This window comes from Phocoena phocoena, chromosome 11 (assembly GCF_963924675.1).
Source record: "Phocoena phocoena chromosome 11, mPhoPho1.1, whole genome shotgun sequence".
Classification (NCBI taxonomy): domain Eukaryota; kingdom Metazoa; phylum Chordata; class Mammalia; order Artiodactyla; family Phocoenidae; genus Phocoena; species Phocoena phocoena.
This window is the reverse complement of record NC_089229.1, coordinates 59,310,659-59,454,837: the sequence shown is the minus strand read 5'-3', so window position 1 is coordinate 59,454,837 and position 144,179 is coordinate 59,310,659. Positions and strand designations below refer to the sequence as shown.

The 144,179-nt window shown below is 41.2% G+C and overlaps 1 protein-coding gene across 1 annotated transcript; it reads right to left on the bottom strand.

Annotated features, from left to right (window-relative positions):
* Nucleotides 1–53,223: 53,223 nt before the first annotated feature.
* Nucleotides 53,224–119,809, bottom strand: TESPA1 (thymocyte expressed, positive selection associated 1). Its single transcript, XM_065888165.1, has 11 exons — nt 119,647–119,809; nt 118,479–118,521; nt 111,879–111,928; nt 111,023–111,076; nt 110,241–110,277; nt 109,869–109,967; nt 104,939–105,147; nt 102,570–103,366; nt 101,323–101,416; nt 86,995–87,173; nt 53,224–53,427 (listed from the first exon to the last, which is right to left on the bottom strand). Exons 1-11 carry the CDS (start codon nt 119,807–119,809, stop codon nt 53,224–53,226), a joined length of 1,929 nt encoding a protein of 642 aa, XP_065744237.1.
* Nucleotides 119,810–144,179: the final 24,370 nt, after the last annotated feature.

Here is a 144,179-nt window from a genome sequence, read left to right as displayed (position 1 = left end):
TGCTTTGGGGGAGGCACGTCCCAGGGGCATCAGCTGTCTGACACTTGCAGCAAATCCGGGCCAGCAGAGGGTGCTGTGGGAGCAGCCTGATGGTCCCCGCAGCCTTCCTTTCCCTCCGGAGGTCATCTCAGGCCACCCCGGCCTTTTAACCAGATTCTCCCTCATCTAGCCCAGCCCAGCCCTAGCCTGTTTCATTTTTGTAATTTCACAGTGCCCTGTACAGGGAAGGTACTTGGTGTGTGTTTGTCAAATGAATGAATAATGGAAAGAAACAGAAATCTCTTCTCAGTTCCTACTTCTGTGGACAAAGGAGAGGCGCTCCTGCCCCAGCTTGTTGCCTGTCCCTCTCTAACCTTGCTGGAATACGGCGGTCTCCCTGTAAGGCCTGTTGCTTCCAAGTGCCTAGAGACTTGCGAGCAGGCAGTGCTGAGTCCTGAGCAGCAGTCTTGAATCACTGTTCTGGTTGTGCACAGGCTCTGTTCTTTATTTGACTAAATCCCACGAAGCGCCATCCAATGTCAAGAATATCTTTGAGAGAGAGACCAATAGACAGAGGGTCAGCAAGCCTGAGACCAGGACCATGCACCAAAGGAAGGTGGGCTGTCCTCCTGCTGTCTCTGATGGGAGAATAACCAAGGCACTGATGTCCTGGAGGACCTGGGGTCGTGGGGCAGCGTGTCCTCCTCTCCAGGTGGTTCTGGGGTTCAGCATTGGGTGAGGCCCGGGGTGAGGGAGGATGGGGTTATGGCCTGAGCGCTGCAGTCTGGCCCCCCGGGAGAAGAACCCAGGCTGTTTGGGTTGTGCGTTCTTTCCTTTGAACACCATGGGGGATACACCAGTGAACTGTTCTGGGCTTTTAGGGAGCTTGCAGGTGAGCAGTGTGGAGAGAAGACGAAGTGGGGGCTACTTCATAGGTGATCTGTGTTGTGTTGAACATAGACTCCAGGTGCAAGAAGGAACGATCCACAGGAGGAGTGGGGAGGCTTCAGGGGACAAGCAGAGGGTGCGGCTGACTTAATGAGGAGGCGGCAGGTGATTCCTACGATGGCAGCTGAGAGGGGGCTTAGTGGGGATTGGTGGTGGTGGTCACGAGGAGGCATCACCCCAGTCTACAGAAAGGACGTGCTGGAGGCCAGTAGGAGATGAGTCTGGATGGGCAATTGTGTAATTGTGGCTAGATTATGTATAAAGGGGTAAATTTTTCTTCAATTTAAAAATATTTTTGTTATTGTTGTTGGTAGAGGGGTCTGAAAATAAGAGGATATATATTCCCTAAGAAGGAGCATGGTCAAGCAATATTGTTGTTGGGGCACTGACACATCGGCTCTCTAAATTCCGTCTATCATCATTGCCACTTCCTGAGTCCAGGCTGCTATAACTATGTACACTAACCTCCCAACTGGTATCCTTGCCTCCAGTCTTTCTGTCCCCTATGGTTCTGCCAGAATGAGCTTTTGAAAAAAGCATATCAAGGCCTGCCAGCGTTCACTTTAAAAATCTTTGTCAGCCCATTACCTGCAGGATCAGTTCTTAACTCCTTAGCATGGCATTAAGGCTTTTAAAAAACTAGCCCCTTTTTAGGGGATTCTGAGAAAATGGGGCAGCTGTAGCATAGATTCAGAATTTTTCCGAATTCCCACTTGAAGACAGAGTAACTAAATGGCAAAATCCCCAAATCATGAACAATAATTATAACAAAATTAGGTTACAATGTCCTCACAAACCCCAAAATGCAAGGGGATGAGGGCAAGTCACCTTCTGACCTGAGAACTTGTGTTATTGGTGTCTAGAAGGGAGAGAGCAGAGACAAGTGATGGGAAACCTTGCAAACTCAAGAGCAGAAAAACCCCTAAATGTCCAACAGGTATTCCCTGGAAGGCATTTCAGACCAATCTGAGAACAGCAGCTTAAGATGAGAAGGGTTTTCCTCACTGCATTTGTGGGTGGGTGCCAGGGCCCTGCGGGGAGTCTGAAGAGGCTGGCTGGCTGGGGAGTCAAACCCCTTGTTGGTGTGAAACTATCAGGGCTCCCTTCCAGGGAGGAGAAACCGCTGGGAGTAAAAATAGTGTAGGATAGGGACAAGAGGGGCAAAATATAGGGAAGAAAAGGTAAGGGTGAGGTAGGGGAACAGAATGGGAAATCTCAGAAGGAAGCTGCCATATATATTTTTTAACACTATGTGAAAACAACAGAAGAGGGAGCTTGTGAAGTTAGAAAAGCCACCCTGTATCACATTTCCTTCTGAAGTCCGAGAATACGAATTTTATGTAAAAATGAACAACAGAAAGGTATTAAGGTCAAATACTATAAAAGCTTTTTTATAAAAAAGGAAAAACACCAGAATAACATGCCTACAGACAAGGAAAGCATGCCAAGAAAACATACCCACAGAACAGATCAAATCTTGTAATCTTTTATTTAAAAATGAGGTAAAAGACATCAAGAAAATTATTCAAGACATAAAAGAACAACGTAAATCAGAATTATGAGCTCCGAAATGAGGTGACCAAACTCAGAAAGAATGAGAAATAAAAGAGAAAAAATATTTCAGAGTGAACTTAACTAGAAGGAATATAAGTGAATTAACACAACAGATAATGCTTCGGGTAAATAGAAGTGAAAAGTAGGAAATTTTTTAAAAATATAAGAGAAATTAAGAAAGATAGGGTTCAAGAACAAATGACTGATACTGTTGAGAGGCAAATGTTATACACGTAATAGAAGTCCCTTGAGAAGAAACCAAAAACAGGGAGTAGAACAATTAAAAATCCTATTTTGAGAAATTTTTCCTGAAATCAGAAAGATTTGAAGCTACAAATGGGCAGAGCATATCCTCTACTTGAGACTATCAGCCCAGAATGACCAATACGAAGACAAAATGTAGTAAAATTGTTGGACTTCAGACACATAAAAAGCCTTTGGTCATGTAGGCAAAAACAGTAGGTGACTTAAAAGGAAAAGAAAATTAGATTATCATCAGACTTTGTGATAGCAGTGCTTTGTGTAAGAAGAAAATGAAGTAACATATTTAATCCTCCAAGGAAAGAAAATGTGAACTAAGGATTTTATATCCAGCAAAACTGACTTTAAAATATAAGGGCACACACCATTATCAATGTGCCCTTTCTGAGGAATCTACTAGAAGATGAACTTCAGAAAATCAGAGAGACTAGAGAGGTATCACCATAAGGAACGGTGGCAAGCATTAAAAATATTGCTACAGGGCTTCCCTGGTGGCGCAGTGGTTGAGAGTCCGCCTGCTGATGCAGGGGACACGGGTTCGTGCCCTGGTCCGGGAAGATCCCACATGCTGTGGAGCGGCTGGGCCCGTGAGCCATGGCGGCTGAGCCTGCGCGTCCGGAGCCTGTGCTCTGCAACAGGAGAGGCCACAACAGCGAGAGGCCCGCATACAGAAAAAAAGAAAAAAATATATATATAGCTACACGTAGAACTAAAACAAAATGAGAGTTAAAAAGAAGGGTATAGCATGAAATGGTTATATATTCAATCAGTTAAGATACAGGGTTACAAGAATGAAGAGCGTACATAGGCATTTTTTTAAAATGAATTTATTTGTTTTTGGCCGCGTTGGGTCTTTGTTGCTGTGCGCAGGCTTTCTCTAGTTGCGGTGTGCGGGCTTTTCATTGTCGTGGCTTCTCCTGCTGGGGAGCACGGGCTCTAGGCGTGTGGGCTTCAGTAGTTGTGGCATGCGGGCTGAATAGCTGTGGCACACGGGCTTAGTTGCTCCGCGGCATGTGGGATCTTCTGGGACCAGGGATCGAAATCGTGTCCCTTGCATTGGCAGGCGCCACCAGGGAAGCCCATGCATAAGGCATTTAATAAAACTATTCTGAGTATCAGAGTTGGTAGTACTAACATTGTTATTTTCAGATTATTGATGTATAATGTAGGATAATGTAAATAAGAAGTAATTGCGGGGCTGTTCCATCATCTAGTGTTTTTAAGAACTAGGATTCTTTTTACTTTCCAGGAAAAAAAACTTGCTGGGATTTTTATTGGGATAACATTGACTCTATAGATAATTTGGAGAAAATAGACATCTTTACAGTATTGTCTCTCCATCATGAACATGATCTATTCCTTAATTTATTAATAATGATTAACTAGTCATATAATATTAACAGTAATGTTTTGTAGCTTCTGTACAGAAAATTTTCTGTATCTGTATTTTGTTTTACAATAAAAGGTTTAAAAAAAGTCTTGTCCTTTGCTAGAAAGTTCTCCTTTCCATACTCCCATGCACCCCTTTAGTATCTCCATTCTGAGCAGTTCCTCTGACAGCTCAGCGATCTTTCCCCTGCCACAAATTTGTCTGACTGCTCCTTTTGCCTAGAATAACCCTCCCAGGTCATCCAGCTAATAAATTACAAAGTTGGCACTAAACCTTGGGTTGGCTGATTATTCGTGCTGGCTCTTTCCACTGTAGTACACTATTCCTCTTTCATAATCCAAATTGATTCAGAAATCTGCCTGGCCCAGCTATTACCACTTCTTCGGCAATAAGTCTCCTGGTCTCGCTCAGTGAGTGAGACTGGGGTCCTTCATCACCTGCTTGATCCTTGGGGACCCCCATCTTCTTTCAGGGTCTCTGACTTTGGAACTTAGGACTGTGTTCCCTCTACTGATTTTCTTAAGAGTTTGTGGTCTTTGGCACTGCTCTCCTCCTTCTTGGCTACCCAGGAAGTTCTAATCTCCTTAGTCTTAACTTCAGGCAAGGACACACCACATATAATTTGACAGTGAGTATAGTGAATGATGAAGAGCCAGCACAGAAGGAGTGCCAGGACTGATCAGGTTCAAAATCATGGTTCTTTCCATTGACCTCATGTCCTGTCCTTGTACCCAAAACCCTGCAACAGGCCAGAGTTTCTGGGTTATGATCACAGCCACACGCTGGACTACAGTCAGTTCCCCCATCTCACCTCGGGTCTTGTGTAGTGACTTCCCTTTTGGGAGCCCCTGGTGTCCTTTCCTATCGACAGACTCCATTGGGATAACCCGAGCAATGAGAGCGGAGTGTGTTACAGTTTAATCCCAGGAGGGAAGGGCTCAGTGTCTTGATCCGTGTCCTCTTAGAAGCTTTGTTGGACTCTGTGCATATTTACTCACTTTCCCCCCAGGGATCTGCTCTAGCCGCTGAGGATATTAAATAAACTGGCCTTGTCTAGCCATGTAGAAAAGGTCTGATGATACCATTTCCCCAGGAGAGTGGATACCCACCCATCTTGCAACTGTACAGTTAAAATAACTATTTAGTGTTTCCTACCAGAACAATGAAAATCTGCTCAGAGGTGATCCCTTCTCTTTAGACCTAGAAAAGGTTAGTGAAATCTTAAGTTCTGTCTTACTAAGCATTCCATTACGTAAGTCATAATCAATTCCAGTATTCATGTAAGACACTTATAACCTGATTGACATAAGCTAATTAGGGTTGGAACATTGGTTTTATATAATTTAAAATAAATGGAGTGATTTTTTTTTTTTCTCCTATATATCCTTATTAGTGACGTGTAATTATTATTAGTCATTGAAAGACAGCAAATAGTTAGAGGCCCTACATTACCACTCTCATGAACAACTAGGGATCTGGATAACCCAGGTGGGAAACTTTGTTTTATATGACATAGATCTAGAATACACACCACCTCAGGGCTTTCTTAAAGGATGTTCCGCTGGGGCTCACACGACACATGCCCTGCTCTGCATGCTTGTTCATGTCCAACGCGGGATGAGTGAATCATTCCACTGAGGGTGAGGTCCTGCTTCCCAGTTCCCAGGAGGACAATGCTAGATACTCTAGAATGTGGGTTTAAGGGACACACTTCCCCGTTTTGATGACAGGGAAATATAGACCTTGGTGATTGAAGGGGGTGAGGATAGCATCTTCCTTGGAAGGGTGTGATGCTTCAAAATGAGTCCTGTGGTTTCCCCCTTCTCTCTCGGGTTTTTGGGGGCAGCTGATCAGTGCTCAGTGTGTATACAATAGGCACCTGTTAGGTACCATGTGATCTTACCTGCCTGTGCAACTTGGTACCCGAATCTGTGATATCATCAGCAGAGCCTCCTCACACTCCTGGGAGAGACAGACTGATGGGGCGCAAAACAACTCTGGACTAAAGTACCGTTCAGAAGCCCAATTCACAGCAACAGCTCAAGGAGCAAACTTGGTAACACCCATGTTCCCCTGTTTTTTCAGTCTTTTCTAGGTAAACTTTCTCTTCCCTATGCCTTATCCCTCCTCCCTTTCCTTAGAGCATTTACTTTAGAAAACTTGAAATTATAAATCCTTTCTCTGCTCCTTTGAGATGTAAATCTTTAACAAAAGCTTCCTGTAGCTAGTAGGAAGCAGCTGCATAGCACAGGGAGATCAGCTCCGTGCTTTGTGACCACCTAGAGGGGTGGGATAGGGAGAGTGGGAGGGAGGTGCAAGAGGGAGGGGATATGGGGATACATGTATACTATAGCTGATTCACTTTGCTATACAGCAGCAACTAACACAACATTGTAAAGCAATTATACTCCAATAAAGATGTTAAAAAGAAAAAAGATTCCTGTAGGCTTTACAATCAAGGAACATCTTTCTCAGGGCCTGGGAGCCAACTCTTTGAAATACAATCAAGGACCAGAGTTCCCCTATCTCCTAGTCTGGTGGAGGCTAGGAGTCTAATTAAGGTGCCTGGCTCCAAGTAGCAAAACTACCTCCTGTCAGGACTTCCCTGGTGGCGCAGTGGTTGAGAATCCGCCTGCCAACGCAGGGGACACGGATTCGAGCCCTGGTCCTGGAAGATCCCACAAGCCGCGGAGCAGCTAAGCCTGTGTGCCACAACTACTGAGCCCATGTGCCACAACTACTGAAGCCCGCGTGCCTAGAGTCTGTGCTCCACAACAAGAGAAGCTACTGCAATGAGAAGCCCGCGTACCGCAACGAAGACCCAACGCAGCCAAAAATAAATAAATAAATAAATATTGTAAAAAGAGAGAGCAGATTGCTAAAAACAAATAAGCAAACAAAAAAACTACCTCCTGTCATAAAGATGAGATAAGTGTTTCCCTTTGGATAAAGGCAATTAGCTAATGCTCATGACCACCCTAATTACCACGTGAATTTCGGATGAACCATGTGTGATTATCATTTATCTGGAGACCGTGTATGCAAGTCGAATGTACCTGTCTATACATAAGTGTGAGATTCCTTTCTGTCTTTGCAGTCTCTTTAGTGAATTGCCTGTGATGCGCACCACATTCCGGTTTAATGCTTACTCAATAATACAAGTGTTTCCTTGTCTTCTACTTTTGTGGAAGGATTTTCTGGGTTGGCAGGAGATTTTATCTTTTATTACATCCCCTAACTCCTCTTTCACCAGACTTTTCAGCTCCCTCCTTCGCCCCCTCCTGAAACTACATTTTGCCCCCAAGAATCTCTTCTACAACTGAACCTTTCTCTGGAACTTTCTGCCACTTCCCGGCTTCAACTGAAACCTGCTACCTTTGGGCAACAGGGCAGGCAGCAGGGCGGTGTTGTTTGACCACCTTGGGCTCTGCTGACAGACACGGTGTGTTAACTCCCCTCTTCTAGGACTTCAAACAGTGACTTAGTTTCTCTGAGTCTGTTTCTTCATCTATAAGAGAAGGATGACACAACTTTCCGTAAAGAGATAATTAGATTTTTTTTGAAACAGAGTCTGGTTTTTGGAAGCAGAAAGTCATCTGACAAGAAGTGAATGCATTTCCAGATCCAACTTAAACCAAGCCACCGGGGGTTCTGGTTAGGACTCGGAGTTCATTTTGTGTTTCAGTTGCTCTTTAGCCACTGACTTCTCGGCTAGTCTCTCAGGTTCATCAACATCTTTGGCATTTGGTTCAGAGTATTCATCTGTATTTCTCTGAGGTCATTTCATTATCCATTTGATACCCAAATATTGGGAAATCATGTTTTCCAATTTCCCAAACATATATACACACATATAAACATATTGATACATAGTGTCATCTGTTTCCATACTTTCTCCTTCTTCCCCTACCTTCACTCTCAACACCCTCACCCCTGTCCCCCTAATCTTAGCGGACAAAGCATTGTTCCTAAACCCTTGATTTTATTTCCACATTTTTCTGCAACTTGAACTTATTCCTCTTCTGGCAGTTTTCCCCCAGCCCACAGACATTATTTTATTCCTACTTTGTAGAGAAATCTCTCTTTTAATCCTATGCTCCCCTCTACCTGCTCTATCACTTTTTTACCTTTTACCAAAATTTCTTTATGCTTTTATTCTATTCCTCATCTCTCTATTTACTCCTACATCCACTTAACTGGATTCTGCTCTAACATTCCTTCTGAAAAAAATCCTTTAATCCTTGTTTGATATTTCTTTTATGAATTTGATTTTGCTGACTAATTTCCTTTTTTACAAATAATTCACCATTTTTCCTTAGACAAGTTCACTTAAAATCTTTGAAAATGTGGATTAACAAAATGAAGAGACCAAATCCGTCATTAAAAATGATTATTGAGGGGCTTCCCTGGTAGCGCAGTGGTTGAGAGTCTGCCTGCCGATGCAGGGGACACGGGTTCGTGCCCCAGTTCAGGAGGATCCCACATGCTGCGGAGCGGCTGGGCCCGTGAGCCATGGCCACTGGGTCTGTGCGTCCGGAGGCTGTGCTCCGCAACGGGAGAGGCCACAACAGCGAGAGGCCCGCGTACTGCAAAAAAAAAAAAAAAAAAAGTTTATTGAACATTGGAGGAAGCACAGGCTCGAGGGTGGATTGAAATAATGAATTCGATTCCCAGAATGTTGTACTGAACTGGCTGGGTGTTATCCAAGATGTTATTTAGGCAGTTCAATGTACGGGTATGGAATTCAGGAAAGATTTCGGGCTGGCGGTATAGTGATGACAAAAATAATACTACTATGTGTTAGATACTGTGCTGGGAGTTTTAAATTGATTTTCTTATCTAATCCTGTTAACATCTGTATGTTTTTACAAATTAGGAAATTAAAGCAAGAGATGTTATGTAATTTATCCAAGTTAATAAGTGGCATTGGTGGCATTTGAATCCAGGTCAGCCGTCTCCAGAGTCCACACTCTAACCTCTCCGCTGTACTTCCTCTCTCAATCTCTCTCAATCTCTTGTATTCCTAATTTCAATATGGGGATATTTTGGTTTATTTTCCTTAAAGATGTTTATATTTTAATGTTTGGTGATTAGCAGATGGTCTGGCCTCCCCGGACACCTCCTCATCTGTGACTGCAGTAGTTACCGTGAGAAGGACATCTGACCTTTGACGTGTAGCCAAGAAGGGAAATTAGAGGCTAGTTCTTCTGGTGAGGTGATAAAGGGGTCAACGCGAAATGAAGAAGCAAGAACAGGGAGTAGAGACACTTTCAAGAAGTTTGGGCTGGGCGGTGACAGATCTGTGTTGGCAGGGATATGGTGTTGAGGGAGGGTTTTTTCCAACTTAAGAGTGGCTTCACTATATTTAAATGCTGATGAAAAAGAGACTGCAGACGAACACTGCTAATTTTTTCTTGCTTACACACTCAGATATGTTTCTTTTTTAAATGCCGAATCTCTATGCTTCCACTCCTATGTGGTATTATTATTATTATTTAAAAATGTTCTTGGAGTATAGTTGACTTACAATGTGGTGTTAGTTTCAAGTGTACAGCAAAGTGAACCAGTTGTACATATATCCACTCTTTTTTAAGATTCTTATTTCCCATATAGGCCATTAAATTACAATATACATTTCTATACATATACATATAGTCATTTTAGAAAATAAAAAATATATAAAGCAGTCAAAAGGGAAAAAAAAGAATGAGAATGAAAAAATTACTTGGAACGTCACCGTTGAGAGTTAGCTGTTGTTAGCCTTTTCAGGTTTTGCGGGGGATATATGCATATAGATATGGCAGGACTTTTATCTCCTCTAGTTCTGTTCCAGTACCTCAAGGACCCTTTCTATTTCTCTCCTTCCCGCAGCCTATACTGGAGCAGATACAAAGATTTAAATCTCAGCTTAATTTCAAGACAAAAAGATACAGTTGTTTGCTTGCTGAGCTAGGGGTTCCTCTCCCAGAAACCAGACAGGACAGGGATAGAGGAGAGAAGGAGGGGTTGAGTGGAGTTGGAGAGGACGAGGAATCACAGTCCTTGGATTCCATGCTGAGGACCTGGGAGCTGCCTGTCAGAACTCAGTGCTGAACCAGTTCTCAAAGTGGACTCATCCACTCCACTGATCCTGTAGAAAACTGTCTACAACAATCCTGGACTCTTCCAAAGCCCCCCTGGGCAGGTGGTGGTGTACTTACAGATCTATGATGAGGTTGAGCCCGAGGAGAAATCGTCACCTCTGGACCAAGGGTAACTAGGCAGAGCCATTGAGAGCCTTCCTATGAGCCCGTGCGACAGTGTGACAGATACTGCCACTGTTGATCTATGTAAATTGTTCATTGAACAAGCTGGACCTGGTAGGAGGAAAGTAGAGAAACAATATTCTTCTCACCAACATCTTTGGAAACCTTTTCTGTAAAACCATTTTTTCTACCCCCGGATGAAACTGCAAACTGTTTTTATAGCTTTTCCAAACACTGTCAATAAATAAGAAGTGAATTATGATATCAAAACTCAAGACTTTCATCCATTTAAAAGCTTTCCCTCTCCTTATGGACTGTTCTGGCTTGGAAGCATGCAGTACGTTTGGCCTGGTTGCCAATGCCCCCCGCTGTGTCCCTGATCCAATCTCTCCTGTGTCAATTCATGGAGTGTCCTTCTGGTAGAGTCTATCTCAAGGAGCTCTAGGGAGCCTTCCTCCCAAGTGTACTCTATCTCTGGCCCATGGGAAACTCATGTACCATTTGCCCCGCCAGTTTCTGGACACGTGGGCTGTGACCAACACAGACCTTTTGATTCCATTGTGTAGAGTAGTGTGACGGGATAGCTTCTTCCTTTTGGAATTTTCAGGAGAAAGAGTGATAGATATGACTCGCCATTCCTTCGGATGCAGAAGACACATGTCATACTCCCTGAGTGCTTCTATTGAAGCCTCTCTCATCTAGTTTAACATGAAGGGAGGAAGCACACTTTTCCTCCCTGGCACACTGACATTCCTCTCCAAAGGAACCCCCAGGGACGGGCTTTAAATGCTCCGTGAATTCTGAGGTTTGTCTCATAGAATCTGGAGATGGGTGATGAGGAATGGCAAAATCCTTTGAACTACCTATGCTCTGCACAGGTGGTATAACACCTTGCTTTAGAAGTGAGGGTACTTGGTACCTATTATTTGTTTTTTTCTTCCTGGGGGCTTTTGCCAAAACAAAGACAAAAAGGTCCCATGGAAGCATCCAGTTACATACAAAGACACAGATACATTCAAAAGAATTTCGTCATACTATATATACACCGCTTTTCTCAATGGACACTATATTGTGATACTTTTCAATGTTAGTAACAGTACAACCATATCTTACCTGAATGGAGTGTATTTTTCAATTTAATTATTTAAAGATTGAAAGGCAGTACATGCTCATATAAAAATTCAGAAAATATGGAAAGGGGAAAGTTCCCATTTGCTACTGAAATTCTTCTCTCCTCTCTATAAAAAGCCATTTTAATTTTCTATGTGCCCTTCTGAGTCTTTTTCCAATTTACAGACATACGTATAGACTTAAAAATTAAGAATAGGACCATATTTTTATTTACAGCTCAACGTCTTAAGATGACTTCTCATCTGTGCATCTTTCTTATTTTATTAGCACATACAGCCTTATCTCATCTTAAAAAATGGTAGCCTCGTATTTCAAAGAATGGATGTGCTCTCTTTAATTTAGTTACTTCCCTATTGATAGATCTTTGGGGGTTGTTTCCAATTTACCTCTATGTTAATAATGCTGAAGTGGAATTCTTTGTGTACATGTGTGCATATTTTTGAAGGACAGACTCTTAGAAGTTGAATTGCTGGTTCAAGGGATATGTTCATTTAACATACTTTCCTTACTAACCTTTTGTTTATCATATGTTGTTAGAAGAGATATCAGCTTTCTTCTATTCAGAATGGCTCTTTCCATGTTAAGAAAACTCCAAGCATAACACTCATGGCCTCTCTTCACCCCTAAGCAGAAGTGACTTGAAATGAGTGGGGAGTTTGGAAGAAGAGATTGAGTAGGTGTGGTGGGGCTGAGCACCTAGTCTCCTTTTTCCCTTGGGACCCAAACTGCCCTTGGAGAGCACGTGTCCTGCTGTCCTCTTCCACACTGGGGACCTCCTGTGGGATGGCCTGGGGTGGCCCAGCACCACCTGTGAGTAGACAGGTAACTGTATTTAACTCTGGGATCCAGTGGTAGAAAGTTTCTTTTGTATAAATATGAGCTTTATTCTCCACTATCAGATTTATCTGTAGGAAAGGTAATATCTGAATCATCCTTTGCCACATTCCGTAAAAAAAGGTCAACTTTTGGGCTTCCCTGGTGGCGCAGTGGTTGAGAGTCCGCCTGCCGAGGCAGGGGACATGGGTTCGTGCCCTGGTCTGGGAGGATCCCACATGCCGCGGAGCAGCTAGGCCCGTGAGCCATGGCCGCTGAGCCTGTGCGTCCAGGAGCCTGTGCTCCGCAACGGGAGAGGCCACAGCAGTGAGAGGCCCGCGTACCACAAAAAAAAAAAAAAAAAAAAAAAAGGTCAACTTTTTACTCTGAAATACTTTCCAACTTCAATAAAAGTTACACAAACAAACAAGAAACTTCTGTATGCCCTTCACCCAGATTTCCCAATTGTTAATAATTTACCACATTCGCCTTATCATTCTCTCACTTATTTTTATTATTTTCAGCCATTTGAGACATGATATCCAATTACCTTTAAATAGTGTATATTTCCTAAAAACAAAGACATTAATCTAAATAACCATAGTATACCCATCAAAGTCAGAAAATTAACAGATACAGTACTACCATGTAATCCACATTCAAATAATGTCAATTGTCCCAATCATATCCCTTGTAGCAGAGCAAACAACAAAAGGAAACCAGCAACAACAAAACAACAGAAATCTTCTCTTTTGTGCCTTGACTTTCTTTCCAGAATCGAATCTAGGATCATGCATGATATTTGGTCTTCATGTCTCTTTAGCTTCCTTCAATCTGGAAAACTTCACTGCTGTATCTCCAGGGCCCAGAAAAGGAGCTCAATTTAGTATTTGTTGAATGAATTAACACCAAATACTTTTCCAATTGAAAAGCTAAAAGAAAACTTTTGGGACCAGGTGATGGAGAAACTCAAGCAGAAATAAAAGCAGGACAGGGCTACTGCCAGAAATGTGACCTGCTCTGCCCCCAGGGATCCTGGAGAGCCTTGAAGCCAGGAATAAATAAACTCAAGGAGAAACTGACCAAGGGGGTAATCGTAAAGATAAATAAGCAAATGACTGGAATAGCCAGGCTAGTCACTCCCCCACCCCTCCTCATGTTTACAGAGCGACTGACTGAAGGGTTTGCCCTGGAGTGAGCAAACAGAGCGAGGAGTGAACCAGGGCCTGCAGTGACTCTGGACCTTCAGATGGTCACAGAGGAGAAAAGAAAGGAAGGATTGTTCTTCAGGAGGAATACCGGCTTACCTGTTGACCCCATTTTCATAACATCCACATACCTTAATAAGAAACCTTTCTGTCAACATCCTCGTCCTGTTTGCTCCTTTAGGCCTTCCAGGAGAAGGAGAGCCATCTATGATGGAAACAGACATGTAGAAAGTTGGAGGAACCTATGCCAGGTATTTATAGCATTATAAATATAATGCTATATAAATATATATAGCATTATAGCTAGGAGAGGAAGGCCTTAAGGTGCCTCATTTAAAACGAAGAATTATGAAATACTTGCAGAAAAAGAACAGTTTGGAAAAAAAAAAGAACGAAGATACAGAATAACTAATTCTGGTTTTTTTGCGGTACGAGGGCCTCTCACTGTTGTGGCCTCTCTGGTTGCGGAGCACAGGCTCCGGATGCACAGGCTCAGCGGCCATGGCTCACGGGCCCAGCCGCTCCGCGGCATGTGGGATCTTCCCGGACCGGGGCACAAACCCGCGTCCCCTGCATCGGCAGGCGGACTCTCAACCACTGCACCACCAGAGAAGCCCAGAATAACTAATTCTGGATGAAGCAAACTTTTTTTCATTTCACACAAAAATTATAATTACTTAGGAAACCTTGAGTGAATACTAAATGCACAAAACTAGGGCAGATTTTGTTGAAGAAGAGCCAATTGCTAAACAAGAAAGATTTATGATTTTAAAAAGAAAACAATTAATAGGAGGGCTAAGTAACTGAAAACACATAGCTAAAGAATAAATCAGTGATTTGGAAATTAAGGTGTTTTTGTTTTTTGTTTTGTAATGTAAAGCAAAAAGACAATAGACATTATGGGACGAAAGTTAAGAGATATAGAGGATATGCCCAGGAGAACAAATATTCATTGAAGAGAAGTTAAAGAGAAGAAAATACAGGGGAGACAAAAAGTGAAAAATAGACAGAAATTTACAAAAATAGAAGGAAATTTCCCTGAGGGCAACATATACTCAAGACTTTAGATCCAAAGTGACCACTAAAGGTTAGCTAGGTAGGAATACTGAAAGAAGACACCCACATCTAAATATGCTTGAAATTTCTGAATTTCAAGTATAAAGAAAAACCTTATTACTTTACAGAGAAAAAAGTCACTCACAAAGGAAAGCAAATCAGATAAGTGCTGGTGTCCTATCTACTACCCAGAAAGCTAATGTACTATGGGTCAGAGCTGCCACCTTTTAAAGCTAGAGTTCTGTAGCCAGTTAAATATTCTGAGGGCAAAATAAAGAGCTGTGAAGGTATTTCACTTATGCTTATTCTTTGAAAAAAACATTGGTCTACAAACAGCACAATTTCAAGGAAGGAGAACCTGATATACAAGAAAGATTGGTAAACAGAGATACCAACAGAATGTGTAATTAAGTATAAACAATTCTCTTTTTTATCATGGTGTTTAATAGCATTGTTAAGAAATGCTTCCTAAAATATATAGTCTCTATTATATTGACTACTATTATATTATTATACATGTATATTTTAATAATATATATTATATAACCATATAAAATTATATATAAAATATTACTATGTATTATATAACAACAAAAATTAACAATATCTGAAATAAAATTAAAGATAATTTCATCAAAATTTTGGAGACTGGGGCCTCCCTGGTGGCGCAGTGGTTGAGAGTCCGCCTGCCGATGCAGGGGACGTGGGTTCGTGCCCCGGTCCAGGAGGATCCCGCGTGCCGCGGAGCGGCTCGGCCCATGAGCCATGCCCGCTGGGCCTGCGCGTCCGGAGCCTGTGCTCCACAGTGGGAGAGGCCGCAGCAGTGAGAGGCCCGCGTACCCCAAAAAAAAAAAATTGGAGACTGAATAGGAAAGGAGTAAATTGTATACAAAATTATACATGATGCAGGTCTCACTTTTTGCAGGGGGAAAGTCATGGATATTAATTGTTGATATTAATACAAAAATATTGAAATAGGTTCATTAGAAATAGAAATATATTTACTAATAGAATGAGGATAGTATGCAGCTGTGGCAGTGTGTTACTTGCCTACTCGGTATCCATTCTTGGTTCCTTCCATAGAAATAGAATTCTGATGTCATTTAGGGTGGTAATATGTCTACCGAAAAGATGACATTTCCCAGCCACACTTGCAATAAGTAGTGGTCACATCAGTAAATGTAAATGGAGTGCTGTATGAAATGTCAAGAAAGTCTTCTCAAAAGGAGCTGATTCAGCTGACACTTTGCCCTTTGTGCCTTCTTTCTCCCTACTGCTTGGAAACTGTACGTGATGGCTAAAGCCTGAGCAGCTGCCTTATGACCTTGAGAAACAGGAGTTATTTTGTAAGAACCATGGAGCAGAAAGAGGAAAGGTGGCTGGATTCTTGAAGCCAATGGAGCCTCCATTCCAGTCCTGGTATAACTGACTGATGTGGACTGACTCTCGCTAGACTTCTTTTGCTTAGAAAAAAAAGCGCTCATGTCTTTAAGCTGCTTATTTTGGAGTTTCTATTTCATGCAGCCGAACTGAATCTTAACTGATTTATAGTCTTCCGTACTGGGAGAGGGAAAAGAGGGACAACAAAAATTTTGATTGACCCAGTGAAGGTTAAGAAGGCAAGGTGAAAAAAAGAAATAAAGAACAACAAGAAACCAAAGTAAATAAACGGCAGGTTAGAAAGTGAACTGAAGTCATAGATTTCTTTTGTAAGAGACACACCAAGAATAAAATGACAAACAAAAGTTGAAAATAAAGGGATGGTTAGAGAAATGTTAGGTAAATAGGATGGCAATATTAATATATGGCAAAATAGAATTCAAGGCCAGAATAATTAAAGGGAATGTAAAGTGTTACTTAGATAGCATAGATAGAAAAAGGTAAAATTCGCCAAGAGGATAAAATATTTGCAAACATTTATGCACTGAAACAAAGCAGAGACTGTTATAAATATGAAGAATATTTGACAAAAACACGATCTCTGTAGGAAATCTCAGGAAGTGATGATTTATGTGGACTGAATATAATTTTGTCTATAGAGGATTTGAAGTAGCACAATGGACAAGCTTGCTATTTTTTTTTTTTTTTTTTTTTTTTGCGGTACGCGGGCCTCTCACTGTCGTGGCCTCTCCCGTTGCGGAGCACAGGCTCCGGACGCGCAGGCTCAGCGGCCATGGCTCACGGGCCCAGCCGCTCCACGGCATGTGGGATCTTCCCGGACCGGGGCACGAACCCGTGTCCCCTGCATCGGCAGGCGGACTCTCAACCACTGTGCCACCAGGGAAGCCCGGACAAGCTTGCTTTGAATGTTATACCCAATGATAAGAGGGTTATACCCAATGATAAGGACTTTACAAAATTGATTAAATACTATGTACCAGAGAAAAATCTGAATTAATTCTCCAAAGAAGAAATTATGAAGGGCACTTTCCTCTTACCACAGTATAATATGTTAGAAATTAAAAACGAAAGGGAGGGCTTCCCTGGTGGTGCAGTGGTTAAGCATCCGCCTGCCAAAGTAGGGGACGTGGGCTCGAGCCATGGTCTGGGAAGATCCCACATGCCGCGGAGCACTAAGCCTGTGCTCCACAGCTACTGAGCCTGCGCTCTAGAGCCCACGAGCCACAACTACTGAACCCATGTGCCACAGCTACTGAAGCCTGCGCACCTAAGGCCCGTGCTCCGCAACAAGAGAACCCACCGCAATGAGAAGACCACCCACTGCAACGAAGAGTAGCCCTGCCCCCTGCAACTAGAGAAAGCCGGAGCGCAGCAACAAAGACCCAACGCAGCCAAAAGTAAATAAAATAAATTTTTTAAAAAGTGAAAGGGAACTGACAATAATTAACAAAACTAACCACTGGGGTAAAAGAACAATCTTCTTAATAATTTTTGGGTCAAAAAGAAAACTGAAACTAAATTATGATTGTTTGGAAATGATGTTATATGAACACTATACATTTTTACCTGGATTGCAGCCAATGGAGTTCTTACAGGATCCCTGGTGTTTAGTGCTTCTATGAGAAATGAATAATTAGCAAAAATAAATTCAGGTTTAGTGGCTAGAAAACGGCCAACCAAAAAAAAACCTGAAAAAAAGAAGAGAAGGGAATTAATAGATATAAAATAGAATTAATTTAACTAAATTTAAAAAGAAACTAATAACCTATAATGGAAAATAATCTGAAACTAACACAATATTGTAAATCAACTATAGTTTAATAAATAAAATTTTAAAAAAGTAAAAAGAAGCAATCCCAGCTGGAAAATCACAGCTCTCCAGGCATCTCCCTTTCTCTCTGAAGTGTGGCCCACTCATTCCCACAGCTGCGCTCCTCAGGTTAGCGGTGGAGGATGCTACAATGTTGATCACTTTGGACTCACAGCAGTGTCCAGACGTGTCACTAACAACTCCTCCTCCGAGGAGTCCCGCGTCATCTGTCTACCCCTCCTCATCACTTCATCTGCTGAGCTCTCAGTCACTCCCCCTCCTTCATGGAAGACTGACCCTTCGATGGTCATCTTCTCTTTTGTCTCAAGATTCTGGACAACTTCAAGGATCTTGAGCATGACCCACCCAGCAATCTGGGTTCCCAGTTCCCTGAGCTCATCACGACTTTCATCTGAACTCCCATGCTCAGTATGGACCTGGTCATCACTCAGAGCTACTCCACTTCTGAAAACACCCACTCTCTGACCACAGTCTCCTTTACTTCCAACTGTGTTATTTTGATACTTCCTTTACATCTGTTTTTCAAAATTCACTTCCTTGACCTTTTAATTCTCTCTCTTTTTTTAATGTATGCCTACTCCAGCCTTTACTTGCTTCCATTTCCAAGTTAAATTGCATGGCCCACCAACTTAGACAAGTCTTCTGCCAATATGTGCTCCTCCCTGGTCCCACTTTTACAAAGTCTGGCAAAATTTTGATCCTTGAAGAAACTAGTTATCTACTTTCTCTGGTCCTATTCCAGGCTAATGAGCACATCTAGAGAGGAAACGATACAAAATTATAGACATAATACATTTAAACTTCTGGTGTGTAATCTCAACTAGGCTCTCAACTTTGTCCAAGCAAATCCACAATACTTTCCTAGTCAGTGCTGTCTCCTATTTCCATAGAAGCTATAGTAGACCTTATTCTAGCTCCTTAGACCACCTATCCCATCACATCCTGTCTCACCCACACCAGGTAACCCCATCAGCTTCACAGAGAAAACAGAAGGTTTTGGACATATAATCCTTTTATTTCCTGGTAATATCTACAATCTTACGTGTACTTACATCCACCTTTTGCGCCTCTTCTACAGTGACTGTGTGAGAGTTTTTACTTCTCTTGTCTAAGAGTTAATCCTTCATCTATGCTCTGAATTCTCATCTTCTGCCTTCTCAGAAATCTTGCTCTGCTGGTTATCTCCATTCTCTCTTGCACTTTCTCCTGGCACTTAAAAAAAATTGCAATTAATGAGAATGACAAGGGATTAATCTCCAAAATATACAAATAGCTCATATAGCTCCATATTAAAAACAAACAACACAATAAAAAAATGGACTGAAGACTTAGATAGACATTTCTCCAAAGAAGACACACAGATGGCAAACAGGCCCATGAAAAGATTCTCAATATCACTAATTATTAGAGAAATGCAAATCAAAACTACAGTGAGGTATCACCTCACACCGGTCAGAATGTCCATCTTCAAAAAGTCTGCAAATAGGGCTTCCCTGGTGGCGCAGTGGTTGAGAGTCCGCCTGCCGATGCGGGGGATACGGGTTCGTGCCCTGGTCTGGGAAGATGCCACATTCCGTGGAGCAGCTGGGCCCGTGAGCCATGGCCGCTGAGCCTGCGCGTCCGGAGCCTGTGCTCCGCAACGGGAGACGCCACAACAGTGAGAGGCCCGCGTACCGCAAAAAAAAAAAAAAAAAGTCTGCAAATAATAATGCTGGAGAGGGTGTGGAGAAAAGGGAACCCTCCTACACTGTTGGTGGGAATGTAAATTGGTGCAGCCACTATGGAAAACAGTATGGAAGTTCCTTAAAAAACTAAAAATAGAGCTACCATATGATCTAGCAATCATATTCTTGGGAGTATATCCAGAGAAAACTCTAATTTGAAAAGATACATGTGCCCAAATGTTCATAGTGGTGCTATTTACAATAGCAAAGCCATGGAAGCTGCCTACGTGTCCATCAACAGATGAATGGATAAAGAAGACGTGGTATATATATACAACAGAATATTACTCAGCCATAAAAAAGAACAAAATAATGCCATTTGCAGCAACATGGATGGACCTAGAGATTATCATACTAAGTGAAGTAAGTCAGACAGAGAAAGATAAATACCATATGATATCACATGTGAATCTAAAATATGATACAAATGAACTTATTTACAAAACAGAAACAGACTCACAGACATAGAAAACAAATTTATGGTTACCAAAGGGGAAAGGGGCAGAGAGGGATAAATTAGGAGCTTGAGATGAACAGATACACACTATTTTATATAAGATGGATAAAGAACAAAGTCCTACTGTATAGCACAGGGAACTAAATTCAATATCTTATAACAACCTATAATGGAATGAATCTGAAAAAGAATATATATATATAAATGTACATATACATATATATATATATATAAAACCAAATCACTTTTCTGTACACCTGAAACTAACACAACATTGTAAATCAACTATACTTCAATTAAAAAAAAAAAACCTTCCCCCAAATCCCCCAGCAATTAAACATAGTTTACAGGGTCCTTCATGGTCTGGCCTCTTCCTACCATCTCATTGGCTTTTGGGGTTTTTTTTTCATCTCTTTTCACCTCTCAGTCTGTGTCCTAGCTTTATAGATTTTCTTTCAGTTCCTTGAGCTAAGCCTTGTCCCATTCCTGGGAGTTTGCACATGCCGATCATTTCTTCTGGAACGTTACCTTCTCCTTCACTTCCAATCCCCATAACTGAGTAATGCTTTTTACATCTTTCATCTTACATCACTTTCTCTGGGAAGTACTCTCCTATTCTTTAAGTTCTGATTAGGCATGGTTCTAACAGACTTTACCTGCACCCTCTAATACCCTTTCATAGCATTTACCATTTTGAAAGATACTGAGAGATTTATTTTTCTAACCTTCTTGACTCTTTCTTCCTCCAACAAGACCAAGACTTCTTATTCAATGTTGAATTCCTGGCATCTGGAACACGTCTGGCACATAAAAACCACTCAACATTTATTTTTTGTTGGATTGATTCAATCATTTTTTTTTTTTTTTTTTTTTTTTTTTTTTGCGGTACGCGGGCCTCTCACTGTTGTGGCCTCTCCCATCGCGGAGCACAGGCTCCGGACACGCAGGCTCAGCGGCCATGGCTCACGGGCCCAGCCGCTCCGCGGCATGCGGGATCCTCCCGGACCGGGGCACGAACCCGTGTCCCCTGCATCGGCAGGCGGACTCTCAACCACTGCGCCACCAGGGAAGCCCATGATTCAATCATTTGACTGACTCTATGGCCTCAAGGCAAAATATAGAACTTTAGGAAGCTTAATTGGTCCATATGGGAAACGTATTTTGTGTGGCTAAGAATCCTAAAACGTGCCATTTGTTAAGCTCAAATTTAAATCTGGGAATTTTCCACTCAGGAGAGATGAAATCCACAGCCATCAGTGTCAAAGGAAAATGAGCCAGAGAGAGGTTTTCACTGTACACAGATATTTATCCCACCCTGCCCTTCTGTCCGCAGCTAGAAAACAAGGTTCAATGAGGGTCTGCAGTCTGCTCTGGCCTCCAAGTATTTCCCCTCCTTGAAAAAGAGTGAAGAGGGACCTTGAGCTTCTTCCCCTAGAGACCAATACAATGATACCCTTCAGTGGAGAAGTTTAATCGGTGAAACTGAGAAACAACATTTGAGCTCTGTTAATGCAATTCCACTTAGGCATCTTAGTTTGGGTATATTCTTAGCAAACACCCCTTATTTGAATAGTTTTTTTAAATTGAGGGATTTGATTATTACTATGAAGTTTTATGTTTTCTGTGGTGGAAGCAGACAGTGTAAAATGCTTAAGTAAGTACTAAGTAAGGTGGCCATATGTCCTACTTTGCCTGGGACAGTCCCAGTCTAGGCCTGTTTTCTCCCAGTGTTCAGTCTGGGTTAGCATGTGACCTGGAATTTACATATTTTAATAAGGTATTAATATGATTATTAATAACTACATTACAATAAACAGGTAATTTGGTAGAACTTCGCTGTGCATTTCTGCCATGGTCTCGTTGAGAAGTGTGAGAAACCCATGTACTCACTTTAACGTGTGATTAAATCTGAAAGACAGCTAGTGATAATCTTTCCTTCTTACCTTTTATAGATGCAATTTGACTAACACCTCCCTTTCAAGGACTGCATGCAGGGCACTTCTGATAAAAAATAATGTGCCTACTTGGAACAGTTAGGGACACTTATTTCATTCAGGCCTTGCATGGTGGTGGGAAAAGTACTTGACACTGTTCTTCCTTCTGGCCACTTGCTGTGTCAGCCAGTTGCTCAATGGTCTGTGAAAAGACCCGCGAAGTGCAACAATCAGGGCACAGGCTGACAGAGTCAGTAGGAAACCTGGGAAGTTCCGTGAAGTATTTGTGGGAGAGAGAGTCTGATCAGTTTTGTAATAGATATACAGCAAATAGCCTGATTTCCCTAGCTAAGTGTTTTGTTTTGTTTTAAATAAATTTATTTATTTATTTTTGACTGCGTTGAGTCTTCATTGTTGCGCGCGGGCTTTCTCTAGTTTTGTGGCAAGCGGGGGCTACTCTTCGTTGTGGTGTGCGGGCTTCTCTGATGTTATACCATCAGTGTCATTGGATATTTCAAGTAGAAAATTAATTAATTCCAATCATTCAGTTTTGTTCCCATTCACTTCATGGAATCAAAATAAAGCTTCTGGAAGTTCATTTGATATTATTGAGAATACTAATGTTAATTTAGTTAAACAGTTTAAGTTTGAAGATAAAATCATTTGTTTTTGTGGTGATAATATGAGTAAAATTTTTGGAGGATCATAATGTCGTAGTAAAAATGTTTCAAAATTAATAAAAAACTATGAACTAGAAATGTGCTTGTGGTGCATATATAATTTATAACTGAGGCCAAATAAGTGACAGTGTTCTACCAATCCAAACAGAGCTATAGTTGTAAAAATTTACAAATATATATATTAAATTTACAAATATATATAAAATTACAAACTCATACATAATTTATATGAGTGTAAACATACATATATACATAATAAACATACACATACAAGTTAGATATGTATGAGCATAGATATGTGTGCATTATACATGTATGAGCTAAGATAATTTATGAGGAAGCTGATGTCATCAACTTAAATGTTCTACAATGGTATGAAAGTTTTAAAAAATGAGCAGAATAATTATTACTGGTATATACTCATGAACAGTAACCTGTGAATTATGAGTGCACTTTGTTTAAAATTCATTGGAAATATTTAATAAAAATATTCCTTAAATGACATGCCCAAAACTTCAGCATTTGAAACTTTGAGTAAATTGCAACAATGGAAAATACAGTTTGCTTGTGGAGACATTGAAATTTATCTCCGGAAAAGCAAGTGAAAATCAAACAAATCAAACGATGAGCACTTAAGCAGTTTACAAGGTTTAATTCCGAGAATTTAGAATATCTCAACCTTGTGGGAAGAGTGTTTTGATAGCGCTTCTATATTTAAACAAACAAACTGATATTCTCTTCTCGCGTTAGATGAATTGAGAAGCCCTATGATATTGCAGGATCTCAATCTGGTGAAATAGCCAAAGAATCATAAATTAAAGACTACTTGTCAATTCCTTTTGCCTTCTAAAAGTATTTGCCAACAGATTAGAAAATTTCTGGGCCAAAATATTTACACATTTCAAAAAGAAAAAATTAGGTTAGAGTATTCTATTGGGCAGAATTTTCTGAGTTTACCAGGTACTTCAGCAATTGTAAAGAGAGTATTTTCTCACTTAAACTATTATGGTCTACAGAAAAGAGTTAGTTAAAGATGTCAACAATTTCAAATTTGTTAATCATAAAATGCAAATTTGGGAATGGTCACTGGCAATTTTAATAAGAAGTAAAAAAATAATAAAATGCTGTTGAAAAAATATCCTTCAGAATAAAACCGGTGACATATGGTGTTAGAGGCAGAGATGGCTGAGAAACAGTTAAAGTCTGCGAGTACATACCCAGAATAATTATTCTGCTTATGTTATTTTTAAATGTATGGCTTGGAGCATGAGGTGTCGATTACATTCTAGCAATGTCAACACTTGCACTTGTGTTATAACTTAATATAAAAGATTATGTGATTGCTAACCTGTAATTTTTTTTGCTTGCTCTCTAGAACTGTTGGAAATAAACGGTCTTCCAGAAATAGTCCACCTTGAACTCCCTGGGTGAGAGATATTTAATCACATTGCTTGCCAATTTCTGGGGACCTCTGGAGACCTACCGGGTCATCAGGATCAATATATCAGAATGTTTAATACCCTGAAACAATTTCTTTTTCAGAGATAGGCCACCTAGGTCTCTTAAATGTATAGCACTGGGAGGTGGCCTTATTGCTCCAGGCCTTTCTGATTATTCAGAAAAAGAGGAAAACAGTAGCGAAACTTCTCATGACAAAGGCTGCCCTTAGCTGTCAGGTCTGACCCCCATGGAGAGGAAAAAGTCAAAGCAGGATTTAGGGAAACCTTCTTTGCCAGAATCCAGACCTCACAGAAATCAAAAGAGATGGAGAGTTCAGGAACACAGCTCCATGGCTGTTTCACAGAATATTAAGCAATGATCTCAACCTTTCCTGAAGTTTTAGATTTTTGGATCACGGTTTGAGTCACCTGCACATGTGATCCTCTGCTAGATTTTCCACTACATATTAATCTTCTTTCAGGGGATTCAAATGTTGAAAACATTTCATTCATTTTTTAAGAGTGGTAAGAATTTAATATAAATTGTTAAAGTGCCATGTGAAGACGCCCAGCAAGGCTGAAACCCCTAGAGAGTGGGTCTGCAATAACCTGGGAAGGATGCAAAGGTTGTTCGTGGGCCTTCAGAGAATGTGAGATAATCCGGTATGGTTTATCCTGGACATCTAAATAATAATTTAAACAATAATGCAGTCTGTGTAAAATTGTTCATCAGTTCGTTTAAATAAAGAGGAAGCTGGCAGAGAGTCCTTAAGCCCATACGCAATGTCTGTCTAAGAATTCCAACCCCACTTACTTGGTGTCTGTACTTCTTGAGCTGAACATTGTTGGGGGAAAATCACATGTGGGCTGGTCTTAGTTTAAATTTATTACTGCAAACCTACACCAGGTACCTATCCCCACTTATCAGTCCTACAACATTTCTCCAGTAAATATGCTCCCCACTCACCCAATTAACTATTTCACACAATGCTTTCTCTCCTCAAACCTTCCATGAACACTAAGCTCCTTTCCACGCTCAGGGCCTTTGCATAACTTCAACCATCTTTTCTACTGACGGCTCTCATCTCTTCCCCAGGGAGCTCTCTGACATGTCTGTACACCTTCCTGGTGACCCACCATAACTGCTCCTCCTGTTGTGTTTCTCATTCAGCCTAATGGTGTGAGCACATTTTCAAATGACTAAGTCAGAAATCTTGGGGCTTCCCTGTAGAGTCCTCTTGATTCTTTCCCTGTCCTTATTTCTTAGTGCCATCCTTTTAGCCCAAGCCCTTATTGTATCTCACCCTGATAAAGAACCGTCTTACAATGAGTTTACATTCTGATGGTCTGATCATCCTCTAACTTCTGCCAGAATAGCTTTTAGAATGAAAATGTGATCCTGTCACTTCTGCTTAAAATCTACCAAAGCCTCTCAACTGCCTTTAAGGGTAAACCTCGGATCCTTAGTCGAGCAAACATAGTCTTTCAATGATCTGACCCAGCCACATTTTTAGCTTTTTCACTTCTCAAGCCCTCATTTGGACTTTATGCTTCTGACACAGATTTTTTGAAAGTTTCGCAGTAGATCAAGGTTTTCCATTAAGTTAGAACTTTTCCCAGGTTGTTCCCTAAACCTGAGAGCCCTTGCCCGATTTAATAGATGTCTAAATCTACTCATCCTTTAAGGCTCGGGTCAGGAATCTCTTTCCACCTGAAGCTTTTCCTGGAGCTCTCTGGATCTTCTTCCTTTCTAGTCTGGGTCGGGGATCTTTCTTGTGGGCTTCATTGGTGCCTTGTGGAGTGTGGCCTGTCTGAGGTTCTCTAGGATGGGCCCTGCGAAGTGTCAGAAGGGAGGTGAAGTCACCATACCTGGCTTGGTGGAGAGCAGCTCTGCCACATCTGAATGGGTGCTTCTTGTAGGGGCTGGTATACAGGGAGGAAGGTCAGGTAGGTCTGTAGGAGACAGGGGCTCAGTATGAGGTGGAAATAAAGTGATCAGCAATGGTGGGGCTGAGAGTCAGTTGGTTCTCTGATCAGGAGGGTTCAGAAAGAGATTCCTGGCAGTGAGGGGCGGAGCAGGGTGGTAGTAGGAGGTGGGACAGGATAGATTGATGTGGGCCCCACTGGAAAAACTTTTTGTTGGGCACTGGTTATAGAGAGAAGAGTCTGGCAGGTTCTTATCCTCAAGGGGTCCACAGTCAGGTTGGGGATTAAATTTGAGATAAACAATTTGAGATTTACCTGGTTTCTAAGGGCAGGATATCCAGAAGAGACAGAATGAAGGTCTGATGTGCTTTAGGGTCAGTGGCTGGAGAAAAGGGCATGTGCTGGATAAGCATTCAGAGGTAGTGTGGACTTGGCCGTTGAATGGCTGAGGGTAGTGAGGGAACGGATAAGGGGTGCGTGTCTGAGGGTTTGAGTCTGGGTGTGCACTGGTGTGTGTGAGTGTGTTTGTGTGTGGATGAGTGTGTGTGTGTGTGTGTGTAGTGTATGGGTGGGTGGTGGCTTGTGGCTAAAGGGAAGAGCTCTGATTCTAGGACTCAAGTGGTCTCTAGCAGCAGCGTGTTAGAGCCAACCATTGCAAACTGTAATTTGCACAAGTCTTTTGTAAGAGGAGATGGGGTCTCCAAAATCAACACCAGAATGGCCACAGAGCAGAGTCTTTCTAAATATCACTATTTACTATCGACCCACTTCTCTAGTTGCCTCATTCCTGACCCCAGGAGTTAACAAGGAAATTATTCACAGAAATGCAGGTTTAAGAAATATGGGCTTGTGTGCTGTAGTATTGCCCCCCCCCACTATTTTATGCTAGGTCCCAGTCTCAATGTTATTAAATGTAAGGGAAAGGTAGGAATCCATTGTGTGCGTTGTGGAAGGGCTCGTTAAAATGAAGCCTCCTCCCCTCTCCTGTGTCCTATTGAAGGGCCGTTTTCCATGAAGTCCTGTCAGACCTGATGAATATCCATCTGTTTGCCCAGTTGTGTATCCTCCACCCACCAGGCTTTTCTGAACTTCTTTTCCCATTCTTCTGCCCGCTTGTGCAGACCTTGCCTGGGAGTGGGAGGGGTAACAGAGACCCCAAAGAGAGGAAGTGACTCTGACTCATTAGGGTCGAGACATAGATATAGGCTGTCTCTACGAGGGCCATCTTATCCTGACTGCTGTGATTGACATGACTGCTCTTCTCCGCCAAGTACCTGTGATGCTGCTTCACGCCCCTGATGCCCTTGACCCTTCACCTTGGCCTGGTAGGGAAGTGTATGATGGAAAGCAATGGAGCTGAATCTTTACCAGATGCCTCAGAAGATGCCTGCCTGATTCAGTCTTGAGAGTCAACATGTGGCAAACGTTGGTCTTTTGTGGGTTGATTCGACTTTTGGAAACAGTTGTAACAGTTTTACTTTCCTGCAGTCATTTCTTCCACGTATGCTTTGTCGAATCAACTTTTCCTATTCTTTTTTTTTGCGGTACGCGGGCCTCTCACTGTTGTGGCCTCTCCCGTTGCGGAGCACAGGCTCCGGACGCGCAGGCTCAGCAGCCATGGCTCACGGGCCCAGCCGCTCCGCGGCATGTGGGATCTTCCCGGACCGGGGCACGAACCCGCGTCCCCTGCATCGGCAGGTGGACTCTCAACCACTGCACCGTCAGGGAAGCCCATCTTTTCCTATTCTTTAACTGCACTTTGGCAAATACCATGACTTTCTGGTCATTTGGTTATTAAGGGCCTGTCCTTGAAAATTTACTATCAAGTTTAGTATAAACCTCATCTCCTTTCTTCCTCCCAGTACAGGCAAGGCACCTGGCTGGAGGGAGCTGGGAGGAGCAGCTGTGTGATCTGGTTCTGGGATGCCTCATATCTGCTGGACAGATGAGGCCCCAGCCTACATTTTCTGTCCAACCCAACCTTACACTATTCTCTCTGGTCCTCTGTCCAGCTGTTAGGCGCTGGGGTAAGAGAAATTAACTTGACAAGATTCTTCTCTTGCAGAAGTTTACAGTGTGGGACTGATACAGAGCTTAATGTCAATGATGTTGAGATCAATCCAAACTGTAATAGGAAGCCTCTAGGAGAGAGGGATAGTAGTGCAGGAACAGTGGGAGTGGAGGAAAGAGGGTGTGTTGGATAAACGCTGCAGGGTCTGTAAAGACAGGACTTGGCAGCTGGCTGGACGTGGGAGGTGAGGGAGAGGGAGGTGCGCTGCATGCCCGGGGATTCCACGTAAGTGAGCAAGAGGGTGTGTGGTCTTGACAGGCATGGGGGAGCCTGAGGGGGAAGACAGGAATCAGGTGTGTGCGTGCGTGCATGCGTGCACGGTAGGCGAGCGTGCATGTTTCCAGGATGTGTAGACAGAGGTGGGTCCTCTCATTCTCCGTGATGGGTCATTGAAGACACAGCCAGGGCAGGTCCCACTATTTGCACCAGGCTTTTTCTCAGATGTCAACTGGCCTTCAGGGTTCCTGACTCAGAAGTTGCAGCAGGAAATGCCTCTCCAACTCCAGCCCTCCCTGCCTTTCTCCTGTCGGAGGCCCTGGGATTGAAGGGGATGTACTGACAGGGATGAAAAGCAGGGATCTGGGTGGTAAAGACCTTCTCATTAATTTTTAAAAAGTGACACAAAATTAATGTTCATCCCAAAGGGGGTCAGAGCGGGAAGGCATAGGATGGGAGAGGTAGGGGCTATTCCAGAAAGGGTTACTTGTTTTCTCCTGAGATGGTTAATAAACACATCCCGTTCTGTTTGGGTGGCTTGAGAGGCTATCCTCCCTGGACCTCCTATGGAAGGTCCTAATGATCGTATGTCTGACTGTCCTCATGTCCTGCATGCTCTTTCTGTAGTCCTTGTCGCTGGATGCAGAGCCCTGTCCCAGAGAGTGGGGGATGGAGGACGCAGAACTCAGCGGGAAGGAATGACCCAGATCCTCCCAGGAACTCCTAGCCCAACGTGGGAGGCACCTTGCATCTCCAAGACCCAAGTATAAACTGTCTTTACACGAGTTATCTTACTCAGGCCACTGACTTCCCTGGTCCTCCTACCAAGCCCCTGTGGGCACTGCAGTAGTGAGTTGCTTCCCTGAGTAGATGCAAGCTGACCAATCACCTTGGTCAAGTGCACCAGGTATGAACAGAAGGCAGAGAAGTTGCCTTACCAGAAAAACACCTGAGAATAAATGTCCCAGGCTTTGAATACTCTCAGGTGACATATCACAGTCCTATGAAGGCTGAGTTGATGTTTGGAAATAGGCAAATGACATTCAGCTCGAATGGTAAGAAATATGAGGAGGAAATTTAGGTGGAAAATAGGGCTTGACAGGTGTAAGCTTTTATATATAGAATGGATAAACACCAGGGATAAACACCAAGGTCCTACTGTACAGCACAGGCAACTATATTCAATATCTTATGATAACCATAATGGAAAAGAATATGAAAAAAGAATGTGTATATATGTGTAACTGAATCACTTTGCGGTACAGCAGTAATTAACACAACATTGTAAGTCAACCGTACTTCAATTAAAAAAATAAAAAATTTTTATTCCATGTGTATGCCTTGCCTATATTTTTAAAAATCTAAGTTTAAAAAAATAAAAACAAGATTAAAACATTAAAAAAAAAAAAGAAAAGAAGGCTTGATGACACCAATACAAGGTTTTCTAGTTTGCATGGACTACAGAAGAGCTTCTAAAGGTCATTTTAAACGGGAAGTTTTCACAGGCATTTTTGGAGCAATGAATGCTCTAGCCCCCTGCTCCCCCGTATTTATTGAAATATAATTGACACATAACATTATGTGAGTTTAAGGTGGTTTGAGGTGTACCATGTGTTGATTTGATATACTTATATATTGTGAAATGATTACTACCACAGCATTAACCCCGACCTCCCACCTATCACATAGATTTCCATTGCTTTTTTGTGGTGAGAACATTCAAGATCTACTCTGTTAGCAACAGTCAAGTATATGATACGGTATTATTAGCTATAATCATTATGTTGGTCATTAGACCCCCAAACCTGTTAACCTTATAACTGGAAATACGTATGCTTTGACCAATATAGCCCCAATCCCCCCAGCCTGTGGTAATCACGACTCTGCTCTCTGGTTCTCTGAGTTTGACTTTTTTAGATTCTACATGTAAGTGATCACTGGATGCTCTTTTGGAGTACAAGTGCTTTGTCTCTGAGAGTGACTAGTTTGGAGAGGACAAAGGCCACTTAGATGTAGAAGTTCTGATTTATTGGTGACAAATCTATTCTCACCTTGTCATCGTGTATCTTGGACTTGGTCTTACTTAGCAAGGTCATGGACACACTTCGTGGAAGCTGAGTTCCTGCGCCCCACAGGGATGCGGGGACTGAGGCATCATTAGACCCTGGGAAGTTGTGGGGGAAGCAATACAATTCATGCGACTTCCTGAAGGAAGAAACCTATGAAGTAGAGTTAGAAAGGAGGGCAGGTGGAACTTAGGGCTGCCAAGCTAGAGACTGCTGACGGTGGGTTTTGGATATAGAAGGGGAGGGGCAAAACCAGGACAAATCAGCTTCGTGGAACTGATCTGGGGACCCCTCTAAATGACAGGTGACATAAACATGGGGTGGAGGGAGCTGTCTGAAGCCCGGGATGTTTCTTACAGGAGGCTGTGATAAGACAGAGTCCTAACCAGCTTAGCTCGCTGCCTCGATCTACTTTTGGCAGTTGGCGCCAGTTCTAAAGTTCTGATGGGACCTTAATTGGATCTGGGTCCTTGCCAACCCCAAGTCCTCCTGACCCATGCTTTAATCCCTGGAGGCATCAGAGAGGTAAGCCCAGGTACATGAATTGCCAATTCACTCATAGACAAATAGAATTTTTGTGTTTCTGTTAGTTCACGGGGTGGGGAAAAAGGAGCTGCCCAGTGGAGTATGAAGGACACAAGGGTTCCTGTTCCCTGCTGAGACTCCAGGAACTTTGGGAAGACATTGTGTCCTGAAATGCCCCAAATGGCCACAGTCCCTGGTTCCCTCTCATTCTTTATTGGGTAGAATTCCACTCTCTCTCCTTCTTCCTGTTCTGAGTTGGCAACAAGGAAGGAGCCAGCTGGGTACATGAAGGGATTTAACTCAGAGATACTTAGAGGGGAAGGGGCTTAGGTGGGTATCATTCCACCCATATCTGTCAGACTGGCAGGGAGGGGGAAGCAAATAAGCCATGTCTGGTGTATAGTGGAGCTGGGGTGAGAGAATAATTCTTTATTCTAGTTTTACCTTTTGCTGTAAACATGTAACTTTGCTCTCTGGATACATGCTATGGTTAGGTATTTATAACTACATCTATCTTAAGCCTGGGAGTCTCCTTGTTCTCCAACTTTCTTTAATATCTCCTTCTATGACAAGAAAAATAACATATGGGGGAAGTTGAGCTCACACACACCCCCAAATACCAGTGGCGCCCCAGGGTCTTCTAGTCTCATGACTACTCTCCCTGTGATTTCCTTTTCCTGCAAAACTGCCGGTCTCATTGGTATCTTGCTCTCAGTACCTATTCTATTGGCTTTGAATCTCCCCAAAGGCTTAGTCCCCTTTCTCTGAGTCCCCGCAGCATCGCCAGCATGGAGCTGCTGTGTGAGACAGGCTCTTGCTAAAGGTTTGGGTTGACATCACAGGATGACTAACAGTTTTAGGAGGATGAACCACCCACAACATATGCTCATGGGCTGTGGCTGACACAGAATCTCCCACTCTCCAACCTCCTCTTCGGGCCTCTCATCCTCTCACAGCGCTTCTCTTCCTGTTCGGTCACTGCCCCTGGCTATTGTCTCTCTCCTCAGGTCCCCCCTCTCCTAATTGTTTCCACCTTTTTTCTTACTCATTCAGGAAACAAGTGTTTGTCGAGGGCGGTACCAGGTAGCATTCTGCTCCCTGACTCTGTCTTATTGCCCAGGGGAACCTCGCCTTTCTGACGAAAGGCCTGTCAGAGGTCCTCAGGATGTAATTTTTAGCAACAAAACAAAACAAAACAAACAAAAAACTGTCTGCTCCTGAATGAAAGCTGTCACTCTTCTGTTGTAGAGCTTTCTTACTCTCTGGGGTCAGTATTAGGGGTAGCGTATGTGTGTGCGCGTATGTGTGTGTGTGAAGGGCTGGGAAGAACAGGGAGGGTCCCACCGAAGGGTCAGGAGACTCCCTGGGCAGTGGTAGACAATGCGTGTTCACAGCAAGGTTTTGACGCTGAGCCTCGGCACCTCTCCCTCATCCTCTGTCCCAGGCTCCCCATGAGTCCCCTGTCCCCTGGCCGATGACGCCTCACAGGGACCAGTGCTGCAGAGCCATCCCTGTGTTGGGAGGAAGGGGTCTCTTGGCAGTTGGAGGGGAGCAGACTGTGTTGTTGACAAGGTCCTAGGCGGAGGGGTGTAAGAGAGTTCCCAGGATGGGGGCAGATTTCTGCCCATCCTTTCAGGGCAGCTTGGGATCAGCCATCTAGTGAGGCAGGAGGTAGAATGGGACGGCCTGTGAGCTGTGGTCACCACGGGAAGGCGAGGACCCTGTATATGAGGCAGCAGAGCACATGTTCTAGGGTCAGAGTGGCTGGGCTTGAGTCCCAATTCTGCCCCTTATTTTTTGAGTGACCTTGAAGAGATCCTGAGCTCTTGAGTCTGCGAGATGGACATGACAGGGTTCTCACCTTCTCATCCTGATTAAAGTTCAGTAGAAGAATTGGAGGTTACTGTAGCCTGTAATGTAAGAGGGAAGGCCAGAAGGGAGAGATGAAGAGTCTGCGATAGTCTGAGGACAGCGGATGTGGAGCAGAGGGTATGCGTTGGATAAACACTGAGGTGTCAGCACGGACAGGAATGCATATGTGTGCGCACATGTGTGTTGTGTCTGAGAATGTGTGGGCATCTTATATGTTTGTGTGTGTTGTACACGTGTGTATTGTGAGTGTGTGTGGTATGCATATATTGTGTATCTGTTTTGTCTGTATCTGTTTTGTCTGTGAGTTTGTCACAGTTGTGTTTAATTTTTTAATGTTTATTTATTTATTCATTTATTTATTTTGGCTGCATTGGGTCTTCGTTGCTGTGTGCGGGCTTTTTCTAGTTGCAGCGAGTGGTTGCTACTCTTCGTTGTAGCGCGCAGGCTTCTCACTGCAGTGGCTTCTCTTGTTGCGGAGCACGGGCCCTAGGTGCGCGGGCTTCAGTAGTAGTGGCACACAGGCTCAGTAGTTGTGGCACATGGGCTCTAGAGCACAGCCTCAGTAGTTGTGGTGCACGGGCTCAGTAGTTGTGGTGCATGGGCTTACTTGCTCCGCGGTATGTGGGATTTTCCTGGACCAGGGATCTAACCCATGTCCCCTGCATTGGCAGGTGGATTCTTAACCACTGCGCCACCAGGGAAGTCCCGTATGTTTAATTTAATTTAATTAATTTAATTTAATTTAATTGTAACTTCCCAGGGCTAGTCTTAGGGGAAGGAGTGCCTCAGGGAGCAGGGCAGGTGATGGCACCTGAAGGAGGAAAGTAAACAGCCTCACAGCCCCAGGGAGACTGCAGAGAGGGCCAGGGACTAAATCAGAAGGAGGCCCAATCCCGTGGCTTTCCAGCGCTCTGCTGCTTCCCAGTTCTCTGGAGTGGTGTTCTGGGCTTAGTGCTTGGAGCCATGTGGGTCGTCTATCAAGGGCAGGTTAGCCCCCAGGTGACTCGGAAAAAGCTTCTCGTACAATGCTCAGTCTCTGCTGCTGTCCCCCACTTCCCAGCCCACTTGCACCGTGACCTTGAGAGAGTGAAGCAAGGCAACCTCAATGCCAAAGTAAATACCAAGCTGGTACCGGCAGGAACCCAGGGAAACATTTGGCAAAACGCAGAGCCAACGCCCTCGGGCAGCAGGAGGTGGATCAATGGATTTGGCGGACAGGTGAAGGATGAGGGAGAAATGGAACCCAGAGAGGGATCTTTTGGCCAGGTGATCTGAACCTTGTCAGGGTTACCTAGGATGGTCTCCTAAATGTCATGGTTGAGGCCCTGGGGTCAGATTCTCAGGTTTCTGGGTGAAGATTTTGGAACTGATAGTATTGATACATGGTCATGGCAAGGAACGTTTGAATGACTCAGGGGAGAGGGAAGAGCAGGGTTTGGTGGGTGAATGGGCAGAGACACACAAAGAGGTAGAGACACATGCAAAGAAAGATGGGAAGAGAGAGACCAGTAGGAAGAGGGAGAGATTTGGAGAGACAGAAAGTTAAGAGAGATCTAGAGTGAGGGACTGAGAGAGAGAGGGAGAGAGGGAGAGACAATAAAAAGTCTGTCCTGGGCTTCCCTGGTGGCGCAGTGGTTGAGAGTCCGCCTGCCAATGCAGGGTACACGGGTTCGTGCCCCGGCCCGGGAAGATCCCACATGCCGCGGAGCGGCTAGGCCCGTGAGCCATGGTCACTGAGCCTGCGTGTCCGGAGCCTGTGCTCTGCAACGGGAGAGGCCACAGCAGTGAGAGGCCCGCGTACCACAAAAAAAAAAAAAAAAAATTAAGTGTAATGACTAAGAGAATGGCTATAGTATGTAGATTTTGGCAGAGATTTCAGTTGCCTATGTAGTCTCCTTTATCCCCTTCTTCTTCATTATAGCATAAGGTGGTGTTATGCTCAGGTGAAAGGCCACATTTTCTAGCTACCCTTGCAGCTAGGTATATACCAAGTATAGACTAAATAGATGTACTCACAGCCACATGACTATGTTCTGGCTGATTATATGTAAGTGGAAACACCATATGAAACTTCAGGGAAGGCTCCTCCAGGGGAGCTGATTCAGCTGAGACATGCCCTTTTTTGCCCTTCTGCCTTTTTCCTTCTTGCTGCATGGAATGTGGGCATGATGGTGGGAGCCCCAGCAACCACTTTATGATGTTGAGAATGGAAATTACACTTTGTGAATAGTGGAGCAGAAGGAGAGTGGGAGCCTGTGTTCCTGAGATGGTGGAGCCTCCATCTCAGCTCTGGATTGCCTCCCACCAGACTTCTTTTACATGTTAAGAATATATGTTCTTATCTTAGGGTTTTTGCTTTACTCAGTGGACTCAAAGACTAATGATGTAGAGGTCCTTGAAACCGCTAGAAGAAAAATGGAAAGAGCACCCTAAAACTCAATTGATCTTGTCAAGTTCAGTAAGGGGAAAAAAATGAAAAATACAGAAACAAGGAAAAATGCTACAAAAACTAGATGGAAGAGTCAAATAGTAAAATCCGGTTGTATGTTTTCTATAAGAGAGGCACCATGAATAAATGAACACAGCAAGGCTGAACAGTAAATGAATGGATAAATATATGTAAGATAAATGCTATCCAAAAGAAAACAAGGTAAGCCATGTAAGTATCAGACAAAGTAGAATCAAGGCCAAAATCATTAAGTGAAACAAAGAATGCCTTTTATATATATATAAAAAAAGGTACCATTCACCAAGAAGCTAGAATAGTCATGAACTTTCATATATCAAGACTACTTTGCACTGAGACAAATAAAACAAAATCTGTCAAAAATATGAGGAAAAAACACAACAATCATAGTAGGAGACATTTAAAATGCCTCTCTCAAAAAAAAAAACCCTCAACAGCACAGAAGATTTGAGAAGTAGGATGAAGAAGCTTTATCATGGCTTTGCATACAATGATCAAAGAAAGACCATCATTTTCAATTCCCATGGGACCTTAAATATGGGACATTGATCAATATTAGGCACTCAAGAAAATCTTAATAAATCCCTAAGGTTGAATATGTACAAGTCCATTTGCCAAAATAATGCAATATTAAGTAGAATTAAATTATAATCAAAACTGTAATCAAAAAAAAATTTAAGCACTTGGAAATATATACTTTTCTAAAGCAGTTTTCTAAATATCTCTTGGTCAAAAGGAAAACCGAGTATTCAATTACTGGCTCTTTGGAAGTTGACAACATGAGCACTTTACATCTTAATGTGTGGGTTGCAGGCAGTGTGGTTCACAGAGAATTCTTCATTTTTGGTAATTTTTATTGCAAAATGAGATATACGGAAAGTAAAGGAACAAAACATTTAACTTCAGGGTCTAGAAAGTAAAAGCCGAATAAACCAAAAGAGAGTAGGAGGGAATTAATAGATATGAAAGTGAAAGCCATTTAAATGTAAAACCACAAACAGAACACGAGGTTCTTGGGACCCCCTCTTCCCTGGGAGGTACTGGAGGTGCAGCCCCCTCTGCTGTGCTAGCAGCCTGGCTTCCAGGCTTGGGAGCTGGAGCCCACAAATATGCTGGCTCCTTGGTCGGTACTGCAGTTTCCAGACCCTCTGGCTACCCATCCTTATTGCTTCATCCACTCACCTCTCCGCGACACATCTTCCTTCATTTAAGACTTTGGCTCCTGGATCACAGTCTTGCTTCCCATCCCATGTCCTCCCAACATCCCAGATAATGTGCATTTTCTGGAGTCTCCCAATTCTTTGACCTCCTCATTTCTAATAAGTTTCATCTCAATTGCTCTGGCTACACATGGATGTAATTCATTACCTAATTTAGCTCCATTTATGACATTCTTAGTTCAACTAGCCCCGATCCATAAGCCCAGCATCCTATGCCTAACTGATGTATATATTTCCTTCATACGTCTTCTTCCACCTTCAGTGCCTTGGCTGCTTGGGTCTCTCCATTTCTGTCTTTACAGTCTTTCCTTTCTGCATTAGATTTCATGATCCATCACACTCATGAAATGTTCTGGTTTATTTGTGAAAAGCGACTAACTGATTTTCTTCACCTTACCATCATTCTCTTGCACATGACCACAACAATGTCACTCGCTGATTCGTTGCAAACTATCAATGAAACTTTAAGTCCTAGGGAATCATTGGGAGCCCGAAGGAGTCTTCAGACTTTAGAGAGTGTGGGGATAATCTGGGAAAGCAGCATGGAGGAAGAGGCTTGAGGAATGGTTGGTGTGGAGCTTCTCAGCAGGGAAAGGAGGGGCAGAGTGGGGTGGGAATGCCTCTGGGAGCCTTGAGAAGAGAAAAAGCGGTGCAAACTTGTGAAAGGGGACAAAATATCATGGCGGTCCCATTAGGATGGTGGAAGAGGTTAAGTGCTGGGGATAAAGCATGGATGAAGCAACTTCTCCTGATCCCTTTTATGATTCCTGGAACTGTACGTGGCAATTGAGTACAGAAATCCTTCAATCTTGCCATGTTAGTATTACCTACTAACAATATCTAAAGTATTGTTTTACAGATTTTAAATTTTGTATAAACGGTCTCACACTTTTGTTTCCTTCTGAAACTTGCTTTCTTTTCACTCTACATTATATCTTTGAGACTTCTCTCTGGTGATAAGTGTACCCCTAGTTCATTTATTTAAACCACTGTCGTGGATCCCATTAACCAATTTGTTCTTATTCCCCTGTTGATGGATGTTTGGTTTTCTATTTCTTTCTTGTATTAGCCATACTACAAGGATTTTTTGGTTCATGTCTTCTTTTGTCCATGGGTTAGAGTTGCAGGGTTGCGTGATATGAGCGTGTTCAACTTTAATACACTTTGCCAAATTGTTCTAAAAAATGGTCCAACCAGGACTTCCCTGGTGGCGCAGTGGTTGAGAGTCCGCCTGCCGATGCAGGGGACACGGGTTCGTGCCCCGGTCCGGGAAGATCCCACATGCCGCCGAGCGGCTAGTCCTGTGAGCCATGGCCGCTGAGCCTGCGCATCCGGAGCCTGTGCTCCGCAACGGGAGAGGCCGCGACAGTGAGAGGCCCGCGTACCGCAAAAAAAAAAAAAAAAAAAAAAAAAAGGTCCAACCAAATGCTCTGCAAAGGGGGTACCCACGACATATTTGTTTCCATTGCTCCAACACTCAATATTATTAGCCTTTAAAAAGTTTGCAAATATAATGGATATGAAAGTCGTTTCTAACTATTTTCACTTGTGTTTCTCTATCAGTGAAGTTGAAGTTTTTTTCATATGTCTATTGGCCTTTGTGCTGCTTTTGTGAATTTCTTTTTTAAAAATTTTAATTTTTTTTTTTTACTGTGGTAAGAACACTTAATGTGAGATCTACCCTCTTAACAAGTTTGAAAGTGTTCAAACAGTTATTGTTAACCAAAGGCATAACGTCATAGAGTAGATTCTAGAATTCACCTTATATCTACTCTTTTTATTTGCACTTTTTAGGCCTCTGTTCAAAATTCATTTTTCCAAACTCCTGTAGCTAAAGTTATCCACTCTGACTCCGATTAACCTTCATCCTATTGCCCTGCTTTCTTTTCTTTCTTTTTTTAAATTGCCATTTAAAACTTTAACTTTAAAATTAAAAAAATTTATGCCAGCTTTACTGAAGTATAATTGATGAATAAAAGTTATATATATTAAAGATGTACGACTTGATGTTTTGATATACAGACACATTGTGAAATGATCACCACAATCAAGTTAATTAACATCCATCACCTCATGTAGCTACCTTCATTTATTTATTTATTTATTTGTGGTGAGAACACAAGATTTACTCTTTTAGCAAATTTCAGGTATACAGTACAGTATTACTAACTATAGTCACCATGGTGTACATTAGGTCCCTAGAACTTATTCATCTTATAACTTTGACCATCATCTCTCCATTTTTCCCACCTCCAGCCCCTGGCAACCACTATTCTCCTCTCTGCTTTTATGAGTTCCACCATACCATACAGTATTTGTCTTTCTGTGTCTGGCTTATTTCACTTAGCATAACATCCTCCAGATTCATCCATGTTGTCTTAATTGGCAGGATTTTCTTCTTTATCATGGCTGAAGAAGAAGACATGACAATAGTGAAGAATATGAGGGTCTCCTCACAAGCGTTTCCTCTTATTAGGGGTCACAGGAAACCTTCTCTAAAAGCCCCATCTAAGAATTTTTTCAGCTGCCATTGGCTACCCACCCCTAACTGAAAAGAAGTCAGGATGTGGTCATCTGCCTTTGCATCCTTGATAGGGCCAAGTGGGCTGGCAGCAAGGAATATGGGAACTAACACAACACTGTAAATCAACTATACTCCAATAGGAATTTTTAAAAAATAGGAATACGGGAAGTGGCAGGTGAAAACATGGGCTATCAGCTGAGTCAACAGCCAAGTGCCCACCACATAAATCAGTAGAAAGTTGAAGCATCTAACAGAATATTGTGCTAAACATATGATAAAAAAATTCACAAAAGAATTCAAATGACCAGATAACCTTGAGAAATGTTTAACTTTGCTTCTGAGTAAAGGAATGAGGATTAAAGCAAAGAAACATTGCCTTTGGCTTATCTGACTGGCGAGGGTGGAAAAGAAAAATGAGAATCAAGTTTGGAGGGAGGGGTTTGGAGAAATTGGGAATATGTACTCCATGCCGAACAATTGTAACTTTGCCAGTATGTCTGAAAATCTTTTAAAAAGATGTATATATTTTTATCCCAGCAGTTTCACATTTCGAATTTTTTCCTGAGTAAATAGACAGAAGCAAATTTTATTGCTTCTCTCTGTTGTGGAATAGCCCATAATGAAATGGCCACTCCCTACAACTTACTTATCCACTGCGCTGGGATGTTCCAGCCAGTTTTGTTCCAGCTCTTTGCTATCATGAACAATAGTGCAGTAAATAGCCTCAGACGTGTCTCCCTATGAATGTGTGTGGGGTTGGATTGTTGGGCCATAGGATGTATACATATTTAATATCACCTGGGACCGCCCGATTCCTCCTGGAATGGTAGAACCACGAACAGCTGATGAAAATTCCCTTTCTCCACATATCCTCATCAATACAGAATATACCAATATTTGTTTTTATCTATTTTTCTAATTTTTTGCCGCATTAATGGTGGTAAAGTGGCAGTTAGCTGCTTTAATTTGCATATTTCTGATTGCTAATACATTTAGAATATCTTCATATAGTACTTTTTAGCCATTTGTATTTCCCTTTTTGTGAATTTTATATTCTTTGCCCACTTTTTGGGTTGTGTTTCTTGTTTTATTGATACCATAAAAATTAGCTAATATTATTGATTGTTTTGTATGTGTTAGGCAAATACTTTTCTAAATAACTTAATCTTCACAATAAACTCTTATTGTCTTCATATTATTGGTGAAGAAAGTGAGACCTTGTGTGGTTAGTAAGTTGTGGAAAAATTACAAGTTCTTTCTGCCCCTTTGAGATGTAAATATTTAAAAAACCCCAAACTTCTTCGGACTTCCCTGGTGGTCCAGTGGTTAAGACGCTGTGCTTCCACTGCAGGGGGCACAGATTTGATCCTTGGTTGGGGCACTAAGACCCCACATGCCTTTGTTTCAGTAGATTTGAGCTAAGACTGAGTTCTGGTCTCTCTCTCTCTATTGCAATAGCCTTGAATGAAGTCTTTCTTGCCTATTTAACTTCGTCCACTGTGGTTTTTTCAATTGGTTATTTTTTCAAAGAAAAACGATGAGAAAATAAAAACCGTATGATAGCCCACTTGTGTGCAATTATGCATACATGTACGTGTGCACAAAGACAAATATGAAATATGGTTATAAAAATGAACATAATGGCAATCCTAAAATGATGGAATTGGGATTTCTGGTGATCTTTTTTTTCTTTTGCAGTACTCGGGCCTCTCACTGCTGTGGCCTCTCCTGTCGCGGAGCACAGGCTCCAGACGCGCAGGCTCAGCGGCCATGGCTCACAGACCCAGCCGCTCCACGGCATGTGGGATCGTCCCGGACCAGGGCACGAACCCGTGTCCCCTGCATCGGCAGGCGGACTCTCAACCACTGCACCACCAGGGAAGCCCGAGCAACTTACTTTTGAGAGAGAGGTGAAAGAAAGGATTTAGGTTCGGCATCCACGTTATACTTTTCTAAGCCACAAATCGCATTGAGTCCCCTCCCCCACTCCCAGGAGAGTGAGTGAGAGCGCTGTGCGAGGCCAGGAGTACTGGACAAGCAGAACATTATCCGCACAAGAGGAAACAGCAAAATCAGGAAAGAAGCATTCCTCCTTGTGCTAAGAGTTTCCAATATCCATTCCTTTCTTCCTTATCAGTATCAGAACTCCTAAATTTAGCTAAGTCCATGGCCACCCAGAAGAAAAGTGACATTTCTCAACCTCAGGCAAGTGTGATCACGTGGTTAAATACGTCCATGCGAGGTAAGCGGAAGAGGTATCGTGCAACTTATAGAAAGTTTCCTTTAAAGAGGGGTCATGCCTTTCTTCTCTCTTTTCTTTCCTTCCTGCGGTGTGTCATGTGGGCCTGATAACTGAGGCTACAATAGCCACGTTGGGCCATGAGTTGAAGAATGCATGGTCAGGATTGTAGAGCAACAGGATCAAAGAACCCTGGGTTCGCTATGATGGTGGATTGTTTACGGCAAGTGTAGACTTTCAGGGAGAGAGAGTGAGACAGAGAGAGAGAGAGATGTTTAGCATGTTTAAGCCACTGTTTCTTTGTTTATTTATTTATTCGTTTATTTCCTGCGGGATCCAGTCCTAACTAATCTATACTATGGTACTAGGAAATGGGAGGATACACGAGACAGAAATTAACGTTGGCTTGGTGATTGACTAGCGGGCAGCAAGGGCCCCCAGATTTTGCAGGGTGAAAGATTTTGCCACTGCTGTCATTCAGCGGCAACACGTTTGAAAAAAGGAAACTGCTAGAACTGGAGAGCTAAGCGCCTGCCCACTGAGCGTGTGTGGTATTAGTGGAAGTGATGGGAAATCGCCTATTAGTGTGTCGGCTGCTTCTTGCCACTTTCATCAAAGTCCTGGGAGAGAGATGAATCCAGGCTAGAACTCATCAGTCTGCAAGCTGAGATAGGAGGAGGTATAGCGCTTTGGGAGGTGCTCTCTGCCTGAGGCCTCTAATTTAAGTTGACTGAAAGTCTGTAATTTGGAGTCTTGAAGTTTGGAAAAGATAATCACTATAATATCCCCAAATGAAGCAGTTATATCAGTGGCTGTGAAGAAACAGCGGGAGCAGGAGATAAAACCATGGCCCCAAGCCTTTTTTAGCGTCCTCAAGGAAGAGTTTTCTGCCAATGAGAACCCAGTGCAACTGCAAATTTCAGATTAAGGATGCTGCCTTGATGCTAAAACTTTTTTTTTTCATTCTGAGCACCTGTAGATAGCTGCTATTAACATGATAGAGAGGAGAGAGGCCAGCCAGTACAAACCAGAGTCTTCAGATTTAAAAACCCTTTGATTGACGCTTAGGTTGCTTCCATGTCCTGGCTATTGTACATAGAGCTGCAATGAACATTGTGGTACATGACTCTTTTTGAATTATGGTTTTCTCAGGGTATATGCCCAGTAGTGGTATTGCTGGGTCGTACGGTAGTTCTACTTTTAGTTTTTTAAGGAACCTTCATACTGTTCTCCATAATGGCTGTATCAATTTACATTCCCACCAACAGTGGGATAGGGAGGATGGGAGGGAGATGCAAGAGGGAGGAGATATGGGGATATATGTGTATGCATAGCCGATTCACTTTGTTATAAAGCAGAAACTAACACACCATTGTAAAGCAATTATACTCCAATAAAGATGTTTTTTAAAAAAAAGCACGATAGAAAATCAGTTAAATAAACAATGTATTTCTGAATTAAAAACAAAAACAAAAAACCCTTTGATTGTGGGTTATTTGCTTGTGGGATATCTGGAACTTACCAGATACAAATAGATCAGGTCTCTGCTAAGTTTTTAAGGAATTATAGTTATAAGGAAACCATGAGCCTGGCTGTAAAAGCCCGTGATTTTTCCACCTGCAAAACCTACAATCAGTGGGAAGTTGTATAGCTTCTAAAAAGGTGATGTTTTCTAAAGTTTCTAGGGTTCGCTTTGGCTACCGAAGGTGATGCGCAAGGAGGGACAGACTGGATAAGACAGAGGAAAGGGAGTTTACTCCTCAAGACCAGAACCAGGGGAAGCTGGATGGTCAAAATAAGGACTTAGTCTACTACCAAAGAACAACGGAATTAATTAATTGTTATGGACTAGTGACTGGTGTGTATTTTCCCTGCTCCTCTTTACCAAATTGTAGATTTAATCTGTGTCGAAATCCTCCATTGCATCTTGGGTGTGTTCTGAGCAGATGAGGTCTTGTAACTTATAGGTCACTGGATTACAAGGAGCCATATCTAGACCCAACTGAGAAAGAGTTCATCACCCAGAGAGAGCCCTGACTCTGATCAGGAAGCTGTGACTGGTTGGGACTTTGCTGTTGTCTTTTTTTGTTGTTTTGCTTGTTTATTTGCGTTATGCGGGCCTCTCACTGTTGTGGCCTCTCCCATTGCGGGGCACAGGCTCCGGACGTGCAGGCTCAGCGGCCATGGCTCACGGGCCCAGCCACGCCACAGCATGTGGGATCTTCCCGGACCGGGGCACGAACCCGTGTCCCCTGCATCGGCAGGCGGACTCTCAACCACTGCGCCACCAGGAAGCCTTGCTGTTCTCTTTTTTGAGGAGCCAGTGTGCATGTCCTTTAGGGAGAGGAAGGATGTACACAGATAAAGCCAAAAAGACAGACGATGGTAGAGAAGGCAAGTTAGTTAGTCCCTAATATCCATCCTCCCCTTCTTCCTCAGCCACAGAAACTTCACATGTTAGCTGGGTACTTGGCTGCTGGACCTAAGGATGATTTTCTAACTGCCATTGAGGCCATTATGGCCGCAGGGCTGTATTCTGGCCAAGAGAGTGCGTACGTGGAAGAGGCTGGTGCATCTGCTGAGAGCATCGTCCTTAGAGAGGAGAATGGGTGCACCCTTCTTTTTCTTGTTTTTCCTTCTTACCGGCTAGGATGAAAGCATGTGAGCTGGAAGTGGAAGAGGTGTCTTCAACCAGGAGGCAATGTAGAATCCACATCTTGGGGTGGTAGTGTAACAAGGTAGAAGGCAACTGGTTTACTGGTAATTGTGGAGCCAAGTACAGTGGTGGTTCACCTCTGCTTCTGTGAGAGAAAAAAATGTATTTTTGGATCTAATCTTGACATTTCCCTCCAAATTTATATAATCATAAAAAATCCACTGCAGCATTTATTTATTTTGATTTTTTAAATCTTAATTAATTAATTTAAAATTTTCTTGGAATATAGATGATTTACAATGTTGTGTGAGTTGTAGGTGTAAAGTGATTCAGTTATACATATACGTGTATCTATTCTTTTTCAAATTCTTTTCCCATTTAGGTTATTACAGAATATTGAGTACAGTTCCCTGTGCTATACAGTAGGTCCTTGTTGATTATCTATTTTAAACATTGTAGTGTGTACATGTTAATCCCAAACTCCCAATCTATCCCTCCCGCCCACCTTCCCCTTTAGTAACCGTAAGTTTGTTTTCTAAGTCTGTGAGTCTGTTTCTGTTCTGTAAATAAGTTCGTTTGTATTCCACATAGAAGTGATATCATAGGATATTTGCCTTTCTCTGTTTGACTTACTTCACTTACTATGATGATCTCTAGGTCCATCCATGTTGTACAGCATTTTTTAAAATGACCAACCAACCAACAACAACATCCGAAAGAACCAAGTTGAAGAGATTTGAGTAATGGTTTGTATTCAGTTTGACTATCAAGAGGTCTAACAAACAAACAAAGCTGTGTTTTCTTTTCCCTCCGAGACCATCTTATTTGAGTGAAAGCACTCGATATATTGCTTGGGATTTGGGGATGGGCTGCTCTGCAACTTGACTGGCAATTACACAGCAGGCCCATGTCCCTGATAGTGGCTTGATTTGCCCCCAGTGACGTACATTGTCTCCAGTGTATATTTGTCATAAGCAAGCTTTTCTTTTCCTCAACATCAGGCATAAATTGCATTTCTAAGCAGGCAAAAGAGATTAACTCAGTGTTCTTTGGCAGTACATAAATAATTTAAACGGTACATAACTGCCACAGAAAGGTAAAGTATTTTGAACAAGTTGCAGTTATTAGATCAGTTATGATACTACGTAACAATAGATATGATAACAGCAATGTGATGCCGGCCATTTTAAGTATAGATGTGTCTGTATTCTACATATATTAAACTCCTTTATATACAATGCATTACTCAAATGGAATTATTATACCACCTTGAAAAGTCTAATGCTAAAAAGTAATAGTTGAAGTATTTGAATGTCATAAACGTTTTAAATATATACGGAAATAAAACACTATAATATCCTTTGTTGTAAATTAAATCTGACTCTGACTTGTGGTATTTAAAGAAGTTGAAAGTTAAGCTCCTCTGATGCAAGCCCTGGTGGGCCAGGACCCAGAGCCCTCTCACAAAGTCCCTGCCCCAGTCCAGCCTCCACTCCCATAGGGGGTTCAAGGGAATGCCAGAGTTCGTAGGGTGCAGTTAGGCAGAACCTCTCTGGTTCTATGCCCTCACTTAACACTGGAGGTGACTGCAGCCCAGAGGGAAAGTTATGTGTTTTGGATTATACCATGTGCTTTCTTCTTCCATTAGGCAGTGGGAATCCTTACGGCGATTGGCAGGTCTCAGGAGCCCTGTAGCGTTATGGGAGAAAGCGCCTTTTGTATTACTCTTCAATTTGTTTGGTAGATTTACTAGAGAGAGCCTGTGGATGGAGGAGAAATGGAAAAGGGAGAGGAGAGTTACGTAATGAGGGGAAGGAAGGTGCAAGGGTTACTCTTTACCAAGAGTAATCTGATAAGAAAGAGAGTTCCTTTCTTCCTTCTTTCCTTCCTTCCGTCAAACTTTTCAAAAAGTTAAACAAACAAACCAACATGACTCTCATACAACATAGTATGAGAATATATAAAGGATTTACTTAACTCGTCGATGAGGGAAACAGCAAGATAGGAGGGACTAGCATATTTGTTAAATTAAAGAAAAAAATGGTAGAATAGGATTGCAAAATTAAATACAAAACTGGTTAATGTCCAGGACTCGAGCTTTGGGGTTATCTTTTCTATGGGACAGAAATCATTCACCGTTCATTATCTTTTCCAAGGTAATATCTGACTTTACAGAGTCTGGGCCCCACTCAGTAATAAACAGTCAGACAACTATGTTCCCTAGACAATCAGATGATCCTTAAGCAGGCTTGTTAGACAATGTCTTGTATGAACTTGAAATGGTACAAAGTGAGTTTTTCGGTCTTCTTTCCAAGTTTTTTAATAATTTTTCTTAATTCTTCCTTCCTAATTTCCAAAGATCTTTAATTTCTTGCTTTCACCTGTGGTCCTTTATAAAACTATTAGGAGGGCTTCCCTGGTGGCGCAGTGGTTGAGAGTCCGCCTGCCGATGCAGGGGACACGGGTTCGTGCCCCGGTCCGGGAAGATCCCACATGCCGCGGAGCGGCTGGGCCCGTGAGCCATGGCCGCTGAGCCTGCGCTTCCGGAACCTGTGCTCCGCAACGGGAGAGGCCGCAACAGTGAGAGGCCCGCGTACCGCAAAACAAAACAAAACAAAACTATTAGGAGCTCTATTCTGTGCTCTGGGGTCCAATGGTGAAAAAGACATCTACAGAGTTCTAACATTTCTTGCTCCAGCCAGCTCTCTTCATTGTGATGACAGCTGTACCTTCCACCCCAATCTGCTGTTAGAGGTGAGGACAGTCTACATCTGCCTGACCCTTAAGGTTTAGTCTTTGCCATTCATGTGATGAGGATGCCCTGACAGCTTTTGGGAAGCCTAGTGTGGGCTGTTACTTGATAGACAGCCCTGGGAAGGATCAGGCATGTTATCTGCTGCTCACGAGACAGACCCGCAATCAGTGAGTGGAGTTCACGGGCTTCACATCAACATACCCCGGCATTTACTGTCTTATTTTTTCCCCTCTACATTTGTAAGGCATTTCAAAATCCAGATATTCAGTATGGTGTTTACCATGAACTCTTCCTCTGCCCTTTACCACTCCCATCTCCTCAGAGTTAGTCCTGGCTCTTTTAAGAACAAGTAGTAGCTGTTATTCCATTTTGTTTGAACATAGTTACATGACAAAGAACTTCTAAGGTATCTCTTATGACAGACAGAAAAATGGTGAAAGAGGCTCATTATTTCCCTGTTTTCAGCCAGTAACGGTGCTAATTACACTGTGCTTTGTTACTTTCTGAATAAACAACAGGAGGGCATGAACCAAGCCTGACAGCTCCAATTGCATGAGTTTCCTTATTGCTTTTACAGTTTATAAATATTTCTTCAACCAGCTTCTTCACTAACAGGTGTGTGATTCCCAGCAATCTCTGTGAAGGCAAGTGAAGGAGAGTAAGATGAAGTTATCACAGATTCACCTTGCTGTGCAGGTGTCTGATACATGCGATACTGAAGTAGAACACCGAGTTGCACTAGTAAAATATAATCCAGTGGCATATTTTCCAGAAAGAACTTTGTATCTCGGATTAAGTTTGAGAAAAATCTCAAAAATCCTTCTTCAACAACTGCAAGTGGTCATCAGTCCATAGTAATAATTTCAACAAGCTTTTTGTTAAAATTTTTAACTTTGACAGACTCAAAACTATAAGGCAGCGTCTTTTAAAATTATTCTTGTAACACCTGTTGGCTTGAAGTTTGATTAGTGAGAACACAATGTGTTTCTCCAATACTTCACAGAGTATTCCTCTCTCATTTTCCTGTTTCATTCATACCCTTTGTATTCTTCATTATGGCTTGCCTGGTGCTAGAAAAACCTGGTTTGTGTGTGAATGTAGATGTGTCTGACAGATTCCTGAACCTGGGCTTACATGATTTTGGTATTTTTCTCTCGATCAAAAATTTGAGGTGAAGAAGTTGATATTTTGCTTTTAATTCATCCTTCTATGATGTGAAGAATTTCCAAATAAGCCTTTTTTCATGAAAGACTTATGGTTAGCTGCAATTAAAATAATAAAAATTAAGTGTGATTCTTTTTTTTTGGCTGTGTTGAGTCCTTTTTGCTGTGCACGGGCTTTCTCTTTAGTTGTGGCTAGCAGGGGCTACTCTTCGTCGTGGTGTGCGGGCTTCTCATTGCGGTGGCTTCTCTTGTTGTGGAGCACGGGCTTCAGTAGTTGCAGCATGTGGGCTCAGTAGTTGCGGTGTGTGGGCTCAGTAGTTGCGGCTTATGGGCTCTACAATGCAGGCTCAGCAGTTGTGGCTTAGTTGCTCCGCGGCATGTGGGATCTTCGTGGACCAGGGATCGAACCCATGTTCCTTGCATTGGCAGGCGGATTCTTAACCACTGTGCCACCAGGGAAGTCCCAAGATTCTAAAAGGCTATTTTTCTTAATGTCATTTATGTTGGTATCCCAAACAATTCTAACAAGAGGAAGATCGATTAGTCTTCTTTTTATTATCATTTAAAATATATTTTATAAATATTTGTTGGCACAAAATGATATTATATTCTTTCTAAATCATCTAGCTGAAGCCAGATGAATGTACACTTTTCATATTTGTATTGATTAATAATTAAATTTATTTAACTATCTAAAAGTCCTTAGGAATTATTTTTATACATAAAATGAATGGATTTTACAATTGTTGTTAACCCTTGCTGTGTCAGAGGTCCCCAAGTCCACCCTTAGGTTTAATGACCCATTAGAAGGACTGATAGAACTCAGAAAAGAGGTAGTACTTATGGTTACTGTTTATTACAGCAATAGTATACAGATTAAAATCAGGAAAGGAAAATGGTGCATAGGGCAGAATCCAGGAAAGACCAGGCATGAGCTTCAAGTTTCCTCTCCCAGTGGAGTCATGTGGACAGTGCTTAATTCTCCAGTGTGACAACTTGAATGAGCTATTGCCAACCAGGGAAGCTCACCTGTGCTTCAACGTCCAGGGTTTTTATTGGAGGTCAGTCATGCAGGCATGGAGCACCTGTGTGACTGACCTTAGCTACTTAGTCTCTAGCTTCCACAGAGGTCAAACAGATGCAGTGTGGCCCAGGGCCCCAGGTGAGCAGAAACAGGTGCTCCCCATAAATTAGATTGTTAGTGTAAACTATTTGGCATGGCTCAAGTTCCAGGTAGTCAAAGACACTCTTAGCAGGCAGGCTATTCCAAGGGCTTAGAGGTTATTGCTCCGAAGGCAGTCAAGGGCCAGCCCTTTCTTTGGGATGGGCAGGGTCTGAACACCCTAAGCCTGCTAAGTTAACCTTTCATTGCACACTTGCAGAATTTATTGTTCCAAAAGAATGCTTATGTGAAAGTTAACAGTGCATCTGAATGACACAGCCTGTTTGCGTTACTGATAGGTTTAGGTTATTAGCTATGAAGGTACTTATGAGGTAATATAGTCATTGGTCATCAGAGTCTCAGTAATGTCAGAAATGGATGTAGGTATTTAGCTAAAGACTGAGGCTGAAGTCAAAGTTGAAAAGCAGATTCAAAGACAAAGGAGGAGGGCTTCCCTGGTGGCGCAGTGGTTGAGAGTCTGCCTGCCAATGCAGAGGACACGGGTTCGTGCCCCGGTCCAGGAAGATCCCACATGCCGCGGAGCGGCTGGGCCCGTGAGCCATGGCCGCTGAGCCTGCGCGTCCGGAGCCTGTGCTCCGCAACGGGAGAGGCCACAACAGTGAGAGGCCCACGTACCGCAAAAACAAACAAACAAAAAAACAAAAAAAAACACAAGCAAAAAGACAAAGGAGGAGGCCTTAGTTCTTATAGATTCCACAGTTTGCATCTTCCTTCTGCTCCTCATTCCCAGTCCAAGCCCTCAGGAGTTGTTTGCGTAAATCCTAAAGGCCCATGTCAGATATTTAACAGACACATATACCCTTGCACATAACACATTTCTCTTCTGAGCACCTGTTATGTACTTCATGTACATATCTCTACTGGAATATTTAAAATTCACTTTTCTCTTTCGTAGCTGGGTTAAACTTCTTGGAATGGTAAAATAATGAGCTGTTATCTGCAAGGCAGAAATAGAGACACAGATGTAGAGAACAAACGTATGGACACCATGGGGGGAAAGCGGGGGGTTGGGGGGTGGTGGGATGAATTGGGAGATTGCCACTGACATATATACACTAATACGTATAAAATAGACAACTAATAAGAACCTGCTGTATAAAAATAAATTTTAAAAAAAGAGATGCTATTTTGCTAGGAGGACCAGAGAAACCAGAATCCTATGTCAATCCAGTCACTTCTCCAGTCCTTAGAGATCCTAAGGGGCTATATGTACACAAGAGAGGAAAAACAAAAGCAAAGGCAGAGTCAAGTCAAAATCAAAGCCAAAATCAAAGCAATTCTTTATGATTAACTAGGGCTATTGGTGGCCAACTCCAGTGCAGAACTCCAATAAGTTGGGCAGGGTCTCTTGGAGGACTTTTTCCCCACAGTTCATTCATTCAACAAACTTTTATTGAGTGCTGACTATGTATCAAAAACTGTTAATATTACTTAGCTGTAAAAAAAAGAATGAAATAATGCCTTTTGCAGCAACATGGATGGACCTAGAGGTTATCATACTAAGTGAAGTAAGCCAGACAGAGAAAGACAAATATCATATGATACTGCTTATCTGCGGAATCTAAAAAATGATACAAATGAACTTATTTACAAAACAGAAATAGACCCACAGATGCAGAAAACAAACTTATGGTTAATAAAGGGGAAAGAGGGGGAGGAATAAATTAGGAATTTGGGATTAACATTTACATACTACTATATATAAAATAGATAACCAACAAGGACCTACTGTATAGTACAGGGACCTATACTCAATATTTTGTAATAACCTATACAGGAAAAGAATCTGAAAAAGAATATATATATATATGAATCACTTTGCTGTAACCTGAAACTAATACAACACTGTAAATCAACTATACTTCAATAAAAATTTTTTTAAAAAAGCAAAACCTGTTCTATATGATGGAAATATAGGAGGTGTCATAAACAACAGCCCGATAAGTAAGGAGGTTGATTCTATTCAGGCCGTTGCAAAGAGCATGCCCAGATCTGAAAGTCTCAGCAGGGTGGTTTTGCCTTAGCTACTAATATAAGGAGGGGAAAACAAGTTGCAAATGGGGTGATTTACAGGTGAAGTAGTTGAGAGAGGAGGGGGAGTCCAGTCGGTCATCTGAACAGGAAATGTTTTCCTCCACGGTTCGATCGTTTTAAGGGACACATGGTTCTAATCTTATCTAATCAATTAGGAGGCAGGGATGAGAAGTTGGTGGTTCTGAGTCTGGCTTTGCCAGCAGGTTCAGGCAAAAGGAGAATGGTCTGTGTTTGGCCTTGTTGGAGTGAGTAAAAGAAAACTGCTGCCCTCATAGAGGTTACGTTCTAGTGGAGGAAGACAGACAATCAAACAAGTAAATATATAAATATATCATAGGTCAGATGGTTAAGTGCTTTGAAAAAAGGCAGCATCAAATGAAATGTGACATTATTTTTTTTTAATTCATTAATTAATTTATTTATTTTTGGCTGTGTTGGGTCTTCGTTTCTGTGCAAGGGCTTTCTGTAGTTGCGGCGAGCGGGAGCCACTCTTCATCACCGTGCGCGGGCCTCTCACTATCGCGGCATCACTTGTTGCGGAGCACAGGCTCCGGACGCGCAGGCTCAGTAGTTGTGGCTCACGGGCCTAGCTGCTCCGCGGCATGTGAGATCTTCCCAGACCAGGGCTCGAACCCGTGTCCCCTGCATTGGCAGGCAGATTCTCAACCACTGCACCACCAGGGAAGCCCCTGATGTGACATTTTTTGTTACGATGGTGTCACTGGGGAAGAATTCTCTGGGGAGATGATCTGAAGAAAGTGAAGGAGGAGCCTGGTGGATACCTGGGGAGGAGTGATCCAGTCCTGGCTGGAGCATGCCTCTCCGGTGAGTGACAGCAAGGAGGCCACCGTGGCTGGAGAGAGGTGAGAAAGGGCCAGAGTGGGACTGGATAAGATCAGAGGAGGGGCCGGAGGCCACATCACGTGGGGCTTGTGAGAAATGAGAAGCCTTTGCAGGCTTTTAAAGTGGGTTCTCTATAAACCCAAAGTTATGCATTAAGGACTCTGACGATGCAAAACCACATCCGAGATAACCGGTAGAAATGGAACTGGTGGCACTTAACAGGAGAGACCTGATTATTTCCTAATTTTCTGTCTCTTAGATACTGGATCCTGTTAGAAATCTGACCAATCATAACCATATTCCTCTTTTCTGGGCAAGAGTGAAGAAGCGGGTGGAAACTGTTCACCTCTGTCTTTTCTTTGGAGTTTAACAAACCTATGGTCAGCTCCTCGAAGTAATCGTTAACATTTATTGATCAGTTACCATATGCCAGGCACTGTTCTAAACAATTTACATTTATGAATGAGCTATTCTCAAACGTAGCCTCTAAATCAGGTGCTATTATTATTCTCATTCTTTAGATGTGGAAACGGGGATCAAGAGGAATTAAATAACTTTCCCAAGGTCTTCCAGGGCCCAAGTTGGGATTCAAATTCTGGCAGCCTGGTGTTAGAGCTTGGGGCTTTACTACAGCTGATGCTGTGGAAAATCAATGATATATCACGTATATACCCACCTGAGACCAAAGCAATCGACCATACAGCTTCTTCGATGTTACCACAGAAGATTCTGAATTGTGTAGAACTTAATTCAGTTAGTTCCAATACAATGCAGTAAGAATTTGCCTCTGCTTTTTCCCTCTTCCTGTTTTTACCCTTGGATTCAGGGTGTTTGGTCACCACGCAATTTAGAGAATGACCACCAGATGGCAGTACAACCCAAATTTAATACAATACCAGTAATTTTTTTTTAAATGCCCTTTATTGAACAATTTTGGTTTCCTTCCTTTTTCATGCCTCCATACAGAAATAATGTCTCTAAATTGAATATTCTGCCCTTTGGTCCCACAGAGAAATTGACTGTCAAGAATATTTCCTTCTGTTTTGCTCAGTTACAGCCCTGCAAATCTTTCCCAGGGCCTGGGTGGAGGCTGGTAGCTTCCCCTGTAGCTGTGCAGGGCCTGGGCTTGTACTGGTTATGTTTCCACTTTCAGCATCTACATCAAAAACTTATTAGTGAAACACAGCCAACTATTGGGAAAATAAAATGTTTCATTTTTCAAAGAATTGCATCTGAGGCACTAATATTGTCATCTTGCATCTGCAGGGATTTACTGAGGCCTCCTTCTTACCCCTTAGAGTCGGTAGATGAAACTTAAGATTCTGGCTTTACCCCTTTCGTCGGGCTCCAGGAGTCCAGGCATCTGGACGCTGAGGTTACTGCGGGTGTCACCTGTGGACACCACCATGGGCTCACACTGCCTGCAGCCTGTCCTGCTCATTCTGTTTCTCCATTTCCTGAAGGACCTCGAGGATATTTAAGCTTGTCCTGTCATTTATGGCAGCTGCCATAGCTTCCAAGGAGAAGGGTTTTTTTTTAATGCCAGAGAAACTCAAGAAGGTTCTGCCTTGGTCAAGCCAACGTTCTTCTGAGCAGAGCTCCTTAGGGAGATTTATCTACAAAGGAATCAAGAAAAGCAAAAGCAACAAGGTTTTGGTATGTGGTTAAGCAATTCCTTCATGTTTCACACCTCTTTCCCCTGCTTTCTTCCCTTAACCGAGACCTGGCTCTCTCCTGTGGATGCTTCTTCCGTGGGCTCGCCAGGCAGAGGCTGTTCGTGATTCTGCGTTTCATGTTCAAAGCCAGCATCTTCATTTACCTGCACCAGCTTCCATCATCCTCATTTTCAGACTCTCCTACCACACTGAGGGTTTCAGAACTTACTCAGTCATCCTCTGTATTTTAATCCCTGACATCATCACCCAATGTTCCTACCTCTATTTGTCCTTCTATAGCTTTTTAAGTACTGTACCTCACTCTGGAAGGGCCCAAACTATATCCTTCTTACTCTTTGTTGTACATTTTTACCACCTGCTACTTAGTGGTCAGTTATTAAGGAGATGTTGAATCAGATTGATTGATCAATTATTATCTTGTGTTTGTTTCCTAAGTTAGAGATATCTAGTAAATTGGGTTAGACTAGTAACCTCAAAACTGGACGACCATACCTTAGAGATATACAGTTACAGATAGCTTCAAGGGAATACATTTCCAGATTCTCAATTTCCACACATTCTTTCCTAAAATGTACTTGCCTGAGAACTGGCCTGTGATCAAGGACTCCTGCTGGCTTCCCTTTCCCATCTCCTCTTTCACAGTTTCCCTTCTCCTACTTTAAAAAAGAAAAGCATATTTCTCATTCATGCAGAACAGATGCGTTAACCTTATGTGTAAAAACTCTAGAACATTAAACAGAGGGATATTTGAAATACGGTGCCAGTGCTGAGAAAGTGAAAGACTTGTATAACTGAATAGCCAATCATTTTGCAAATCGAGTGGTTTCTAAATATTTGTCATATGATAGATTATTTTTTTGATAATAGATGGTTGTGTGATGTTTTTAAACACATAACTTAAAAGGAATTCAAAGAACTGAGCGACATTGTTAAAACAAAAGTTTATCCTTTTCTACTAATTGATTTTTTGAAAAAATTTTATTGGTGCTCACAAATAGAAATAGTATTGATGCTGAACCCTGTAGCATTAAGTAATAATCATTCTTGGATACATGAACTAATTGGGAAAAAGCTCATCTATGGAATGCATTTCCAACAATATATTTTTATGTTTGATATTTGTCAAGATTTAGAATTTATATGTACTATTTTGATCGATAGTGAGTACATTAAAATTGTAACGATAACTAAATTCAGACATAAATTTTCAACATGTGGAATTTTATGGCTACAGAAAAGATTTAAATAACATACATATATGTGTTGCAGAAGAATTTGATAGAGGAATCCATAAAATACTTTCAAGCATAAGAATATATTAAGATAAAGTTCTGTGGAGGAGTGGGGTATAAATACAGGTTAAGGAGAAAAAGGAAATTTATGAAATTTTTAACTCTAAAAACATCTCATTTTAAAAATGTTTGATAGTGGGTGTCAAATTGCTATGGCATTTAGATTCCACTGGATACCTTTAAAAGAGTGAAATAACAGCTTTGTTTAAAATGTCGGTATTTTAAAGTGCTGGAAGTTATATCACTTACAACTATTTAAACTTAAATAATTTCTTTAAAAATCCTAAATGTCTATTTAAAAATGTGTGAGAGGGTATGTAGGGTTCCCAAAAATTTTAAGGGTGCTTGTGAGTGAGATGTTTAGGGATCACTGGGCTAGGCCCCGTGGGTATCTTTTTTTTCTTTTTGAGCTCTTTATTCTGCTTGAGTTGCCCAGTGTACCCATACTGTTTTTAAAAATAAGGTTTTGTAGTATGGCTTAATAGCTGGTAGAGTATATTTTTGAAATTAACCTGGCTGTTTGTGGATCTTTGTCCTCATAATCCATATAAATATATACAATTTTGACCATGATTTTATGAGATATAATATCTTTATAAATTTATTTTAGGGTATCTTTTTTGACTCCAAGCCCAAATGGTCCCCTGCTTCCCTTGCCTAAGACTGAATCTTGGAAGTTACTACCCAAATGGGATGAAGAGTTTATACCTACAAATATTAGAGGAGAAAGAGCCAAAGTGAAGACTTCCCCATTGCCTTTATTCACAGAAAAACATATCTTCACATTTGTCCTGAAATCTGACCAGTTGGAGCAGCACTTTTTCTCCCATAGAAGAAGTGTGGTGTCAGTTGTCAGAAGAAATGGAGAGCAGCTCTGTCTAGCTCCCAAGTGATACTGTGAGACTAAGGTACAAAATAAATGAAACTGGGAACATTTATATCTGCTTCCAATATAGAGTCGTGGCATGTTTAACCCAGGTTCACAATTTGAATAATTGCCACTGAACTGTGATAGTAATCAACAACTACTTCATTATTATTTTCTATGATTTTTGTGTTTCCCCTGCCTAAGAATGGGGGAGCTTTCCAAGAATTTGTCCTGCTTATTGTTAGATGGGGTGCATTTACCTTGATATTTGATGTTTAATACATTGAATTTTCTGATATTTTGGATTCAATGTTTTAAAATTGAATGATAGATAGGGAGGGTGGGAGGGAGGGAGACGCAAGAGGGAAGAGATATGGGAACATATGTCTATGTATAACTGATTCACTTTGTTATACAGCAGAAACTAACACACCATTGTAAAGCAATTATACTCCAATAAAGATGCTAAAAAAAAACCAACTGAATGACAGCCCAAAGGATTCATAGACATTATAGCTTGGTTAATAAGTGATAAATGAATATTTAAAGGTTGCTGGGTATCTATAGAATCAAAGATTATAGCATGTCCCATGGCTCTAGGCTCTCTCTGCTGTGCTGTGGGATTTAGGAGAACCAGAAAGAATCAGGAGTGAATTTCCTTCTAAGGATGGACATTGCTTATGCACGAATGAACTTTATGTATGTTAGTTTCAGGTGCATTACATAGTGATTTGACATTTATATACATTATGAAATGACCACTGTGATAAGTCTAGTAATCACTTGTCCTTATACAGAACTATTACAATATTATTGACCGTATTCCTTATGAAGTGTATTACATCCCCATGGCTTATTTATTTTGTAACTGAAAGTTTGTACCTCTTAATTTCCTTCACCAGAGGGTATCGTGCTAAGTAAATGGGAACTTTCTTAACATGAAAAAGTTAAGGTCATTTACAAATGACCTACAGCAAATATCATACTTAACCATGAATTAGTAAATGCACTTATCTTAAAATCAGGAATAATTCAGAGAATGCTGCTATCACTATTTGTTTTCAGCCTAGTACCAGGTTCCTCGCTTGAACATTAAAATGAGAAAAGGAAAGAAAATATCAAATAGTTGAAAAGGGAGAAAGAGAAATGTCATTATTTGTGGATGACCTGATTATCTCTATAGGAAACCTGAAATAATCTATAATTTATAAAATAGATATATTTCAATTTCTCTATTTGCAAAATCTAGATTATAATGTCATTTTATGTTATGTTATTTTATTTTATTTTTAATTTTTAGAAGTAAGTAGGACGCTGTGTAGAGTCTCCCAACATTGAAATTGGACTGCAGTTTCCAGCTTCCCCTACAACTAGGAGGCAGTTTTGTGTGAACTAGCTCTGCTAATCTTAGCAACTTTTACAAGACCTTAATCTGGAGATGAGCATGTGTGAAAACACTCTTCATTTTGCTGGCATATATTGCCTGCAGAAGCATCCAGGTTAGAAAGAGAGCAGTGGTTGTAGGATTGAATTCTGACACAGAAGCACATTTCATAGGTAGCACTCACTATTACTTAGTGAAATTCTTAGCGTTTAGTGAGTGCTCTGCCGCAGATGTGCTTATGGGAGTGGTTTTCTCACCAGACCAGCCCTACGGCAGAGGTATTGCCATTGTTCCTGGAAACTTCGACATCATCCAGTTTCTCCAGTCCTTTGAGTGATTTTAGGATCCAAATGATAAGCTGTATTAAGTAACCTTTCTGCTGCAATTAGCTTTAGTCCAGGTTAGTGTGTAATAAGTGTCCTCCTGATACACAATTATTTTTACTTTTTTCTTATCTTTAACATGCATGCTTGTTTTATACAGTTGTATTCATTGTGTCTAAACAAGATTGGATTTATAGTCACTTAGTTTTACTATAAATACTCTTTTCATGTTATTTGCTTTTCAGTGTTATTTAAAACTTGTTTTAATGGTTACAAAATAGTCCAACATTCTGTTAAATGCATTTTATTGTGAGACATTTGGGTTATTTCCAGGTTTGGGTTATTTTACGAAATGTAGCAATAATCACTTTTATGCATTTAACTTTTTTCTTTCTTTGAATCTATTCTTTGGATCACTTCAAGTGTGGCTTTTGTACCTACGGCTATGTTACTTCCCAAAATATTGTCCCAAATTTCTCAACATAACTTCTGAAACCCTGGAATGTAGAATATTTTCAGAGAAGTTTTATACCCATTGTCTTATCTGTTCATCAGAACAAATTCCTTGAGTTTGACAGGGCAGGTTTTGTTGAACTCCAGATTTTTCTATGACATTACCCTGTAGTAGCAGAGCTGATATCAGAACCCCATGATGCCAATATACTATTGTCAGTGTCTTTGATTTCTCTCAAGTACCTATCCGATTTGTGACACTGTTCTAAGCCCTGGGGCTACAGCTGTGAACAAGACAAAGTAAACAAAGTTCTTACTCTCATGGAACTTGCCTTCCAAAGAGACAGGCAAGAAACAAAGAAGAGAATCATATGGAACTTCCTTTAGGTATCAATTACTTTCCTGAAACTGTAGCATTTGAATGAATCCTTTTACCCTTTCTTCCTCCTTTTCTCTCTCTCTCTACTTTCTTCCTTTTTGATTCCTCTTTTCCACCCTATATTTATCGATGTATTTAGCTGGGCTTTGTGCTATATTTTAGGAAAAATAGTGCAACATGAGTGATGTAAGAGTGCAGAGTCTAGATGTGGAGAGAGAATGATTATAATAAAAGTGAATGTAATAGAAAAGCAGAAGATGCAACAGGATAAGATGGCAGCTCACTGAACCAATGTGGGTCAAGGAAGGCTTCCAAGAAGGAGGATGCAGGAGTGAATCTAGAATAATGAGATTTCAGGCAGAAGAGGAGTTGGAAGGGTTTTAGGACAGGAGTTCACAGAAGGATTAGCATGTAGAACAGCCCACAGGGTGCATTCTAGTGTGGATTACCATGGTTAGAACAGTTCAAACTGTAAGTTCCAATTTGAAGAGTAGCCTTCTCAGAGCAAGGAGGAATATGACCTCATTGGGGTGTGTATGAAGCTTTATAGATTGAAAACCGGACAAGATTCATAGGGTTATAAAAAAAGTTATTTAGTACAAATTCCTGATAGGGATATAAAAATAAACTTCAAAAAGGGCAGTTTTTGCGAGGTATAATGTTCTGAAAACTTTTCCTTTAAAATTAAAAAAACAATTTTATACAAGTTTTAAAGGTTACTTTCCATTTATAGTTATTACAAAATATTGGCTAAGACATGGAAACAACCTACATGTCCATCGAAAGATGAATGGATAAAGAAGATGTAGTACATATATACAATGGAATACTACTCAGCCATAAGAATGGCTGAGAATGAAATAATGCCATTTGCAGCAACATGGATGCAACTAGAGATTATCATACTAAGTGAAGTAAGTCAGAAAGAGAAAGACAAATACCATGTGATGTCACTTATATGTGGAAACTAAAAGAGGATGCAAATGAACCTATTTACGAAACAGAAACAGAATTATGAACATAGAGAATAGACTGGTGGTTGCCAAGGGGTAGGGGATAGGGGAAGGGATGGAGTGGGAGGTTGGGGTTAGCAGATGTAAGCTGTTATATATAGAATGAATAAACAACAAGGTCCTACTGTATAGCACAGAGACTACATTCAACATCCTATGATAAACCATAATGGAAAAGAATATAAAAAAGAATGTATGTATATGTGTAACTGAATCACTTTGCTGTACAGCAGAAATTAACACAACATTGTAAATCAGCTGTATGTCAATTAAAAATAAAAACAGCCCAAACCACATAATATTGGCTATGCTCTTTGCATTGTACAGTACATCCTTGAACTTATCTTATACCAAATAGTTTGTACATTTATGTTTGTACATCCGCTATCCCATCCTGTTATTTTCCCTCCCCACCACTGGTAATCACTAGTTTGTTCTCTTTATGTGTGAGCCTGCTTTTTTTTGTGTGTGTGTGGTATGCGGGCCTTTCACTGTTGTGGCCTCTCCCGTTGCAGAGCACAGGCTCCGGACGTGCAGGCCCAGCGGCCACGGTTCACAGGCCCAGCCACTCCGCAGCACGTGGGATCCTCCCAGACCGGGGCACGAACCCGTGTCCCCTGCATCGGCAGGCGGACTCTCAACCACTGCGCCACCAGGGAAGCCTGAGCCTGCTTTTTTTATGTTCACTCATTTGTTGTGTCTTTAAGATTCCACATATAAGCGATATCATACAATATTTATCTTTCTCTGTTGGACTTATTTCACTTAGTGTAATGCCCTCCAAGTCCATCCATGGTGCTGAAAACGGTAAAGTTTTTTTCTTTTTTATGGCTGAGTAGTATTCCTTTGTACATATATGTGTGTGTGTGTGTGTGTGTGTGTGTGTGTGTGTATCTCACATCTTTATCCATTCATCTGTTGATCAACACTTAGGTTGCTTCCATAACTTGGCATTTGTAAATAATGCTGCTATGAACATTGGAGTGCATGTATATTTTTGAATTAGTGTTTTTGTTTTTTTGGATATATACCCAGGAGTAAAATTGCTGGATGACATGGTAGTTCTATTTTTAGTTTTTTGAGAAACTGCCATACTGTTTTCCAAGGTGGCTGCACCAATTTACATCCCCATCAACAACGTACAAGGGTTCCCCTTTCTCCATGTCCTAGCCAACATTTGTTATTTGTGTTCTTTTAAATGATAGCCATTCTTAGAGGTGTGAGGTGATATCTCATCGTGGTTTTAATTTGCATTTCTCTGATGATTAACCATGTCGAGCATCTTTTCTTTTCATGTGCCTGTTAGCCATCTGTATGCCTTCTTTGGAAAAATGTCTATTCAGGTCTTCTGCCCGTTTTTAATTGGGTTGCGTTTTTCTATGTTGAGTTGTATGAATTGTTTATGTATTTTTGATATTAACCCTTTATCGGTTATATCATTGGCAAATATTTTCTCCCATTCAGTAGGTTTTCTTTTCTCTCTCTGCTAATGCTAATATCCACCTTCTGAGTGGGTGTCTTTATGTGGTTCCTAGATTGTCTAGGTTCTCCACTTCACACTGAACTATGTATGTTGGGGCAGGAGAAGGTATGAGAAATTCCCTGTGTTTTCCTTGCTCTCTACTTTCATTTGGTTTTCCACAGCAAGTAGACAGAAATTGGTGGGACCACAAGGTATGTACTTATTGGCTACTACCTTGACTTATTTTTCCTTTAGCATGAGGTCTGTCTAACTTCATATTTAATAGAAATTTTACGGTAAAGACCAAAAAGTTTCAGCCTTTGGCCATGTACCTATTTGTGGTAGCTATAATCAGTCAATTCACTTTTCCTTTGGAGAATTTCCCAAGAAGTAGAAAATGACTTTATAGTGGGTCCTTGTCAGGGAAGAAGTATGGACCATATAATTTTGACAGTCTTTCAGAGTGTATTGGAAATGTTTAAATCTTATTGCAGGTCAAGATTTAGGCCTGCCTTGCAGGTTTACCTATTCTCCCCTTCCCACCATCATACTGATTTATTATAAATATTTTTTAATCTAAGACTTCCGGGTACCATGTTAAATATTTCACATATTAAATAAAAGCTTCATCTTACACCAGCTTTTAAAAGTAGCAAATTGTGAAGTAGAAATGGATGTACAGAGATCATGTGTTGCTGTTCTGGACACATGGCATATATGGCCAAGAACTGTTTTGTATTCAAGTAGTCTAAGTTCAAGTAGTCTAAGGAGGCTGTTACTAACATTGCTTTATATTATTTCACTGTCTGGCCATATGTTGGCACACGATCAAGGATCTGTATTGGACTGCCTATGGCTAAAATTTTGATCTTCCTTCTTTTCACAGTAAGGCTGTCTTATTGCATATTTTTGGAAAAAGATTTAATAAGTCTTGGGATTCTTCTCATTGTCAAACTTTCAGCTTGTGGTAGGCTCCTATGCTGGGTTGCATAGACCACCACATTCTTTTGGAGAAAAGTTGATCTTCTCCCATGTACTGGGCTCTAGGAGCTCAAAACTCAGATCTTTGACTCTTATGAATTCAGTGACATTAGGCACTGTTGTTCCCCTGGCAGGTAGTATATAAGGGGGCCACATTCTGTAAACTTCTATGGAACTGTCGACAATCTCTCTCTTTCTCTCTTTTTTTAATGTGTGTTACAGTTTTATTTGCATGAATTGCCTCATTAGTGGGGGATATTTGGTGAAGTCACCCAGCTGTCAGTCATAGGCACACGTTGCCTCTTCTGCCTTTGGCCCTGCTGGGCTGGAATGTGCCCACAGTTCATCTCACCTGATTGCCTACCTTCTCTTCACATCTACTCTTCTCAACAAATGTATCAGTATTCAAATAAAGCCACATTAAAAGTAAAATACATTTCCTCTTATAAAACTATCCAGATAGGAATGGAGAAATCTCAGGGAACAGAGTTAGAGCTGCACTTTGGAAACTTAGAGTAATAAATATGGAGCATCTGCATTAAATAATATAATCTGTGATATAAAATGTGTGCTAAACATGCAAAAGACCTTAAGAACCCAGGTTATAGGTAGTTTCCTTCTGCCCGAAAAGTTTTTTTGTTTTTTTTTTCTGTCTGCTTAATTATTTAATCAATATAACCAAGTTGGTCAATCTTCTTTTGTTGAAGACAAACCATCAAGGAAGTAAAGGAAGACAGGTGACCCAGTGGAATCCTGTTATCAGCTGGATGTTGGGTAGGTCCCAACATGTGGGTAGAATATCCCACATGCTGCGGAGCAACTAAGCCCATGCGCCATAACTACTGAGCCCATGTGCCACAACTACTGAAGCCCACGTGCCTAGAGCCCATGCTCCACAACGGGAAGCTACCGCAATGAGAAGCCCGTGCACCACAACGAAGAGTACCCCCGCTCACCACAACTAGAGAAAAGCCCGCATGCAGCAATGAAGACCCAATGCAGCCAAAAAAATTAATTTTTTAAAAAATTTTAATCTTATACCAACTTTAGGATATATACATATCTTCTTTTTCATATTCTTTCCCATTATAGGTTATTACAAGATGTTGAATGTAGTTCCCTGTGCTATACAGTAGGTTCTTGTTGGTTATCTATTTTATATATGGTGGTGTGTATGTTAATCCCAAATTCCTAATTTATCTCTCCTCTCCCCCTCCCCCACACTAGCCCTTTTGTTAAACATAAGTTTGTTTTCTATGTCTGTGAGTCTATTTCTGTCTTGTAAATAAGTTTCTATTATTTATTTAGATTCCACATATAAGTGATATATGATATTTGTCTTTGACTTACTTCACTTAGTATGATTATCTCTAGGTCCATCCATGTTGCTACAAATAGCATTATTTTATTGTTTTTTACAGCTAATATCCATTGTGTATATATACCGCATCTTCTTCATCCATTTATCTGTTGATGGACATTTAGGTTGCTTCCATGTAAATAGTGCTGCTATAAACACAGAGGTGCAAATTAGAGAGTTTTCTCCAGATATATGCCCAGGAGTGTGATTGCAGGATCATATGGTAGCTCTATTTTTAGTTTTGTGATGAACCTCCAGACTCTTCTCCATAGTGGTTGCACAAATTTACAGTCCCCCCAACAGTGTAGGAGGGTTCCTTTTTCTCCACGCCCTCTCCAGCAGTTATTATTTGTAAACTTTTTTTTTTTTTTTTTTTTTTTGTGGTACGTGGGCCTCTCACTATTGTGGCCTCTCCCATTGCAGAGCACAGGCTCCGGACACACAGGCTCAGCGGCCATGGCTCACGGGCCCAGCCGCTCCGCGGTATGTGGGATCTTCCCGGACCGGGGCACAAACCCGTGTCCCCTGCATCGGCAGGCAGACTCTCAACCACTGCGCCACCAGGGAAGCCCCTATTTGTAAACTTTTTAATGATGGCCATTCTGACTGGTGTGAGGTGATACCTCATTTTAGTTTTGATTTGCATTTCTCTAATAATTAGCAATATTGAGCATCTTTTCATGTGCCTGTTGGCCATATGTATGTCTTCTTTGGAGAAATGTCTATTTAGGTGTGTCCATTTTGTGATTCAGTTGTATGTTTTTTTGATATTAAGCTGTATGAGTGTTTGTATGTATTGGAAATTAATCCCTTGTCTGTAGCATCATTTGCAAATATTTTCTCCCATTCTTAGGGTTGTCTTTTCATTTTGTTTATGGTTTTCTTTGCTATGCAAAAGCTTTTAAGTTTCATTAGGTCGCACTTTTTTATTTTTGTTTTTATTTCCATTGCTCTTGGAAATAGATCCAAAAACATATTGCTGCAATTTATGTTAAAGAGTGTTCTGCCTATGTTTTCCTCTAAGAGTTTTACAGTATCTGGTCTTACATTTAGGTCTTTAATCCATTTTGATTTTATTTTTGTATATGGTGTTAGAAAATATTCTAATTTCATTCTTTTACATGTAACTCTCCAGTTTTCCCAGAAGTGGGAAAGCCATCTTAAACTTTAAACCTGGAACACATACTGTAGCTCATTCCTGACTTACTACAAAGATACACACATACGATCAAAGGATTTTTGCAAAGCTAGCCAAACAATTCAATAAGGAAATATAAAAACTCTTCAAGAAAAGGTACTTGATAAATATCAATATTACCAAAGAGAATCTAAACCTTATGCAATACCATTCCAAAAAATAAATTTATAATAGATTATAGATATAAACCTAAAAGCTAAATGAGAAAGCTACTAGTAAAAACACAGAAAGGTATTTTATGAGCTTATGGTAGCCAAAAATTTCTCAGAAGGAATACAAAATGCATCAATATTAAAACAAAAAATTGATGAGTTGGACTTTGTCAAAATAAAAAAGTTTGATTCATCAAAACCACCATCAAGAGAAAATAAACAAGCCACCAACTGAGATAAAATACTAACAACACATATCTGATAATTTATGAATTAATAATGAAAAGACAAACAAGCAAATTGAAATGGGCAAAACACCTGAAGATATAATTTACAAAGATGTAAACAAGCACGTAAAAAACCACTCAGGTTCATTAGCCATCAAAGAAATACAAAATAAAACCAAAATGAGATATCATTACATATCCACTAGAGTGATTAAAATGAAAAAGTATGACAACAGGTGTTGGCAAGGATGTGGATGAACCAGAATTCTCATTCATTGCTGGTGGGAGTGTAGGATAGAACAAGGACTTTGGAAAAGTGTTTGGCAATATTTAGAAAATACTTATATCTATCCTATAACCTGGCAATTCTATTTCTGGGTGTTTATTCAAGAAAACTGAAATATGTCACAAATGGTTTCATAAATGATAATTGACAGAAACTTTATTTGCAATTGCCCAACAGTTGGTGAATCTTTCTAATTTTTTCTCAAGTTTAATAGATGTATAATGATAACTCTTGCTGAGTTTTTTATATTTAATAAGAACTCTTTTTATTAGAATGGTAAGAAAGACATCCGTATTTTAATAGGATGAGGACTAAATAAAGCCATACAACGTACATGCAGGATGATATGCGCATATTCTTGGTGAGTTTAATCAGCATTTGCTAGTCAGTAAATTCAAGCGTCTTGCGATTAGCTTTCTGAGTTCCTTTTTTTGTAAGTTGCCTATTCATATCCTTTGCTCATTTTTTCTATTAAAAGTGTTTTTTGGTTGATTTTCTGCAGTTCCCTAATTATTTTAAATATTGGACATTTGTTGGTTTTAGAACCAACTTTTTATGTCAACTGTCTATTAACTTTGCCCATCATGGACCAAGAAGAGTTGAGGAATTAGGCATAATTAAGAAAAACATGAGCATATACTGGCATTCCCCAATAGCAGAGTTTTCACCAATTACAGATAGAAATCTTGACTAGAATAAATATATTATACCCTGGATCTTTTGTAGCATATCCACACTATTTATTTGCACCATCCTTTGAAAAATCCTTAATCAATATGGTTTGTGTTAGTGTATTCTGTTAAAATGATGAAAGAGTCTGGGAAATTAAGCCCCACTTTGTAGCATATACTGTGTTAAAACGAGCTCATACATAGGATATATTTGGCTTTGTTTTTCCAGACAATTTCATTCACTGGAATGATCCCATCCTGGCACAATAAAGAATCTCAAAGACTTGATTATATAAATGGGAACTAATTAAATTTAAAAAACTAAATATATGATCCAGCAATCCCACTCCTGGGCACTTACCCAGAGAAAAACATGTTTTGAAAGGATATTGTTCAGGGATCAATGTTCACTGCAGTGCTGTTTATAATAACCAAGACATGGAAGCAACCTAAATGTCCATCGACAGAGGAATGGATAAAGAAGATGTGGTACACATGTACAATGGAAATTACTCAGCCATTAAAGAGAATGAAATAATGCCATTTGCAGCAACATGGATACAACTAGAGATTATCATACTAAGTGAAGTAAGTCAGAAGGGAAAGACAAATACCATATGATATCACTTATATATGGAATCTAAAAAAAAAATAATGCAAGTGAACTTATTTACGAAGCAGGAACAGACTCACAGACATAGAAAAGAAACTATGGTTACCAAAAGAGAAAGGGGGTGGGGGAGAAATCAATCAGGAGTTTGGGATTAACATACACACACTACTATATATGAAATAGGTAACAACAAGGACCTACTGTATAGCACAGGGAAGTATATCCAATATATTGATTTCCTATTTGCTGAAAAGTGTGGAGTCTGGAGTCTGTTCTTTACAGGGCACCTCTTGCTGCATGTACATTAACAACTCAGGACACACACAGGCCAACCTCTAGAAGACGTCTTAAAATAAACAGGTCATGTATAATATAACTAAAATATGTCAACAAGTTCCCACACTCCCTGAGCTTCCTGATTTGTTCTCAGGGATCTCTCCATTCACCTGGGGGCAAAGGCTAAGAACTGGATTTCAAACAGAAGCAAGTCTATTCATCAAGGGCTTCATCATTATTGCCTTGGTTAAATGTACATTGCAGAGATCTCAGAAAAAAATATCTATGTCTTTTAACCTATCTGCTACACAAGTGATTGCTATTCCTGATGCTGAGACATCACAGGATGGACCGGTGAGAGTTTAGCTAACGACTCCACGTGTGGCCAGGCAGCCTGCAGGTGCCTTGGACTGACATGAACCCCTCCCGCAAACGCACACCTCAGATAACAGCCACAAGTGAAAGTAAGTTCCTGAGATGACTTCCCCCGCAGCCCTTGTGAGCAAGTCTCCCCTGCCTCCCAGGGCCCTTCCTCTGGTGTCCCTTAGGTGAGATCCCTGGAGAGTTTACCAAACCCCCGCTCTTCTTGAATTGACCATTCGGGCTTTAGCTCAGGCACCCCAAAGCACTCCACCCACAGACCCTAATAAAGGCGTGTGGCCCAGGTCCTGCCGCCCTCTCTCTGCCTGCACCCAGCCTTGACTTCCCTGTGTGGCCCTGTTAGGTGTGCTGTGTTCCTCCTCCAGGACCTGTAATAAACTCTATTTCATTTTTTTTTACATCTTTATTGGAGTATAATTGCTTTACAATGGTGTGTTAGTTTCTGCTTTATAACAAAGTGAATCAGCTATACATGTACATATATCCCCATATCTCCTCCCTCTTGCGTCTCCCTCCCACCCTACCTATGCCACCCATCTAGGTGGTCACAAAGCACCGAGCTGATCTCCCTGTGCTATGCGGCTGCTTCCCACTAGCTATCTATTTTACGTTTGGTAGTGTATATATGTCCATGCCACTCTCTCACTTTGTCACAGCTTACCCTTCCCCCTCCCCATATCCTCAAGTCCATTTTCTAGTAGGTCTGTGTCTTTATTCCCATCTTACCCCTAGGTTCTTCATGACATTTTTTTTTCTTTCTTAGATTCCACTCTATTTCAATTTCCTCTGTGGTCTTTTGTTGAACCACGGCTCACCATTTGACACCCTAAGCCTCTAGTTGAATGTTGGTTTAACAAAGTCACAACAGAGGCTGACACAAGTTGTTTCCTAGCTCTCTCTTCTATTTCTCAAGCTCAAGGAAGTCAGTAGAGACTCAGGGCTTAGAAGAGTTAGAAGCCAGACCTCAGGCTTCAGGTGACCTTAGGGAACCATTATGTCCACCAAATTCATATCCACTTCCTTACAATTTTGTCCTTTACCCTAGATCATTGCTGCCAGGATTGGGCAACACTGGTGTCAAAGGAAATATTAGCAGAACAAACTCTTGACAGTCTGCACGTACACAGATCAAAGCTGTGTTACGTGAGGACAAACGGCTTGTGAGGCTTATAGTCAGTTTATAAAAGAAAACAGCATGGAAGCCTTTCAGGATATGCCTTAGTTTCTCTTTCAGCCTCCTAGAAGTTTTTCTGTGTGTCTCCATTTTCTTTATCACCTTCTTAATGATACATTATGCTTTCACTGTATTTCTTTGGTTCAATTAATTAGATTTTTTTTTCCTCTAGAAAGACAAGAGCTCTAATTTCCCATTTTGGGGGAGACTCACATTGGCTTACGTTCCTTTAAATAATGTAGCAGCTACAATAGGTATTGTGTAATTTACACATCAATTTGTAGCACAAATTTTTATTTATTGGGATTGTAAAATAAAAACAAAGTAAATTATAAGACAGTATTATAGAAATAGATAACCTATTCTATTTGACACCATTTTCTTCTATCCATTATGCCATGTAGTGTCTGGGAGGCTGTGTTGTTCATTTCCAGAGAGAATTCACTTTGTTTTAATAACAAATACAATTGGAGACCAAAGTTGTTTCAACATTTTTACTTCTTTTTCCTACTGGGTCACCTTTACATTCAAATAGAATCTGATTTAGATAGCCTTCTGGCATTGTTCTCCGGCCCTCATCCTTTTATGTTTCTGCTGCCTTCTCAAGGTCCCATCTCAATATATCCTTCTAACTTCTGGAAGCTTTTCTGTTTTGCCCATATAAGTGCTTATATGTGGAATATTTTTTTAAAAAATGACAGAAAGGAAGTTATGTACAAAACAGAAACAGACTTAGAGAATAAATTTTTGGTTACTGGGGGGGAAGGGGAAGGGGAGGGATAGATCGGGAGTTGGGGATTGACATGTACACACTGTTATATTTTAAATAGATAACCAATAAGGACCTACAAAAAAAAAGACAATATAAAGCTACAATAATTAAGACAGTGTGGTACCATGCAAGAACAGACAAATAGGAAAACAGAACATAATGTAGACAACTGAAATAGAAGAATTATACATTTTTTTTACCACAAAGGTAGCAATGCAAAGTAGTCAGAAAATAATGTTTGTTTGTTTTTAGTAAGTGGTGCTGGGACACTTATCCATAAGGATATCCATAAGGAATAAAAAGAAATTTGACTTCTATATCATTGCTCACAAAAAATAAATTTCAGGAATATCTTAGATTTAAATGTGATGGCAAAACAGAAAAGCTGTTTGGGTTTTTTTTTTTTTGGCTACAAGGCATGTGGGATCTTAGCTCCCTGAGCAGGGATCAAACCTGTACCTCCTGCACTGGAAGGCGAAGTCTTAACCACTGGACCACCAGGGAAGTCCCCATCTCATTGTTTTTCTGTAGATTCTTTTAGATGTTCTGTGAACACAATTTTGTTATTTTTAAATAATTAGTTACAGTTCATATTTTTCTTTCTATTCCTATTTTTTTATTTCTCACCTGATTGCCCTGGTTGAATCTCTAGTGCAATGATAATATAAATGGCATACATCTTCATCTCTGCAGAATGCTTTTAATGTTTCAACCTTTAGTATGATGTTTGCTGTGAATTAAGACAATTCTATTTATCTTAAAATTTTTAAAATATAATGAATAGGTATTGAATTTTATTAAATTTTTAATGTATCAGCTGAGATAATCATATAATTTTCTTCCTTTATTCTGTTAATTGGTTGACTAACTGGTAGAATAATGAGTCCACAAAGATGTTTGCATCCTTCAACCTGAATACATGTTAGATTACATGAAAAAGTGGGATTAAGGTTGCAAATGGAATTAAAGTTGCTAATCAAATGAACACAAAATAGAGAAGTTACCCTGGCTTATCTGGGAAGGGCTGATGTACAACAAGGGTCCTTTATGGAAGAGGGAGGCAGAAAAGTCAGTATCAGAGTGATGCAGGATAAAAAACACTCAACTATCCGTTGCTGGCTTTGAGGATGGAAGACTAAGAAATGTGAATGGCCTCTAGAAATTGGGGAAAAAAAGGAAATTTATTTTCCTCTAGAGATTTCAGAAGGAATGCAACCCTACTGACACCTTGATATTTGTCTAGTGAGGCCCATTTCAAACTTCTGACCTCCAAATCTGTAAGTTAAAAAATTTTTACTGTTTTAAGGCACTAAGTTTGTGATAATTTGTTATGAAGTAATTGGAAACTAACATAATGACACTGATTGATTTTCAAATATTAAACCTATTTTGCATTTCTGGAATAAACTGAATTGGTCATGTTGTCTGATCCTTTGTATCTACCACTGGAGTTATTTTGGTAATTTATTTTTTATAATTTTGGCTTTTATGGTCATGATAACAATGATTTTATAATTTTTCTTTCTCACAATATCTTTTTCAGGCTTTGACATCAAAGATACATTGGTTTAATAAAATTAGATTAAAAATCTTTCATAGTTTTTCAACATTTGGGAAAAATTTGGATAAGATTGGTATTTTCTTCCCTGAATTTTAGATAGAGTTTTTGGTGAAGCCATCTGTGGCTACAATTTTATTGTTGGGAAGATGCATTATGAATTCATTTATTTAATAGATATATGACTATTCAAATTTATTGTTTCCTATACAGAGATCCTTGTCTGGCCCCCTGAGTGGTTGTTGAAGAACAATGTTCTTATAATTAATTCCTAGAGGCCTTCTAGGTTAACAGGAAGTGTCTGTGACATACATCCATGAAATCCTTAGAGAGCTTAAGGACCAAGGTGAAAGCCTCTATGAGATTCTGGATTTCTTTCTTTTTTTTTTTTAATTGAAGTATATTTGATTTACAATGTTGTATTAGTTTCAGGTATACAACACAGTGATTTGATATTTTTATAGATTATTTTCCATATAAAGTTATTATAAATATTGGCTATATTCCCTGTGCTATACTTTACATCCTTGTAGCTTATTTATTTTATACCTAGTAGTTTGTACCCCTTAATCGCCTTCCCCTATCTTGCTCCTCCCTCCACCCCTCTCCCCTCTGGTAACCACTAGTTTGTTCTCTGTATCTGTGAGTCTTTCTCTTTTGTCATACTCTTTGTTTGTTTAAATTTTTTAGATTATACATGCAAGTGAAAACACAGTATTTATCCTTCTCTGTCTGACTTACCTCACTACGCACAATATCCTCTAGGTCCATCCATGTTGTTACAAATGGCAAAATTTTATTCTATTTTTATGGCTGAGTAATATTGCAATATATATCACAGCTTCTTTATTCATTCATCTGTTAATGGATACTTAGGTGGTTTCCATATCTTGGTTATTGTAAATAGTGCTGCAGGGTACATTGGAGTGCCTCTATCTTTTCAAATTAGTGTTTTCATTTGCTCTGGATATATTCCTAGGAGTGGAATCACTGGATTGTATGGTGGTGCTATTTTAAGTTTTCTGCTATATTCTAAAGTGGTTGTACCAATTTGTATTCCCAAAAGGGTTTCCTTTTCTCCAATTCCTCATCAATATTTATTACTCGTTGTCTTTTTGATGATAGCCCTTCTGACAGGCATGAGGTGATATCTCATTGTGGTATTAATTTGCAATTCCCTGATGATTAGCCATGTTGAGCATCTTTTCATGTGCCTTTTGGCCATCTGTATGTCTTCTTGGGAGAGTCTCTTCAGATCCTCTATCCATTTTTTCATCAGGTTGTTTGCTGTTTCGATATGGAGCTGTATGAGCTCTTTATATATTTTGGATATTAACTTACTAACCTAAATTATAATAAAAATGATAACACTACTTAAATTTAACATCAAAAATATATTATGAATAAAATTAAAACACGTGTTAGATTGGAAAACTGTGATTTTTATAAAAGATAAAAAATACTATCAAAAATATGCATATAATTTAATTCAAAAACCTCTGGTGATCTTTAGCATTGATATAAAATTTTTGGTAAATAGGGTACATAAAAAAGTCTATCAATGGCTTCATGATTGGTAGCAGCAAAAAACTAGAAATGACATTAACTCTCATCAACAGGTAATGCTAGAGAAAATTATGATATAACTAAGCCAATAAAAAGAATGATATAGATCTATAGTGGCTGACTTTGATTTCTGAGAAGTTGAATATAGAAAGAAGTTTCTGTATGCATATGATATGCATAAGTTGCATATGATAATGGGAATATGGAGGAATTCATTTAACATTTGCTTTTTGGTAGTGGTAACTGATAGTGTGGAATGAAAGGCACTAGGAGCACATGTTCCTATGTGCATAAAAGTGTTTAGGAAATACATAATTTCCAAACTAATACTTACAGTTATCTCATTGTGTTGGATGGTCTGGTGACTTTTACTCTCTTACATACACCTCTATTTTAATTTTTATAATGAAAAAATATAAAAATAAATAAGTGATGGGAAAGGGCAGTAATAAAAAGTTTTGGATACATTATGGATTTAATTTCAGTTGTTAATTGGACTTAATTTTAGTTTGATGTTATGGAATGAATTAGCCTTTTTTGGTTACCTTATCTAAAATTATAACCTCACTTTCCATTCCAACAATACTTTCCTTCTTCTCTCTTGTATTGTGATTTATTAGGCTTTATCACCTGACATGCAGCATACTGTTTTCCTTCCTCCCACCTTCCTTCCTTCCTTCCATTCTGTTTACTTCTTAATGTATGAATTCCCGCAATAGGATGTATGGCATAGAATTTTTGTGTGCTTTGTTCATTGCCGTGAATCAACATTTACTAGTTAAAAATGTTCACTTTGATTCCACCAAACTCTGCTATTAACTGACCCATAATTACTCTCATATTTGCAGTGACTTAGCAGGTGAGAGTGAGGGAAGCAGCTCCTGAGGTCAGGGAACTGGCCTGACACTCCTGGGCTTTGGAATTGTTAGGGCTTGACCTGGGCTCACAGCTTAGAAATGGTGCTCTCTTGTTGGAGACAATCTCACAAAACACCAACATCAGAGAAGGGCACACAGTGACTTCCATAACTTTGACAAATTCATAATTTTGTTTCAGTACAGACAAAAACAAGTGCACTGTGCAAACCACGAAATACTAAATATCACCCTCTCCTCGATAATGAGTTCATTATGTATTACAGCTTTAGCCTCACTCTAGTCTCTTCTCCTTCTAGATACCGTTTGTTAAGATACCCAGTGACAGAATTATTCATGCCCCCCTTAGAGTCGCCAATCCAAAGCAGAGGCCTGTTTCCCTACCCCTTCCCGCTCCCCCAAATCACCTCATACAGGCCCACACCCTCTATAAGTCCTTTCTAACACCCTTGGACTAAGGCACCTCTCTGAAATTCCCCATGGTTTACGTACTCCCCACTGCAATGAGTACTAAACCCAACCCACCTGAACTATAGCTGTGTTTCTGGTGGGTTTTGGCTGGAGAGATTTGATACCTGAATGTATAATTGAGATGAACATTATATAAGAGCAAGGTGTGATACTTTTGTCCTTCTCACTTTGGACATTTGCTGGGTTCAAATTTGCCCAGTTCTCAGAGGCTTGGTTAATGGGAGCCTTTAAAATTGCCTGATCTGTCGGGTTTCCCTGGTGGCGCAGTGGTTGGGAGTCCGCCTGTCAATGCAGGGGACACGGGTTCGTGTCCCGGTCTGGGAAGATCCCACATGCCGTGGAGTGGCTGGGCCCGTGAGCCATGGCCGCTGAGCCTGCGCGTCCGGAGCCTGTGCTCTGCAACGGGAGAAGCCACAACAGTGAGAGGCCCGCGTACCGCAAAGAAAAAAAAAAAAAAGATAAAATTGCCTGATCTGTCACCATCAGTAAACTAAGCAGTGCAAAATTCAAGAACAATATCAATGGTCTGATTAAGGAGGTGACTGAGGTTGGAATTTGATGCTTACTAAATCTTTTTTTTTTTTTTTTAATAATTCCACTTAGTAACAGTTAGTGGAGACTATTGAAGGTCAAAAAGATGTGTCTGCTGATTGTTTCAGCTATACCTGACATTGAGATAGGCTGGGACCTGGGACCTGGAACCTGGGACCCTTTGCTGGATTAACTGCACCTGGACAAACGTCTCCTGGAGCAACAGAATACAAAGAACTATAAGGGACACGTGTAGTTAGGGCAATTGGGAACAATAAAATACAAAAAAGTCACCAATCAAATGCCACTTCTGAGGTGCCTGGAGCAAAAGCAGGGTACTATGCATGATCCCTGCACACAGCACCACCAAGGGGGTGGGCAGACAATCTAAGCTATGTTTCCTGACCAACACATGGACCTGCTCCATTGCTACTCCTTTAATGACCCAAGTAGCTCCTCTGGGGGAGTGGGCAAGGGTATCTGTTACTTGTTTTTACTCCCCTGTGCTACAGAATGAGCCCCAATAAAGCCTTGCTTGGAACTCTAGTCTGGCCACTTAACGTATTTCTATTGATTAAAGGCCCAAGGGCCTGGGTTGGCAACAATATTATAAAGACTATTTAGGAAGACTGACAGGCAAAGAGGGATTTGTGAACCCTTATAGACTTAGCTAACACCTTCTTTTCCATAATAGTTTCTCAGTCCACCCAGGCACAATGTGATTTTTATAGATTGGAGTTTGTATACATTGACTGTATTGCCCCAGAGATATTTGAGTCTATTAGCATATTGCCATAACCTACTTAAACAAGATTTGGAATTAATAACCATTAAGGGCAAATTAGTACATATCATGTTAATTGCTTCCTCAGAGGAATGAACTCTAAAGAATTAAGGCCTTTCCTATTTGTATGATAACTAGAGGGTCGTGGTTTTCAGGTAATATTCAAGGCCTTGTTCCATTTGTGAAATTCCTGGGAATTATGTGTTGGAGCAACCAGAGACATTGCTCAAATTATGCAACATGTAGTCATGCTTTTCTGATCATGCTAATAAGCAAGAGGACTCTTCTTGTTTTGGCAAAATCATATTCCTAACCTAGGAATCCCGTTAGCCTCTTCTCACAAAGTCACCAGGTAGAAATCTGAATTTTAGCAGGACCCTAAGCAGAAATCCTTAACAGAGTTACTGAGAGTGGGCCCCAGGCTTTCTCTATGAGCCCATAGGGTCTGACAGTTCATATAGTAGAAGTTTCTGCCCATATATGTGCAGACTAACCCCGTGGCAGAAATCAAATAGGATTTCTTTGCAAAGTTCTCTTGGGTTTTGGATTTGAAAACTACCCGATGCAGATTCTTCTTACAGACCATTTGAAAAACAGATGCAAGCTTCTCAATGGTATTTGGTAAAAGTAGCCTCACTATTGAAGACCATCACACTGTTCTGAGGCCATAAGTAACTATGGATTCCGGCTGTGCCCTGGATGATGGGAGATAGACAGTCAAATATGTGAGGGCCATTAAGAAATGCTCCCTCATAGTGTGGAAGTTTACTTTTAAGGGTGTGCTAAGAATGAAATTTCAGGGAGTGACCCACTCATACAGAAACATGTTGTATTGCTGCTTGGTGGTGGCAAATAGGGCTCTCAAAGAACCTCCCTGACATCATTCCAAGTGGTCTGGGGCATAAAATGACTGAATTACCAATGAAAGTTCTTGAACTGAGAACAATGTTCCTGCTTGGAAGTTAGTCTCAAGCAGGCTCTGCAGATACCAAAACACCGATGAAAGAAAGCAAGGGTAAATCTTTTCACTGCATAGAGTTGAAAGTTCCTTATTTAGCAGTGAACAAAGTTTTAAGCTCCTGCCCTCTGGGAAGAATTTAGATATGATAGACAATAAAAAGAAATGATGTAATGAAGAAAATGCATCCAATATTAACAGGAAAATATTGGATTAATAATGGCTGTGGGTGAAATGACCTGACACCGGCAAGTGGATCACATTGGACCTCTATTGTTAGCACCACAGTTCTGTAAGTGGGTGTAAGTATTGGGTATTAACTGGGCACTCATGCTACACTAGGATTTGCTTATCCTGTAAAGGACTAATCTTGTATATAAAATTAAAGTGTGGAACAACCAATTCATCATTAGTTTGGTCCACTTGATTGTATTTCTTCTCAAGGTATGAACTGTACTGTTACTATGAACTATTTAATGTACAGAAGTGATCAAGAAACGTGATGTTTTTTGATGAAATCCAGTTTTTTGATTTTCTTTTTCCTATTATTATCATTTTCCATCTAAGAAATGTTAGCGTTCCCGAAGTTTAGATAGATGCACCCTTTGGTTTAATTCTAGATGTTTTATAATTTTAGTGTTTATGATTTCGTCTTTGATTTTTGTGTATGGTATGAGATATGAATCACGTTTTTGTTATCATATAGGTAGTTCTGTGTTTTTTCAGCATAATTTGTTGAAAGAATTTCCTTTCTTCTATTGAATATCCTTAGCATTTTTGTCAAAAACCAATTAACAGTAAATGTGTGAATCTATTTTATAATTCTTTATTCTACTCCATTGACCAATTTTTCTATCTTTATGTCAATATCTCAACGACCTGATTAATATAGCTGCATAAGTTTGGAAATCAGGTGTGTGATTCCTGCAACTTTTCTTTTTCAAGATTATTTTTGTTCCCTGACATTTTTACTTTGTCATATACATTTTGCGATCTATTTGTTAATTTTAACAACAAGCCTTCTGAAATGTTGACTAGGATCAGAGTGAAGGTACAGACAAATGGATATTTAAAATTATTATTTCTTCAATGACATGAACAGAATATACCTATATTTATTTAAGGTTATTTGATTTCCGTCATTGAAGATTTTTTTTTTTTCTTTTTTGCGGTACGCGGGCCTCTCACCGTTGTGGCCTCTCCCATTGCAGAGCACAGGCTCAGGACGTGCAGGCTCAGCGGCCATGGCTCACGGGCCCAGCCGCTCCGCGACCTGTGGGATCTCCCCGGACCGGGGCACGAACCCGCGTCCCCTGCCTTGGCAGGCGGACTCTCAACCACCGCGCCACAAGGGAAGCCCTGCATGGGTATTTTGATAGAGATTGCATTACATAGTTGCCTTAGATAGACTGATGGGACGTTTTAACAATATTCCTCCAATCCATGAATATGGGCTATCTTTCTATTTACTTCTATCATCTTCAATATTCTTCTTCAGTGTCTTACAGTTTTCAGAGTGTATGTCTTTCACTTCCTTGGTTAGAGTCATTCTTAATTTTTTGGAATAGTTTGAGAAGGATATAGGTGTTCACTCTCTTCTAAATGTTGGATAGAATTTACCTGTGAAGCCATCTTGTCCTGGATTTTGTTTGTTGGAAGTTTTTAAATTACTTCTTTGATTTCATTACAGGTAATTGGTCTGTTCAAATTTTCTATTTATTCCTGGTTCAGTCTTGGGAGATTGTACATTTCTAAGAATTTGTCCATTTCTTCTGGGTTGTCCTAGTTTTTGAGTGGCAAGTGACCTAAGTTGAACCATTCAGATTGAAGCCAAAAACTTTTGTATGGAAATAGGGGGAAGAGATTTATTCTTCATGTGACACGTACTTGAGGAAGCATTTAGCCCAGGATTGAGTGGCAGCCATTTTTGGATTATGAAAGGCAAATCTAATTGAAAACAGAACAATTATCAAAGAAGCAGAGGCAAGAAATGGAAAGAATAAGCTGCTTGGTCCCATTATTTGAGCTATAAACTCAAGCCTCAACTGAAGACAGCTCTATCTCTAAATTCTCGGGCACATGAGACAGTACATGTCCATTATTACCTTAGACCATTTGAGGTTTTTGATACAGTCAAAGTCATTTCTATTAGAACGAAGTTGCACAAACATAAGGCATTTAAAAAAGTACTCATCAGCCTGTAGAACAGTGACTGGCATGTGATAGAGGTATTTGTCTTGAAAATGTTTTTGTATTAGTAGCAATAGTTAATTATTATGTGTAGCAATAGTAAAAATTAGCAATGAAACTAATGATCACTTATGTCTTCAGGTTCTGGATGAATGTAGGTGTGACCACAGAGGCCTGAGCATTTGTTCAAATGAGACTTAACTGAGCTTTCTCTTTCCTACTTGTCACCATCTTCCCTCTTAATTGCCAACACCTGCAAACACAGAGTTCTTGTCTCAGCAGAAGACCCCTGGCTCTTGAATATGCCCCCTTTGACATTTAAACAACCGGTGCTCCTCATATGCACCATAAAACGCTCATACTTCAGCTCCTTCATAGGCATTCTAAGAGGGATATAGCCACATTGAGGGACCAAGGGGTTTGAACCAATTTTCTTTCTTGGGTAAGACCTGGAAAATTGGTCATCTGGGATTAATTATCCCTTTCCACTTCCAATACGTCACCCTGCCTACAAGCATATGTGATTTTTAAGGGACATTTCCCAATTGCCATGAATTCTTGCAAGTTTTCTGAGCTCACAGCCCTTTGAATTCTTTGAAGAACTTTGGTTTGCTTTTGTTTGCAAGGAGTTCCGAAGCAGAAATGCTCGGTCTTGCTCGGTCATCACTGCCATGTTGCCTTATGGTTATTACTGACAGTTAGTGCCCCCATGGCTTTAGTCTTAACTTCATTCTGCTGAAATCTTAGCTCATTTCTCTCCTCCCATTCTTCAACAGGGAAGAACAATTGTTCCCCATTCTCTGCAGGTAATGTGGCTTATGCATGTAAGCAATGACTCAGTTCTCACTCAATCTGCTCTCTCTTCAGCTACATCATCCTAATGCCCACTGGACAGATTGAAATAGTCCGATCCATTTTTAGGCAATTTTGGCAACAGACAACTTAGAAAATTCATCTCACCCATCTCTCTGCATCTAGGCAGGATCACTTTTTGCCTGGTCGAGCAATATTCTTTCTTCCTTCTGAAGTATTAAGTTCCTCAAGGGGAGGGAACAAATCCCAGACTTCCGTCCTACTGTTTCTTTACATAGCCACTAAAGCCCTACTTTCAAATTTCTTCCTTCCTTCCTTTGGGTGTACAGATAAAGAGAAGGTCCCAGTGCCTGTCTTCTAGTAGTTTTAATATATATTGGGAGATACATTTTATATAAGGAACAAATTGGGAGCCATTTCTGGTGTAAGAGCTAACATAGAATTTATTTGAATGGATGAGGAAGGCTTTGCATCTAACCTAAATCTTTGTTGCTATCGTTAAGTTCATGAGATGGTGGAAGTATTTTATTACAGTTCATTTGGGAGGATGAGGATGCAACAAGGTGGAATGAAACCAAATGGTGAAATAGCTCATGACTAAATCAAAGGTTCAATGGTTAAGATTTGAGATCATCTAATCTGGTCTCCTCATTCCTCATTTGTTCATCTATTTAAGAAACAGAGTGACACTTATGCATCAGGTGGTTTTCTAGCCCTGAGGACATTAGTGAACAAAACAGGTAAGTGTTTTCCTGCACAGAGTTTACATTCTATTAAGGAAAAAGAGGCAATAAACACGGAAGTAAACATAGAATGCGAAGTAGTGTAAGTTCTGTAGAGAAAAATTATGGCAGGAAAGGGGGATATGGATTAAAGGGTCTTCTACAGCTGTAATAGGGAGTTGAGGAGGACTCTGAGGCTGAGAGAGAGAAAGAGACTTGTCCGGGGTCAGGAAGCAGGTTTACAGCCATGACAATGCACAAGCTAACATTTCTTACTCTCAGGCCTGTGTTCATTCCTCTATTTCTTCTGCATGCAGTAACTACTGGTTACTGCATCCTGACTCACTAATGAGAGGCCACAGGGAAAAATGCCAAACGCATTTTTCTTAAAATGCTATAAATACAGTAACCTTGATTTTGATTATAGTATAAAAGTTGAATTTACAGGTACATTTGGGAAGTGGTATAGGATATAAAAAAAGACTAGCTGTGCCTTAAATTGCAACTTATGAAAAGAAATAATATAATGCCTTATTATATATATATATGATTTACTGTTTGCTTTCATGCATAGAAATCATCTGCTTGCATATGATTGTTTACTGGTGACCAAGTATAGCCACAGGAACGTATGGAAGGAGAAAGTTGTATTAAAGAATGGTAACTTTATCATGCACTAAACATCTGAGAAAGAAATTTTCTTAGGATAGAAAATCTTTACAAAACCGTGTCATTAGAATTGTCTTGAGCCATTTGCTGTCCAAGCTCGGGTGTCCTATTATAGCCCTTTATGGAAACATTTCCCCGTAGAGACAGGACTGAGGAAGGATGGATGAAGCAGAGGACTTCCTTAGATACCCTCAGGCTATTAATTCCCATCCTCACACTAACAAAGAGGTGGGTATAGGGAAAATGATCATGCCAACCAGCAGATAATATAATAGTCATTTTGCATTAGATATTAATAAGCACCAAGCATCAGCCTTCTCCACCCCTAGAAGAGTCACATCACTAATTTGGTTTGGTTTATAAAAACTGTGAAGTCTTGAGACCTTAGGGGCTGTCAATGTGTTAGAATAGGCAGCAAATGTGTGCTGAGCAAGGGCAGGAAAGTGACTGGAGATTAAACGTTCACCTTGGAAAACTGCCTAAGAATACAAACTGATGCCCAGGAAATTGAGACTTACAGTTGTTTTATGAGAAAATATCGTTTTTCTGTATTAAAGTCATTAGGTCCTAAAGAATTAACAAACCTCAGAAATGGAAGAAATCTCAGATATCATTTATAATATTAATAATTTCAGGGCTTCCCTGGTGGCGAAGCGGTTGAGAGTCTGCCTGCCGATACAGGGGACACGGGTTCGTGCCCGAGTCCGGGAATATCCCACATGCCGCGGAGCGGCTGGGCCCGTGAGCCATGGCCGCTGAGCCTGCGCGTCCGGAGCCTGTGCTCTGCAACGGGAGGGGCCACAACAGTGAGAGGCCCGCGTACCGCAAAAAAAAAAAAAATAATAATAATAATTTCAAACCCTTCTCTCATGATTAATATGTGCCAGGCACTCTGCTCTGCTCTTCCAGAAAATAACTCATTTGATGCTCACAGCAAGCTTCCAGAGTAAATATTATTCTAATTAGTATTGAACAAGATGGCCTTAATGTTCCCTTCAACTTAACTGAGCTTTGGCAGGCTTCTTCTTCATTCTAGGCTCCTGATCTCCATTTTCTTAGAGCATTTTTTTTTTGAAAACTTGCCATTGTAGGCTTAAAGACTTAAATATAAGACATGGCACCATAAAATTCCTAGAAGAGAACATAGGCAAAACATTCTCTGACATAAATTGTACCAACATTTTCTTAGGTCTGTCTCCCAAGGCAAAAGAAAAAAAAGCAAAAATAAACAAATTGGACCTAATCAAACTTATTTTTTTCCACAGCAAAGGAAACCATAAGCAAAGCAAAAAGACAACCTACAGACTGGGAGAAAATATTTGCAAATGATGCGACCTTCAGAGGATTCATCTCCAAAGTATACAAACAGCTCATGCAGCCCAATATCATAAAAACAAACAACCCAGTCGAAAAATGGGCGGAAGACCTAAATAGACATTTCTCCAAAGAAGACATACAGATGGCCAAGAGGGACATGAAAAGATGCTCAACATCACTAGTTATTAGAGAAATGCAAATCAAAACTACAATGAGGTATCAAATCACACTGGTCAGAATGGCCATCATCAAAAAGTCTACAAACAATAAATGCTGGAGAGGGTGTGGAGAATAGGGAACCCTCCTACACTGTTGGTGGGAATGAAATTGGTGCAGCCACTGTGGAAAACAGTATGGAGGCTCCTTAAAAAACTAAAAATAAGTTGCTGTATGATCCAGCAATCCCACTCCTGGGCATATATCCGGAAAAGATGAAAACTCTAATTCAAAAAGAAACATGCTCCCCAATGTTCATATCAGCACTATATTTATGATAGCCAAGACATGAAAGCAACCTAAATGTCCATGGACAGATGAATGGATAAAGAAGATGTGGTGTGTGTGTGTGTGTGTGTGTATGTATGTATGTATATATATATATATATATATATATATATATATAGACAGTGGAATAATAGCCATAAAAAGGAATGAAATAATGCCACTTGCAGCAACATGGATGGATCTCGAGACAATCATACTAAGTGAAGTAATTAGACAGAGAAAGACAAATATCATATGATATCACTTATATGTGGAATCTAAAAAATGATACAAATGAACTTATTTATAAAACAGACTCACAGATGTGGAAAACAAACTTATGGTTACAAAAGGGGAAAGGGGGTGAGGGATAAATTAGGAGTTTGGGATTAACCTATACACACTACTATACATAAAATAGATAACCAACAAAGACCTACTGTACAGTACAGGGAACTACATTCTATATTTTGTAATAACCTATAATGGAAAAGAATCTGAAATATATATAAAGAATGTATATATATATATATATAACTGAACCGTTATGCTGTACACCTGAAACTAACACAACATTGTAAATCAACTATACTTCAATTTTAAAAAGTAAAAAAGGTGGGAGGGAGGGAGACACAAGAGGGAAGAGATATGGGGACATAAGTATATGTAAAACTGATTCACTTTGTTATAAAGCAGAAACTAACATACCATTGTAAAGCAATTATACTCCAATAAAGATGTTTAAAAAATAAATAAATAAAAAGTAAAAAAAAAAGAAAAACATAATAAGAAAATAAAATCCCACCACAGCAAAAAAAAGAAAAGAAAAAGAAAAAAGAAAAGAAAAAAAAAAAACCCTTGCCATTGTAAATTATTCCTCTACCCCTTTGAAACAGAAATCTCCAAGTCTCTTCCCAGTTCTACAACTCAGGACTGTCTTTTACAGGGACCTGGGAGCTATCTCTTTGGAATGTAATCTTCGAAAGAGAATTAGCACCTTTATATCCCAGTTTCTGTGGGAGGGTAGGCGCCTAACATCATAGGTGTCTAGCCCTAAGTTGAAAAACTGTCTCCTGTCACAAAGATATGAGAAAGATTTTTCCTTTGGATAAAGCCAGTTAGCAAATACAGATGGCCTATGGCCACCTCCTAAGGTCCTTGGTGCTTTTCCATTAGCTCACTCTCACCCTTAAAAACTATCACTCCTGCTTCAGCAGAGTTGAGTTCAGGCTTAGTTCTGGCCTCTCTCCATATTGCAGTAGCCATGAATAAAGTAACACAGTTAGTGAGTGTCTAGATTCTAAACCTACCCCTCACTTTACTGACATTCTGATGCTGTGAGTCAGCGCTTTCTGTCTCATTAGAATCCTTCCTAGAATAAACATTGCTGTGCTAAAAGCACTTTTATACCATTACTTTGCTTATTCCAATCCAGTATACTAGACAGGACAGTCCTCAGTAACTTTACTTTACAGTTGAGAACTTAGGGAGGTTAAACACCATGCCTAAATCATACAGCTGGCTAGTGAATGATGAGGGTATAGGCTTTCATATTTGGGGCCCCAAGTAGGGTTTATATCCTTGTTGCACTCTGGAGCTGTGAATCTAAGTAGAGCCAGATACCTGGGAAGGGATAACTTGAAATACCCGCCCAATCCTCAGATTTTGGCAACTCTGAAAACTTATACCCTCTCCAAACCAGCTAAGGACCTCTGGTCCCTCTATCCCCATTCCAATGGTCCCTCTATCCCCATTCCAATGGTCCCTCTCCCCACTCTTCCACCCAGCAGCCTCCAGAGGCCTTCATGTAGTCTGGAAAAGCCATCTCCTATAGCCTTTTCCACCCACATTACTTTCCTTTGAACCAGCTCCCTGTAATGACCCTGTCTTTCCCCAGCCTATACTTAGGATTCACTTAGAAACTGCAATTTGTACATGGACACCTGTCACTTTGCCTTGTGGGGCTGCAAGTATGAGCAGCCTGCTTCTTGTGGGTGTCCTACATCCCAGACTGGCTCCTCTCCTTTCACAGGGTTTCCTAGGTGACCCAGGATGGCAGTGAGGGCAATGGGGGTGAGGTGGGAGTAGTTGTGGCAGAGAGAAATCAGCATTGAAAGGGTGTTAGGGATTAATCTCCAAAATATACCAACAACTCACGCAGCTCAATGTCAAAAAACAAACAACCCAATCAAAACATGGGCAGAAGATCTAAACAGACATTTCTCCAAAGAAGACATACAGATGGCCAAGAAGCACATGAAAAGATGCTCATCACTGCTAATTATTAGAGAAATGCAAATCAAAACCACAATGAGGTGTCACCTCACATCAGTCAGAATGGCCATCATCAAAAAGTCTACAAATAACAAATGCTGGAGAGGGTGTGGAGAAAAGGGAACCCTCCTACACTGTTGGTGGGAATGTAAATTGGTAAAGCCACTATGAAGAACAGTATGGAGGTTCCTTAAAAAACTAAAAATAGAACTACCATATGATCCAGCAGTCCCACTCCTGGGCATATATCTGTAGAAAACCATAATTCGAAAAGATGCATGCACCCCAGTGTTCACTGCAGCACTATTTACAATAGCCAGGACATGGAAGCAACCTAAATGTCCATCAACAGAGGGATGGATAAAGAAGATGTGGTATATATATATATATATTCCATTGTGTGTGTGTGTATACACACACACACACACACACACACACACACACACAAATGGAATATTGCTCAGTCATAAAAAAGAACGAAATAATGCCATTTGCAGCAACATGGATGGACCTAGATATTGTCACACTGAGTGAAGTAAGTCAGACAGAAAAAGATAAATATCATATGATATTGCTTATATGTAGAATCTAAAAAAATGATACAAATGAACTTATTTACAAAACAGAAATAGAGTCACAGATGTAGAAAACAAACTTATGCTTACCAGTGGAGGAGAAAGGATGGGGAGGGATAAATTGGGAGATTGGGATTGACATATACACGCTACTATATATAGAATAGATAACTAATAAGGACCTACTGTATAGCACAGGGAACTCTAGTCAATACCCTGTAATGGCCTATTGGCAAAAGAATCTAAAAAAGAATGGATAAGTTTCCCCAGTTTCTGTGGAAGGGTAGGAGCCTAACTTAGGGGTAGGGGGAGGAGAGCTAGTTCCAAGTTGCAAAACTACCTCCTGTCAAGAAGATACCAGAAAGTTTACTTTTCCTTTGGGTAAGGACAATTAGCAAACAGAGATGGTCTAAGAAGCCTTCCACTACAGCTCTTAAAAACTCTCCAGCCCTTTGTTTCCACCTAGCTAGGCAACCAGACTGGTCTATGCTCTATGACTGGCAGTACTATCAAAATAAAATAGAGTTCTGTTTGCTCGTAATATCTGGTATGATTTTTTTTATCTTTAACACTCATGGTTATCCTTTCTGTCTAATCCCTTTCTCCTGATCTTTGCTATTGTTGACTAAAAAATTATTCACAACCTAAAAGTTGAGAGCTGTTTTTTTAAAAAATATATTTATTTATTTACTTTTGGCTGCATTGGGTCTTTGTTGCTGCACCTGGGCTTTTCTTTAGTTGCAGTGAGCAGGGGCTACTCTTTGTTGCAGTGCGCGGGCTTCTCATTACGGTGGCTTCTCTTGTTGAGGAGCATGGGCTCTAGGCACACGGGCTTCAGTAGTTGTGACACACAGCCTCAGTAGTTGTGGCGCACAGGCTTAGTTGCTCCGCGGCATGTGGGAATCTTCCGGGACCAGGGCTCAAACCCATGTCTCCTGCATTGGCAGGCGGATCCTTCACCACTGCGCCACCAGGGAAGCCCTGAGAGCTTTGTTTTATTTGGCGAGAATTTTTAGGACTTCAAGCCTGGGAGGCAGAATCTCAAGTAATCCTGAGAGTACCGTTCTGAGGAGGCCAGGGAGGGGAGCTAGGATACACAGGAGTTTTGTAACAAAGCGCAGGTAGTCGGGAACATCAAAAGATTACTATTAATGAAAGAAAACCAGATATGTCAAGTTAAGGAATTTCACGCTTTTCTATGTATGAGAAGATGCAGGAATGTGGCTCACTGAAATCATTCCTTTGATATGCACCTCAGCTCTCTGGGGCCGGTATCCTGTGTTTTCATATCCTGAGTTTCCTCAGGGCTCACCGACTCACGTTGAAGGGCTGCAGTCACTGATGACTGTGACATCCTTTGTTTACTGGTATGGTAGGCAATATTCTAATTGTCTACCATACACTATCTTGCAGTGTATTAGGCAACCAAGTAATACATTACTGTAAGCGTGCGCGCGTGCGTGTGTGTGACCTCTCCCACCCTACTAAAATTTTCTTCGAGAAGGAATGTATCTAAAATGCTCTATACCACATATGGCCTGGTAGAGTTCTGTCAGTGTTCAAGCTCTGTTTATTGACAAAACATTTTCCTTCTGACACAAACCACAACTGCTTATTCTTTTTAAAACATGCCAAGGTTGGGCTTCCCTGGTGGCGCAGTGGTTGAGAGTTCGCCTGCCGATGCAGGGGATGTGGGTTCGTGCCCCGGTCCAGGAGGATACCACGTGCCGCAGAGCGGCTGGGCCCGTGAGCCATGGCCGCTGGGCCTGCGCATCTGGAGCCTGTGCTCTGCAGCAGGAGAGGCCACAGCAGTGAGAGGCCCGCGTACCAAAAAAAAAAAAAAAAAATTCCAAGGTTTAAAAACGTATTTTTATTTGTATTGTTTTCTTCCAGCAGAAAATACTGCGAATTTTTTGCAATGGCCAAGAGGAGGGATTCTGAATCCCGCTCATCTCTTTTCCTATGAAGATCCAAAATTTAGGATACAGGGAGAAAATGGTTTTAGTGGGGAGGCTCCAAGCGTATCTCCTTGGATGAGGCCTCAAGAAGAAAAACAGGACAGTGGTATGGTGGAAGACTTCCTGGAATTTAATTGGGAGCACAGAGGGATGAATAGAGGCTCAGAGGGAATCCTACTGTAGGCTGCACCAAGGTTTCAGGGCCTGAAAGTGGGATTTGTGCTTCCTCATTTAGCTTGAGCCCTTTTAGAGTATTCCAGTAGCAACCCTTGTTCCTCAAATGTGATCATCCTTAAATCTTCTAACTGTCCTAGGCAGTGTCAAAGCTTGAGCGAAAATTAAGTATTTGTCCAGGTTACCACTGTCCCTATCATGTAGATCATGTATTCTAATACCCACAGAGTAGAAAAACCAAAGAGAAATGAAGTGACTGCCTAAGGTCTGTCTCTGTGCATGCTGTTCATGATAGCATCAGGATGGAGATTCCAAGTCTCTTACTCTGGTCTTCTGTCCGGTGTACCATGCTGCTTTTCTCCTACTGGGATTAGGAGTCTGTAGGGCCAGAGAGCAGGAGCTGGATATTGGAGGCCATACAGCCTCCTGCAAGAGGAGGTGGGAGTTAGGCTCTTCTATGAAGCTGCTGCTGTCAGAGCACGTGCTGTGGTGGTGGTAAAAGCCTGCAATGGGAATTTAAAAGAAACACATCATGCATTTTTTTAAAAATTGAAGTATAGTTGATTTACAATGTTGTGTTAGTTTCAGGTGTACAGCAAAGTGATTCAGTTATACATACATTCTTTTTCATTATAGGTTATTACAAGATATTGAATACAATTCCCTGTGCCATACAATAAGACCTTGTTGTTTATCTGTTTTATATATAGTAGTGTGTATCTGTTAATCCCAAACTCCTAATTTATCTCTCCCCCTCTCCCACTATCCCCTTTGGTAACCATAAGTTCGCTTTCTATGTCTGTGAGTTTGTTTCTATTTTGTAAATAAGTTCATTGGTATCATTTTTTAAGTTTCCACATATAAGTGATATCATATGATATTTGTCTTTCTCTGTCTGACTTACTTCACTTAGTATGGTAATCTCTAGGTCCATCCATGTTGCTGCAAATTGCATTATTTCATTCTTTTTTATGGCTGAGTACTATTTCATTGTGTATATATACCATATCTTCTTTATCCATTCATCTGTCTGTGGACATTTAGGCTGCTTTCATGTCTTGGCTATCGTAAATAGTGCTGCTATGAACATTGCTGTGCATGTATCTTTTTGAATTAGAGTTTTCACTGTATATATTCCCAGGAGTGGGATTGCTGGATCATATGGTAACATTATTTTTAGTTTTGAAAAGAACCTCCATACTGTTCTCCATAGTGCCCGCACCAATTTACATTCCCACCAACAGTGTAGGAGGGTTCCCTTTTCTCCACATCCTCTCCAGCATTTATGGTTTGTGGGTTTTTTAATGGTGGTCATTCCGACTGGCGTGAGGTGATACCTCATTGTAGTTTTCATTTGCATTTCTCTGATAATTAGTGAAATTGAGCATCTTTTCATGCACCTGTTGGCCACTTGTATGTCTTCTTTGGAGAAATGTCTATTTAGGTCTTCGGCTCAGTTTTTGATTGGGTTGTTTGTCACATCATGCAACTTTTTTTTTTTTTGCGGCACACGGGCCTCTCACTGTTGTGGCCTCTCCCGTTGCGGAGCACAGGCTCTGGACACGCAGGCTCAGCGGCCATGGCTCACGGGCCCAGCCACTCTGCGGCATGTGGGATCTTCCCGGACTGGGGCACGAACCCGTGTCCCCTGCATCGGCAGGCGGGCTCTCAACCACTGCGCCACCAGGGAAGCCCACATCATGCATCTTTTTTTTTTTTTTTTTTTTTTAATGATCTGCATTTACTATTTCTTTTTTTGTTTTGTTTATTTATTTATTTTTGGCTGTGTTGGGTCTTCGTTGCTGTGCGCGGGCTTTCTCTAGTTGCGGCGAGCGGGGGCTACTCTTTGTTGAGGTGCACAGGCTTCTCATTGCGGTGGCTTCTCCTGTTGCGGAGCACAGGCTCTAGGCCCACAGGCTTCAGTAGCTGTGGCACGTGGGCGCAGTAGTCGTGGCTTGTGGGCTCTAGAGCACAGGCTCAGTAGTTGTGGTGCACGCATCATGCATCTTTGAGACAACTTTGTGTACTGGATTGGTAGAAACTTTTAGACTCTACCTGGGGAAATGCTTCTCACTACTGTAAGTAATATTTAAAGTTATTATCAGCAGCAGAAGCAATGGGATCAAAGAGTCATGTGACTTAGGCTTTCTGCTCTTCTCACCATGAAATGAGATTCCTGAAAAAGTTCACTTCTTAATGTTTAGACTTATAAAAGTATACCTATGCTTTTATTCTTATTCTTTTTATAGACTGCTGAGCTCTGCTGGAGAAAATGACAAAACTATTCCCAATCCATGTTCTGCACCTTGAGCTGAGCCCTAATGCTGTTCACCAATTCGACTATTAATACATATTTCTATTAATAAATATTACTCTTGCCCTTTCTCCATAGTGGTGATCTCAAATCTTTATGATCCTCCTCAAATTTCTTGCCTCATGCTTTTAATGATGACCCAACAGGAAAAAGAGAGAAACCAGTAAGCATATATTTCTTGACCTCCTCTCCAGACAACCAATGTAACTGTATTCACATCTGTCCTTTTTCCTTTCCTCTAAACTCAAAGGACCTGGCTAAACCCTCCAAAATGCTTTGGATCTCAACTTATTCCAGCTCTCTGTTGACCTCACATCCTCATTTCCCTTCCCTCCTGAACCATGGCCTTCTCCACCCTATTGATTCTTTTCCTTCAGCAAATATACATGCTTAAAACTTCCACATCCTAGAAAACAAAACAAAACACTCCTTAGAGTCTCTTGACCCCTTTACCTACTTTGTTTGCATAATTTCCTATTCATTTTTCACATTAATATTGTAAAGCCCTGTCACACAATAAAAATACTGTTACCAAGTTTCCTAACCATTTTCTAGTGGAAAATCCAAAGGTATAGTTGCATTGTCTTTCCTAGTGGATAGTTTATGACATATGTTACTGAACACTACACCTTCCTTCCTGAAGCAGTATTTTGCCTTTTTAAACTTATACTTTAAAATATTTGCCTTCCAACTTGTTGCTTCTACTGTATTTTGTTCTTAATAAAAGGGCATTAATATTCACTTAGTTACCTAAGGTGAAACCTGCCAATTTCTCTGTGTTCCTTTATTTTTCTCATCCCTTCCCTCTCCCACAAACACAAATATGCTTGGTCTTAGGCTTAGCCATTGTACATATTAAATATCTCAAAAGCTCACTCTTCTTCCTCTCTATTCCCAGCACTCTTGTCTTATTTCTGGTCATTACATTTCTCCTCGGTCTTTTGTGGTAGACTCTGAGATGATCTTCCTTACTCCACTAGCTCCCTATTTAATCCATCTCCCATACCTCTGCTAGAATGATCTTTCTAAAAGATAAATCTAATCATGTCACTTCCTTCATACATTTTTAAGTAGTTTCCTATCTTCCTAGACTAAACCAAAACTCTGAAAATAACACAGAAGACTTTGTTTCATAATCTGATTTCTATTTATCTTTCCTATTCTTAATTTTGATCCTCTCCCACATATTCCCTTTCGACCACTAGGCAGAAGGTGTAGCTTCTGAAGATACAGTATTATGACATTCCATTTCTCTTTGCCTCTGAACGTGTTTTCTCTCTGCCTAGGATATCAATGTCTTGTTTCTTCTTCTACCTCCCCCCATACCTTTCTCCTGTTCAACTTTTACTCGTCTGTCCAGATTCATCTGGACATGTCATCCTCTGGGAAGTTCATTTTTCGATGTCCCTATGGCATTTGATGAAATTAAATCAAAGTAATTGTGGATTTTCCTATCATGTCTTTCACTAAACTATGAGCTCCAAGTGGCCTGTGAGTGTTCCTGCTTAACCTGCCTAACACTCATCTTGCCGGTGAGTTTATAAGAAGGCAAGCAAAATTCAGTGTTGATAAAGGTAGTGAGGTTATTGGTGCTTAGCTCAAAGGGTTAGGGCACAAGTAAACGAAGGTCAGATTCAAGTAAAGGTAGTGAGGCTTGCTCTGATCCACAGCTACAGTCTGAGCTCCTGCACACTCTGGGCAGTGTGCACTGATGAGAAGAGCACTGGTTTGGAGTCAGGAGACCTAAGTTCTAGCTCTGATTCTGATATTAACTAAATAACTGATTCACTTTGTTATAAAGCAGAAACTAACACACCATTGTAAAGCAATTATACCCCAATAAAGATGTTTTAAAAAAAACTAATTACATAATCTCGCTAAGTAATTTTCCTGCTCTGAGCCTTATCAAGCATAAAATGGTTTTTGCTCTCTATGTGATTATAAGGTTTATGTGAGATAATATCTCCAAAAAGGTTATATAATCACTAAAGGCCATTCACATGAAGGGCTAGATGAGGTAGTGTGGATGGAGCCAGGGCCTCTGCTCTGCACATCTCCAGGAGCAATGCTTACACTACAGTCTATGTGAATGTTGACACGTGAAGCCATGTGGCGTGACTGCCTTGGATACAGCCTTGGTAATCCACTGGAATATTTGAAATGTATAACGCAGAAAATGAACATTATGTTAGGCATATAGAAATTACTCTTCTGCCTTCCACAGTTCCAAAGAAGAATGAGGCAGTACAGATAAAGGGAAAGCAAAGGAAGAGAAACGAAGATGCAAAGTGTAATGGCAAACACAAATTCAAAATAAGAAGTTAAATTTCCTTGTTGAGAAATAGGCTTTGCCTCCACCCCCCTTTTCTTAAAGCATGGTTCTTTTGTGTGTGGGAAGGGGTGATGAGAACTCTTAAGATTTACTTTCTTAGCAACTTTCAAATTTGCAATACAATATTATTGACTACTGTATCCAGGCTGTATACTATATCCCCATAGCTTATCTATCTTATAACTGAAAGTTTGTACCTCTTGATCCCCGTAACCCATTTCACTTACCCTCCAACACTTTACCCCTCTGGCAACCCCAATCTGTTCTCTGTATAATGAGTTTTGTTTTGTTTGTTTGTTTTGTTTTCAGATTCCACATAGAAGTGCAATCATATGGTATCTGGCTTCTCTGTCAGACTGATTTCCTTTAGCATAATACTTTTTTTTAAACGTTTTTATTGGAGTATAATTGCTTTACAATGGTGTGTTATTTCTGCTCTATAACAAAGTGACATATACATATATCCCCATATCTCTTCCCTCTTGCGTCTCCCTCCCTCCCACTCTCCCTATCCTACCCTTCTAGGTGGTCACAAAGCACTGAGCTGATCTCCCTGTGCTATGTGACTTCTTCCCACTAGCTATCTATTTTACATTTGGTAGTGTATATATGTCAATACCACTCTCTCAATTTGTCCCAGCTTACCCTTCCCCCTTCCTGTGTCCTCAAGTCCATTCTCTGGTAGGTCTGCGTCTTTATACTCTTGAAGTCCATGTATGTTGTTGAAAATGGTAAGATTTCTTTTTTTAATGGCTGAGTAGTATTCCACTGTATACATATACCACCTCTTCTTTATCCATTTATCCATTGATGGACACACGTTGTTTCCATATCTTGGCTATTGTAAATAGTGCTGCAATGAACACAAGGGTGCATGTATCTTTTCAAATTAGTGTTTTCATTTTATTTGGATAAACACTCAGAAGAGCATTTACTGGTAGTTCTAATTTTAATTTTTTGAAGAACCGCCATACTGTGTTCCATAGCAGCTGCATCAATTTACACTCCCATCAGCAGTTCATGAGGGTTCTCTTTTTTCCACATCCTTGCCAACACTTGATACTTGTTGTCTTTTTTACCATGTTGACAGGTGTGAGGTGCGATCACATTGTGGTTTTGACTTGCATTAGTGATGTTGAGCATCTTTTCATGTGCTATTGACCTGATCTGTATGTCTTCCTTGGAAAAACATCTATTCAGATCCTGCCTATTTTTTAAATAGATTGTTTTTCTTATTAATTGAGTTATATGAGTTCTTACATACTTTGGATATTAACCGCTTATTGGGTATATGATTTGAAAATATCTTCTCCCATTCAGTTGGTTGCCTTTTTATTTTGTTGATGGTTTCCTTCACTGTGCAGAAGCTTTTCAGTTTGATATAGTCCTATGTATTTACTTTTGCTTTGTTTCCATTGTTTCTGGAGTCAGTCAAAAAAAAAATATTGCTAAGATCAATGTTAAGGAGCCTACTGCCTATGCTTTTTTTTTCCTAGGATTTTTATGATTTCTGGTTTTACATTCAAGTCTTTAATCCATTTTGAGTTAATTTTTATGTATGGTGTAAGATAGTGGTCCAGTTTCATACTTTTGCATGTGGTTGTCTAGTTTTCTCAACATAATTTATTGAAGAGACTCTTCTTTCTTCACTGTTTCTTCTTGCCTCCTTTGTTATAAATTGGTTAACCATACATGGGTGGGTTTATTTCTGGGCTCTCTTATCTGTTGCATCAATCTGTTTTTATGCCAATGCCATATTGTTTTTATTACTATAGTTTTGTAGTATAGTTTGAAATCAGGGAGTGTGATGCCTCCAGCTTTGTTTTTCTTTCTCAAGATTGCTTTGGCTGTTCAGGATCTTTTGTGATTCCATATAAATTTTATGATTGTGTATTTGATTTATGTGAAAAATACCCTTGGTATTTTGAAAGAGATTGTACTGAATCTGTATATTGCTTTGGGTAGTAAGGAAGTTTTAATAATTAATTAATAATTATTATTATTGATAATAATAATTTTTAATTAATTAAAGAATTAATTAATTCTTTAATTAATTAATTAAAGAATTAATTAATTCTTTAATTAATTAATTAAAGAATTAATTAATTCTTCTACTCCATGAGCATAAAATATCTTTCCATTTATTTGTGTCTTCTCCAATTCTTTCATTGATGTCTTATAGTTTTCAGTGTAGAGATCTTTCACCTCCTAGGTTAAATTTATTCTAGGTATTTTAATTTACTTTATGATGCAATTATAAATGGGATTGTCTTCTTAATTTCTCTTTCTGATAGCTCATTGTTAGTGCTTAAAAATGCAACAGACTTTTGTATATCAATTTTGTATCCTGCACGTTTACTGAATTTGTTTATTAGTTCTCACAGTTTTTTGGAGGAGGCTTTAGGGTTTTCCATATATAAAATCATGTCATCTGCAAATAGTGACAATTTTACTTCTTTCTTTCCAATTTGGATGCCTTTTATTTCTTTTTCTTGACTAATTGCTCTGGCTAGGACTTCCAGTACTATGTTGAATAAAAGTGGTGAGTGTGGTCACCCCTTCCTTGCTCCTCATCTTAGAGGAAAAGCTTTCAGCTTTTCGCCATTGAGTATGATGCTGGCTGTGGGCTTGTCATATATGGCCTTTATTATGCTAAGTCATGTTCCCTCTATGCCCACTTTGTTGACAGTTTTGATATATTTAAGTTGATAGCAAGTTAAGTTTGAATGCATTCTAAAACTCTATATTTTAACGCCCCCATCCAAATTTTGTGGGTTTTATTTATTTTTGTTTTTTAATTGAAGTATAGTGGATTTGCAATGTTGTACAAATCTCTGCTGTACAGCAAAGTGACTCAGTTTTACACATTATACATTCTTTTAAAATATTCTTTTCCATTATGGTTTGTCCCAGGAGATTGGATATAGTTCCCTCTGCTATACAGGTAGGACCTTGTTGTTTCACATTTTGTGTTTTTGATGTCACATTTTACACCTTTTTATTTTGTGTACCTCTTACCTAATTATTTTAGTTCTAGTTATTTTTACTGCTTTTGTATTTTAACCTTCATACTGGATTTATAAGTTATTAATCCACTACCTTTAATATATATTTACCTTTACCAGTGAGATTTTCACTTTCATATGTTCTCTTGTTAGTAATTAGTGTCCCCTTTTTTCAGCTTAATGAAGGTTCTTTAACATTTACTGCAAGACTGGTTTAGTGGTGATGAACTCCTTTAGCTTTTGTTTACCTGGAAAGTTCTTCATCTTCTTTTCAATTCTAAATGATTACCTTGCTGGGTAGAGTATTAATTGGTTGGAAGTTTATTTCTTTCAGCACTTTGACTATATCATGCCACTCCCAGCCTGCAGTTTTTGCTGAGAAATTGGCTGATAGTCTTATGGAGGTTAGCTTCTGCATAACAAGTTGTTTTTCTCTTGCTATTTTTAAGATTCTCTCTTTATCTTTAACTTTTGACATTTTAATTATAATCTTGGTGTGGCTCTCTTTGGGTTCATCTTGTGTGGAACACTCTGGGCTTCTTGGATCTAGACAGATCCAGACATCTAGTCTGTTTCCATCACCAAGTTAGGGACATTTTCAGCCATTATTTCTTCAAATATGTTTTCTGCCCCTTTCTCTCTTCCCCTTCTGGTACCCCTACAATTCAAATGTTATTCCTCTTGATGTTGCCTCATAGGTCCTTTAAGCTATCTTCACTTTTTAAATTTCTTTGTTCTTTTTGCTGGTCTGTTAGGTGAATTCCACTGCCATGTCTTCCAGATCACTGACTCTTTCTTCTGCTTCATCTAGTGTGCTGTTGAACACTGCTAGTGTACATTTCAGTTCAGTTATTGTATTCTTCAAACCTGTGATGTTTGTTTTCTACTTTCTTTTATTATCTATAACTTTGTTTAAAGTTCTCACTGTGTTTGTCCATTCTTCTCCTGTGTTTGGTGAGCACTTTAATGACCATTACTTTGAACACTTTATCAGGTAAATTACTTGTCTCTATTTCATTGAGGTGTTTTTGTTTCTTTTCCCTGGGTTTTTATCTTGTTCTTTCATTTGAAACATATTCTTTGACTCCTCATTTTTGCTTGACTCTCTGTGTTGTTTCTATGTGAAATAGCTACGTCTCCCAGTCTTGAAGGAATGGCCTTGTGTAGGAGATGAACCTTATCATTTAACCTTTCCCTAGCTTGTTGTCTCTCAAACATTTGTGTTTGTCTAAGCAGCCTGATTTATTCTGGGTAGGTCCCAGTTGTTGAGAATGTGCCAGGACCTCTGAGTGTCCTGGAGGAGGGATCTCAGTTTGGGGCTGATTGAAAGTTAGACCTTCAGGCAGCAGCTTTTAAGATATGCAAGTATATATGGTCCTGTGGGACTGAAATTGTAGACTCTGCTGGCATGAAGACCAAGAACCCGGAGATGTCCCTTTGAGAATGTTGCAAAATTCTGGGCTCCAGTTGAGTGTATAAGCACCTTTCTGGGAGGTACTGGTGAGCTGTAGTGAAGTCAAGTGAGAGTACTGGCTAATGTTCCCTGAGAACACTTCTGTAGCATCTAGATGTGTGGTTAACTTGAACTCTACTTCTCAGGCTGATGCTCCAGGACAAGTAAATAGGCCTTCTGCATGGGAAGACTGGGGGTTGTTTCAGTCTGCTGTCTGTGCAGTGCCCTGCGGGTGGTAGCCTGCCAAGAACTCTTAATTGTTTCAGACCTGTGGAGCCCAGAAAGGCAATCCTACTGGCCATCAGAACTAGGTTGACTCAAGGAGCATTCCCTGTGTGGGCTGTGCTCACCTGGCCACTTTGGTAGGGCCATGGGGGTGTACTGTGCAGCGGCAGGTCACTCACCTGGCAGGTTAAAACATGTCTCTTCAGGAAACTTGTAAATTCTTTGTTTCTTTGAAATGTATGTAAATCTTTTTTAAAGGCTGAATCAGCCCCTTGAAACCTTTACAAACCAGAAATGTCTCTCTCAAGGATATGGAAGCCATTGCTTTGAAATGTATCAAGGATCATAGAACCCCCATCTCCCAGTCTCCAGTCTAACTTAGATGCCTGGCTCCAACTGCAAAACCACGAATTGCCATAAAAACATGAGAGGTATTTATTATTCCTTTGGCTAAAGGCAATAAGCTAATATGGTTGGCCACCTCAGTTATCAGGTGAATCTAGGATGAACTATGTGTGAAAAATGGTGCTGTCAAGTCCTCTTACTTGAGGACTAGTTATTGTTTATTTTGACAACATGTATGTAATGGGTTGTATCTTCTTGGATATATAAGAGGGTAAGACCCCCTTCTGTCTCTGCCATCTCTTTAGCACATCCTTTGCCTGTGATGACATCGTATTCTGGTTTAATGTTTATTCAAAAACATAACTTTTTTCTTTCTCTTATACCTTTCCGGAGAGGGATTCTGGGGTGGCAGAAGGTTTTGGTTTTAATTATATTTACCCCACAGACACAAAACAACCTTGGTAAGAAATGTAAATGAGGCAGAAAAATAATTATCACATTCTCATAGTCCTCTCTCTCTTTCCTCTCCCTTTTCTTGTCTCTCCCTACACTTCCTATCTGATAGTTCCTCTTGAGAATTTATTTTGGTATAAAAATAACTGTGCCCAGGGTCATCACCTATAAAATGGGGAACAATAAAGCAACCTAAATCACAGGATTAAATGATTTAATTCCCACAAAGTGCTAAGGATAGTGTATGACATGTAATAAGCACTATATATATTTGTTATTGTTAATATTATCATATGGCAAAATCTTTCATCAAGGAGCAAGTCTGTAGCTACCTGGCTCACAGAGTTTCCACCAAGCACAAACAGATAGTGTGTTGAGTTACCCACCATTTGGGATTATCTCAGACTAGTTCTTTATCCTGTGCTCTGCACCAGCCTCCCCACCTAATCCTTCCTGACTCTTCTCCCACTGCTGCTAGCAGTGTTGATAATAAAATGAAACCTCTCACTTCTAGATATGATCACTTCACAAACAGGATATATATTATGCTGTACTACCTCAGATCTGGTAAAAGAAACAACAACAAAATAAAAATAAAAATATTCTCCTTAGCAGTGCTTCTCATAAATGTGGTAAAGGTCAAATGATTTAAATTTCAGCAACAGGGCACCAATAAAAGGGCCATGAAGTTGAAATTCTTGAGCAAGGTGCAAATTATGAGGGATGAGTGTCATTCTTTGCCAGGAACTTGGAGGAAGGTTAAGACTTCTCTGGAAGAGACTAAAAGATGGAGTGGGAGGGATGAAAGCTGATAGCTGGGAACAAGATACTCTTTTAACAGAAAATGTGCCCTTGTGCTAATTACAGAAAGGTGCTCATCTTATATAGATAAATTAGGGGAAAAAATAAACTCTCTCTTAGAAGAAGAAGACCCTTGAGATTATGGAAGGTAAGCTCAGTAGAGCTGGGTTCCAACCCCTATTTGCCTCTTCAAGTGAGTATCTTTGTGAAATATGAGGACCACACAACTAGACACAGCTGCTGGCTGGGTGCTGCTACCACTTTCTATCCATGCTTGCACCTCTCCTATGCTTGACAACAAGTAGTAGATTAACACCTGGGACTAGATACAGAGATCCTGGGAGATAATTACAGATCCTGGAAGGGGCAGTAGATCTGAGGAACTGTCCCACCTAGTTCTGCCTTTGATGGTGGTGAGTGAATTTCCCTATCCGTGTTTCTTATGCAGTCTTTAATCTTGCCAGTGCTGAGCTGTTTTCATAGCTACTTCCCACTCCATGTGATCTCTTACAGGATGATAGAGGAGTGGATTGAGAGAGATAGCTTATAGCTTTGTGAGAAGATTAATAAAGAAACTCATAGGACATTGGAATGATTTGGGAACCACTGTGACCCCCTGCCTCAGCTGAAGTCTGTGTCAGTGAAGGAAAGATCTCTCATTTTTCTAGGGGAATCATAAAAGGAAAATCTATAAAATCACCTCCTCATACCTGAGAGGCTAAGTGCATTGAATTTCTAAAGTTACTGTGTTTCACTGAATCTGATAAAACATTGTTTGTAAGACATAATTAATTTTGTATTCCATTAAGAAGACAAATATATGTATTATATATATATATATACACACCCACACACACAAGTATATTGGTTGACACTGCCAACTGTTAGACCCATTCTATTTCAGAGATATTCAAGTGCAGAAAAATGTACATCTTAGAATAAGTGAAATATAGCATCTCTAAACACAGTAACTCCTGCTGTAATGAAATCCCATCACCTAGCAGAAAATGGAGTCTAGTTACATCTAGTTACTTATTTGAAATGTTTAACTCCTAGAAACTTCCTCCCTGGCAACTCAATTCCAGTCTTTCTGTATACTGACCTTTAGTCAAAGATGGGACGTTTGTGAGAGGAACTGACGTTTTGGGTATTGCATGAATTGTCTAGAAAGGTATAATCATATAGATCCTACACAGCCTGCTTTGCTGGACAAATCGGCATTTTCTTGTGCGAGGCTGACATCTGCTGGACAAGTAACACTTGAGCAAAGCTTTGTTTTGCTATTTTAGAATAAATTAAAATTTTTGGCAGGGAAACCTAGCTGTGGTGCATATACTCCACATTTTCTATTCGAATTTTATAAGTTTACCAGTTAATTTTCTTTTCAAATTTTGTATGCTGTGGCTGAGTTTCAATGAGCTTTAGAATGACAGCTTACCCTCAGGGCAACTTTAATATGTGAGGATAAAGCCCTTTAATTAAACTAGTCTTTCTTAACCCTCATGGGGTGTCAGAATCACTGTCTGTGAGAGACTGTTTATAAAGATGGCCACAGCAACCCTCCCATTCCACATTGCCTTTTCACAGTGTGACTTTGCCACTCCTATTTAAAAAGTAAAGTCTGTTTTCCTTCCTTTTGAATCTAGGTTGGCTTTGTGCTTTGATATCAGCAATAACATGTGGTAGAGGGGGCACTGTACAACTTAAAACATATCCTTAAAAAGAGCCACTGCGACTTCAGTTTTTGCTGAACATCCACGTAAGAAAGACAAGTTAGACTACTGAAGAATGACTCACCACATGGAGAGAGCGCCTGCCTGCCTGCCAGTCAGCAGAGAGATTCAGCACCAAGGCCAGTGCCAATAGGGTGAGCCCATTTAGACCTTCTAGTCCAGCCCAGTCAACTAGCCAAAAACAGCTGCATAAGTGAACCCAGATGAACCAAGCAGAAGAATCCCCCCACAGTGAACCCACTAAACAGCAAGAAATCATAAATAAGTTTTCCTTTAAGTCACTACATTTGGGGTGGTTTATTATGCAAAAATAGGTAACTGCTAACACGAGGAAACTTTTAAAGAAGAATAAACGATAATGCCCAAGTCCAAACCTAAGAGATTTGTATTTAATTTTATTAGGTGGAGCCCAGGAAATAGCAATTTTTTTAAAAGCCTGTAAGATTGGGATTCACTGATCTAAATATTTTGCCCATGATTACCTTTTCTAAAATCAGTAGCAACGGCAACGTCGTAACGGTTATTCCAGCATATGGTGCATTACCTACACAAACTCTCTGTCAGGTTTCATGGGAGCAAACAAAGTTAAGTGAGTTTGGCAAGATTACTGAGCTAGTAGGAGGTAGGTCATTTGACTCCATATCTTAAATTTTTTCAACTACATATAGTAGCCTGCTGTCTTCTGACATTTACCTCTTTTGTGAGTGACTGATACATACAAGCTATATATCTGGAGATGAAAGTTATGGGTAAGAGAGAATGTAGAGCGATTAGGACCCTAAACCCACAGATAATTAGAATTAAAGGAGTTAGAATCATAAAGACCTTTGTGATTCTGGACCAGTAACAATGAAATTTTGGTGTTAAACAAAAAGCTATTGGACTAGGAAGTGCAGTAAATAGTACTCAGACGTTCAAAATGGAGGGAACCCTAAGCAAGATGATTAAAAATCATTATCTCTGATGCCATATTCTCTGTGGTCCTAGCGGATAGGCAGTTGAAGTACCAGGAGATTAATTTCTGCTTAGTTTAAATAATAAAACTTTAGTCAAAATTTTCAAAAAATAAAGGAAAGCTCTGAAAGAGTTAATACTCGAAATTCATATCTAGAAGAAAGACATTTTAGCTGCAATAACTACCTACGTGAGATTCATTGTCCTTCTTTGAGGAGAGAAGGAGAGCTATGTACATCAGACCCTAGCTGCAGAATGGAACTCAGAGCCTAAATGAACATACATGTGAGATACATTGAGGACTCTTGCCTAAGTCCTATGATTTGGGCTGATTGGAAAGTAGCTAAAAGCAGGTGCTGGGGTATAAATCTCCATGGTTGGTCTTCATCTGGTTTGTCTTCACCTGTTGCAAACTACAATGCTTCTCAAACTTCAATGTGCAAGTAAATCACCTAAGGATCTTAATAAAATTTGATCCATTAGGTCGGGGGTGGGGAAGGGCTGGGATTCCACATTTCTAACAAAATCCCAAATGATGCTAATACCGCTGATCTGCAGACTACATTTGGAAAATTAAGGTTATACGGAATTTTCCCCCCGAGCAACAGTTCTCAGACTGTGATCACCAGACCAACAGCATTGACATCACTTGAGAATTTGTTAGAAATGCAAATTCCTAGGCCCTGTCCAGATCTATTCCATCAGAAACTCTGGGAGTTGGGACCCAGCCATCTGTAGTGTCACAAGCCCTCCAGGTGATTTTGATGCTAAAGTTTGAGAACCACTGATCTAGAAAAGTATTTATCCAGCCATAATAGAATTACACTAGGAGCTTTAAAACAAACAAAAAATCAGTCCCTGGGCTCCACGCCATACCAATTAAATCAGAAGGCAGGATGTGGGACACTTCACTGTGAGTATTTTTTTAAATCTTCCCATGTGCTTACAATGTGCAGTGAGGTTTGAGAAACACACACACACACACACACACACACACGAGAAAGAGAGAGAGAGAGAGACAGATCCACTTCACTTACTTCCTGAGTCTTTGCCAGCAAAAGTCTGGTAGATGTGGTGGTTTCTGGATCTGCTGGGCCAGTGGCTCTCTTCCTCCTCACTGTTGCTTTGCACCTGTAACCAAGATCCCAGCAGAACTCAGTCAGTGCCAGTGTTGGAGAAAAGTGCAGAATGGCAGATAGCTGTAAGGGAAAGAGGCTGAATGTACTTGAGAGACTTGGCCTCTTCTCTTGTGGTAGGAGCCTGGTAGTGAGGAAGGCAGGAACAGCTCTACATTCAATGAGAGGTGACATACATGCAAATGACACTGCAAATCTTCATGGCTTCTCTTTGTGGCAAGGATCTGAGGGCTTTTCCTCGAGACTCTACCACTTGATGGCAGTACTGTCCACAGACCCAGGCAAGAAGAATTCCAAGTTTTAGAGAGCTCACGGGATGAAGAGTTGGTGGACCTAGAGGATGTGTCCACTTTGATCTTGTACTGCCCCTTCTAGACCATGCTCTGGATACCCAGAATACCCCCAAATGCTATTCAAATGGCCCCAAGCCTGTTTCAGGGAAATGCATTGGCTTTGCCTCGTGTCTGTTCTCTCAAAGACCAGCCTTTCTCCTAGTGTATGCACTCCCAGGCCTGAGTGATGACTAATGGTGGTTATATGTGTGGGTAGGGGGTTTGTGGCATTTGTATATGCAGGCTGGGGTGTTCGCATATGTATGTGCAAAATCCCTTATGGTGCAGGGCAGATCTGGCCATGGGAAGAGAAGGGGACAGGATGGGGAGGGTCTCTGCCCACCCTGCCATGTTCTAGCACTGAAGTCCTAAGAGTGAGAATTCTAGATTTGAACCTGAACTTCTAGGACTTTGCGGTTACATGCTTGTCAAGGTAGAAGAGAAGATTTTATTTAATCGTGTTTAGCCTAGTGTGTAACCTCTATCTGTACTCTTGTGTGGATCCCACAAATGACAGGGGCAGGTGTGCTTGATGAGAAACTTCAGTGAAGATCAGATTAGATAAGGAATTAGAAAAATAGTGCTAGAAACCTGGGCACTCTTAAGAAACCAGGCTCATTTCTTTTTCTCCCTCCTTGTATATTAACCCATTCCCAAAGGTTTCTGAATATAATTCAAGAATTGAAAAAATAAAATAAATAAATAAAAAAGAATTGATATATCTGGCAAGGAAAAGGAGCCTGGATTTCCTTTACCCAAGGAAAGGAATCCAGAGCCTTTCTCTGCCAGCCTCTCCCTCACTTTCAACCCACTCACCTCCAAGTCCAAAGTGTCCTGCAGCTGCTGGGTTAGAGATCGGCGCAGTTCTGTTCTCTCTTGGCCCTGTTTCCATTTCTGTTGGATGGTGGACAGGTCCAGTGATTTAACCTTCCTGCCCATGGGATTCTTCTGAAACAGACTCTTTCTTGCTCTGCTCTTTCTTTTCCAGAAGGTCTCATCCTTGGCTGAATGGGCTTCCTTACTGGTGGCTTGTAGACCCCACAGCTGCCTCTTTACCTGTGCAGGGTCTGTGCTCCACTGTAGATCTGCTCTGGGCAGAGAATGTGTGCAACAGGGGTTAGAATCCAGAGTTTCTGATGGTTCTTGCAATGTGGACACCCCCTGCTGTGCTTCCTCTTTAAAGCAGAGGGCACATGGACAGGAAGAAGTGGGCAGCTTTGTACCCCTGATGGGGGGCACAGGATCTCCCTGTGGGACTGGCCCAAACCCAGGGTCTTGCTGGAGGACCAACTTCTCTCCTCGCACTCTGTCCATCACTTCCCACACCACCTGGTCTAAACTGTTCCTTTTGGGGGTGTGGTCGGGTGGTGATAGCCTATCTCGTGGGCACGTGTACAGGCACATCTTGGAGATGGCTTTCCGGAGGCGCTCTCTGGGTGAGTGAGGTTCAGGCTCTGGGGGCAGAATCTTGATGGATGGCACATCAGTTGCGTTGCAATTCCAGAACATGTGGGATGGTGTGAACTTTTGGACAGGGGTCTTAGATACGTAGGAGTACAGACAGAAGAAGGCATCGGCGGTGACGGCCAGTGTTTGCACTTGCTTAAACCTGCCTGAGTGCAAGAGTTGAAGATGGTGAGTCTAGGGGGTCATCAGCAAATTACTTCTTGAATCTTTCCCTTCAATAGCCTTCCTAAAACTCAAAATTCAGAAAGAAGGTGCCATTTTCTCTACCAGCGTTTCTCCCATTTAGATTTCTGACACCCAGGATTCTCTTTCTTGACCTTCTTGACTTTTTGACTCCCTATCCCAAATAGTCCAAAAATTAATTCTATACAGGATGAAAAACTTTTCTGTATCTTGATTTAGCATATCCTCTCTGCTGTCAGTATACAATGGTATCTATCACTGTGTTTGCCTTAGATGACAAACATGACTAAAAAGGGCAAAATTAACATTATTTTCTTAGTAAGAAAACTTTAGGGTTATAGAAGTCTTCTTTGATAGCAGCAAATTTGAGGGATAGCAATTACTAGGCAATGGACAGAGGTAGAGAAATTTAGATGGACTATATCATTTCTGCTAGACTTTGCTTCTCAAAGTGTGGCCAGTAGTCCAGTAGCATTGGCATTACTTGGGAACTTATTGCAAATACAGACTCTCAGACTGTATCCCACACATTTTAACAATATCCTTCAGTAACTCACACATACACCCATGTTGGAAAAGCACTGTGATAAACCATATATCCCTTAAACTGTAAGTGTCCTAAAGGCAAGAGTCATGTTTCTCTTGCCTAGCTGCTGTCCTTCCAGAATTTAACAACTAATTATGTACTTGGCACATAAAATAAATTCAATAAATCATCCTCAATCTTTAGTGTGTGTAAGAATCATCTCAAATGCTTGTGCAAATCCTCCAACTCAAAATCCTTGTTCCAGCAGGTGGAGCTCAGAAGCGTAGTTTTACCAAGTTTTTAAGTTGAATCTGTTGCAAGGAATCTGAAACAGCACTGTCAGAAACACTATGTTGGGGGGCTGTAAAAGAATATAATTTGAAATATACTGTAACACATAGAAAAAAATAGAGTCTTTTATCCCTCATCCAGGTAGAGAAGCCCTCTCATATCTTTCCTTAGTATGGAATTGGGACACCTTAAATCATTGTTTCCCTAGACGTGGTCTAAGGATTATACATAAGAATCATCGGCGTGCTTACTTAACATAAATATTCCTGAGCCCTTCCTTCTCTGGAAGAAAAGCCTATGAATATGAATGTTTTATTAACTCCTGCACAATTTAACATAATTAACAGAACCACTGCCCTAAATGGAAATGATTTTAATGTAGTGGCTATAAATGGGGAACATTCAATAATTCCAACTGAGAAACAGAAAATGGGGACAAGATTTAAAGACATTGTTCCTATTTGATTCAGCTGAAAGAGAGAAGATCTAAAGAAAGTAATAGTGATATGAGGTCTCTTGAAGACAATTTCTTCAAGAGACAGAAGAGAAGTCAAAGTTCTCTATCTTCACTGAAGACAGCATAGGAAGAAACAGACACAAGAGACAAAGGGTCGAGTGAAGCTGACCAAGAGAAAGTAGTATCTAGAGCCACTGATCCCTGTTGTGAATGACTGCAGGCTGGGAGAGAAGTTGAGCATATATCTGTGGTAACACTCACTGGCCAGCATGAGGCACGGGTCTTCCATCTCAATCCTCCGCACCTGGGACTTCAGGAAGAGCTGGAAATCAATGCCTTTGGCCTGAGACGGAGTGGTGAAAAATCGGGCAGGAATTCGAGAAGTGTCTTTGTGGTCCTCCTGGCCAAAGCCCAGACTGAAAAGGACATCTTCTGCATCTTCTTGCACCTTGTCCAGAATCTCTGAGATGCTGCAAAGAGGGGGTTTGGGTAAACAAGCAAAGCTTTGAGACACAGGGTAATCCAGAGTTATCTAATAAAAGTGTCAGGAGACTGAGATACCTTTCTGGCCATTTCTCCATCTGCCACTGTGACTGAGAAAAGCTTTCACTGCTCTGAATCTAAACTCTCTGTCTGAAACACAGGAGTTACAATCTCGCCCTGGTTTAAAAATTGAACGAGATTCTGTCATGACCACAGTGATTACAGATGAATGAAAATTTGCTATGAGAGGGATTTGAAAAATCAAAAGCAGTCTAGATGCAAAGAAACCTTGCAGTTGTGTTATTAACCTGTCAGTTCCCACTTGCACATACTGTGACACAGCTGGCTTTTGCCAAGCGCTTTGTAACTTGCTACTCAGCTTGTGCCAGTGGCTGTGTGGAACACCCAGGCAATGAGTGTGTAAGGAACATAAAACTCATTTTATTCTCACCCTGAGGATAAAATTTTATCTATACAGGTATGCTCAAAACCTGATTTTGAGAAGTAGGCCCCTTTACAGCACAATTTCAGGACAGAAGTCCTGCATTACAGACCAAACACTTTCTCTCTGTCTCTGTCTCTGTCTCTCTCTCGGTATGGCACCAACATATGTCTACATCCAAAGCTTGGTAGCACCAAGCTGGGTGACACTAGAGCTCACCACTACATGTTCCAAACAACCATGTGGGTAGGGGAGCTGTGAATTATTTGAGGCTTTGACTAATCACTGTTACTCTCTTCAGAAAGGAGGCTGGGCTTTTTGATCCAAATCGAGATCATCTTATTCGAGTAATAGCTGGATAATTGGAATCCCTGGATCTATTCTCGTGCATTCCTCCTAACTGACAATTATTATTATTTTTTTTGTGTGTGTGGTACGCAGGCCTCTCACTGCTGTGGCCTCTCCCGTTGTGGAGCACAGGCTCCGGACACGCAGGCTCAGCGGCCATGGCTCACGGGCCCAGCCGCTCCACGGCATGTGGGATCTTCCCGGACCGGGGCACGAACCCGTGTCCCCTGCATCGGCAGGCGGACTCTCAACCACTGCGCCACCAGGGAAGCCCCTAACTGTCAATTTTATCTTCATGATCCTAAGCTTCCTTATCTGAATTGTGGGCATAAGACTAGATCACCGAGGAGGGGGGAGATCAAGGTGGCAGAGCAGGAAGATGCTGAGTTCACCCACCCCAACGAACAGATCAAAAATACATCTCCATGAGGAGCAACTCTCGCTGAAAACACACTGGAGACTGATACACTCTTACACAGCCAAGGCTGTAAAGCAAGATCTACACGGAATTGGGTAGGAAGAGAAGAGAAACAGTCAGGTCAGGACCTGCATCCCTGCAAGGGGACACAGAGGAAGAGGGGGATTACATGGGCTCCGAGATCCTCCCTGGGAGTGGGTGGTTCAAACCACAAACTGGGCACCCCAGCCCTAGGGTCTGATGCTGGGCAGAGGAGTCCCATTAGCTGGCTTGAAAACCAGTGGGACTAACAGGAGGGCTGCAGGAACCCTAGACTCTGCTCGCGAAGAGAGCGCACTCGCTCGCTGACTCCCTGAGACAAGGAGGAGGAAGCAGATTGAAAGTGCCTTGACTCTGGCCATCTTCCTGTGACCCACACGGGGCACCCACTATAGTTCCTCTTGCTCCATGGTGCAGCTCTCCACTAGGGTGAAGGCTGCCATTACTGTGAAGGGTGTGTAGCTGTGGGCGATGGAGCTGGCTTGGACCTGGCGCTACATGTAAACCGGGCGATGGCAGCCATTACTGGCGCTCCCAGCAGAGGCAGATGGAGAGCGGTCTGGAACTCTGACTCGTGTGCCAGGACCGCTCCCCAATGGGCCCTTGCTTGCAATGGGCACCCGCCCCGGCCCTTCTTGCTCCAGCCCTGCTCCCCTCTGGGGCGAAGGTACCAATGCTGGGATGCAGGAGAGCACACACTCAGAGGGAATGGAACCAGCTCAGACCTGACCCTCAGGAATTCTGCTCCAACAACTTAGGACACAGTCTTGCCCCGGATAGGGTGCTGTGAGCCACTGAGCACAGGAGAAGCCCTGGCTCACACCAGCCTCTGGCTCCAGCCCTTCCATCTCCAGCCACAGCTTCCACTAAGGTGACAGCTGCCAGCACACCTCGGGGGGGAGAGGTGACTTGTGTCCACTTCAGACCCGGTTATAAAGCTATAGTCATCAGAGCAGTTTGGTACGGGCACAAAAACAGATATATAGATCAATGGAACAGAATAGAGAGCCCAGGAAAAAAAACATGCACTCAGGGTGCATGATAAAGGAAGCAAGAGTATACAATGGGGAAAAGACTGTCTCTTTAATAAGTGGTGCTGGGAAATTGGACAGCTACATGTAAAAGAATTAGAAAATTTTCTCACTCTGTATAAAAAAATAAACTCAAAATGGGTAAACACTGTTCCATAAGAACAGAAGTCATAAAACTCCTAGAAGAAAACACAAGCAGAATACTCTGACATAAATTGTAGCAATATTTTTTTGGATCTCTCTCATAAGGCAAAGGAAACAAAAGCTAAAATGGACAAATGGCACTTAATTAAACTTAAAGCCTTTTGCACAGTAAAGGAAATCACTGATAGAATGAAAAGACAACTTACTAAATGGGAGAAAATACTTTCAAATGATATGACTGATAATGGGTTGATATCCAAAATGTATAAATAGCTCATACATCTCAATATCAAGAAACAAAGAACGTAATTAGAAAATGGGCAGAAGACCTCAATAGACATTTTCCCAAAGAAAACATACAGATGGCCAGTAGGCACATGAAAAGATGCTCAACACTGCTAATTATTAGAGAATTGAAAATCAAAACTACAATGAGGTATCACCTCACGCCAGTCAGAATGGCCATCATCAAAAAGTCTACAGGGCTTCCCTGGTGGCACAGTGGCTAAGAATCCACCTGCCAATGCAGGGTACATGCGTTTGATCCCTGGTAGGGGAAGATCCCACATGCCGTGGAGCAACTAAGACTGTGTGCCAAAACTACCAAGCCTGCACTCTAGAGCCCAAGAGTCACAACTACTGAGCCCACATGCTGCAACTACTGAAGCCCATGCACCTAAAGCCTGTGCTCCACAACAAGAGAAGCCACTGCAATGAGAAGCTTGCGTACCGCAATGAAGAGTAGTCCCGCTCGCCGCAACTAGAGAAAGCCCACGTGCAGCAATGAAGACCCAACACAGCCAAAAATAAATTTAAAAAAAAAAGTCTACAAATAATAAATGCTGGAGAGGGTGTGGAAAAAAGGGAACCCTCCTACACTGTTGGTGGGAATGTAAATTGGGCAGTCACTATGCAGAATAGTATGGAGATTCCTCAAAAAAACTAAAAACAGAGTTACCATATGATCCAGCAATCCTACTCCTGGACACATATCCAGAAAAGATGAAAACTCTAATTTGAAAGATACATTCACTCCATTGTTCATAGCAGCACTATTTACAACAGCCAAGACATGGAAGCAACTTAAATGTCCATCAACAGATGAATGGATAAAGAAGATGTGGTATATATATATACAATGGAATATTGCTCAGCCATAAAAAAGAATGAACTAATGCCATTTACAGCAACATGGATAAATCTAGAAATTATCATACTAAGTGAAGTAAGTCAGACAGAGACAGATAACTATCACATGATATCACTTACATGTAGAATCTAAAAAAATGATTCCAATGAACTTATTTACAAAACAGAAATAGACTCACAGACATAGAAAACAAACTTAAGGTTACCAAAGGCGATAGCAGAGGATGGGGAGAGATAAATTAGGAGTTTGCAATTAACACATATACACTACGATATATAAAACAGTAAACAGTAAGGACCTACTATGCAACACAGGGAACTATACTCAATATCTTGCAATAACCTATAATGGGAAAGAATCTGAAAAAGTATACATATATATACACACACACACATATATATATATATCTGAATCACTTTGCTGTACCCCTGAAGCATTGTAAATCAAATATACTTCGAAAAAAATTTTAATGCAGATATTTGAGTCTCATCTCCAGAGATTCTGTGTTAACTGAACTGGGGTGTTGCCAGGGCTAAGGTTCAATAAAGGCAAATCACTAAAGACAGATAAGAGCTAATAAGGTCTCAAATTCAAACAATTTTTATTATAGCACACTAGTTTTCATCACTTTCCATCTTGTTTTAAAGTTATTTGTGTGTGTATTTTGTTCACCCTATATAGGCTTGGTGGGCTCCTGCGGGCAAACTCTTTTGTCTGCTTCATCTTCGAATTCCACACAGTCATTGCCTGGCCTGCATTTGGGGGTACAAAATTACCTGAATGAATCAATGTTTTATTGCCTCAATCAACCAATCAATCAATTAATACATTTATTGATTGTTTACTGAGTACTTATAGGTCCAGGAACTGTGATGGTACCGATACTACACCTCTTGGGGTACAAGGTGCAGGGGAGGAGACACCTGTATTTTACACACAGCATCCAGCTCTGAGCAGCAGATTCCTCTGCATCCCTGCTATTCTTGAAGCAAATATTGCTATGCTTGTCAAGTATGTGACTATATAAAAGCTCTAGCAGTATATCCCAGAAAAAAAACTGGCAACGGTTCTTAGTTCCATTCTCTTCTACCTCTCATCTTCCCCGCCCTTACCCCCCTGCCAAACTTGGCACCTACCTTGAACTAGTCTTGTTGGTCCCACCAGTCATGCTACTGGAAGCCAAACTGCAGCCAAGATCCAGTAGCTGCCCAGGCCGGGCTGTCTCCAGGAAGCTCCTGCAGGGATCAACGCTGAAGTCATACTAATCTTGTGAGCAGTCTGCACCCTGGTTCCTAGACATGCCCTGCTGGGCATTGTCACTCCATGCTGGGTACCTTTGAACCATCTACTGTAAAAACTCAATCTATGGTCTCATTCCAAGTTGGAAATCTCACCCTCTATTGTGAATCTTCAGCTCTTTGTTTTTAATTTCTTGGACTCTGACACCCACCCCAGTTCAGTAGGTCCTGAAGGAGACATTGTTCAGCCTGGCTCAACTGAACACTTACCTGGAGAAGAGTTTGCTGTTGGTGGCCAACAGTGTGGCTGGACAAGGAACAGAAAGGCAAAGAAAAAGTTAGAAGGGAAAATGCAAATCACCTAAGCTGTCCCTCCGAGCTTAAAACTCAGCCCGCTCTGTTCCCCTCTGCCACTACTATAGGCCCCTGAATCCCATGAACTCTGTTCTTTATATAAGTATCTGAAGATTATCAAACACAGACCTGGACAAATATAGCAGAGAAAAACTGGCCCCGAGCCTCTGAACTTCTGAACCATGCCTGGTGTCCAGACAAGAGTTTCTCTGTCCTGAGGAGGACAGAGTCATTCAGGCACCCAGGCTAGTGTTCCTGCCTCACCACGTGAGTCTCTACGGGTCCCAGAAGACACTGGTAGGTTGTGGTACCTCCATCCTTTATCCCAGCCCTTATTTTCCTCCAATGGAGTCTCTCTCTTACACCCAGTACTCAGACTGCCTGGGGCTTCCTATACAGAAATCCATCTCAAAGATGTCTGGGCAGCCACTTTTATGGTGATTTTATATATTCAGGGGCCAAAGGAAAGCTCCAATGATGGACCAGTAGATGTCTTGATAGGCTGGTGAGGAAGTATTTCTGGGCATGTGACACTTTCTGAGTTTTCCATTAGATCATATGAGATTGCCCTTTCCCTGCAGATAAGACTCCAGGGATGGGCTGCTTCTTTCTGCAGTTCTCCCCTTCCATTCTATCCTTAATTCATCCAGTAGATAGCCTCTTCCTCAATTCCAACCTCAGAGAGCTGTGCCACTTACCTTCTGCTCCGAGGGTCAAGTCATCTTCAAAGCTGGTTCCATGGCTGGGGCACCCTGTCAAATAATAAGGCAAAGGCTGCAGAAAATCAGGCTTGGACTCAAACACGCACACACACAATCACACATTAGTATACACATCTACAACCACACAATTACATCATACATCCACATGTTTGAAAAACTACCCCAGCCACACAGATACTAACTCAGAAGTCACATTCATATTTTGATTTAAAAAATCACGTAAAAACTCACCCACAATTAACCTGTCCCCTATATCACATAGTCATGTACACAATCCTCTTCCAAAGAATTGGCACGTGGTATGCACTCACACATAAACATACATATACAGATACACATTTTATTTGATTTTGAATTTTATTTTTTTTTATTTTTTATTTTTTGAATTTTATTTTATTTATTTTTTTATACAGCAAGTTCTTATTAGTTATCCATTTAATACATATTAGTGTATATATGTCAATCCCAATCTCCCAATTCATCCCACCACCACACCCCCGTCACTTTTCCCCCTTCGTGTCCATACGTTTGTTCTCTACATCCACACATATTTTATGAAGCTCGTTTTCCATAGCAGTGGTTGTTAGCTGAGCAGCCACTAACAGAAGCTAACCTTTGAGGACTAGTCAGCCTGTGGGCTCTGACCCAACACTTACTCTATCCTCTGGGCCTCCTGGACTGTCTTATGACCACTAATAGGTGTTCTGTAGGCAGTGAAAAGATACCATCTTACACACGCATACACACGTGCACGCACACACACACACACACACAGCCGTGTCGCTGTCTAAGGTAGAGGAACAAGAGGAGAAAGAACAGAGCCTCTGCTTACCGTTGTGGATCGGCTGTCCTGCTTCCTCAAAAAACCCTTCTTCAAAGTATCTAAAAACCAAAAAGAATCTCATAGGTTTAAATCACTACATTTTCGAAAGGGCTTTTCTTCAAATATTTCCCACAAGTTCACGTAATTTTCCAATGAGAGTCAGTAGTATTTAAATTGCTTTTATGTTGAAGAAAATGGAGAGTGATGATTTCACTGACAAATCCATAGAGGTAGTCAGAAGGTGCTGTATTTTATTTTATTTTATTTTATTTATTTTTCTTGTTCATCACATTTATTCATTTTCATCCTAATTAATAATAAATAGAATTAGTTAAAGCAGGAATAATGGATCTGAGATTTGTTAGATAATGGATTTGAGAGTTGTTAGAGATCTTGCCAACACAGAGACACACAACACAATTTCTCACATAAAATAATTTTACATCCCAAGGGAATTATCAGTATGATACACACACACACATACACACACACACACACACACACACATATATACATAAAACTTCATAAACTGCCACGGTGCTGTATTTTAGATTGTGCTGATAACAGTGTCCCAAGTCAGTTTAGCAATGATTCTTCAGTAGCTAGGAAATAGGAAAGATACGGAAGCAAAACTGGAGAAATATATTTACAGAAGCAGGGGTCTGGGTGCCATAAACTTTCCATCAGAAATATAAATACTGAAACTAAGAAAAAACTTTTAGGAGGTCATCTTATCTACCTACACCTCCTTCCTTTTCTTTGAGCCCCATTGTTGCTGATTATCACGTCTTTCAGGAGGCAGCAGGAACCGCATCTTGGTTAGAGATTACATTTCTACATTTTGAGATATGGGCTTATCAAACATTTACTGTCTCCACAGGAAGAACAATTGGAATTCAGCATACACGGTAGTGAGAAACAACTTAAATGAGGAAGAAATTCGCTGTCTCAAACGGGTGATTGAAGTTGTCTGTGGAAAAAGCTTTGAACAGGGACCGGAGCACCTGGATTCCAGTCCTGGCTCCTGGCTGCTGCTATGTTCCCAAATATTAAGTAAGGGGATTTAGATGCCTAGGTATTATCATTATCTAAGTTCACTTCGAACGCCGACGTGCTGTGAGTTGGCTTTCCTGAAAGTTTTAAAAATGGAAGTTGCTCGTGATGCTTTGAATGTAATCTCAAATGGAGGCTGGAACAGAGAAGAGTTGTTCGACTGAGTTAACAGGGAAACTGACTGGAGAGCATCCATTGGAGCTGGTCTTAAACAAGCCTTCTCCTTTATCAGTCTCCAGAGATCTAGGCACCTCTCAGGCTATTGGAGTATCAGTTCACGAAATGTTTATTAATGAAAATGGGCTTACCGACTCAACGTCTGTAGAACGAGCTGTGTTTAATTTTACAAAATAAATCCCTACACATATAGACATCTTTTGCTGGTACTTTCCTTTCAATAGTGAAAAAATCAACAATATTGTCTAAAATCTGGATTTTTACATGTCCTCATGAGAAAAACTGTACATCGATATATGCTATAAAATGTGGAATGATACTCAAGGTAATTAAGAATGGGTAACTCTGATAAACACAACTAGAACTACAAATACATACTTCTCTTGCTAATGTATAATTACACAAAGATATATATTATAATACTACAAACGTGTTAGTGTATATATAACATTACAAATATTAGTATAAATTAATATTTCCTATTACTATTAAAAAACATTATGATAACAATATAGTCAACTACTAGAAGGCTGAGATCTACTGTTGCATTTAATGCTTGTGCTGTAGCTACACAGTAATGCAACTACTAAGGCCTACAATTACTATAACTACAATAAAACACACTACTGTTACACTTCTAGGTATGCAATCAATGGAAATGCCTGTATACGTTCACCAACAGAAATGATGTTTATAATAACTCAGAATTGGCAGACCCCCAAATCTCTAGTTATTTTAAGATGGAGAAGTTGCATGATCAATGCTACACAACAATGGAAAAGAATGAGCTATTGCTGGATGCAAGCACATGGATGAACATCACAAACATAATGCTGAACAAAACAAGACACATAAAACAGTGCATATTGTATGGTTCTATTTATATAAAGCTTAAAAAGTACAAAATTTATCTTTGATGCTACAAGTCAGGGTACTGGTTACCCTTGGAAGCAGGGCAGTGAACAGAAGGGGACAGAAGGAGCTTCTGGAGTGCTGGTGATGTTCTATTTCAGATTTCATCACTATATTCCCTTTGAGAAAATTCACTGAACCATATATTTAAGACTCGTTTATTTTTCAGTAAATACTTTATACTTCAACACAATTTATATTGCTATTATTTTATATTTATATGTATACATCTGTATATTTATATACAGCTTTATTTAGGTATAACTGATACACAAGGAACCGCACATCCTTAATGTGTGCAACTTGATGAGCTAGGACATAGGTAAACACTTGTGATACCATCCATCACCAATCGAACTAACAGACACATCCAACAACTCCCAGAGTATCCTTATTTCCCTTTGATTTTTTTTTTTGGAAGTAAGAACACTTAATATGAGATTTACCCTCTTAACAAATTTTGAAGTGCACAATACCATATTGTTAGCTATAGGCACTATGTTGTACACCAGGTCGCTAGAATTTATTCATCTAGTATAGCTGAAATTTACATCGAGTTGCACGACGATTTATATTAAAAAGAAAAATGCTACTGATATGTATGCTATACTTCAATAAAATTTACAATAAAAAATACCACTGATAAAATTCCTTTTTTGCCCAAAGCAAAATTTAGTAACACAATATTTGTTGGGTGTGCATCTTTCATTTCTATTTTCTAGCTGTGCTCTCAGGCATGTCCATAGTCTCTACATGAGGACCAGCTCAGGCTGACCCTTGTGATGGTATGCTTTTCTATGTGTATGTGGAATACACCACAGAAGTATGGACATAGGCCTGGATCTGTTGATCCATGCTCAGCTCCTCTGAGCATGGTGGTTTGAAATTTCATGTCCCTCATCCAAGTCCCAGGCCTTTCGTGAGTTATCGCTTAGAACATAAACTCAATGACTAGAGACTAGATCCAAAGCTGCTCCTCTCCGCATTTGCACTGAAAGGTCCCTTAGCATCACTTCAAGTCTGACATAGAAGAGCCAAGCTACTGCTCTTCCTGTATACCCAATTCATAAACGAAGAGTAGGGAGGAGGATTGGACTGGGAGAAGAAGCATGTGGCTATTTTTAGCTTCTTCCAGAAATTTCCATAGATTCTGCCTGCAGAGACTGATGAAATAAAAATTCATTTTAAGGCAAGACAAAAATTTAAACAAATTTGTTTTCTGCCCATTTTGGCCTCCTTCCTCCCCTCTGGTGTGCACTGTGCGCCTGCATTATGCATTAACCAGACCTCTGCAATGGCAGAGATATCTGCTCAACCGTAGAGATCAATTTTTCTTCTTCTGGCGCCAGCCATGTAATGCCCTGGATGACATTTCCTTCTCAATCCTACGTATGGGGCCGTGATGACCCACCTCTCGCCTTGTACGTGCAGACATCTTTGGTGAACTTTATGTACAATTCCAATATGTCATTTCCTTTAAAGATAGGGACTGGTGCAGAACAGACTGGTCAGATGACCTGGGGAGATACAGGGCAGCACCTAATAGAATTTCTTAGCTTCAATACTTACTTATGACCTATTAATGTTACTAGCTATATTACTTGTAATCTTATTTTAAAAGATTATTTTTTCTTGCATTACCGTATGTGTGACTGAGCCTCAGATCAAATTAATGATGATTAGGTGGCTTGAAAAGATTGATCAAATATGTAGTTCTATAAGATCAGTGATAGTGTTAGTTTAGATATAGGAAGAAACAGCAAGAGGAAACAATTTCCTGGACCATAACAGACCAGTAAGACAGGTGGTCCAACTGGTCTAGTAACAGTTAGCTACTGTTAACAAGGCCTAGTCCAGTAATAGTACATTGAGTGGCCTATCAAAGAAATCCTCACCTGACCTGGGACTAAGCATTCCTAGTGCCATGGGACAAACTGGTCATCAAATGCCTCTCAAAGCTTGGTCGAAATTAAGACTGAAAGGGAAGGGATTGTGAAATGAAGAATGTTGCCCACCATCCAGTCCTACAAGAATCAAGTCATTAGCCACTGCAATCGCTGACCTACAATACACCTTGAAGGAATTTCAGGGCAAAGATCAGGAGAAGGCACTTTTGCGCTCTGGGAAAACTGACAGAACTGGCCCTCAGATGGTTAGATATTTTCAGGAGAAGTTTTACTCCCATTCCTTCCTAACTTTCTTCCTTCCTAGAGGTAATCACTGTCCTAAAGTTGATATGCATCGTATCTGGACACACTTTTCCGATAAATAAAAGGATACAGATAGATGCCAGGTAAATAGATAGATGGACTTATTTTGTGAAATTTTAAAGTAGCATAAAACTCATCTTTATAAACTTCATGTAGGGGAGCAAAATTTGCCACCCTGAAATGTCTCTTTGGCATGTGGATTATTTCAAGCTGAAGACAACCAAGGCTCAGAAGACTCAGGAAGAAACTTTGGCCTTCTGCCTTAGCTGCCCAAAGAATTTGGATAGAGGGACTGTAACAGGCATAGAGATCTCACTAGAGAATATGAACTAGGTGTATTGGAATTCAGGGTCTGCTTAGTATCCCATTGTCTTTACATAGTCCAGTAAATGTTTGTTTACCAAACATTTGCTTTTTCATCTCCGTGTGAATTGCCTTCCTCCCCTTTGAAGTCCCAAACCACTATCCCCAATATCATCTTTTGTCTTTAGCTGAGGATGGTATTTAAGGTGAGGGTTTCACCATTTTGGTGAGTTACTCAGTTCTCCGGGGTGTCTCCCATGTATACATGTTTAAACTTTTGTTTGATTTTCTCCTGTTAATCTGTCTCATGTCAATTTAATTCTCAGATTAAAGAATTAAAGAAGGACCTAGAAAGAAGGGTAGAGGAAAATTCTTTCCTCCCTGACACTCACCACTCACATAGTACTACAGAGTATAAAGCACTTGTACACATATATCATTTAAATCTCACAAGAATCTTTTGGAACTTTATTATTCTAGCTCTCCACTTTACAGAAGAGGAGTCTGAGACAGAATTTCAGTTGTTTGCTTACAGCTGGTTATACAGATGGTTAGCACAAGAATTAGGCTCAAATCTTGGAGCCTTTTCACTCACCAGACTACTTTTTCATCATAAATTTTGGTTCAGGGTTTATCTTGGTAGAATATAGGTAGGGAAAGGTGATTTCTGGAATTTACAATCTTGTATTTCTGGGAATTTATTCTTTTCAACTAGAATGTAGTATGTTTGTGGTCAAGGAGCGTATTTTAAACTACTTGGCACCCCTCTAGGCCATTTAGACAATCAGACAGTTAGCAAACGCACGGTCAGTAATAATTATTGACTTGAATTGATAAGACTGAAGAATAGTTAATGGGATAAAGACAGTAACTGAGCCCACTGGTTCTCCTGTACGTATCTGGAGAAGCATTTTAAATCCCGGGACAGTTCTCACACACCCAAACCTGCAAACATTATCACCATCCATTTACTTCCCTATATTTTGATTACCCTTAATTAACTCTGAAATTCCGAACCAGATTATGACAATAAAGACAACATGTTTTGTACATAACAAAAACACAAAATAAATTCTTCCTTGCCTTACCTCCGCAGGGTTAAAATAAACAACCTTGGATTATACAGTGTTATTTATTTCCTACCAAATAAGCCAGGATGGGTTTATTCATAAGTTAATAAACAAGTTGAAAAAAAAAATAAACAAGTTGAGATGAAAGGCTATATACAGCTTGAAACATTTCTGAAGAGGAAATAAAGAGTAGGCGGGAGTTATAAGTTCTGAGAATTCATTATCACACAAATGATCACACTTAAATAGGTCACAGAAGCTTTCCCTCCGGGTCTGGGTAGACTGAACCTAAAATGGTACAGGCAGAGGGGGTGTAGGGTTTCAAATTTTAAAGTGTTTCTCAGGAAAGAGGTACTACATTTTGCCTTGAAGTACCTGCTCCAATTCGTCACTGCTTTGAATGACTGGGGTAAACCCTGAGCCCCTCTTCCTGTGTTCTTCAGTAGAAATAAACAACATAATGATTCATAATGAAGAAGAAATACTCTGACCATAAGAACAATTAGGTTTCTAAGTCCTCTTTTGTTACACAGTGTAAAACTCCAGTCTGAAGGGAAAAGCAATGGAGCAGGAATCTGGAATTTAGCCCAGCTCTCCCCTGTGGCTACCCATTTCCTCCTTCTTAGTTTTAGACCAGGTCCAGACTGTACTTCCAGATCCTCACCCTAACTTAGTCTCAGCCCAGAGATGCACTTGATTCATAGCCCCAATCCCCACACTCACCCCAAATCTTTACAATCCCCTCTCCCTTATTTCAACCTCACTTCTAATCATTACGCCCAATTAAAATTCATGTCCCTGCGCTCTGAGTTCTCAAGAGTCAGAGCCTGTTAACACACCCAACCATCAACCACGCTCAGTCCGGCTGCCTCGCCAGCACTTACCCACAATCCTGCAGCCAGTCTTCAATCTTGTTGATTGGATTCCCTAGAAAAGCCAGACATCAGATCACCATGGAAACTGAAGGAAATCAGACTTCCTCCCTGAAATTCACCCCATTCCACAAACATCATTATATAAGCCACCTCACGACTCCTTTTTCTTCCCATAAAACTTTTCTTTAAGATAAAAGGGGAATATATCCGTGTATAAAAATAGTGGATAGGGTTTCCCTGGTGGCGCAGTGGTTGAGAGTCTGCCTGCTGACGCAGGGGACACGGGTTCGTGCCCCGGTCCGGGAAGATCCCACATGCCGCAGAGCGGCTGGGCCCGTGAGCCATGGCCGCTGAGCCTGCGCGTCCAGAGCCTGTGCTCCGCAACGGGAGAGGTCACAACAGTGAGAGGCCCGCGTATCGAAAAAAAAAAAAAATAGTGGACATTTCTTCTCTCTGCCTCTGTGCCCTCTTTCTCCCAGAAACGTGGAAAATACCCCAAGGTTTGGGAACAGGAATAGATCCTTCTCTTTAAAAAAAAAAAAGGAAAAGAAAATAAAAAGCACAATTTTGCGTTTGCGCTTTTTGTTTCCTACCAAATAAGCGAGGGTAGGTTCACTTACATAAGATTTATTTTTAAATTTAGTTTTTACTTTTTACTCTTATGTCTGCAGCGTCATTGGAACCTAAAAGAAGCTCTGAGAGGCATGTGGAAAAGGTACTATTACTATTTCAGGTACTAATACTTCAATTAGACAAGCATGTCCTAGAGCGGTGAGCGACTTGCCAAAGGTCACGTCACACAGTTGAGTTGCAGCCAGAGTCCAGGCACCCAGATTGCATGTAACCTTGTTACACAGACACAGAAACACTCCAAACATTCATAGAGAACCCTGGCCTCGGATCCTCACAGATAGCTGCTCAGGACGAGGCAAAAGTGTGCCTCTTCCTTTTTCCCAATCTTACGCTGTTTCTTTCTCACATAATTCATGCCTCATATTACTTTACTCAACTTCCCTTAAACTCATTTAACCCAGTCAAAATAAGCCTCGTGGTGGGGGGGGGGGGCGGCTAGCCTAAACCCAGGACCCGCTGCCCGCACTGCAGACCTGGGCATCTGGCACGTTTTCCGTATCACAAGAGAACGTGCAAGTCTGTTTGATGTCTAATGGCCGCTTACCTTCCTGGAAAACATCATCCAGGCCAGAAGGCTCGGGATCTGGGACGCCCTGCAGGGCTGCGGCAGCCTCCTCTTCCAGGACCTGGGTCTGCCAGTGCCGGCTCTGTCGGAGCCAGGCCCGTCGCCTCTCCCAGGACGTGGGGCTCAGCACAGAGCCCTCCATGGCGCTGGTTCAGACTTCAGGGCCTCCCGCCACAGGGATGCTGTCCTGTGAGTTGGAACACAGTGATGCTGCCTCATCCTCTGGTCAGTAATCACCACTCCCAGGGCTGTCCCCACATCTTCCCAGCTCTGCAGAAAGGAGCGTAGCCCTCTGCCCGTTCCGGAGGAGGGAGGAGATGTCTTGTTCCTCCTCCAACTTCCAACGAAAGGAATGCTCTGAGCAATCTAAACACCAGGTCTTCCAAGTTTGGAAACTGGAAATATCATATGATTTAAGGGACACTGGGAAAGCGCTTCTGACTTGAGAGTTGCTACTTCTCATGAAAGGTGAAATGCTGTATTAGAAAACATTTTCTTTAGTTCTTAAGAATTTTGTCTCCCAGAATCTTCCATTGTAATTAAAATATCTTTAAATTTGCAATGTGTAGATTTCACTTTATTTGATCCTCATAAAGATATATGAAGTCTCAGATCTCAAAGGTTAAACGGATTTTCTAAGGTCTCACAACCAGGATGTCAGTCTAACTACAGTCATTCTGGGCTTGTTTTGTTTCCTATTTAGCATAGGATTTCTCTGGGGGCGGTAGGGATGAGGGCGGGGAGAATCCCATAATAAAAACAAGGAGACACTGCCTGAAACAATTAGCAGTTACCACTTTCAGGATCATCACTTTCTAATTTGTCAGCTTGGGTTTCTCCATGGCTCTGAGTTAATTGTCCAGTTCATCAGTGTGCTAATACTTCATTTAACACTGCCTAATCAACACCTCTGTATTCTTCCAAGAGATATATTCTGATGGCACAAGCCACTTATTCAAAGAGGAAGACAGAGAGGATGAATCATTCGATTGTCCGAATACAGCTTAAAAAGACTTGAGGCTAATGTACAGTCATTGGCTTATACTCTGTCCTCCTGCCTCTTCCCCACCAGCTGCACTCACAATCCCCACAGTGAACAGGTGAAGGTGGGACCAGCCCTTGTCACTGGAGCTGCCATAAACGCTTCATCCTCATGGCCACACCTTTAACTGCTGGCGTAAGGAAAAATAAAAGGGGGAAATAAATAAGAAGAGTGCCAGTTTCCAGAGACTTCTGCTTCTCAAACACTTAAAAACAAAATCACCAGTGAAGCATTCAACAATTTAGGCACTAAAATACCTATTTTTGAAAAGAAAGTCCTGAACATAAAATGCATTCCTAGGGCAATAAAATTCTTTTGGATGTTTCTGCTTGTTACAGACAAAACATATCCAGAGAAAAATAGTACATAATTACTGCTGTCTGATCTAAATTCTTTTACTGCAGGTCCAGCCTAAGGCATGTCTCTCCCCCAAGGAGAGACAGCAGTTGGCACTATGAAACTTTATTAACCCTGGACACCCAGCCCTTTCTCCACTGCCTGTGCCTTTAAGGGGAAATTAAACAACTGAATGAAGTCTGTGGTGTATAGTGAAGCCACAAAGAGGGGTAGCAGAGAGAATTTGTTGTCCCTTGGCCAGAGCTGTTATGAGGTGATAAAAGGACGAAACTGCCACTATAAAGAATTTAGGGAAAGAGTCTAAAAAGCCTTGCTAGCGTGCATTTACCTAGTACTGCACCTCCATCCAAAATATTTAGTATGTTGGTGTCAGTCAGTCCGGGGAAGAAAATATCAAAGGCTAACTTGCCTATTGTCTTTAATTTCCAGAGCAAATGAATCTCACCTAAATCACAAGAAATCTTCGGGTCACAAGAAGAACTAATTTGGTGATCAGGGGAATTTAAAAGGAATTCAGGAAGGAAGGGAGGGAGGGAGGGAGAGAAGAAGGCAGGAAGAAGGGAAGGAAGGAGGAAAGGAAGGAGGGGAGGAAGGAGAAAAAGGAGGAAAGAAGGAAGGAACCTTCAGCTCCCACACTTTATTCCGCCACTTACTAATGGTACAGCCTAGGTGAATTCAACCCCTTTCTCTGGGCTCAGTTTCTCAATGAGGATGTTACAGCCTAGCACAGTGTCAGAATCTCACTAATTGAGATGAGTGACGGAGGCCTCTCCTTTGGTTTCAGCATCCTCTGTGATGCGAATCTATCCCACACTCCTCCTACATCTTTGAAAATACGCCAGACTCATACAGGCTCATTTCCCCTCTGCCCCCTGAAAATGCTTATCCCCCGTTCAACCTTAGGCTTTCCCCATGTTTTTCCCCTCCCTCTTCTTCCCTCTCAGCCTTTGGCACCCTTAACCTGAAAGCCCAACCCTTAACCGATTTCTCCGTGAAGCCAGGCCTGGCTTCCACAGCCTCCAGATGATAGGCGCTTCCACTGAGCTCCTTCCCTGCTTGACTTTCTTCTTCATTGTTCTTATCACTAACATACTTTATGTTTTATTTGTTAATCCAATTTATTGTTTATTCTTCTGATTTAAATAGAAGCTCCACAAGGACAGAGATTTTTGTCTGGGCTGTTCACTGCTATGTCCCTGATGCCTAAAACAGAACCTAACTGATTTTCCCCAACCTCTGCCACACGTGGGTTATAGAGACCTGTTCACAGGGCATTATGTGGGAACACTGTAAGTACAGCAGTATTTGGAGGCCGGGAGAAATAGAATCGTCTGGTTAGTGGTGACAGAGGGAAGCTGTGCTGCTTGGAGATGAGAAACTGGGTGTTCTCTGTGGAAATCTGGAGGAAGCAGCACATGGTTATCAGACAAGCACATCGGCAGTGAGAGTGTTAGAAAGAACTGAAGGATGGATGCACACAGCTGTCAAGATGGCACCTTTGGAAGCACGGAGGGTCCTTGTGACAGAGAGAGGGCATGGAGATATTTCCTCCAAACAAGTCATACAAAAAACACACACCTGGATGTACAATGGAGTTTGGTGCAGCGAAAAGAGCACTGATGGGAGTCAGGAGTCTTGGGCGTTCTTCTAGACTTTCTGTCCAATTAACTGACTTCTGGCAAGTCAATTAGGTTTTTCTATTTGGGCATTGACTTCAACCTCTAGAAAATGAATTGGTGGGACTCAATGTTGTAAAAGTTCGCCTCTAATACCATTGTGTATGAATTTATTCCAACTGAGCCTGAAATATTTGTAGGAATAATACCTGTACAAAAGATGCATTTGTGTAGTTTTTCCTGTAAGAATTAGGAAACGGCCCAGTGGCCTCCTCTGGAGTTACTTGCCATTTAACAAATTCCCTTTCAAATTAACACTGACTTATGAGGTTCTTGGACTTCAAACCTTCAGTGACCCAGGAAGGTGGTGAGCCTGGATGAGGGAGGCTGAGAAGGAGCCCAAGGAGTGTGGTTCAGTCAGGAGAGCTCAAGGACCCCCAGCACTTCTTGAACTTTTCTGCTTCTTTGCTTTAGCTTACCCAGTTTCAGCCACCTTCCTCTCTACCCAAACACATTCTACATTTTGAAGGGCTCCTCAAGTCATCTCCGTTCTCCTGCCCACCACTAGCACCCAGCACGTGCGCCTAGACCACATTCAACAAGACGTAAGTGGCTTACCTTTCTGGCCGTTATCCACCATTGCTTGTAACCTGTCCCCTAAATCCTACCTCAGGGCAGTGCATGGTACATTGCAACAGAAGGGGCTCAGTAGTACTGTACCTGCAGAGGACCAAGAGTCACGCTGCTGCTGAAATATTATCCCCCTCTAGTGTGTATCATAGGCCAGGGGCTCCCGACTTTCCACATGGTCTCAAATCCTAATGTATGTATTTTGGATACCTTCTAATGAAGACGAAAAAGGCCTGGGGCATAGTCACACCACCCCTTTGTTGATAGAACATAGGGCCACACAAATCTGACTGAACTTATAAGCTGAAACTATCAACTTCTCTTGTCCTAAAAAAAATATTTTCCAGAATTTTTCATTGTAGGTTTTTATTCCCTGGTCAAAAGTTCCTTCTGGAATCTAAGTACCATTTTTCTTGATGCTGGTTTAGATTATAATATTACATTTAGTCTATCTTCTGTGGGGATGAAAGTCTGATGCCTGCTGATATATTTTCTCTGACATTCCCACTAAGCACCTCCCCACCCCCAAAAAAACAACAACACGAATGCCACGCTGGTTCTGTTTCTACTTGCCTGAACCACCCCAAAGCCTCCTTTCCCCCTCTGCTATCATTTTCAGTCCTCTGTCTTTTCTTCTTTCCTACATTTTTCTAGGGATTTACTCCCAAAATATTTCTCCACAATCTGTTGAGTGCTCTGGAATCTGACTACAACCAAGTACAGCAGGAGAGAATTCTCTTTTTCTGAGGATGTTATAGTTCAAAGCAGAAACTGCAGCAGCCATGATTGAAGTTAGACAAGAGGAATCACCATTAATGGTTTAAGACTAGGGAGCTGGGGACTCCCCTGGTGGCGCAGTGGTTAAGAATCCGCCTGCCAAAGCAAGGTACACACGTTTGATCCCTGGTCAGGGCATATCCCACATGCCACGGAGCAACTAAACCCGTGCGCCACAACTATGGAGCCTGCGCTCTAGAGCCCGCGAGCCACAACTACTGAGCCTGTGAGCCACAACTACTGAAGCCCGAGCGCCTAGAGCCCGTGCTCCGTAACAAGAGAAGCCACCGCAATGAGAAGCCCGCGCACCGTAAAGAAGAGTAGCCCCCGCTCACTGCAACTAGAGAAAAGCCCGCGCAGCAACGAAGACCCAACGCAGCCAAAAATAAGTAAACAAAATAAATTTAGTTTAAAAAAAAAAACGACTAGGGAGTTGTTTCAGAGCTTTGAAAGGAATATCTTCCAACTAAAATCATCAGCAGAAGCAGTAACTTTACTAGCAGAGAAAACCTTTATGGGTATGTGATTATTACTACACTGAGAGCATCACTTACTTCCAGGCTCTTTTCTAAGGAATGTAGTCAGAGATTCACTTTATATAAACATGGGCAATTCAAAGCAATAGGTACTCATAATAACTGAGATGTATAGAGTTCCTTATATTCATCCATAAAACTGTCCCATTGTCAAGTATATCTAAAAAAAAAAAAAAAAAACTGTCCCACAAACTACTTCACTTAATCCCAACAATCTCCTTGGATCTAATTATTGTCATCTGAAGCTCAGAGAGATATGTCCCTAGTCCAAGGTCATATATTTAGGATCTTATGGTGCTGAGATTTAAACTCACATTAGTCTGACTCTAGCTGTATCATCTTTCCACTGATAATGGAGCAAGAGGATAACCTAAGATCACCATGCAGGTGTCACTGATAAATGTAATTTAGGATAAAGGAAGAAGAAACTACGTTAGTAGATTCTCTAGTTCACATGCTAGATGAACTCTCCGTTTTATAGTCTAGTATAGAAGAGGCAGATAAACCAAAAGTAATTTATGCTTGACTTTGTGACAATCTTAGTAAAGGAAGAGTTGCTTTGTCTGGTTATTAGTGTAGTTTTCCTTCTTGACTCCAACGAGATGGTTATGAAGCAGTTTTGCCTTCCTCAAGCTTAGAGTGGTTTAGCAGCCAGGGAGGGCCCAACTAGGTTCTAGCTCAGAGGAGAGGGTCTGCCTGGAATTTCACATTACTTGTAGACTGTTGTGGCATTCAGAACATTTAGCAATGGTTATGGAGCAGCACAGGCAACTCAGAGGTCATACCAGTCCCAGTCCCGTGACTGGGTCCTACAAGTGTGTGGCTAGCTTGGCACTGAGTTTTTGGTGCCAGCTGGGGAGTCTTGTGGGAAGAGCTGGGGTAGCTGGGTTAGTGATGGGCACTCAGTGGTCTTGGAGTGATGAATATTTATCATAATTTGATATGAACATATTTTAATATCTTAGCAACCATATGGGCCTACCAATCTAAAATATGAGCTCTAGTTACAGATGTCTCACCAAGGGGATACTTTGAAGGGGTCTAGGAAGGATGGCCAACTCTTGAGGAGGAAAACTGTAGGAGTGTGTGGCTGTGCAATCAGAGTAAAGCTTGTCTGAAACCACAGTTCTGTCTGCTTACTGCATATGTGTCCTCAGTGACACTCCTTATCCCCTCTACGCCTGAGTTTCTGCATATGTAAAACAGATAGTGTACCAAACTTGTTGGGTTATTGGGGTTTCAAAATCAAAACTCAGATAATGCATACTAAGTCCCTGATGTATAAAGGAGGTGCTTAATAAATACAGTTATTATTGTTATTAATTTCCCCTCAGTCTAAGCCATTCACTAAAGTTGGAACGTTTTCAGGAATAAGGAAAGAAGGAAGGAGAAGGAGTGGGCAGAGCAGGGTACGGAAGTGTGCGTCAAGTCCAGATGGTGAAAGAAGGATGATGCTGTCAAGAAGAGATAAAAACTAAGCAGTAAATAGGTCCTCTGTTCTTACTTAATGCCCAAAGCGGTCAGAGAGATCATCTAATCCTGATCACTCATTTTGCAGTGAAGAAAACTGACAGAGAGAGAGAGACAGAGAGACAGAAAGAGAGAGAGGCTTATCTGAAGTCACATAGAATATTAACTGCTATCAACAGGACACACACAAGTTCTGAGTCCCAGGTGTGTGCTTTCTTCCTTTATATCACATAGCCTTCCTCCTCACTCTTGGTTTCCAAGACCCAGCCTTAGGTTTCTCTTGAGCACGCTGGGCCTCCTCCCGGGACGTGTATCAGACAGACCTCTCTTCTCTTCTGGCTGTACTGTGCCTATACCCCAGCAGTGCCTGTGAACTGGGACTGAGAGTGAGAGAGCGTGGGAGGAGAGAAAAAGGAAACGGAATTTCCATGATGGGGCCTGTAAGACCTTCCGCAACTTATGCATCTTTTCTGCAGTCACAGACAAGATAGACATCACCACTCTTGCAAGGGGTTGTGGGAAATCCCAGGACAGCCATTTCTCGGTTTTCAACAAGGACAAACTCCACCTCAAGCCAGGTTGACTGCCCCCCATTCTCCATACCCCCAACCCCTGCAACAGGCTCTCACACTCCTTCACAGATAGGCAATGTCTTGCTAATCTCTAACCCTCTCCCATGTCACTGCCATTTGGAAGAACATCAGAACAAAAATTACCCTGAGTGCAGCATTTGTGCATCCTGGGACTTCTTGTGGTCTAAGGGAGCAGTTCAATTGATTTGAGGAGAAAAGAGGAATGCTATTTGATAAATAAGACCAAGAAAAATGCCCATTCACTTTTGTAACTCGTTTCCTCTCTCTTTTCATCTCCTCCCTCCCACAAATAAGTTTAGCTGAATAAATCCCTAAAAAAGACCATCTACAGCCTCTTTTTCTCTCCTCTTTCTTATTTACTTCTACCTCCGTGATGTGGATGAGTTTTATGGGAGCCTTGTAAACTCCTACAGGAAATATTAAAGTTGTACGTTTGGGAAAAAGGGATCACGTGCTGTCCATGTTGGGAGACGCTAGATTCTTTCATCATCAAGGCATCAAGAATAAGAGACATCAGTTTGCCTGCACTGGTTTACAGGTAGTTCAGTCTAGAAACAGGAGTGAGAATAAGCAGACTTCTCGATCATTGAGTTAGTTCTGCGAATTCCTATCTTTAATTCTTCAGTCTCATTTCCTTGGTAATGAAGCTCTGTCCCTCAGATACTCATGTTTATTCTTCCCTCTTTTTCTTTCACAATATCTACACCCTCTTTTCTTCTTCTCAAAATCTGTGTTTCAGCCTTTTTGCAGTAGGCCCGTGTGTGGGCCGGGCACACAGTACTGTGGGTACTGGAATACCCACCTTTGTCTTGTCCTTTAGGCTGTAAACAGAACAGTTGGCAGTTATCAAGTGGAGATCGATGTCTGATCGTTTCCTCTTACTGTGTGAATCATGACCTGGGCTGGGACCAAACTTCCTCTCCATTTTCTAACAGAATATGAATCATTAACCAAATGATGGTATTGGGTCTCCATGGCTGCTACATTATCACAGGACTCAATCTAAGTTTCAGTAGAGCAAAGGAGTTATGAGAAAGTGTCTTTAGTATGGTTGTAAAGAGTTTCCTTGGGATGCACATGAAGAAAAAATCATTTGTAAGATCTCTTTCTATCTCTCTTGTGATAGCTTTAGCTTGTTATCTCTGATAGTCTCAGTAGAGATAGACAATAAACCTATCTTACTTTATTCCTAATAATGTTTCAAGTTACATGAAAATTAGACCAGATCTTTAGCTCTAATCATTCAAGCCTAAACTCAAGATTGGACACACAGGTCGAAAGTCTGCAACCTCCAACCTCCTATCCTGGGCACTGCTGTGTACTGTCTAGAAAGTTCCCTTGCCTCTCTATTTAGGGCTATTTGTGGTAGACAGAGTCACTGGGGATCTCTTCCAAACACTTGGGGTCTTATCAATTCTGGGGGGCTCTTTCATCGTGTCCTTGTTCTACACTGGGGTCACACCTCTGCTCCTCCACCCACTGGTGGGCTCAGTAGCAAGTAGGGCACAGGAAAACCCCAGCGTAGAGGATCTTTCCACTCCTCTACCTTCCCCCAAACTCACGCAGGTGGTGACATGCTCAGCCCGGCTACCACTGAGACCAGGTGTGTTGGAGGAGCAGACCCCATCCCTCCTCAGGATTAGACAGGTCATTAAGTGGTCAATATATTCATCGATCCATCTCTGAGATGTACGGCTTGAACACTAAACCTGACAGGTGGTTACTGACCTTGAGCCTTCCAGTAAATTTGGCCCGGTGTCGTCCAGTTGTATAAATTCTCCCTCCCCTTTCACCCTAGTATACGTTGCTATAGCTATCTCCTCAACAACTTTCTTCTACAGCTTTTGAAGAAAGCGGTCATACCCGCAAAAAGCAAAATTCATTCTGGCTAGGTATTCCCGAGAGTCAGAGTTATGGATGCTAGAATGGGACCCAGATGAAGCTAAGAAACGTTTCTCCTTGAGAACTTTTCCAAGTTAGAATCAGATTGAAACGCAGCAAAAGTGAGGACAGCAAGACACAGAGAGGAACTTCTCAGGTGAGAAAGATGAAAAAGTCCCAAATATTAATTCAGGCCGTCGAAGGAACCCATGTTCTGTGACCCTAGCAAGAGTACCTCTCTGATAATAGGAAGGAAAAAAGAAATAAAGAGACCTTGTTCCAAGAGGCGCAGTGATGTATTTTTTAAGGTTGAAGTCAGGGATGTGGCTTTTCTCCTGACATTTCCATTTTTTTCACAGCCTGATTTTTCTCTGACTTGTTTCCTCCTATCTCCCAGCACCATCCTAAATCAGCACAGTCTTAAAATTGAGGTGGAAGTTGTACTCACCTGTTCGCTGGTAAAGAGCTGAGTTTGAGGCAAAGCAGTTCTCAGAGCTGGGCACAGCCCTTCCCGGCTGGGATGGAGGTGAGGAAAGGGAGAAGGTATCATATTGCATATTGTATCTTTCTCTCTGTCTTCATTAAAATGCTGTTGCCAGCTTGAAAGGGGAAGCGGAAATGAGAAAACACACACATACGTACACTCACATATGTATAGTCCCCTCCTCCTATCCTGGCCACATCCTCTGCTCTTTAGCTCTGCAGACTGACTGTAGAAGAAAATATCTGCGGTCCCCAGAGCTCACCACTAGGGAGCCCGTCCCATCACAGAGCTGCTGTGGTCTTTGCAAGACAACAGGAGATCTTTTCCTGCTAAGGGGAAGGTACGGCTCATTTAAGGATGTGTGTATAGGGAAGTCTTCTAACCATATAACTGCCTCAAATAACCCCACTGCCTCACATAAAGCTTCTGTCTCCAGGAGGAGAGGTGTCTAAAAATGGTAAGGCTCTCTCCCGAAAATTATCTCACATTTATCTCAGAGAAGATGCTTACAGCCCCATCACACACTTGAGAGGGCTCTAAGCCAGAGTGGATCTGTTTTCGTAACTCTTTCACACTCTGGTAAATTCCCCAGAAGCTTGTTTTCAAATACTGCACCATTGTAAGCAACTGTTTCTCTGCGTTGACTTCTTTTTTTTTTTTTTTAAGCAAGTTTCTTTTCTTTTCTTTTCTTTTTAAATTTTATTTATTTATTTTTGGCTGTGTTGGGTCTTCGTTGCTGTGCAAGGGCTTTCTCTAGTTGTGGCGAGCAGGGGCCACTCTTCATCTCATCATGGTGCGCGGGCCTCTCACTGTCGCGGCCTCTCTTGTTGCGGAGCACAGGCTCCAGACGCTCAGGCTCAGTAGTGTGGCTCATGGGCCTAGTCGCTCCGCGGCATGTGGGACCCTCCCAGACCAGGGCTCGAACCCGTGTCCTCTGCATTGGCAGGCAGATTCTCAACCACTGCGCCACCAGGAAAGCCCTTGACTTCTTAATGTTTTGTTTTCATGCTCAAACCAATTCAAAGTATTTCTTTTTGTGAATAAATGATGGCTTTCCGAAGGTTTTCCAAAATCTGTCACATCCTGGAGATGTCTTCAATTTATTGGCTTTCAGTTCCAAGAAGACTTACTAGACTCTAGAATTTTTTCCCATTCCTCTATCACTTTCACCTCTGACCAGCATTCAGCATCCTTGACAATACCTCTCCTTATCTCTCCAATATTTCCTAATATTTTTTCTTCTTTGATGTTGCACCATTCAAGTTATTTCCTATCTTTCTTTCCTGGTCCTAATTCTGTTTCCTTCCCTGTGTCATTTACTTATAAATATTTATCATAATATTTATTGTACAAGACACACCTCTGATGTGCTAAGTAACTGTGACTGACTTTCACATATTCATTCTTTTTTTTCCCAAAAAATTTATGGCTATAACTACAGCTGAATCTCTTTTTACCACGTTCCCAAATTCCATTTCCAATTGCCAACAGGACAACTTCATTGGATACTCACAATATATAGTATCGTGGAGAAACCTAAAGAAAATTTCTGCTCAGCAAATTGTTCTCTAAACATTACTTTCTTCGAAGATAAGTAGTATTAAAATAATAATTCTTGATGTCTCTCTCTCTCTAATACACAGAGACACACACAATACGTTCATTTATATGTAGGGATAAAAATGTCTAACATATTTTCCCAGTACATAGTAGGTGCTAAACATATGCTTTTCTGAGAATCAACTCAAAATCAACAAATTAAAAAGCCAATGCTAGCACTCCCTTGGTCTCTTTAACATTATTTTTTTCTGTACAAATTAACTACAAAAACTAACTAATGGAACTCTTAAAATTATTTTTAACCTTAAGTTTCTGAAATTCATTAATTTCCTTGACAGTTATTTTCAACATGCTGGAGACAGGGAAAGTACCACCTCTATAGCGCATTTTAATTTTTAGCGTGATAGGAAGCTGCTCCTGGTATTTAGTGCCTGAGGACCAAAGATGCTGAACGTCTCCAAAGCCACAGGACTGTTCAGCAACAGGAATGACTGTCCCAGCCATAATGCCAACATTCTGATAAACATGGGTGGTTTCATGGTTAGGAGATTTGGTTCTGGAGTCACACCCTGGTGCTAGGTGACTCTGTAGTCCTGGACACATTAATTAACACCTCCAGGCCTTAACTTCCTATCTGCAAAATGAAGATAATCTTAAAGGACTGGTTGCAAAGCTATAGGAAAAAAGGAATGTAGACTATGTAGTCCAGGGCTTAACTCACGGCAAATGCTCAACAAATTGCAGCTATTTTCTTAAGGCTCTTGAATACAACGTTTTCAATTTATCTATAAATTGAAATGCTATATCCCTGTATCCATCAAAGTGACCTTACTGATTAAAGAATCCATTTCACAAGGAAATTTCTAGAGATTCTGTTTGTTAAAGAAATGTTTGCTTCTTTATAAGCTATTGCTGAAAGATTAGGATGAAGGCTATATGATTCCCAGGAGGATAAAGAAGGCCAGAATATTCTTCTATGTTTGTCTTCTTCCTCAGTCGTAGAGTATTTCTCTCTCAGCTACTCTTCCTCTGTCCTTTAATAACGTTAAGAGCCTCAGTTGACACTGTAAAGTTCTCTGATCATATATTCCACAGGCTTCATGAAACTTTGACCAATTGTCCTTTTTCTGCTAGATGCAGTTCAGGATTTCAGGAGGTTTTTAGGAGATTTTGATCATTTTTTTTTTTTCTTGGTTAAAAATAAAAACCCTTAAACCATCTGAGATGTTGAGTTAGCTCTCTGCTGCCCATGCAATTCACCAGTTCAACACTTTATCACATGGCCAGATTGTCATTTTAGGGTGGCCTCCCTCGGTGCTTTATGAAATTTAGTAAAAACACTGAACTGGGAGTAAAAAAGCCATCTGGCTTTAACACTAGCTATATGACAATTACTTATCTTCCCTGGCTATCAGTTTCCTCTTCTGACAAATAGAGGAATATTTTCTAATATTAGATAATAGTAGGGTCTAGAAACCTATAATATGTACATACACTGTTTTTCTCTTCTTTCATGTACCCATGTGTGGTTTATTACAGAAAACGAAAATATTAAGTAACGGATCTTTGGTAAGAAATCACTAGGAAGATAAGAGAGAATGCGTTAGGGAAAAAAAAAAACAAACCTGTTGGCCTTTGCAAAGCTAAGTAAAAATTGCTTTTGCATGATATTATCCTCCAGACATGTAACCTGATAACACTGATAAGTAAGCACTGAGGTGTCATCAAACAGATGAGCTGGGGCTGGGCATGAGTTCTGAAGCTATAGAACTGAGAGCTAGTTGGCAGGCTGCCAGCCAGACCTGGGGCAGAGCCCGGACAGCTGCCTGGCGAGGCTGTCCCAGGATGGAGAAGCTGCTGTTCACAGCCACTGCTCTGGGCCGAGCAGCTGGGCCTCCCTGCCCAGGCCCAGATGCAAGCGACATGCTTCCATCTCAGTTCTCAGCTTTCTCTTTTTCACACCCTCGGGTTTGCAAACAGCCATTTTCTACTGAGTCTGTCTCTTCAAATTACCAATGTGGGAGTTTGAGTGAGTTTGTCTCCTTCCTGTGCCAAAGGCTCAAAAGTGGGGAGTGGGCGTGGATGGAACCCTAGGGGAGAAGGTGAGGGTTCAACTCGTCAAGGAGTTGAAAGTTTTCTGAACTGTCTCCACACCAGAAAATGTCCTCCGAGATCATCTTGTCCTTTTCTCTGCTTCTGTGCTCTGTGAGTACAGGATTCCAAGAAATGGGATTTGCTAACTTTTCTATCACACCCGTTCCCCTGAATCACTCAACTTAATTGCAGGAAAGTTCTTAGTTCTGTTTTGCTATCTCTTCCCTAGTTGGAAGTCCAGCAGAACTAAAGAGCAATATGTCACAACCCTCTGCAGAAGGTGTTCCTGTAGAGATCTGAAATGATAATTCTATTTAAATTGTATTTAATTGGGTACCTTCTAAGTTCCAGAGATAAGCTAGATCCAGGGGGATACAAAGAGAGACAATATGAAATGCTATCTCCTAGAGGGCTTACTCTCTTGTGTGATCAAATAATTTGGGAAAATACATGGTTAACAAGAGAAAAACCTGATTCTTTAAGGTACAACTTCTCGAAGCTTTTAATAAGCTGATATGAATTGTGACTCTCTTAGGAGTTTCTATTTCCCAAATGTCTTAGTCTTTTTGTTTTGTTTTGTATTTTTGGAGGAACATCCCAAGAAAATTACTTATGGGGAAGTTGTCCTCCACTACATCCATTTCAGTTCTGCCTTCTCTAGATTAAATAATGACGTTCCTGTCTTTTGTCATACTCAGATGATTTGAACACAGATTGTTTGACTATCTGGTAAGCCTATGTCCTAGCTTTCGTCTGATCAAGCCTGTTTAATTTAGAAGCACGTTGATTAATTTAAAGGTCTCACTGGGGTCTCAAGTGTGATTCACGTAGTGAGCTCAGTGTTTTATAACCCCTTTGAGGAGGACAGAGCCTGGGGTCCACGGATGTGAGTGGAGGAGAAGGGATCTGGGGATTTCACAGGATGGGAGTCAGAGGACTTTGGGGGCCCTGTGGACTTAAGGAATGAGAAATGTGGAATAATTTTCAGCTTGGTCTCCCTACCTAGAAGAAAAGAGGGCTTCTAGGAGGGTTCCTCTCTCTACCAGGAACCTGGTACAAAGTCAACACTTACAGCAATGGTAAAACTGGTGGTAGGAAAAGAACAAGGGGGATGACTGAAATGCAATCAAAATGTTTGGGTGAAATAGCATTTAAAGTGGGTTGAACCTTCGAGAAACTAAGGAGGAAGTGCCAGCAAGCGAGTGACCTCACGGATTTGGGAAACGTTTTAAGCTGGGGTCTTTAGGTCCAGCACTCTAAAACCTTAAAAGGATAGGCATGAAAAGCCACACAGCAGGTAGAATTTGGAGGCTGCTGTAGATTTAGTATAAGGGAAAATATGTAGGGTTTGAGTGTGGGGTTAGGGTTTAGAGGCAGAACACAAGAACTTGGGTTCCAGTGAGGATGGGGCAAGAGTTAAACAGACTGGAGGAAGCGGGGGACTCTTTTCTAAGCCTACGTCCTTCGCTCATCTCTACAGAAGGGAAGCTCTGAAGCCCTGAGGCCATTCCTCCAAAGCGAGACTGCTCTCCCCAGACACAGTGGACCAGAGACCCGGTGGGCGGAGTGGACAGGCAGGCACGGGAGGGTGTGGGGCAGCATCAGTGATCGGGGTAGAACAACACACCAGGATTGCTGGAAAGATGTCAAAATGCTTCATCCGTGTTGTGTCAGTTAATCAGAGGAAGTGGGACAACCGTCAACCTCTGATCAGAGGGACTGCTGCAGAGAGGGAGATCGTGTAGCATCCAGCCCAGCCCTTGGTCTGGGCAGGAGTCTCGGCTCCAAGGAGAGTTCGCTTTGTTAGGGTTAGAGAGAAAGAAAGAGGAAGAAGTGAGGAGAAGAAAGAAGAGAAGCCGAACCAGGGAGAAGCACAGAGAGAATCTGAAAGGAAGTGATTCACACACAAGAGAAAGTAAAACTGGAGCGTAACCTCCCCGGTTTTGAAAGGCAAGTTGCTCTAACCGACCTCTTACAGGAAACATCTCATCTTTCGCAGGCACCTGGTCCCGTCACAACTGCCCTCCTCCTTCCCTGGAGGAGCAGTTCCCTCCTCTGGAGCCCCTCCTGCCCTTACCAGCTCAGACCTAGCAACTGGCAAGGCCCACCTTAGAAGGCAGGAGTAAATGAGAGGGTGAGTGTGAATGAGATTCAAACCAAAGTGTTCTACAATCACGTACTATCATTATTGCTGCACTCAGGATGAACTTGTTTCTTTTGACCTACATTTGCTAAAAGAGTGAGGAGTCCAAAAGCCTGTCCTTTAGGCTTTGCTCTGAATCTCTCCTGGATTTCAGGATTCTTCACTACAAAATGATCAGATACAAATAAATGGTCTTTAAGGTTCTTTCCAGTATAATAGTTTCTGTTTCTAATAATACTAGTTACCATTTGTTGAGTAAATCTGGGAAAAACAATGAATGTATATTAACTCTAGCCTTCAAAATCCACTTCTGTAGAGTGGATTTGATAACCCACAGATGAATTAAATGAGACTTTAAGCAGAATCTGTGTGTCCTGACGTTTCCCTTCCCGCAAACCTCTACTCACAGGTGAATTCTTCAAATAATTTTTTCCCTAAAGACCACCAGGTGGCAGCCTATACCAATTCTCTGAGTTCCGGTTGTGGTTACTTACGAGGTGGCATCAGCAACCAGCTGATGAACAGCTCAGAACGTTGACCTAACCCAAAATGATGAATTAACCCAGGAGACTGGCTGGATTTAGGGGCTAAAGTGGGTAAATGAGGGTTTCTTCTTCAGATTGGGTAAATTTTTATTTGGGTCAAAAAGTTCAATAGGATTTCACAAGGTTGAGGGAAAAAATGAAGGTTACGCTGGCAGATCTGAGCAAGCATTAAGTACCAAGGTGGAAAATACAGGTTATGTTTGGGAAAACTCAAGTAGCGCAAGGTGAGTTGTATGACGAAGAACGAGAGGAACGTAAGATTGTTAAGACAGTTTGAGGCTAGATCTAAGAAATCCTTGGATGTCATGGTTCAAAAATTTGTAAATTTTTCTTTTGTAATAATTTCGAATTTATGGAAGAATTGTAAGAAGAATAAAGAGAACTCCGGGACATCTGTCACCCTGACTGACATATTTTTCTTTATCACAGTCTCTTTTTTTTTTCTGAACCATGTGAGAATAATTTGCAGATGTTATGCCCCTTTACCCTTTACCTAAAAGCAAAGCTACTGATTTTTACACGTCTAGTACAATGATCAAGATCAGGAAATTTGACAGTGATACAATACTATTATCTAATATAGATCTTATTCAAATTTCATTTCTTCCCCCATAATGTGCAGGATCACACACGGCACACAGATTTCACGTCTCTTTCATCTCCTTTTGTCCGGAACTGCTCTTCAACTTCCATTTGTCTCTCATGACCTTGACATTTGGGAGGAGTATAGTCCTCCTATCCTGTAGAGCGTCCCCCAAGTTGGTTTTCTTGCAGTTGCATGTGATGAACGTTGGGTTAGACAACTTTCATGGGTCAGGATGATGTACGTGATGTAACATCCTTCTCAGTGCATCACATCGGGAAGCACATGGCATAAATTTTCCCATTGTTGGTAACACAAAGCAGTATTCTCCTTTTGTTTTGTCTTTTATTGTAAAGTTATAATTTTCCTAATTAATAAGTGCTTTTAAATATTTTGAAAGTAAGTAAACATCCTATTCCTTATTAAACTTTCAACTTTCACTTACTGGTTTTAGTATTATATTTTCTTAATGGTGGAGTCAAAAATATACCAAAAATATATGGAGTAGGGTAGGATATAATTAGAATCATGTTTAGCAATATCATTCTGGAAGCTGTGTCTGTGCATTATGTGTTTGTGTGTGGTGTGTGAGTGTGCGTGTGTGTGCGTGTGTGAGAGAGAGAGAGTGATTTTACTATCTTTAACTCCTGTATATTGACCTTCTTCTGCCTAGAACTCTGGTATTGGAGTTCTAACCTGCTTCAAGAAACCTTTTAACCTTGAGCCTAGCACATGACAACCCTGATAGATTAGAGGGGGAAAAAATACCCTCTTCCAGGTCAATGCTGCCCGATCTCAGAGCACCCACCTTGGTTGTATTTGCTCGCTTGGGCAGACACCCCTGTGCAAGATACAACCAGCACAGTGGTAACTGCAGGAGCCTACAGCTCTGGGTTGGATTTGGGGGCCATTAGAATCTGGGAGAGGACAAACATTTCTTAAGCTCTCACTATCCACCTACCTCTCTTCTAGATGTTTCACAATGCAGCCACTCACTTAAATCTCACAGCAAGGAACCCTTCAAGGCAGGCGTTATTATTCCTAACGTACAGATGAAGAAAATGAGTTCCAGCAGTCTCCGTATAAGGCCAGGATTTCATCCCTGGTCTGTCTGATTCTGAAACCTGTATCACTTCTGCTCCACTCATTGCCATGGCCATACCAAGAGCAACCCTTGTCATTGTCTCAGTAACTGATATAAACAGCTTCTTAATATGCATTTTCCTCCCAGCATGGTGGGCAATAAAGAGCAGATGCCATTTGTCTTATTTTATAGAGGAAGATATTGCCCACACAGCTAGTGACAAAATTAACCTTTTTGACTTTCAGTCAGAAGATTTTTCTAATTATAGCTTGTCCCTCCTTCTTCTGAGGAGGGAGGAGAGGATATGGGTGGCTGAGGGGGGAAAACACAGGGTGTAAAAGCTGTAGGGATGGAGGATTTCAGGGGTAGGGAGACGCCTCTTCTGGCTTCCTGGACGTGGGCTGCGGAGCTGCCCAGTGGTGCCTGTGGGCTTTGGGATGCAGGTCACATCTGAGCCATTCTTGGCTCCTTTGCCAGAGCCCGTGAGATTGACAAGGACCCTAGAGAAGAACCACTCTTCTCTCGGGGGCAGGGCCGATGCTGAGCAGCCGAGCAAGCAGGACTGGGCAGGGAGGCAGGGCCATCTCCTCCAGCTAATCGGTTGTCCAGAGTCCCTGGAGCATAGCTTCCCTCTGTCCTTCCTCCCTCCCTCCTTCCCTCCCTTGGGAGGCAAGAACTGACTTCTCTCCCTTCTTACTCCCAGTGGCTCTCAAGGCCCCCGGGGGAGATCTCTGCCTGGGAACGAGAGAGCCGAAGGAGAGATGGAACCTCAAAGTACAAAAGCAAAGGAAGAACCAGGTTTCTCCTCTGTTTTTTGCTTAAAAGACAAGAGGCCCCTAGGATATAGAACAGAGGACAAATTTGCAGGACTTTGCAGGGGAGGGGAAAAGTTAAAAGCCACAGGAAAAGTTAACTCTGAGAGTAAAGAAAAAGAGCCCCAATAAATATCTATATGTCTTCCCACTCCCCCAAATAACAGGCTGAAATGTGAGCGGGAACTGGCTTAGGATTGAAATAAAGGAAGATTTCTGTGGAGTTTTGAAGTTTTATGTCACTTTATGGGGGTAGATAAACCTGTCAGGACACCAAGGGAAGGGTGGGATGATGCTGGAAGGAAGAGTGTGTTTCACAGGAAGACAGTGATGAAGCGAGTGGTGGGCCGTCAGGATCTGAATCCCTGCCCTGCCATCATTAACCAGCGATGTGAGTTTGGATGAGCTGCATAGCCTTGAAGCCTTAGTCTTCTCATGTAACATGGGGCAATAATAGTGCACACCTCTGGTGTAGTGGGAGTGAAATAAGAGGGTATATAAAGCTTAGTATATCACCCAGTACATAGTAAGTGAGCAAAGAATTTAGCTGTTTGTTATCACACTTTTTTTTTTTTGCGGTACACGGGCCTCTCACCATTGCGGCCTCTCCCGCCGCGGAGCACAGGCTCGGGACGCGCAGGCTCAGCGGCCATGGCTCGCGGGCCCAGCCGCTCCACGGCATGTGGCATCTTCCCGGACCAGGGCACGAACCCGCGTCCCCTGCATCGGCAGGCGGACTCTCAACCACTGCGCCACCAGGGAAGCCCTGTTATCACACTTTTTACTTATGATGAAAAGAACGTTGGGTTGAGGGTGAGGAAAACCGTTCTTTTATTTCTACATCTTTCAAGATATCCAGTTCTTTTCCTGGTAAATAATATCTTCTTTCCTTTATATGTCCTTTATGCAAAAGGGCTGCATACTGTGAGATCCAAGATCTGTTTCCAGTTGTGACACTAACTCACGTTTTGAGATAATGCAAATTTTTATGTCACTGCTCCGAGTCTCAGTTTCCCCAAATATATATGGAGAGGATAACACCTATTTTGGGTTGCCGGTTAATAGCACAGTGTTTTGAGTCAGACAGGCCTGGATTTAAATTGTACCTTTAACACTTACTAGCTGTCTGACTGTGAGTATTGTAATTAACATCTCTGAGCCTCAGTTTCCTCCATTGTTAAGTGGGAATTATAATACCAAATACCTTGTTGAGCTTTCAAAGGAGAATTTAAGACATTTAAGTATAAGCTTTTTAACCCAGAGCTCTGCACAAAGTAGGCATCCCCCAAGTAAAATGAGTAGCTGGTAGCTTTTTGGTCTAAATGAAATTGCCTACGAAGTATTTTTTTCAATCACATTTCTTTTGCCTAAGACAAGGAGTAGATAATGAGTGTACAAATTTTAAATCCTTCTGCTTTCCCCATTTAGACAGACCCACTGAAAAGGTATCTGAGAGTATCAGTCCAGAATTCAACCACAACCTGCTCCAACACTCCCGTCCCCTGTCCCCTTCCCCTCCACACTAGCTAACAAGGCCCATCCATCAACTCTCAAGCTCACCTTTGTCATGCAGAGTGGACGAGTCGCTAGCTACCAAGCTCACCAGCCCCCCCCCAAAAAAACACACGTGCACACATTCTGCGCTCCACACACATAATTTCTCAAAAGCCAAATTAAAGTCACCGTCCATCCACGGACAGAAGTCTCTTTCCTCGTCCCTTCTCCCAGGGGAATCCTCACTTTCCACTGACATCACCCTGCACCCCCCATCCTCTAACACAGGCACAAACTAGACACCATCTCTCTTCTCCTCCCCTACTCTATTGCTCAGTAATTATATTCTCCGCCTCCCAGTGTCATGCTAATACAGGCTCCTGGCACAGCTGCCCAGATTAAATTAGAGCCCAAACCAGCAGGCTGACTAATTATATTTTCAGCCTGGAATTCTCTTCCCCCACCTTTGGGGTATGGAGCCAATGAGGAGTAAATTAGCGCTGCCAATATTTGCTGAGGACATTTGACTCTTCTTGCCTGGGTGGTTTTGTCTTCCCCATCCAATCTGGGCCCCTGGAATTAGATTAGATCAGAAAGAGAGAAGAGAGTTTTACTCAAAGGACCTTCCTAAATCCCATCCATCCTCCTGCCGGCTAGCTCAGCTGTGCGTGGCCACCAATATCAGGCCAAAGACAAAAGAATGGCACCGAACTACTTCTCAAGACTGAGATTCTACTCCTGCCTTTAGGAGTCCTTCCCCTCTTCCCAACTCCGAAGTCTCTTCTCCAAATATTCATTGCCACTTATCCTGCAATGATTGTGGCTGAGTTCTTCCACCTCTGTCTCAAGTGGAAAAGAAGGCTACTTTCTTTAACAGAATACTGTTTTACAGTTTATCTGCTAACTTTTGTCTTCGTGGCTGGAACATAATAAGTATTCCAAATTGCCTGGAGACCAGATTTGCCAGTCCTTCATTTCTTCATTCCAAGAACATTTGTTGTGCACTTACCATACGCCCCATAATGAGATGGATGTGAAAGTATGGAAAGGCGTAACTCCTGCTTTGAAGAAGAGCAGGGACTCATGATTGGTCTAACTATGTATAGATGCGCAGGTGGATAGTTCCTTTGAGAAATCTGTGCCTCATGCAGTGCTGGCGCAGAGGCTTGGGACAGGGATCAGCGAAGGTATCATTGAAGAGGTGACCCTTGCGTGAAGTTTTGAAAAGTTGTTCAGAAAACCATTAAAGGACTTCTCTGGTGGCGCAGTGGTTAAGGATCCGCCTGCCAATGCAGGGGACACAGGTTCGAGCCCTGGTCCGGGACGATCCCACATGCCCTGGAGCAACTAAGCCCGTGCACCACAGCTACTGAAGCCCATGTACCACAACTACTGAAGCCCGCATGCCTTGAGCCCGTGCTCTGCAACGAGAGAAGCCACCACAATGAGAAGTCTGCACACCGCAATGAAGAGTAGTCCCTGCTCGCCGCAACTAGAGAAAGCCTGTGCACAGCAACGAAGACCCAACGCAGCCAAAAATAAATAAATCTATTTTAAAAAAAAAGGAAGAAAACCATTACAGTTAGGACAGGAATTCTGAGAGAAGAGATCAGAGATACAGAGGCAAGAAAGGCACAGACATTCATGACCTGGAAGCATAAGGAATAAGACAAGTCAGAAGCATGAGTATTGAGAATTATAATAATGTTTTATTTCTAGATCTTTGGGGGCCCCTAATTCATGTCTTCTTAGCTCAGGGAGAACAACTCTGCCTCTCCAAGACCTGAGCTCCCTCGGTTAGGGTCCCTTCCTTTGTTATCAACTTTCCTCTTCAAGTTTGCTTGTAATAATCCCTCCTACAAAAAAATGTCCTATTCTTTTACGGGACTATTTCCTTTGGAGGCACATTTAAGAAGGAAGCTACGATTTCCAAAGAACTGAAGGCAAAAATTCTGGCGGTAGATTTGTTAAAAATAAAATAAAACCAGAAAAAAACAAAACAAAACAAAAACCTCTGACTGGCTCGTGGATGCTTTCCCATATAGTCACCGATCTCCTGTACCTCTTCCTTGCTTCATTTGTTCATTTAGCACTCATTTTCCCAGGCTCTTTTCTATATCAAGCACTATTCTAGAAATGATCCAGCATTGGTGAATAAGACAGCCCTTCCCCTCGAGAAATTTAGTCTAGAGGAAGATAGACTGACACACTGATACTTAAAAGGAGAGTGTGGTGAGAGCACAGCGGAAGAACGCTGTATTCATTTCCCAGGTCTGCTGCGGCCAAGTACTGAAAGCTGACCCGCTTAACACAGCAGAATTTATTGTCTCACAGTTCTGGAGGCTAGAAGTCCAGAATCAAGGTGTTAGCCAAGCCATGCTCCCTTGAAGCCAGTGGTGGGAAATCCTTCTTTTTCTCCTCCTACCTTCTGGTGCGTTGCTAGCAATCTTTGGCATTCCTGAGCCAGTATATGCATCACTCCAGTCCTCTGTGTTCACATGGCATACCCGCTGTGTATCTCTGTCTTCACATGGCTGTCTTCTTATAAGGACACCAGTCGTACAGGATGGGGTCCCACCCTCCTCCAGTATGACCTCATTTTAACTGAACTAATTACATCTTCAGTGACCCTAATTTCCTAATAAGATAGCATTCTAAGGTACTAGGGGTTAAGATGTCAACACATCTTTTTTTGGAGGGAACACAATTCAACTTGCATCAGGTACCTAACTCTTCCTAGGTATATCACGAAGTTTCCTAGAGGTGTGATTGAACGAAGTTTTGATTCCAGAAAATCAAGTAAGAGTGAGCCAAAAGGGTGATTTAGGGGAAGATGTTCTTACAGAGTAAATAACGGTAGAAGGGGCATAAAAGTATAGAAGGGGCATGAACAGACCAGGGAAGTGTGAAGAGTTTCCCGTAGCTATAGAATAGAATATTCAGAAATAAAGTAGTAATTATGGACATGAGAAGTGCTTGCATCAGATAGTGACAGGCACTAAGATGTGTAGACTTTTTCCTAGTGTCAATGAGATGCTGTGTTTTAACTTAAGGACTTGTGACTTACCACTCTGACCACAGAAGAATGGGGCCCTTGGCTGTTAGTAAGTGTGATTCAGGAAAAGGAAAGTGGCAGATGGCTCTTTCTCTGTGGCTGAAATGGACTCCTATGGCCCTCCTTCAGTAGAGTGGGCGTGGGCCTCATCTCTGGACTTCCCAATAAGATACAAACCCCAAAGGAAACAGACTCTGTCTTATTCATGTCTATGTTCCCAGTTCTCTGCACAACAGCTGATGCAGCACAGTGCATGCTGAACTTAGATGGGCTGAGTGAGTGGATAGATAGTAAGGTATGTTTAGGGCATGAAGACTTTGAGCAGGCGCTGCCGGCCAAGTAATATACCTAGACTCATGCCATTTACTGGTCCTTGGCAGGTAATAAGGGAAGACTCACAGAAATCTCCTTTAGTAGTCCAGGTTTACTATAAGGCTATGTGGGGAAGTAAAGTAGCAGGAGAGCACATGGTAGCAGCAGCTCAATTATTCTGAGTCCAGGAATGCCAGGACTGTGATGCCCAGAGAGGGAGAAAGGGATAATTAAGGAAACAAGTTGAGCTCTCCTCACTCACTGTCTGCGTGTCCCTAAGTTTGCATTTCCCAAGAAAGGATCTGATTAGGTCTCTTCACCAACATCTGAAATGAAGTGTCCCACTGAGGTTTTTTTTGTTTTGTTTTTCGTTTTTTTTTTTTTTTGGCTGCGTTGAGTCTTTGTTGCTGCACGCAGGTTTTCTCTAGTTGTGGTGAGTGGGGGCTACTCTTCGTTGTGGTGCGCGGGTTTCTCATTGCGGTGGCTTCTCTTGTTGTGGAGCACGGGCTCTAGGTGCATGGGCTTCAGCAGTTGTGGCACGCAGGCTTGGTAGCTGTGGCTCAAGGGCTCTAGAGCACAAGCTCAGTAGTTGTGGCGCATGGGCTTAGTTGATCCACAGCATGTAGGATCTTCCCAGACCAGGGCTCGAACCCGTGTCCCCTGCATTGGCAGGCGGATTCTTAACCACTGTGCCACCAGGGAAGTCCCCCACTGGGGTTGTGCCCCAGGCCCTTTAGAGGGGACTGATGTCCTTCACACATAATCTATACAAGGTCTCCTCTGACCATTGGTGCAATCAACTCCACTGTTGAGCTACAGTTTTTAGATAAAGCCTTAATTATAACTTTAGGCGGAATGAACCACCATCATCAAAAAGCGACAGTGGGCCAAGCAGACCCTTAAATAAATGCAATGTACAAACTTTATTTAACAAAAGTAACAGGTAAAGTCAAACAGGCTTTATATCAAGTCAAACTTATGTGAAGAGAAAAACTGACTAGAAGAAAATTTATCTTAAACATCTTACAGTAACCTACTTGCATTTAACTGAGCCCTGTTGCTGTGAAGAATATAGCTCACACACAGGTATGGATGAATAATTTGTACATCTTTCAAGCATTCACTGAATACTATCTTATATACACATGTACATTAATTTGAGAAAGATTTATCTGCCGATCCCTAGATATACTTCTTTTTTGTTGATCTTTTGGAGGGGTGGTCTGAAGAGAACAGGTGGTCCTCACTCATGAACCATGTAATGCCCCCAGCCTGAACTCTTCGGATACCAAGTCTCCTCCACTCTTCTCTACTTCAGACATCAGATGGGTAGTGGGTATTTGTTTGGAAAGTTCTCTGGGTAATGTGACGTACTGGTACTTGTAGTGTTTGTCAAAGGACAAGTCTGAGCTGTCAGCGAGTTGCATGTCCACCTTGGGCCAAG

Bases quoted from the DNA above. Each gene is read 5' to 3' on its own strand.
- TESPA1 (XM_065888165.1), bottom strand. From the start codon at position 119,809: ATGGAGGGCTCTGTGCTGAGCCCCACGTCCTGGGAGAGGCGACGGGCC. The intron at 111,077-111,878 runs GTAAGCAGAGGC...ATTATTTGACAG, and splicing joins AGGACAGCCGATCCACAACG to GGTGCCCCAGCCATGGAACC. The intron at 110,278-111,022 runs GTAAGTGGCACA...TTCCTTGTCCAG, and splicing joins CTTGACCCTCGGAGCAGAAG to CCACACTGTTGGCCACCAAC.